Genomic DNA, 144,179 nt, shown 5'->3' with positions numbered 1-144,179 from the left:
AGTCACGGTACTACATCTACACTCTGTCGTCAAGTGCAAGTGAATGATGTGAATTTAATTGAGATATGTATTTTATTTTTTATTTTTTAAATACATATCAATTGCTAGCATGTTGCCCGTAACGCCGATTTTATATATTTATATTTTGTATTATATTATGTTTTTTATTTCTTTTGTATATATACATGTATTATAACTTGAATACAAGCCTGTGTAATTATATATAATAAATATTAGTCATTCTTAATTGATTTGATTATTTTCACTTAGGTGTCAATTTGCTATACTTCATCAGTCGTTCTAAATCTGTATCTATGACAGATTTAATCTGTACCGTTATACATATTTAAATCTTAAACAGCTGGAGAAAGGTCATCGCTCGTTCAAATCTTTATCAATAGAAATACGGCTCATAAAAATGCTATTTATAGTACAAAATTGTTAAATTACAGTAATAATGTTTCAGATTAAAGTCTTTGCTTTATTTTCTTGTTACTAAAACGTCTATTGTATACTTACCGGCGATAACGATATTTGCAACAGAATACTCAATATGGAGGTTAGCTTGAAGTGAACGGATATCAGAATAAAAATAACTTTTGTGACGTCACAAATTTCCATAATATTGTACGGTTTGAAGAATTCCCCATTCAAAAGTGCATACAAAATGGATTTGCTTATAAACGCGAAGAAAGGTATGCCAGTAGGATGCTAGCATGTTGCCCGTAACGCCGATTTTATATATTTATATTTTGTATTATATTATGTTTTTTATTTCTTTTGTATATATACATGTATTATAACTTGAATACAAGCCTGTGTAATTATATATAATAAATATTAGTCATTCTTAATTGATTTGATTATTTTCACTTAGGTGTCAATTTGCTATACTTCATCAGTCGTTCTAAATCTGTATCTATGACAGATTTAATCTGTCTCCAAATGCAAGAACTACTTTCACACCTCTTTAAGTTTGAGCTAGGAGTTTTCCTGAAAAAATCCGGAAATTCGTTCCTTTAGTTTTATAGATCCATTCGACAGAAACGACTGAATGGTTTTTACACGCTCTAGAGTCGTCTCACGTGGGCTAAATTACAAAACACTTACACACACAGTAAACATTTGTATAATTGTCTAGATGTCTATAATTTTGTAAACTTTGGAAATAAAAAGAGTACATTTAGAAGACAATGTACTAATGAAGCAAAACCTTAGCAAAGATACAATTGTACAGATTAAAAAAAATGCAAACGAGTAAGGCATAATTTAATCTAAGTATTTGGGTAGTACGAACACCGGAAGTGATGCTATGTAACTGGGAATGATATTCATATCCAACTTCACATGATACACCGAAATTTACAAAGTTTCAATATTTATTTTGTAAATACATGTACTAGTATTACAATCCAATGCCTTTCAAACTGAGTTTGTTGATTGGGACACAGAAAAGATGCAAATACTTTTAAATATAAGTGTTCTGAATTTTTTTTTCAATATACAGCTTGACTACATAAATTTAGATAAAGAATTGATAATCAATATTTTACAATTTTGAAATGAGAATTCCGAATCCTTTGGTTTTGAATATTTTCACTGCACATACCATTTGACAGGAATGATAACCCACAGAAAGGATGCCCTCCAGTTCAGCTTCCGGAACTGCACGTGACAGTCGGATTTCCAATCATGACATAATGCTGTGAACAGACATAATGAAGCTGGTCTCCCTGATTATATGAAGATTTGTACCCAACATAATATCCATTAGAAATATTTTCAGGCTCTTGAATGCATCGAGGGGACATTTTGAAATCTAGTCAAGTTTGGAACAAGCGTTTGGTTGTACATAAAATATTAATTACACCTGCTTTATCTTTAACATAACAGATCTTATCTACTATGAAGATTTAAGAACATTGGTTTTTGATATTGTAAACATAATTTATCAATAATTCGATAAATTCTTAAATCATTTAAAAGTATTCGACTACTTACAATGTAGTACTCAGTGACACATACTTTTAATTTACGACCTTATAAGTGCTTGCTAAACTCTCAAGTTCTCATGTTCTCATGGTTTGGGTTCAAATCGACAACCAATGGTTTTATATTGACCACTCTGTTATCGGTTATCAATTTGAAAAATCCACACTTTCCCTGTTAAGAACCCCCTTGTTGTTAAGCTGACTTTTGGAACAACGTCTTTTAATTAAAAAAGAACTTGCACATTACAACGTATAATTGCCAAAACAGAATCAAACCATTTTCTTTGGTTTAAACCTATACGTTTGTCAATTATTTCTTAAATTCTGATAATCCAATGATTCTATTATTGATCAATAAGAATCTAACTAAAAGCACAAAATTAAATTGAAATCACCATATTAACATTTTTAATCAGCATTCATGAAAAACTAAATTTGTATACTAATAATTCTTAATGTCTATATTCGTTTTGAAGCATCCGATAAAAAGACCTATAAAAGACATATTGTAATTACCTGTCTCAGTTTTCAATGTGTTTATATTGAGATTGTTTTAATTCTATAGCTAGCATTTTTGTATCATTCGACTATATTTCCAACTGCAACAACTTTAAAAAACACGGTAAGCACTTAAGGGTTAAAATGAAGCAAACACATTATTTTTCAACTTTAAACTTTAAACTTTTTTTAACCAAAATACATTTTGTCACAAAATATATGTAAAAAAGGAGATCTCGGGCATATGTCAATAAGACGGCAATCCAACGGCACAAAGCCTGAACACAAATTGCCTGAGAGGTTAAAATACTATTTTCAAAATGGAGCCGGTTTGTGTTATTATCGCCGCCATTTGTTTACATTGGTTACAAAAAGTAGTTCCGTCAACGTCGTCTATCGAAAAAAAAATAACTTTAAGACACACTACCAGAAGCCCTCTCGGCCTATACTAATGAAAACGTATTCCTTAATATGGAAATCATATAGGTATTATAATAAATTTTATAACATTTTCAGCGGCGGAAAGGGGGCGTAATTCCAGAAAACAGTATATAGACCAATTTTGTTGACGATTTTATGCTACACAAATACATATTTTCCAATCAAAAAGGGAGTTTGCTCCAAAGTCAGCTAACTTTGGATGTGTTGTCAAAATACGATCATTTTGTGCATTTTTCATATCTTAAAGGTCAAGAAAATCGATGGCCGCAACCTACGATCTAAAACGTTCTGTAACCAAACAGTGCCATGTTTTATATTGAATCCATAGAAACAAAAATGTTCTAGATTAAGGGTAATGCATGATATGATATGATGTGCCAAAATGAAATTATTTTGAATTAATAGTAATATCATGATAATTTTTATACTTTGGTCTGATTAAATCTAGAACTGTTCACTTAGCTGGACTTATACCTCAGGTATCGTCGACTGGCATTTGGATATGCTAGTGACTGAAATACAGCGAATCAATGAAGTTGATATAATAAATACGGACCCATGGTCTATCACATCTACATGAAACTTTATACATTGTAATGATTGTAATATGTGCATAGTGTAGGATGTTCTGATCCATTGAGCTTTTTTAGTTATGCCCCTTTGAACTTTTGTTTGGCAGAACCGACCTGTCATTGCTACTCATCATACATGGTGTATCGCATCCACATGAAACTTTGTATATTGCCTTATTGCTTTATTTCAATTTTTTGTTGTAGGATATTTCTAAATCAGGCCGAAGGATTATTTTCTTTGAATTCAATTTGTTTCACATTCAGTCATCCAGGGACCTTTTATAACTTACTATACGAACTTTTCTCATCATTGGAGGCAGTATATATACGTTGACCTGTAAGTATTACATCTTTGTCCTTTGTTTCTGAATGAAAAGTTGTCTCATTGTCAATAATACCACATCTCTTTTTTTTTCTTTACGTCCAATATTTATTTCTAGATTAGCTATAATCAGGAACTCTCAGATCGAAAAGTTGGGGTTCACATGTGTGCATGTATTCCATGAAGTGATTCTGTTTAAAATGTTAGAACTTGTCAACTTTTTAAGCAATAATTAACTCAAATTATCCAATACGTTATATTAAATTAAATTTCATCTATAAAAAAAACGTTAAAAACGGGAGAGCAAAATAATGTTAACAAAATAGCATTCTGTAACAAAAATACATAACGACTCTTCAAAATGTATCATTAACATGTTCCTTTACATTTTGAATATCACAACGACAACCAATGTGTCATTTTGTTGTATTGGGAACCTGTAACAAGGAGAACAACAACCTTCAAATCAAAACACATACAGTTTTTACCAATATAGATTTGAGTTATGCCACTTTGTCCGACGAATATATCTTTCAATGACTAAAACGGACGAAAAATGGAAAATCACACAATTTTTCAATTTTCTTTGCCTCAAGTCACTCCAACCCGCCTTAACATATCTATACAAAATTTATAAGACTGTTAGAATATGATACAACATTATCCTGAACGGTGCTTCCCTTGTGATCTGCATACGAAAACTCACAAAACATATTAAATCAAACATACACACACCGGTAGAAAAGGAGATTTACACTTTTTTTTAAATAAATATTTTGTTACAAACATTCCTTTGTGTAACCTTATTATCTCGATTTATTCAGTTTTGCATTTTCATTTATTAACATAGTAATAATTCCAATAAAGCTTTCTGGTGGTACATTATGAGCTTTCGAATATTCCATGCCGGTCCATTCTTCAGGACTTTCTACATCAACACACAAGCAATTTTCCATGTAGACCAATGCATCTTCTTTGAAGGAACGCTTTTTCATGTGTAAAAATTAAGAAAAACAGTTCGATTAGAATAATGTATTCACAGATCTAGAATTGGATGTAAAATATTCCTTTAAAGTTTTGCTCAAAGCCGTAAGCATGAACTAAAATCATCTCAAATAGGTTGCATACTTTAAATTTGGGCGTAAATCACAATATATGTTTTACCAATAATCGATTATATAGAAAAAAAATCACTTTTTTGTCTAAATAAAACTTGTATTCATAAGAAATATTTAAATTGTATCCTATAAACTAATGTTTCGTTAACAGTGCAAAATAAATTTTAAGTGAATTGGTATGCTTTTCTTATAGGAATCCAATGATGCTAAAAGATTATGTTTTCCATATGTCTGATTATTTTTTGTTATTAATTTCTTAACTGAGTTTTAACGATAGAAAATGTACATGGTAACTTACATCTGGAAACAGTATATCTAACGGGAAATGAATCTGATAGGCTTTTCAGTATAAAATTGATAAAATCTCGAACTTTACAAGACTTCGCGAGATTTATGGATTTTGGAAGCGTTTGTCAATATATATGTTCCTGCTTACATCATTTGTATTTGGTGTTTTTAAAATTCTTTGTATAATCAGGAAAACACCACTAAAAGCAGAGACTACTCCTATTGATAAAACTATACTCCAAAATGTTATTCCTGTGAAAAGGAAAGATTGAGATATAAGTTGAAGTCATATGTTAAAGTCATGTTAAAATATTTGATGCTGTATGAAAGCCATTTTACTTCAGTTCTTCTTATTATAAACAAAGTCAACAAATGCCATTGAGAAAAATATGACATATACAAGCAGAAGAATGACTGCCAATACCATATGGCAAAAAAACTAACGAAAAGACAAACAACAATCTTCATTTTTGTACAAAAACTACACCAAATACTAAAGAATGAGCAATACAGGAGTTTCGGAACGGTAAGCAGCAGAGTCTGCTGTATAAGATAAATCCTTCGTGATAACTACTTATGACAGCTAAAACAAATTGGCATCAAGTTCAACCTTAGAAAAAAATACTTATTCATTTTATGGTCAATGTGTATTGTGAGTATTTACGAAACGCAACATGTTTATACAAACTATATGAACACATTGTGTATTTGTATTTACATGCATAGGCAAGTTTGCATATGTGCATATTTGCATGGCCGTGTAAATTTATTGACAAGTGAACGAGCCATAACTTAATGTCCACCTAGAACATTACAAACTTGTCGTATGCAGGTGCTGATCCAGGATTTGATGTTAGGAGGGGAGAATTAGAAGTTAGAGGATCATATTTAGACAAAAAATTGGCTGTAATTTTAACAATAAATTACATTTTTCTATAGCAGGCTTGCGCTGATGTGCTCCCGACCGAATCCACGCCTGGTATGATATAAAATACGAAAACAATTGGTTACTATAAAACCAATTTTCTTAAATTGTTGGTTTGCGTAAAGTCAAGTACAAGATACATGTTTGTGTTGTTTACACATGAACACAAAACAATGTACCTTTACACAAAAGATCGATTGGTTGTGCTTGAAAAACAAAACGACCGTTAGAGGGTAATAATGTTTACATCCGCTTTATTATGTACTACTCAAAGAAAGTTTTGCAACACTTCCATTCAGATTAATGGAGGTCAATATTTGAGGGAAGCTTTGATTCCCTAAATGATAAAAGAAAAAAATATTAAGAATTCCTGATTTTATACGGCGGGGTTCAACTCTGCACTATCCTTTTAATTTCCAATAGAAGAATACCAAAAAGTATACAAAAGAATATTGTAGCTAACTAAACTTCAGGTAGCAATACACAGTTAGGAGTGTGGTATCGCATTTTGGCCCCTGTGGATTTTTCAAATATGAAAGTTATTGTGCAATAAAATACTTTTTTAGACAGCTCAGTACTAATTTAGCCTTCAAAGGTGGTTTATAAGAACATCAAGAGTATTTTTTTCATGTTTTATGGGCTATGTTTTGTTTGACTGTCCGTATTTTCATAGCTAGACCAGCCCTAGGTCCAGAAATTAATGCAATGTTTACAAACACCTTTTTTCTACACGAAGTTTTTGACGCAATTTTACAAAAAAGATGAGACGAAAGACATATGATTTTTATTTGATTTCCTGATAGATATATGTAAACAGTTTCAGAAAAGGTATCACTCCAAGGGATTGAAATTCTACTTCTGGCCAAATTTTTGGGCAATATGTGACATCTTTACCCCCCTTTTTGCATTATTTTATAGAAAATAAATGCAGATTGTTGCCATGGATACACCAAAAAGAAATTATATTTTACCATTTTAACCACTGGATATCAAATCTATGGAAGATACTGATTACAAACATATGCACATGTATGACACAAACAGTAAGCTTAATTTGTCAGAAAGCAAGGAAAAGGGGATGGTAAAATTTATGAGAGTAAATTTTTAAATATTTTCCTAACTGTGTATTGCTACCTAATGGGTATTGGTCATTGTTGAAGGCCGTACAGTGCCAGTGTAAAGTACAAAGTCATTTTCGTTTTTCAAATTCTCATCGCGCGACATTTTCTTATTTTTTTTTATTTACAAGGTTTTAAAACTTGTTCAACAGATTGTTTGGCACCTACATTGTACAATGCATCTCTTTGACTCATCTAGCCGACACCAATCGTTGATCCCAACTAGGAACTTCCAGAGTTTTTTTTCTTTGCTCAACATTTGATAGAGGTTAGGAATCCAAGAAGTAATAATGTCAAAACGATATGTCTTTAACCTTGTATATTTTACTTGGTCGTGTTCGCTGTACATTTTTTAATTGTTTGATACAGTTTGCAGTGTCATCTATCTATTATTTCTGTTAATATCGCTTTTTTGGGAGGAATCTAAGCGAAACGCTAGGATAATAAATTCTAAATCATTTATAACTATTCATCTAAATATGTGTAATATACCAACCTTCAAATGATGGGTTATATTCCGTCTCGTTGCTTTGTTTGGCTTAACAAAAGTAAAAACATAAATTTATCCATGTGCATTATTCATATGATTGCGAGTTTTAGTGTTTAAATTCATGTCAAAGAGTATTTGAGAAATGTTCATTCAAATAGCAAGAAGAGAAGGGTCAATTTTCTTATAAAGTTGACATGAAAATGTACGAATGTGTAGAATATGGCTTTGAACTCCATCAAATTACTATGCAGCTGTCGACGACTTCGACGTTTGAATAGCAACAGCAAATGTAAGCAATGCGTTTGCTTATGTTGTATATACAGTGGACTTTAAAAATTGTTTTCAAAGAAATATATCATTTCGTTGTTTAAGCTTTTAATCTTATTGTTTTTACATTGATCTATCATGGTTGCTGTTTCAAGTGCAAAAACATCAGGTGTAGATTAAAAAAGAGACGATTTAAACAGCATCCATCTAGACTACAAAACCTCACCTTTACGCGAGGCTGTACTTTTATGGTTTAAAATCTTACTTAAGGTTGTACTTTTATGGTTAGAAATTTCACTACTTTCACCTGATGTTGTGCGAAAGTCATCTACATGCAAAATAGAACTTCCTGAAATTGCTGAAAAAAGGATAATGGTATTCATTAGAGGTTTATTTGAAAACTTTTACCTTGAGATTCTAAAAAACTACAGTGATTCAGTTTCCACTTCGATTTATTGTCCTACACATTGTGTTTCTGTTTATCTTTGAAACTTAAATATACGTTTATTTTCTGTAAATTCACTACTTATTATTTATTAATGTTGAATTATTGAGAACACTGCATAGTTTGTTTTACCCACATGCATAGATTGCCTTTACCAGATATTGCACAACTTTTTTTTAGATTTGGGTTTTCAAAACTCTTTAACTTTGTATTCGATTAGGCATTCTAACTGTTTTGATTCGAGCGCTTAAGGTAGATTATCACTATATAATTCCTCAAATAGAAGTTTCTTATACTTTGGTAAAATTTATGTTCAACATACTAGGTGGTGTTAATTACCTCGACTACCCATGAGGGTCCCGCACGGTCGTAACCACCAACATGTAAAACATTGAAACACTATACACATGTTTATTATTCATTTTTAAAAAGAAAATGAATACATGGAAAGAAAATTGTACAGGAGATTCAATGCAAGAATATTTTCCGATAAGATATGACATCACAAATGTGTTATCAGCACACACATTTGACCACTACAAAAGGTAGAAAAGTAAAATACAAAGAAAAGGAAATTTGAAAAAAAAAACACAGAGGAGAAGTGAAACTATCACAACCAAAGAGAAACGAAAAATAAATACAACCAGATAAATACAACCAAATTATCCTTATTGTTTTTTATCAATCATATTTGAAAGGCGTATGTCTAAAATGTATAAATTTACATGAAGCTGTACTTTCATGACTGTAACTCTCACTACTGCCACCTGATGTTTTGAGAACTTCATCTTCATATACAATAAAACCTCCTATAATTGCTGAAAGGAATAATTTAACTCATTTAAAGTTTTATTTTTATACAAGAACATCGTAAGTGATTGTCTTTAGTCATATAATAATATCTTTTGTCTTTTTTGTGAATCTGGTATTACAGCACATAGACTTGAGTGTGTAGGTAAAGGTAGGATATTTGGTTAGCTTGCTTGCTAGCTGTCCCTACTTTTGATTGGTTCTCTGCTTAATTATTGACTCTTTGGGTTACCCAAAGGAAGGTTGGACCTTGGCTAATAATGATTTCATGGTTCAGCTAGCAAGTAAGCAAACCAAAGATACTACCACTACCTACACACTCAAGTCTATGTGCTGTAATGGCAGGTCTTTAATAGTTTCAATGACCAAGCAAAAAACGGGGTTATCTATGGTGCTTTTTAGACTAAAAAATTGTCATTCTTTGTAGTGGCATCATAGTTGTTGCTAATAAAAAGTAAAATAAGACAATTAGTAGTCAACTGACGACAAATATAAACTTGACCATGGCTTTATTCGATGTCTAAGATTGCTTAATTATACACTTTCCGGTAATCAGTTCGTGTTGCTAGGTAGTTTTTTGTATATTGTTCTGTGTCGTTTGGTCGTTTTTTGGTTTTTGTAATGGCATGGTCAGTTTGTTTTTTTGTTATTTTCTACTAATGAGTTTGAATACCCTTTTGTTATCTTTCGTTCTCTGTTTAGATTTTCAAATTTACCACATTGCCTTTGATGATCATGAGCCTCAATAAAATTAAACAAATAATTTAAATTCTAGTGCGAACTACACGTGCATATATTATCTGGAATTGTTCCGATATTTGATTATTGTTCATATTTGCTAAGGCATGACAATCTTATTTTACATGCAGATACTCCCTTTCCTGACAGGAATATCAAAATAGTATTTTTTCGGTAAAAAACACTTCTTCCATTACTATTCATGATTATTGTCATTTTTATTCTGTGACAACCTTTAATCTGTGGTTTTGGCCTTCGGATACAAAGTAACATTAACGTAAACCATGACGCCGTTTTAAGTGTATAATTAGTTTTATTGATTATCTTTGCTTTTCAATGTTTTTGTAAAGCTCTTAAATGCGTTGCTTTTGATTTCTTTGTTTTATGTTTTTATTTGAAATTGTACCAATAAATGTTATTTTCGTAGCCTGGCGTACAACATTTTAATTCTGATATCTATGATTAGTTTATTCACTATTGAAATTTTAAATTAAAAATATCAGGGATCTGTGCAAGTTAACTTTACACTTTGAGGTTTTGTAAATTGGTAGTTAACTTACGTTTTGTGTTTGTGAGCATATAATGGTCCCAGTCTGGCGTCATATAATACTTAGTAACATTTTGTTTAGAATTTCTTTCGAGTAATCGACAGGTAGAATTGCCTAAGCTGTACTCAAAAGCTACACATGCGTATCCATTGTTCATTAACCTGTAGCATTCATCCATGCATTCATCAACGCTGTAAGATTTCCCACTGTATTCGATTAATGGCAAATCGAACATAATATCTACACACCTGAGGAAATAGGCTTCACCTGTATAATAGAGTAATCACATTTTGTCAGAAATTACATTTAACTAACACATTCACATTCGAAACTTCATTAAAAGCGTAAGGCGAAGATGCTTCCAAGTATTCTACATATCTACCCTTTACACAAATATTCCTCTTTTAGAACATAAAAGTAATTCGAAAGAATTAGTCGAACTTTGTTTCATGATAACAAAAATGACCATCGCAGATAAAACATATTGTTTAAGAAAGGGACAAATCGTACTTGAAATAAACACTCTCGATAGTTGTTTTAATTGGCAATCATAGATATTACCACATCTCCTTCTTTTATACTGATGGAAATAAAAAGATCTCCAAAACTAAATTTATCAAGATGTTTGGTTTTTTTTATCAATAACACGTTTTTTAAATTTGAATGAAATTTTTTTCAACAGATAATCGGAATTCCTAAGGAAACTATATGTGTTCTTTTTTTGCCGGTGTGTTCTTTTATTCGGATTTAAGTAGACTTCACCCAGAGGCTTCACAAGAAGAATGACACGAAGCTGGCATAATGTCTTAACTTTACGTTGCACAATAGAGTGTTGCGACAATATTGATTCCAAAGAAATTGAACTAAACGATACCAATGGCATAGTTAAGTTGCTTAATATCGTGACTTACATCTAGAAATTGACAATGAGGGTTACTTAAGAACCAGACTTTACGACAAAACAGATTATTTCCAATTGTGAGGACTTTCTTTTTCTGTGTAGCAACATCTTGCAGAACCTGCATGTAGAGTGTTTTTACTCTCCATTTGATACGATGTTCTTTAGCCTACGTTTTCTATAAAAATTTCCTTCATAGAGGTTAACTGTTTACAGGCATGCAATCGATTGATTGATTGATTGATTGGTGTTTGTGTAACGAGCCAAGGGTTTCGAAATTTGGTTAAGTTGAAGTGATCCCTTCCAAAGTTTTACGGACCAATATGGAATAACTATGTTACATATGACCATGGATTTATTCAACTTGCCTAACCTTAATCAATCCCGTACTCTCAATATCTCACCGAATACGACTAATTACTGGATATTTGCTTGTCATTTAGCAACACGACGGTGTCACTAGAAGCACAGGAACTACTAACCATTCCAGCGCGACCCTTTTATTATAGGGTTCGTGTTGCTCAATCGTTTGTTCTCTTTGAAGAGTGTTTGCGGACTGCGGTCATTTTGCTGTTTTTCTGTCGGTAATGTATTATTTCTCCCTTGGATTATTTTACATTTTTTTTCAAAAAAGACAGATAACGCTATTTACAGTTTCCAACAATAAAAAGTTTTCCGCAACCTTTCTAAATCGACTTGGGTCTAGACAAATATGTGAATGAATGCAACAGAGACTACCATAAACATATATAATTGTGGTGTGTGCAACACGTGTTTCTTGATTAAGCTTCACCAGGAACACTAGAAAGTTCTGGAAAGTAAAAAATATAAAAAGTTGGAAACACAAAAAAAATGTTCTATCAATAAAAAAAAACCATCACAAGGTCTTGATTATACTAACCTGTAAGTGCAATTCTGACAGGAGAAACTTTATTGGTTTGTCTCATGCAAATAAAACTATATTTTTCCGAGTTACATGAGCCAGTGAAGAATTCTATTTCAGGTAATTGAAATTGATCATATTTTATAACGGCGTATACGCACGCATTCTCCTTGCTTTGTATATGATCGTTTGGGAATGCTGACTTTTCAATATCTGTTTGCACAACATGTTGTATCCAGAAGCTTGGAACACTGAAATGTTTTCTCATGTTGATATATAATAATGAGTTGATTATATAACTTTGTATAATATCATTTACTATTTAATGTAGAAATATTATGTTATCGGTAAATATCTTTATTAATTAAAGAAAGGCGAAAGATATCAAAGGGATATTCAAACTCATAAGTCGAAAAAAAAACTGACAACGCAATGGCTAAAAAAAGACCAACAGACAAACAGTAGTACACAAAACACAACATAGAAAACTAAAGACTGAGCAACACGAAACCAACCAAAAACTGGGGGTGATCGCAGGTGCCCCGGATGGGTAAGCATAAAGTTATTTAATTTTGAGATGAATACATAGTCAGATCAGATACACCATAATACACTTATTATGAACTATTAACTCTAGTTATTCTAAATAACTATAATTAATTTAGAATTTCATATTTTTTTTAGTCCACGATATTCATAAATTCACACCCCAGATATCTCTTTAGTTTGAGTTCGTATTGTCCAAAGTTTTATGTTTTCTTATCGCTTTCTTGATAACAAACTAATATTACATCTGATTTTGTATGTCCAAACGCTCCTTAATGTACGAGTAAAGTCAGTTTTGATTTAACAAATGACAATCTTGAAAACATTTTGTTATCATCTAAATATAGTTAAACAAGACTGGATAACATATATAAGCTATGTGGTGTAAATTTTTGTCAGTTTTCTATTGTGCCTGTGTCCTCCTATATTTGGTTTATGTTTGTTTGTTTGTATTTTTTTATATCGGCCGGATGCAGACATTTCAAGGTTTCGCCTTAATATTTATATGACGAAATGAGAAGGCTAAATATGGTTTTTGGTTTTCGTATTCGTGTTTTTCGTGTTTTCGTCTTTCCGCTTTGTTTGCTTTGAAAATAAAATAAGAAATATGTATCTCTAAGTCAAATGCATGAACACATAAATATTAAAGCATGTGATAGATATATAATCTAAAATCTGCAAAAAATATACAATTCTCGTCTTTTTATCATCAGGTAATTTTAGAAAAGTTCCTAAATCAAATACAGAATTTTACAAAGCAAGTTTTTCTTTTGTCGGATATAAAGTGGGGAATTCATTATCCTTTAAAATCAATATACAGAAATTTTATAATCAAATCCTTTTCAATGCCTTATGATTCTTACCTTGTTTCTGACCAAGGTACATTAAAAAGAGAAACTTTTAAATCATATATAAATTTTGTTGCATTTACTAGATCTCCACCATCCTTTTTGCAAATTTTGCCAGCTGTTTCATGTGTTACTTCATCAAGATACAAGGTGGCCGTCCATGTGTCTTCTCAGTTAAAAAAACAAAACAACATTGGTATCATTTAATAGTTTCTTTTATAAACTTACTGTTATCAAATTGGTGATTCAGAAATAAAAGAAACAGTGACTTACTGATTGGTGTTTGTTACCTAGGAGATCGTTATATTATGCATGTTTTCATTTCAATGCTCTGTGTACTGTACCAGATAAGATATACGGATTTCGGCCTCTTTGTTTATACGTTGGCGTGTGTGTTTTTTTTGTTTTATTATTATTCTGCGCGATATAATAATAAAACTACAAAACAAAAACACACACAAAAAAACAAGAGAAAAATAAAAAAGATAAAAAGACAAAGCCATAAAAAGGAAGATATAAAACTAGAGAAAAGTCAACGACAAAACTAATACATTTCCGTCAAAAAACTCCCTGAAAAAAAAAACAATAACACAAGAAGACTTCGTTTCCGTAACTTACCATGAAACATTACTCCAAAATAACAACAATCCCCAATTTTAATATTTTCACTACTGCACTCTGTAGGAACCCATCGAAAATTAGTTGTGTTTTTATTATAAATTGCATATATACAAAATTCAGCTTCACTGTCGCCACTGGTTGGAAGATCTGAATAGTATTCTTTTCCTTTAATTAGTAAAGCTTTACTACCATTATGATTTGTCCAAAAAGCAATTTCGCTGAAACAGATTGTACATGAACAATTATAAAGCATCACTATCTTGTTTCCCTATTTTATCCAGTACTTTTCACTGTTTTTTTTTTCTATTGATAACGCGAAACAAGTTTGAACTCAGAAAGATAAAAAAGCTATTTGCCAGACTTACAAAAAATATGAAAGTGCGAGTCCTGATATCAATGAAAATCTACGAAACAGACGAACGCCATTTGTTTCCGGTGGCACGAAACGGTAGTTTGACCACATAATAAAGGTTAAATTTATAGTCTAGTAATCTGAAAACAGTATACGCTTTTCTTTTGCCTATCTCAGAACATAACTACTTACTAGTATATAAACTACCAAATTATGGTTCCTTGTACGTAATGTGATTTTAATTAAATTTCATATTTTGCCATCGCTTCTAACTGCAGTCATTTGTACACCATTGAAGGTATAATCTATCAGTATACAAGCTTAGCCTTCCACAAAAGGTACAGAGTGTTTCGCAGTATCATAAATTACGTCTACATGAAGCAATAATTGTTGATTGTGTCTTAAATACTTATACTCTAATTTAATTAATTCTTCTGTCTGTGACATGTTCTCTATCTTATATCTCATTCTAGCCAATGAATTTTAGCCACATCTTTATGGCAACCGATCAGAATCAATATTTGTTAAGTAATAATTTCAAGATATCGAACGGAACTAATAGCTTTATTTCGTGATGTGGTGCATAGCAATGATGACGCAAGTATGTTAATTGTTAGTTGTATATAGGTGGTTTATCCCAAATACTCTGGCTTAAACACACATACACACACAAACACTTTTATGTTGCATTTCTTTATAAAAAGAGCGGTAACATGCCATTAAAATAGAAAAGGGACGTTAAAGCATATATCAAAGTCTTTTGTAACTATTACTACCACTTTTAATGCAGTTCCTCAGTTGGATCAAATAACTTGAAACCCTATGGCCGTTTGTGCTAAGGTTCAATCATATGATTTTAAAAATGATTTTATATCACTATAAGTAAAAAAAAAATATACTAATCAACTTACATGTATGGTTGGTAGTAATCATCGGTTAAAAAGATGTCGGACAGCTCTTTCTGGACAGCAGCAGTTAGTTTACATAAACTGCCCTTAACATTACCGCATGATTCTTTAGCTTCTTTGTACGTTTGTGGTTCCAAAAAGACGCCATGGAAATTGTGTGTAACTGAAAGTGCAAAATCTGGTGGTGAGTGGTTTATACATCTTTTATAGATCGTCTATAAAAAAGACATCTCGGATCGTCTATGGAGACGAGTTGAAAGCTATAGAGACAACTCGGACCGTCTTACAAAGTATGGCAACGAGCAAAACCCGGTACCGTATAGTTAGTTATAAAAGACCCCGGCATAAAAAAATATCAAACAATTTAAATAAGAAAACCAGCGGACTGGTTTATTCTAAAACACAATACAAACAAAACAGCAATCAACAACAACAACTAAATGGGACGAACACAGCACATTTGCTTAAACCCATCCCCAAAAGCAGGAACAGAGGTGCGACAGCAAAACGTAAGAAAAAAAACGATAAAAATCAGTTTGAAAGTTCCATGCGCATCAGAACGACACGAAGCACAGAAAAAAACTAACAAAAAGACAAACGATGCCAGGTACCGATCTTAAAGTACTCGCAGTTTCTTAAAGCTTGTTGAAAACCCATTACAACTGACAAATACATTATGTTTTTCAGACTTAAAAAGTGATTGCCACGAAATAGCACAATATTGTTGAAAGTAGCGTTGAATACCAACCAATCAATCAGACTTAAAATTCAATCTGTAAACATCTGAAGGATTTATAATAAATACGTCTGAAAAAGCATGACCCTTTGCAATGCCAAACTATTAGTATCGACAGTATACAGGCTAAAGAGTGCTTATAACTGAATAGCTTAACATTCGGTTATATTTTAATTAAATAAATACAAAACAAATGTAAGTAAGTATAAGTCCTGCTTCTTATATTATATTATTTTCTCAACAAAGTCACAGCTTAACTAACTTACAAGTTTAACATTTATGCATAAATTATACCATTTAAAATTGAATATGAAATATTAACAAAAACCGCATGTAGATAGAGTTATCATAAAGCAATCAAACCTTGATGATTCCTTTATAAAATGATATCACGAATCCAAACTTACCCTGCAAACTATCGAAAAGCAGCAGTATTACACAATAAATCTGTAAATCTAAATAAAGACAATGAAAACATATGTAAAACAAGTAAAAGATATCTAAAAGCAACAAAATTATCGTCAGAATGCCACTGTCCCAGTTTAGGGGAGGGTTGGCGCATTCAAACATGTTTAACCCCACCACATTCTATATGTGCTTGTCACAAGTCAGATTCGTGTATTTCAGTGGTTGTCGTTGATTCGTGTCTGTCAAAGTTTCCAAAAACAATTTGTTTTTCGTAGATTGAGTTGCTATGAATTAGGCCGTCAGTTTTCCCAATTGAATTGTTTCACATTTTTATGTCGCGGCTTTTTATAGCCGACTATATGGTATGGGTTTTCTCATTGTTGAAGGCCGTACGGTTGTCTATGATATTTGAACTTTGGTGGATAGTTGTCTCATTGGCAATCATACCAAATCTCCTCATTTGAAATTACAAACGACACATTTGGACGTTAATTGTCATAAAATTTACAGTAAAGTATAATATTGGTACGATTTTTTTGATTTTTTCCTAGATCTAGTTGATAATTCTTCATCACTGAACTTTAGCTGGTAACTAAATTAATGAACCCTGGAATTCAAGTTAAAATCCGTACATGTACATGATAAATAGAAATTTGATCTTAAGTTGCATTTCGGTTATGTAACAATTAAGGAAAAAGAGGACGGGATTGTAGCTACAACAATTGGAAAATATCGGCGGACATCTGTAACACCGATATTTTCCATAACGGTCAATCAAATCATGATGGCGGTTTTTTGTTTTTTTGTTTGTTTGTTGTGTTGAAAATCTTCTTATCCTACTTGTTTGTGGTCAGGTTTTGAATGTCTCTAGAAAAATAGTTACTCGGTAGGATCAGAAACTCTTTTCACAGACAACCTCAGTATCGGGATATCTATGGTGCAAAGGGTGTCTCGTATATGCCTTGCATTCTCGAAATTCCGTCCAGATAATTTATATCAAAAAGGATAATTATGTTATTGCTGTTACCGGTAGCCATTTCTTGTCTTATGATATGAAAATATAAACGGGTCAACGTATTCTTGTTTTTACAGTATAAACCAATTAAGTTTCGATAATTATATATATTGATAAAGGTCAAAACGATATAATTATCCTCACGTCGTAACGTCGCGCTGTATACATCAGGGTCTGGATGAGGTACACGTGTCCTTCATTTCTTTTTTTATGTTTTTAGACCATTAGTCTGATTTACTTATTCATTTTGTCCAATATTCTTTATTTTTTTATATTTTGCCATTATTCTCTATTTTATAAACCCCATCCAGACCCTCCTTCATCATAGCAATAGTGATTTATTACATTTTGTAACTAACTTTTAACGAAGATGCATCGGCATTAATATTAAAGATGACTGATGGACACTCATCATATACTTACTGTTTGTTTTTGACATTTGAATATCCATATTTATTATGACTAGCCAACAATCGAAATGTTTTAAATATTCAATATTAATGAATCCTTATTATAACTGTGTCATATATATATGCCAACTTGTCATTGAACTGAAATATTCTAAAAGAAAAAAAAACTTGTAATTTTTTTTCTTCAAATTTTTGTGTTATTTCGGGGAATTTAATTGATAGTGATATCTCAAATTTCCCAATCTCGAATTTATTTCTGACTAAAAAATATTCTTTTTCAAGTAACAACAGTTGAATAAAAAACAGACATAACAAACCATGAATTAGATATTAAGGCAAAGACGAAAGGTGTGAAATTCCACCGATAATAAGGCAACGATAGAAAGTAAAGATTTTTATGTTAAAGCTTTGAAAAATATATTGTTTTTTTTTTTACATTTAAAATGATAATTTTACCATTCTTATCAATGTTGATAGTAAGGAATATTGATTGTTTAAATGGACAGGTTTTATATTACAAATGTCTTAAATGACAATACCATGGGTCAAGGGAACATACATTAAACTTCCTCTATAGATATCATGAACATTGTTGATAAAAGACAACCTAATACTAGGTCTCATGACAATCGCATTAACCACAATCAACGAAATAAATCCCTGGGATGTATTTTAGTTGATTTTAGTCTCTGATGCATGATTTTTTATTATTAATTGTTTTTGCTTTTAACAAGCTGTCAGTAACTGTGAGTACTCTCAAATCGTACTTTCGAGTTAATTTGACCTGTTAATACAATTTGTAATGCATTTTTGTTATTCAATGTTTACTTATTTAGTGTTATATCTCGTCTCACTATTTTAATATATATACCACCTTTGATACGTGTTTGGTATGACGATAAATTATCACTTTGGTTCTCGTACTATGAACAGCAAAATTATTTATTTTGTAAAAAAATATTTTCGTACTCCATGTATACCTTACAACAAAATTATTTTTATTTACCTGTGTACGTTATTTTATTTGGCGGCATTTTGTCCAAGGTTATGGTTGTCTTTCTGGTATTGTTTTACATCTAACCCCCTTGTTTTATTAATTTTGTATTAACATTGTGCCATAGATCAAATTTATTCGTTTAGTGTATGTTCACTTGTTTTTGTTGATAATTTTTTTTATTATGTCTTTTGATTGAGTTAAACCATTTCAATTGATATTTTATAGTGGGTCTTTCTATGTTGTTATGTTACACTATTGTTTCAGGTTAGGATGAAGGTTGGCGCCTATTAAAACGTTTAAACCCGCAGCATTTGTTTGCACCTGTCCTAAGTCAGGAACCTGATGTTCAGTGGTTGTCGTTTGTTGATGTGGTTCATAAGTGTTTCTCGTTTCTCGTTTTTTTATATAGATTAGACCGTTGGTTTTTCTGTTTGAATGGTTTTTTTTGGGCCCTTTATAGCTTGCTGTTCGGTGTGAGCCAAAACTCCGTGTTGAAGGCCGTACTTTGACCTATAGTGGTTTACTTTTACAAATTGTGACTTGGATGGAGAGTTGTCTCATTGGCATTCATACCACATCTTCTTATATCTATTCGGTCTTATTTTACACTTGATGTCTGTTATCTATATTTGGAAACAACGATAGACATCAATTATTATACAAACTGAAAAATTACATAATATTTATAACGTGTGTGATACAGTATCGTTTTTTGGTTCAAAGTATAGGTGTACACGTATCATAACAGCTTTTTTGTCACCATAGACCAGTCATGATTCTACTTCGTCAAAATTATCTCCCCATTACGCCACCTATTTTTTTCAATCGTGAAAATGGAATCCATTTTAGGGAAGACGCGCTGTCAATTAGCTCTGACTTGAAAAGATAAATGTACCCACATAGCATCATTACGATCCTCACATGACAGTTGTATTTTAGCATTATTTGATGTAATTTAAGGCCTTTTGTAAACTTAAAACTATTGTATAATCGGTTGTCAAAGAGAATTTTCGAAAGTTCAAAAAACACTCAAAAATTAAAATTAGATATTTCGTGGAAGGGCGAACTAAACATTTTCCGAATTTGAAGACGAATTAGCCTAGATAACACAAACAGAAAATGTGTTTTTTTAATAGTTTAGCATGAAAAAGTCTGTCGTCAAGTGCTTTAAGAAAAAAAAAAAAAAATTTATGGTGTTAGTGTCATTTTTCTCTTTTTTTTTGTACATTTCATGAATAGAATAAATACTTTGCATAAATTTCAATAAAAAGTAAGCTAACAAAAATAAAATAGAATACAAGTGAGACAATTTATACACCTCAAATTTTGATACTTGTAGTAGAACGAAGCTTTTTTTTTTTATTCAAACACACCTCGGTTTGAAAATTTGGAACTTTCCGTACAGGATTGAGTCCTTTGTTTTTATGAATGCATGTAACCACACGAGAAGGGGCATAGGACGTTTACGCTTATTTATCTGTAACACGATATGACATTTGCGCTCCAAACACAATGGTCATTTGCGCTTCAAATTTTGATACACCTGTAGTAAATTGACCGGATATTTACGCTTTTTACCTTTAGTCGTCTACCTGTAATTTTAATAAGTTACGTAAATAAATTCAACTTTAATTTGTCGTTAGTTAATTCACATTGACACAGTCTTAAACATAGAGTATAAAGTTATAGAGACAAATAAAGGCAAACAATGTATATGTCACGATGGATTTTTATCATTGAACAACAGTTGGTTATTATAATTACATTAAAATTCGTTATATTGATGAACAGGCAGGACAGATTACAAGAGCAAAATTGTTCATTCTTTGAGCTTCAGATATCAAGCGAAAACTGACCTGTGATGACTATACTTGTCTTTATGTCTTTAGAATGTTTACCTTTAGGTATATATAACTATATCGATGTGCTATGAAATGGCTTTTAAACACGAATGTGCTATGGGATGACTATTTAACTTTTAACCATAAAGAAAATATTGTAAAAACGCAAATGTCCTATACAAAAAGCGCAAATGTCCATATTCAAAAAGCGCAAATGTCCATTAAAAAAAGCGCAAATGTCCTATGAAAAAGCGCAAACGTCCGGCGCCGACGAGAAGCTAGTTCATACAAATAAACGCAATTTTCTTCAGATTTAATTTGCTAATCCTTGGGTTGCATGTAACTGGGGTATAGAAATATGGTCATCACAGGACTTCAATCATTCGGCACAAATCTGAAAAGGAGTGGTTTTTTCTCTATTTGGGATGTATGCATTTGCAGCCATGTCCGATCGGAAAGAGAATTTTACATCTAATGCCAATGTGTGAAAATGTCACGCTCTTCATAGGTTTAGAAATCCTTAACTTTAACAATCTTTGAGGGTACGTACGCATAAAGTTGACCTTTTGCTATAAAAAAAAAATCTGCCTATACCAACATATCCACATTTTCAAATGACAGTCTAAATATGCATAAAAATATTTACCACTGGACGTACGTTAAAAAATCAATCAATGAAGATTTAAAGAGATGATGCCGCGAACCTGAAAATTGCCAATAGGGACCATGATGGATAATTTTCCGGCGAATTGTATCTTGTATCCTATAAATTTTGCATCTTTTCAACATTTTTGCATCGAGTCAATTCTTTTGGTATCTTTCCTGTCTTAATTGTCACTTTTCATGTAAGCTAGACAAATACATGTATTGTCTCTGTTTTGAGCAAGTTTTCAAAATAAGGGCTACTAAAGAATATTATTTTTAAAAGAGTAGACTCGACATTGAATATATTCTTCATAAACTCTATATAAGAAGTTGTATCTTAAATTATCAATTGTTTTTTCTTGCCTCATCTGCGATATTGTTACATCTTTTACTCCCATAGTTTCAGTCAGTATACAATCAGGTTTGTCCGAAATCGCGATACTTCCACACACTGGTATGCTTATTAAAAGTTTTCTTTGTTTTTGCTTTTTTTGAAAAGCACTGTAGGATTAGAAGCTACGTTACGTTTGCTCATCTTATCATAAAAAAGATGCTAGTATGCTCTATTGGCAAACTTGTGACTTTGAGCTATACTAACTTTGCAGCGACACAATTGAATAACGTCACAATAAGCCTTGTCCAATGGCACACTTGGCGACAATCAGCATGGTTGCGCTAATGTTACATCGAAACGTCGCAAGCTAGCCGTAACGAATTACAAAGATTCAACAAAATGTTTTTTGAGCTGCTGCACCCTCGAGCAGCGTTATATGGGACACAATTCCAGTATTCTGTACCAAGACTTGAATATGGAAATTCTATTTTACCCAGAACGAAGAAATTATTCCCGGAGGTGAGTAATAACATTCAAATATTAGTAATCACAAAATCATCGGTACCTTTGTATTTGTAGTATTTTTTCTTTCTTTCTTTCTTTCTTTCTTTCTTTCTTTCTTTCTTTCTTTCTTCGTGTCGTTTAATTTGCAAGAGAGAAAATGTCATTTAGCCGTTGAGAGAGAGAGAGAGAGTTTTATTAGAATTTCTTTTAGACGAGACAAGAGAAACCCTTTTCTGAACAGTCCCCTCCCAAAAAACCCACATTACAAAAACATGAAAGATAAATATAAACGACTTTGTAGAAAGAACAACTTTTTGAATGTTAAATAGGGGTGATTAATTTATAACTTCCTTTGATAAATTCGAATTACTCGTAATATTCACTTGTGGTCGAGTATCGAGTTGCGAGTTACAAAAGACGAGTTGCGAATTACGAAAGTCGAGTTGCGAGTTACAAAACTCGAGTTGCGAGCTACGAAGGTCCAGTTGCGATACGAAAGTCGAGTTGCGACTTACAAAAGTCGAGTTGCGAATTACAAAATTAGATTTGCGTGAAAATAGGGAAAACTATTTTAATTTTTTGGTGTACCTCTTAAACATTTTTGAATGATGATTGCTTATAGAATTGTATACAGTATTGTTGATTCTAATTGTTGTTTGGACTTCATCTGAGTCTCGTGTAAAAAAATAAATGGATTGCTTACATAATCACTACGCAAAGTATGGTTATTTTCTGAAGAAATAGATAGCCTTTTGAAATACAGCGGATGGCTTGTAGTTTAATTATGGCACCCTCAACGGAGTTGGGGTGACGTATTGTTATTCTACGATTCTTTTTTTCCTTAATCTTCTTCCACACATTTTGTCCACGCAAGTTCTTAGAATTGAATGGACCAATGTTGATGGAACTATACCATAATGTGGACCAGCATGTGAAGTTGTGCACCTGACTTTGGAATGGTCAAGATGGCTGCCGTTTCCATGGAAACAGCAAAAATCCGAAAATATTCAAAGTGTTCCAAACTGTACGAAACTTCACTAAAATAGTAACTGGCATGGCCTGAGCTGCATTTTGAACTTGGAATTTTTAAATGGCTGCCGTTACCATGGAAACAGTTAAATTGTGAAAAATGCTAAATCTTTCATAATAAGACTCAACTTGATGAAACTTAATGGAAATGTTACCTAGTATGCCAAGATGCCAAGACGATATTTGGATACTCCAAAATGGCCGCTGTTGTCATGGAAACTGGGGGCAAGTTTAACATTGACTTTATGGAAAAACGCATAAAATCAGAATTTTCTTAAAGAGTATTTCACCAAAGTCAATGAAACTGTACTGGTATATAACATGACATGTGGCAATAAGATGTCTGCTTTTAGAATTTTGGAATTATCCACTGTAACCATGGATGCAGCAAAAATGTCCAAAATTTCAAAAAAAATTAAAATGCTGCAAACTGGATGAAACTTTATAGAAATGGTAACTGGCATGGGCAGAGTTGCATTTTGAAGTTGGAATTTTCAAAATGTCGGCAGTAACCATGGAAACAGCAAAAATGTCAAAAATTTCAAAATGCTCCAAACTTAATGAAAATTTATAAATATGATAATTTGCATGTGTAGATACGCTCTTTGACTTTGGAAATTTCAAAATGGCTGCCGTTATCCTGGCAATAGGGGGACGAGGGTGCCATCCGTTATTGCTAGCAATTACAAATCTAGTTATTATTACATTTCATAGCTAGCACCGTCATATCAAACGTAAAGGGAGATAGCAACTAAACTATAGTACATATATGTAAAAGACCCCTTCTGCAGATTTCGTTAAGAGTTGGCTCTTTGGGGGCAGCTGCAGAGGCAATATTTGTTCTGGACCCCAAAATTTATTCTTTGGCAATGACACTCAAAATTGTGGACGTTTAAGTTATATATGTCTACATTGGCTAGAGGTGAAGGGGGAAGGTTGAGCGCTCATAAAACCTGCTTAACCCCGCTGCATTTCGGAGCATAAAATTGCGTCCATTTTCTTGATCTAGTGTACAATTGTGTTTCGGGACCTGCTCGTAGCTGCCTCTGGTTGTGGGGTTTCTCGCTGTGTTGAAGACCCATTGGTGACCTTGGGTTGACTTGTATATTTTGGTTGGGTTGTTGTCTCTTTGACACACTCCCCGTTTCCATTCTTTATTCTATACATGTAGCTGTCAAAGACTTTTTTTACACGAAACTCATTGTGCAGTTATTTAATAAAGTTTAAATTGTCTGTATAAAACGTCAAAACATGTTTACATCAATATGAAAAAGTGCAGTTTTAAAGAGTTGTTAGTTTGAAAAGTATTTGAAAAACAGAACAATTCAGAAAAATTCAACATTGACCAATGAACCATGAAACTATGGTCAAGGTAAGATGAAACATGTCAGATATACATATATATATATATACACCCTACAATCATTCCATAAACCAAATATAGTTCACCTATTTCTTATAGCATCTGAAAAACAGACCAAACAAGAAAAAAAATAGCATTGACCAATGAACCATGAAAATTATGCCAGGAAGTTACCATAATGCCATAGAAATACATCTATAGCATGCTTATTTTTGCGTTGTAGTAGAAAATATTATAAGCCCGGTACCTTTGTATTCACTTTAGGCCTAACATAGTGCCATATTCTGTGAGATGTCGATAATTTGCAACTATATTTCATTTGTCAACATGATTTATTTTCTTATGCTTGATTTGTTCAGTACGGTATACATTTTGTCTTATATCTACAGTATATCATGTTTTATTTTTAGAAAATGAACAATCGCTCTCATGAAAGAAATTTAAGCGTGCGTGACTTTGCAACATAAAGACTCTTATAAATAAGTATCACATAACTCTTTCAAATCCTGCAATCAAAATACCGGGACCCTTCCTCATTCAGTGTATAACTAAGTTCGGGTACATGTATGCTTTGTTTATTAAATGCGAAGTAAACCTGAAAATTCTGTTTCAAAAATCAGACGACACGACCGTTTATATATACGATCGTTTATGTATATATAATTCTTAAGAAATTAGAGAAATATAATATTTTTGTAACTCGCAACTCGACCTTCGTGACTCGTAACTCGACCTTCCTAACTCGCAACTCGACTTTCGTAATTCGCAACTCGACTTTCTTAACTCGCAACTCGACTTTTGTAACTCACAACTTGGCCTTTTTAACTCGCAAATTGCAACTCGACGATAAGAAACCCTCTAAATATACAGTCTATTATAAGACAGAGGCGTACAACGCGTATCATTTTGGGCTTTCTTTTACTGTGAACTAAGGGTCCCTATACTTTAGAGTTAGGGTTCATTCATGGTTATGGTTAGGTTAGAGGATATTCTATGTAAGTGTTAGGTTTTATTGTTAGAGCTAGTGTTAGGTTTAGGTATGGGTTAGGGTAAGGTTTAGGGTTAAGGATAATTTAGTATAGCTTTATATGGGTTTGGACACGTAAATTAAAAGAAAGCCTCATTTTGATAAACTTCATTCAGTGAACACGACACTAAAAGATTGGAGGGTCTACATTTTTAAAGATTATGATTTCATGATTGGGCTGACCTTTAAGGAATAATTTTGTGTTTCCGATTACCACGGATATATTCCAAAGCTCTTTTCTTCGGTTGTAATATCACCAAATACGACTTATCACCGAATGTTTACTTGATAAAATTGAGAATGGAAATGGGGAATGTGTCAAAGAGACAACAACCCGGCCATAGAGCAACATGATGCATGTATGAGCAACATGATACTTTCCGGAGCAACTAAGTTCATCCATCGGTTACTGTAAACCAACTTATTTTTGCAATCGATTTATTTTTCGCGACTTTCACGAGTAGAAAAATAACGCGAAACTAAATCGTCGTGAATACGAAAAACTTTAATCTCCCTTATATTAATACATCACAAAACCAGAAAGTCGCAAAAATAAATCTCCTCGAAGTTGTCTAGAGAAACTCAAGCGAAATAATGTATCCTCAAAAGTAAGTTGATTTGCAATAATTGTTGGGGTCGTGTTGCTCAATCTGTCATCTGTCTTTTCATCATTTCATTCTTTCAGTCATGTTATTGTCTTGTTTTTCTTCGTTTCAATTTTCTCCTTGATATCGTCTCCCGCGTTTATATAGACAATAACTGTTTAGTTTTTTTAAATATCAGATGTATTTGTACGAGGCTATGAAACAGGTGTAATGCGAGCTTCAGCGACTACACTAAACAGTTACTGTCTTTATCCTGCAATTAATTTCGTACATTTTTTCCCATCCCAATCGTTGAATTTGCTTTTGATAGAAATCAACATGACTTAAACGCGGACTGCAACTGTGACGTAAACAGTAATTTGACATAACCGTTTGCTCGCAACAGAAGTAGGATACCAGGAGACTATATACGTCTAGTATACGTATATCGCTTCGTGTTATCTGTATACCTGTACTAGTATAGTAGAAAGGTCGATTGCAGGATAAAAATTAAGAGGGGACAGTCAGACCTCTATGTATACACCTACAAAAACTTAGATATATAATCATGAAAAAATTATATCGTGATTTCTTTTCTTCTGTCTGTCAATTAATCATGATTTTAAGTTTATGTTTAGTCTGATTAAGCAAATTAACCCGAAAAGCAATTACTGATGGGATAATCCATTGGCATGAGTTACGTTTTTGATCATAATTTTTTTTCTTCATTTACAATGATGTTAAATAGATAATACTCAATATTACGTTTTAATTGATCACTAATTACTTCGATACCAATCGATGTCGGCATCGATACACACACTTCAGCAATTTAATACTCCTTTAATCTCAAGTTATTTCATAGCAAAATGTAATATAGGCTTACTTCGAATTGATATTTCAATTTTACATTAAATTACATTGAATATTATAGAGATCGTCCCCAGGTTTTTGGTAGGGTTCGTGTTGCTCAGTCTGGTTTTCTATATGTTTTGTTTTGTGTACTGTTGTTTGTCTTTTTTTTTTCTTTATTTGCCATGGCGTTTCAGTTTTTTTTTCGACTTTTGAGTTTAAGTGTCCCTTTGGTTACTTTCGCCTCTCTCTCATATAAAATCTTCTAACGGAACTTTTATATTTTTTCGAAAACAGGACTACTTTTACTTCTTTCAGATAAAACTAGAGTCCAGCGGAAAGATATTGTTTAACTTAGCATGGGAAGCAGTCAAGCCGCTTTATAATGATAAAACAGAAATACACGAAAGTTGTCAAGCGTCTTTAAATGATGTAAAGAAAGATATTATTATCGGCAAAGAAGAAAATGTTCAATCAATCGTTGGAGAGTTTGGAAGTATGATTGAAACTGACAACAACTTATCATCGGACTTCACGGTAGAAGACATATTAATGGCGTCTAAGCTCCGTACGATTGTATCTTCGACATTTTTTCAGCTTCCTGTATCTTCTATTAACATATCACCATTGCAACCATTTGGTGCGGTTCAATCAAAACTATCATCGACACCTACATCAGGGAAATGTGTTCATTCTGTTATAAAGATACAGACACCACCTCTTTCCTCTTCTCCACAAGCATCATCCATAACTTCTTCCGTGATCCTGCCATCCTCACAGTCTTCCACGACGATGCTACCATCACAGACTTTTTCCATGAAGCAGCACTCACCATCGTCCCAGAAATTTGCAGTGATGATATCGTTGCCGCTGTATCAAACTTATTTCGCGATTGTATCATCGCCACTGTTAAATACATCTGCCGTTACTGTGTCATCGCCTCTGTTACAAACAGCTGCCGTGATTGTGTCACCGCAACTGTTACAGACAGCTGCCGTGATTGTGTCACTACCACTGTTACAGACAGCTGCCGTGAATCTGTTATCACCATTGTTACAGATATCTGCCGTGAATCTGTTATCGCAATTGTTACAAACTTCTGTGGATATTCTGCCATCGCCATCTATCCAGACTTCAGCAAGTTTGCTACAATCGCCCCCTATTTCTGCTGGGATGGTGACATCGCCATTTTCGCAAACTTCTCAAACTTCTGCCGTAATGCTATCGTCGGCATCTTTACCATCTCTGTGGATAGAACCTGAAACAAAAGCCGTACAACATATTTCTTCTCAATTTACAACTCAAACCGACCAATTACCATGTCATTCAACACAGCAATATATTCCTATTATAAACATCAGAAACATCAGTTTTGACCATACTGACAATGGCAATATAAAAGTGCTTGGAAAAGGAGCTACAGCAGAAGTGTTACAAGGCAATTTACACTATGTGTGTTCTTTAGAGAAAGTTGCTATAAAACTGTATAATGATCAGCACAAAAACGTGAACTACATTTCACAAGAAGCGGGAATACTGCAAATTCTTAATAACTCGAATGTGACGCCAAAAGTGTTTGGTATTATAGAAAACAATAGCTTCCCACTGTGTTTGGTTGAAGAACTAATTGAAAATTCAACAGAATTATACCAACTGTTGTCAAGCCCGTCCGTCTCACACTCAGCTTGGTCACAGATTGCCCTAAATATTTGTAATAGTCTAAAAACTATCCATGACGCCTATGTCCTTGTTAACGACATTAAGACTGATAACATTATGGTTAATATACAAGACTTATCCATCAAGTTTATCGACATGGGCCATGCCAGCCATAGGGGAGGTCGGAGCTTTAACCTGCCCGTAGAAGAAGCATACAAATATCCACACATGGCACCAGAAATTAGCAGTGGACAGCTTACTACAAAGGCAACAGATATCTTCAGCCTGGGATATCTTATAAGGATGTTCCCAACAAGCCCTTTGAAGACAATAGGACAAATGTGCCAGAATCCTTGTCCTGCACAGCGACCACCAATTGAAGAAATAATTGATAACATATCTGGGCACATGAAGTAAAAAAATGACTGTTGTAAATTTTAAGTAAAAAGAATCAACATGTTAATTTTGTTTTCCTATTGGACAATTAAATGATAACTAAATTACCTTTTTAAGGAGCGGATGCGTTGTATATTCCGTAAAAGTATTTAATACTTTCAAAAATTAATTCAATTTAAAAAATAATTTGTTTTTAGAGACCCCTGGGGATCACTCATGTTGCTGTAAACCATTTAGTTCTAGTCGTATATTTTTCTTTGTTGATTATCTAAACTTAAACAGAATCGCCATTTTGTGTTATCTGACTAAATATTTAATCTTTCAAATGATTGTTTAAGTTTTCTGGTGAACAGTCCACTATTTTGTTGTTGTTTTTGTATCCGAGATTTTTTAAGCTTACGTGTTTGTTTTATATACTTCGACGATTTTTAATCCTTAAATTAATAAAGCGATGATGAAGTCATTAATTCAAAAGCCAACATAAATTTCTCTGATAAATAATGCAATTATGATATTGTCGTCGAAATGAGCTTTAGTGGTTTACAATTCGACTCGCTTTTAGCCAATTTACCCTATTTCTGTAGTCTTTCAGATTAGTTAAGTGTCAGTAACTGTTTATCAATATTATTTCAAACATGATAACGATCAGTTTCTGAAAGTTGACGTAGTTGAACTGGAATGTTTGGTTGACCTAGATGATTGATTAACGTAGTAAGACTCTAACGGTTGGGTTTTCATTCCAATATTCACCATAAGGACTTTTAGAAAAAAAGAGGAAAAGAACACGTAGAAATATTAGGAAACAAAATAATCACGAGCTCGAGAAAGGTCTTTAATATCAAATTATAAATAGGAAAGTGAAATTGCAGCATTAACCACTAATTCCAAAGTATAAGGAATCGTTAATTAGTAATACAAAACAATTAACTCAGATCAACAATTCAAGCAATGATACCAAAAAAATAACAGCAAAAATAGAATTCAATATACAGACTTCTATTTCATTTTCTGTGGTAATTTTAGCTGACAGTAAAGATTGTATTGATCACTAGAAGTGATATTAAAATATGAAATTAAAGTTTACCTCATAACAAAAGTGAATATTTTTTCAGTCTTATTTTATAACTGTACTCTGTTTTTCTTCTCTAACCTTAAACATTTATTCAATTAAACATAAATTATATTTAATCTTTAATTCTATATTTTAGTTCTAGTTATTATTTAGCATTACTTATTTAAAACTTTTTTAAAATAAGCTCAGACTTTCTCATTTGTTCGAAAACTCCGTGTTATAAAAATGAAACATTTTTTTTTTGTGATTTTGAAAGTGACTTGTATTGTTTGGTGCATTTTATTTTTTTTAAACATATTTGTATGACACACTGTAATTAAACATGTCACTGTAATAAATTATTTATTTTCTTACTTATAATTTCGTTCGCTGTTTATCATTTGTGCTAGATCTACAAACACAAGTAAAAGGAACAAAAAGAATGGCTTAGTACATACACAATGTATCATGTGTTACTAATATAAATAAGAAGATGTGGTATGAGTGCCAATGAGACAACTCTCCATCCAACTCACAATGTATGAAAAGTTTACAATTATAGGTCAAAGTACGGCCTTCAACACGGAGCCTTGGCTTACACCGAACAGCAAGCTATAAAGGGCCCCAAAATGACTAGTGTAAAACCATTCAAACGGGAAAACCAACGGTCTAATCTATATAAAAAACGAGAAACACCTATGAACCACACCAACAAACGACAACCACTTTTGGAATGCTTTATTCTTTCACAATACCAGTTATCCCAAATGTTGAAATCATCTCCTTTAACTGCATGGAAAAAAAGAGATAAAAGATACAACGAGGACATTCAAAACTCATAATTCGAAGAGAAACTGACAACTCTTTTGCCAAATAAACGAAACAGGACAGAAAGACAAAACAAGACTTATTGCACAAAACATAAGGAAAACTGAAATCATAACACTACCACCCCCACAAAAAATGGACCCAACCTATGAAAAAAATTAAGTCCATTGTTAGTGGAAGATTTTTTGTACAAACACTAACTAAGATGAGCATGAATTCATATCATTAGTATAAATACAACGAGCTTGCTCTCAGTAACCACGAGCATTCTTTGAAAGGGTTTTAATAATCATCAGTTTGCTTGTCTGACTTTATTGCTATTAGACTAGTAGTAGTATTAAAATGTTAAGCGTTTTCCATGTAAATGTTTTATTGCATATCCTTTATGTATCTTTTAATAATCTACTGATAGAGATAAAAAAAAACAACTAAAAAACTTGTGACCGAATAACACTGACAATATGGTCAACAAATTGTCGGCATTCATATGGGAACGAACTATGTGCCTCTCCTTTTCGACCTCTTCTTATTTTCATATGAATCGGAGTTCCTTCAGACACTTATTAAAAACAAGATCAAAGAAGCCAACTCATTTAATTTCGCATACAGATATATTGGTGATGTTCTTTCCATTAACAATCCAAACTTTTCTGATTGGATTCCATTAACATATCCTCCAGAACTAGAAATTAAGGAAACAACAGACACGGCTTCCTCTGGCACATTTTTAGACCTATACCTTGAAATTGACATAAGCAGTCGTATCAGTACCAAAATCAATGACAAACGAGATGATCTTAATTTTGAAATTATAAATTTCCCTCACCTTACCAGCAATATACCAGCATCAGCTGCATATGGGATATACATTTCTAAACACATTCGGTATTCAAGAGCTTGCAGCTGCTACTCAGACTTTATAAAACGTCGCCAGCCTCTAAGCAGAAAGTTGATGAACCAGGGTTATGTCAAAAAACGTCTCGTTCTTTTTCTACAAAAAAGTTCATCGGAAGATACCAAGACAAATAATACATGATGGTCTTGAAGTATAGATTCTATATACTGACGTTGTTTATCATCTTCATTACGTGTTATAGTGTTCTTTTTATTTGTCTTTGTATATTTTTAACCTTTACGTTTAGTCCATTTTTTGTAATAATTATCCTTTTGGGGTGGCTCGGTATTTATACATCCCGCCATAGTGTTATTGTGCTATGGTCATTTTTGTTTTTCTTGTTACTTTCATTTTTGCTTATGTGCTTTGTCTATAGAGTGCCTATATGCCAGTTTGTTTTACTTTGTTGAAATAGTTATTTGTTTTTATTGTGATTAAGATTATAACACAATGTAAACGTCTGTGCCTTAATTTTTGACATTTTTACCTATTATGTCTGTTTGTTTTGCTCACACACCGTTGTCAATATAATAAAATTCGATGCGACTGTAAAACAAGTGAGAAGTTTAGCTAGCTATAAAACCAGGTTCAATCCATCCTTTTCTAGATAAGGAAATGCCTGTACCGAGTCAGTAATATGACAGTTGTTTTCCATTCGTTTGATGTGTTTGAGCTTTTGATTTTGCCATTTTATAAACTTAAGGACTTTCTGTTTTGAATATTCATTGGAGTTCGATATTTTTGTTATTTTACCTTTTAACTCATTTGCTACGCGCAGTCATGTATTAATATGTTATTCGGAAAATCGTGGAATGATTTTCGATATTTGAATTCTTGGATTAGATATTCTATTTATATTTCAGAAATTGGAAGACAGACTTAGATATTTATTTCTTGTAATAAGATGCATTAGATACAAGTTTCCGTCTGGCATATGTCCGATGTCCCTGACAAACTATGATATCTGGTATAAAGGTTTTTAACCATATAATGTGCTTCAAAACTACCGAATGTTATCTTAACCTGTGACCTCAGGGACAAAGTCTTTTTTAATTTTTTTGCGACATTTTCTTGTCCAAAACAAAACTGTTGTCATTTCCGTGGTTCAGCGACTACTGAAAAAACTGTACTGTTCTTTTTATACGTAAATTGTGATTTTTATTATAATTTGAAGGCTACCTATTTTAATATATGGAAAATTTGCAAGGGTTTCATCTCGTTAGACAGAGTTGATCTGACCTGGACATCTCTCTTTCATATTTTTCATGTGAGGGCCTAGTATACCTGACTATATGAATGTTTTTTTCTCATTGTTGAAGGTTGTACGGTTGCCTACATTGTCTATATAACTGATTACATTCACTTCATTTGAACTTTTGGGAAAGTTGTCACATTGGCAATCATACCACATCTCCGTATTAAAAAATGTTGAGGTGGTTGAAATTTGTATTTCTTAGGAAAGTTCCAATCTTTTCCTCCCAGGTCACCCAGTTTTAATTGGATGTTTTCACATTTTGCTGTACCCTGGAATTTGTGTTTAGAGCCAACCAGAACTAACTGCCTGTTGATGGGTAGTTGAAGATCATATTGTGAGCTCTAGGTGTCTTTTTTGTGTATTGCATATGGTGATTTGGTGATGTCTTCATGCCATTACTTTGTATAGACAGCTTATAAGTCAACCTTATCTATCTAAGACGACACATGATAGCCAAAGCTCTCCTGGGCTTTTGTTTAGTCCGGCGAGAAACAAGATATCAACTGACTTGGTTTGGTATAAACATGTATATTTAGTAAACTCGTATAAATTCAAGTCAAATTAATATTTTAAGACGTCCGTCCGTCCGTCCGTCCGTCCATAACAAATTGTGTCCACTCTATATCTAGAGAACCGTACGATTTCAAAGTTCATACTTTACATGTATATTTACCAACACAAGAGGGTATGTCATAATGTATGTACAAATTCCTGGGTCAAAGGTCCAGGCCAAACATTTTGGTTTCAGTTGAGAACCCCATGTCCTGTGGTAAAGATCGTGTCCGCTCTATATCTTGGGAACCGTTATGATTTCAAAGTTTATACTTGACATCTATATAAACCAACACCAGAGGGTGTGTCATAATTTATGTACAACTTCCTAGGTCAAAGTTCAAGGTCAAAAACTTTGGTTTCAGTTGACAACCCAGTGTCCTATGGAAAAGATACGAATGTTTTAACGCATATTATTCACAGCGGGGCCCACAGAGATGGCTCCCATCTCAATGATATGTAGTTGTGTTTGTGGCCGTGGATAAAGGCATGTTTTATGGTCTGGGTTAAAAATAAGTATTAACTTCGGGTACAAATCCCTGTCTAATCTATATACTAAACGCGAAACGAGAACACTTATGAACCACATCAACAAACGACAACTACTGAACATCAGGTTCCTGACTTAGGACAGGTGCAAACAAATGCAGCGGTTTTAAACGTTGTAATAGGTACCAAATTCACCCTTACCCGAAACAATAGTGTAACATATGACCTTAAAATTTAACATTGAAGGGCTAAACTTACATTGAGCCTTGTTTATGCCCTAAAATAGAAAATAAATAGATGAGGAGTAAATGTGCATGGGACAACATCGCACACAATACATAGAAAAAATGAAAATTATCAATGAACAGGGCTTTTATTCCTGTTCTTCATCTTGAAGTAGCGGGAGGGTCTTCAACGATGCAACGAACTATTCATACCCTAGAAACAAAAACCACACACCTGACTATGTGGATTACAATGTTTTGCTTTATCCTACATTTGTCTTTTGATGTTGTCCCTAAATACTAAAGTCTTACACTGAATCTATATATTTTGATATATTGTCGAAAAAATAAATAAAACAAAACTTGCGTTTTAGATTAAGAAAGGGTCCGAAAGAAACGTTCAGAATGCACGATTTTGCGTCATTTTTTCCAGATATTTTGGGAGCCTTGAGCCCTAGACCCCTCGCCCAAAATATACTTTGCTTCACTTGTAATAGAGGCTAGTTACGGTCCTGTCTTATCATCTTAGATCAACCTTTCTAAACTTAAAAGTAAAGATCACGCACCCTTATTGTTCAGATTGATAAAGACTTTTGCATCCGTCGACATCCGGGGCCAGCTGAAGGACGCCTCCGGGTGCGGGAGTTTCTCGCTGCATTAAAAACCCATTGGTGGCCTTCGGCTGTTGTCTGTTCTATGGTCGGGTTGTTGTCTCTTTGACACATTCCCCATTTCCATTCTCAATTTTATTAACCTCGATTTAAATACTATGGATCTGATAACCGCTGTGTATATATACTTTAACGACTGGGCTAGTTTTCTTATCAGTTTTAAAAGTAGTAACATCCCTTGTTAATGTGATGTTGTAGTCAATCTATCTATTTGTACAATCTTTATATAATATTATATTGTACAATTTTAATTTATGATTCGTTTAATATTTAAATATAATATTTTTTTTAGTAAAGATATAAACGAGGTAATTTGAAAGGCTTTGATTCATTTATTACCGTAGTTCAATTCATAAGTCAGGCGGTCTATTTTGTCTACATTATGTTGAAAGAACACCGGGGTGTTTACATTGGCATTATATTTACTATCAATGACTGTGAAACAAGAAAGGAAAACATTGTACATTATAAAACGAGAATAATTAAAATTACATTCAAAATTCATCTTTAGTGAAATCAAAAATGAAAAACGGAAACACTTTTGGTTTTCATTTTGGTTTTAGAGAAATCAAAAACGAAAAATGAAAACACTCTCGTTATTTGTTTTTTTGTTTTTGATATTTCAAAATGAAAAACGAATGGACGCAAATATACACGGACCTATAAATACATCTCTTCAATGAATACTGATAACAATATTTTTGTTTAGAACATAAATTAATAATGTGAAAATGTTTTGTCGTTAGATATATATATATATAAGTAAAAAATCATTGATATGGTAAAGCATGCGGAAGAATATCTCAAGAACATTTTGCGACAATCCCGGCAAGAACCGGTAACTCTGCATGGAAGATTGTTTTTGCGAGAAAATATGAATGCCTACTCATATCCAATCTTTTAGAAAAATCGAATTTTTACAGAAGAGTATCCACCATGCACTTGCACTGCACTCTTATTAGAATAGTAGAATAGAATGATATACAAATGGATGAAAATTATATATACATGTAACTGTTATATTAATATAATATATAACAACAAACCAGTGTATACTGATTTGTATCACTACAATATAATAGTTATTACGGTGAGGTTGAATTTCCTGTCATTTATTCATCATCCACGCACGAACTTGTCTCAGAAAAAAATTATCTCTGTACTTTAACCTCAGTTTCAGGTATAGAGATTTGATTTTTTTCTGTGACAAGTGCTTTTGACAATCCACAAGAACTTGGGGTCATCCGATGTTCAGTACTTCAGTACTTTGATTTTTAGACATGATATTTCCCATCCATCCAATTGGATTTTTCACACATAGTACTACATGTATGTATCAAGGATTTGTATACTAGTAGTATTTACTCAGTAAACAAATCCTTGTATGTACATATAATCTATCCGGAATTGGCGGGGTAGATTCAATGTATTGAATGCGGGAACTTTCGGAAACAGGCAAAATGCTCCTTTAAACATATAATGTTGAATTAAGTCTTTAACAACATTTGCAACAGTTTTTTTTTATTGCACTACAAATTACGTAAGACTGTCTATCATTTTAACAACATGGATTTTACCGTAGTTCTCATTTTCGGCTTTCCCACATCCAATTAATAAATATCCTTCAGTGTTAAAGCATACACTATATATATGGATCAATGATGCCCAAGTCTTTGAAAATGAACTGCAGTCCAAGTAAATCTCCTTTTGAATTTATAACATGTAGTGCATAGTTAGAAAGATCTGCAACTACAATGTTATCACTTGGCGTAATGGTAATTCCCGTTGGTTGAAATGTTCCTAAATCCCTTTTTCCGCCGTAGGTAAACTTCAAGCGGCCATTTCTATCTACAGCTACTATTCTACCGTTGTATTGAGAATGATCAACAGCATAGATAACATTCTTAGAATCCGTACGAATGCGAAATACATAACTGAACAATTTATTTCCTTTTTTGTCGAATTCTAATGTAACTTTCCGTTGATAATAACTACCGAAAATAATAACTTGTCGGACCGAAAAATCCTGGACCGGAAACGGTGGTCCTTGTTCTCGTATTCCAACTATTACTTCATTATCTTTGTTTACATGTATGGCCATTAAAGTCATTGGAGAAGTAACTAACACAGTCTTGATTTCACCAACAATTGATATCTTTTGAATCTTGTGATCATGACGTTCAATAAAAAGTATTTCATCGTTTTTATTAATTGCAATATCACATATTATTCTCTTTAACATCAACAATATCTTTATTGATGATTTTAAAAGTTTCCCTTTCATAAATTGAAGTTTATCAGTCTTTTGACCGTTATAGATGAAGTGAAGTGAATCGTCATCCGAGCAAAGTAACGTATGAACAGCAGGCAGAGTAGATGTGTATGAATTGAACACTGATGAAATAACTACTGATGTTACCTCCTGGGAACTTTGTGGTGACTGACTGATATCCTGAATAGAAATAACGTCATGATCTTGTGAACACTGAAGTCCTTGATGTACAGTAACTTTACAGGAGTTACACATGCGAACATTACAATCTACACATGTCCATTTAATTTCTTGTCCTTTGCAAAAATAGCATGAAACTGGCACTTGTGCTATACCTATACTGGTACTCGATGTCGCCATTTCTATAGTTACAAATCCAACAAAACGTCACGTGTATTACTCCTGTATTCACAGTGTCAAAGATGAATACTTGACTAACTTGTAATGAAATACAATGCAAAGTTCAGTTTTTCCGAGGCCTATAAACATGATAAATAAAAACAAATTATCTGTTGTATAAAGACTAAAAATTAGTGCAACGATACTGATAAAAGATAAATACGATATTTTTAATCATGTGGTAGTGATAATATCAAATAAAGAAGTATTAGTGTTGTTTAAAAAGCTGCCTACAGTAAAAATATGTTGATATACTAAGGAGTTAAAACTCATTCAAAAATGCTATTGAAAGTCCAATATGAGTTTAAAGTTCAACAATGTGCTGTCTTGAATTGATGTTCGTTCTATCTAGCTACTTGCAATTGCATGCGCACTCATTCAATCTAACAAAGGAAATTAGCGACAGAAAGTATAACAGTAAACTCTATGCTGATCTGTTACATAGGGATTTTTTATGTAATTTTTAATGTAATGTATGTCTACCTTTTAATAAGCGTCCTTGTTCATTTTATTGATTGTTCTATGATCTACAAACTAGACTGAAACTTTTCATCTAACTTTTATAATCAAAGTCGCCTAGCTTGTTTCTGGGATTACTATGTGTAACAGTAGGTTAAGCTTGCATTCAGCAGTTAACTTTAGTTAGTTTTTCTTTTCCCGATAGCTGATACGCCTTCCTTTCAGTAGATGTTGCATTCTCCTGGTAACAAGGACAACAAATCACAATGCGTTTACATGCTTTGTATAAACATTTTATTTAGGAGCACGACAATTATGTTGCCCTTGTGTTCATCTTTGCAGGACCTACCTACATATTATAATTATTGTTAATTTGTTGTTGTCCCGACCATACAGGAATAACTGCAGTGTGTAGGGGAGAATGGAGTAAGTGGACACATTAAACGTATACACACGTTTCAGTTCGCTGGGGCATAGATAATATTTTCCACCTGCGTTCCAATAAATTCAGTGTAGACCTTTCTTCATATTTGTAGGCATTTTTTTCATTTCCTATCACGCGCTTGTTAGAGGTAAAGGACCAGATCAAACAGCGAAAAATGACCACTTACCCCATGTATAGGGGTAACTGGTCATATATGAGTAAGTGTAAAAAAAGTTTTCTCAGTCCATTTTCTTGGGTTAATCGCCTCGATTCCACCTTTTATTCCTACCTCCGATCTCTGTCAGATTGATTGATCATAAAAAAAAATATGTGCGCCCAACTTCCGACTGCCAACTGCATGATGCTAATATTGACCAAAATCTTAGCTTTCAATACATCATGTTACTTCTTATGCATTCAGTGTCTATCTTTCCGTTTCAGAAAGGGTCTTCAAATTTAGCAAATGGGAGCCAATTATGCCATGTAAACCACTGATGTAAACTGTAAATTAAGTCCGCTCATGACGCTGAGAATCATCATGATTATTTTGCTTTCATATTTTTGTCCTTGTCGATTTTTTTGGAAGGGTATGTGTGGGGGGATTTTCGAATATTGTAAATTTTGATTGGTGTTTGAATATTTTTTTTTTGGTTTTGGATGGAAATTTAAATCATGGTTATTTATGTTTTTTGTAACTTCTTAAAATATCCCGATGGGAACAATGATTCTAGTCATGATTGCTGCCATCTCAAATCGACCCAAACTCTTCCCTATGTTTAATGGTATGCCATTCTGTTTTGTTGAACTTGTTCTTGTCCTGATTATGCATGACACGCTTGTAACTAGATGTCAATCAATCAATCAATCATTTGACCAATCAATCAATCATGCAAATACATGTATAAAATTGAGAATGGAAATGGGGAATATGTCAAAGAGACAACAACCCGACTAAAGAGCAGACAACAGCCGAAGGCCACCAATGGGTCTTCAATGCAGCGAGAAAATCCCGCACCCGGAGGTGGTCCTCAGCTGGCCCCTAAATAAAATGGTGTGCTAGTTCAGTGAAAATGGACGTCACACTAAACTCCAAAACATATAAATGAATTAAAATTAAAAAACATACAAGACTAACAAAGGCCAGAGGCTCCTGACTTGGGACAGGCGCAAACATGCGGCGGGGTTAATATAAGTTATCTACGGATATAAACGTAGATAACGAATTTATCCCCGGTCTTAGTCTAAATCTGGCGATTTGTAGAGAAATTCGACCACAAAGTTAAACGTGAAAGCAACGTTTTTTTCATTTTTTAAATATCTTTTATTGAAATTTGGGAATTTGACATATTTTTAACGGGGTGTAGGGTACTACCAAAGGTAGACAAATATAAGACGTTTTTAAACTAGAGACAGAGAAACTGAAATAGGTCGAATTTGGCGCGCAATGTTGTGAGAGTTACATCATAAACGGTGTGACGTCAACGTGGGTCATTTGCATAGCTAGATCAGTAGTACCATTCATTGACAATGTGGCTGCATAGTGATGCATTTACTAAAATGAGTGCAAATAATCGATATAATAAGATAAAATCGTTAGTGGATTAAATATTTAATTATACAGACATCATGGAAAATCTACAGAATTCGATATTTCATAAGGAACAACCATGGAACTAAGGAAAACGCGCGTGAAATTCCCCGATGTAATGGGTAGCAACGTCCGGGGATATGGGTTAGCAACACCCAGGGGCTATGGGGTTTGTAACGACGTGCGTTAACCAATCAGAATCCTAGAAATATACTAAGCCGGGGATAAACATGTTTTGTGAGATCTCAACATTCCCCATGTATAGTTACAAGGGGGAATTCAAAGCCTTTTGTTTGGTTTGGGGTATGACCTGGCTGCTTACCCTTCTGGAGCACCTGAAGTCTTCTAAGTTTTTTTGGGTCCGTGTTTCTCATTTGTTTTTAGTTTTCGATGTTATATGTTGTTGTTTGTCCTTGTGTGTCTTGCACAATACAAAACAATAGAAAAACAAAGACACATACCAAGTATGTTTATTTTTTAACAATACGAGGTGTCCACTTTCCCCATGGTAATGGGATAAGTGGACACCTCGGTTGTTATCGTCTTTTTCAAGAAACGGTTACAAATTTATTCCTTGTAGACCATTTAATGTGATATATTTTATAATGATGCATTTGTTGTGGCTATTGAATTATAACTAAGCTTAACTGAGGTTTGTGTGCACTGTTCTGCTTTAGGATATGTTTTATGCAAATTTATGTTTTTTTAATGAATGCTATGACGGCATATTGCAAGCTACTTGCAATGCGACACCGCTTCTTCTATTTCACTCAAAGCAGCAATTTTCCGCACAGATAAATAAGTCTTTGGGTTTGAATCGTAATCCTTGATATCCAAGTTAGATCAAGTCAAGTTATTTTCAACAGAATCCCACAAACATTTATTGCAAAAGACAATTTTGAGAAACGTACATATTTGGCGGGTTTACAACATGTACGCCGCCATATTCCAGAAGCAGGATGTTTTCATTCAGATAGTTGTGTATTTTTTTATGCCATTGTACTATCAAAAGCATCATTGAAAGTCTCATTTAAGGCATATTTGACGTTTTGAGAATCTCAAGTATGCATTCATGAACGTTTGTCGCCAAACGGGACACCTTTCTGTGTGTTATGTCATTAAAACAAACGTATAATTCATTAGAAATACTAATTATCTCTCACTTCCATTATCACAACCAGCAAAAAAATAATATGCATGAATATCAACTGCTACGATGCACTGACCTTCAATTTACCTGTCAACTTTTCTTTGTCTTTGTCCGTTGTTTTGATCATCTACGTGTCCGACGGGAGACAACTCTCATTAAGACAGCCACCGGAAATAACTAACGCGGTGACCACTCACCCCACTCTCCCCTAAATATTTACCATATACATTTTGAAACACATCAAAAAAAAATATGTGAGGATTCATAAAGATTTAAAATGACTGTTCCTGTGAATACTATGAGCAAGCGTAATAAGAAGATTATATACTGCAGCTGTGCTATTTCCGAAGTCTAATTGCATTGACCGTATATTCATATGTGATATACGTCACTGACAATATCGCCTAGTTTATGACGTTGACAATGCGTTTCCGTAGTTTTATTTATGACGTCAATAAAACATACAGGTTCGCGGAAATTTTACGTCGTCCGCTCCAAATTAAAAAATGATTGTTTTTACCCTAAATATTTTATTTAGAACAGTTATAGGAGTTGCAGTATATAAAGGATAACCATACATTGTCTCGAAATATAAATTTTATTTGTACTCGGCTCGAAACAGATAGAACTGCTCGGCTCAGCCTCGCTTTTTACCTGTTTCTAAGCCTTGTACAAATAAAATTTAAATTTCGAGACAATGTATGGTTACATTGTATTCTAGATTTGTCATTCTACCCTTTGACTTCAATTTTCGAATAATAAATTACCTCTAGCACACATCACTTTCTTGTTCTTATTTCAAAAAAATAGCAAGTAGCAAATTCAGAATATGTTAATATTTTCGGCTATGTAGGAATCATAGGAACTTGGGACTGGACAATTCTGTTTAGCCCTCCCCCTTTTTTGTAAAATCAGTTATTTTTTCATTTTATTTTAATTTCATTTATTTTCGCGCTGTCCACAGTGGTCATTGATAATATATTATAATTGAAGTGCTTTGTATAGAGCTCGGTTCATTGTTATGCAAATGCATTTTTTGTGAAATAAAGATTTGAAAATAGAAAACTCCTTTCTGCACATTAACTGAAAGGTAAGATGATTGAAACTGTCAGCACAAGGAATTATTGAAGCAGCATCCATGCAGCATGAGATTATTATAGTATTTTATTTACATTTAAACCAAACATTGTTCGTCCAGATAGTCAAATAAAAAAAGCACATTCAAATTTACCAAATAATGCTACTTGCAATGTGATACTATGTGGTTTTGTTACACTTTTTTAAAACATCTGAACTGCCTACAGAAGAGTTCTGAGTGTAAATGACCAATCGTTTATACATGTGTTTATTTATGTAAAAGAAAAAGACCCGAGGCCTAGTCGAGTTCTAAAATTATCTTTTTTTGTTCAACATTGGTTAATTTCTTAATTTGTGTGAATGCTCATTACAGCACTGCTCACTTTTATACCACAACAAAACTGCATCCTAATGTGGTGTCTTCAACCTATGCCAACATTTGAAAAATATATATTCAACCTATGCCTACAAACAAAATACAATGGGTGTTGTTATAACAATTAATAATTAATTACAGGTAAAATACAGTCAACAAACAAACAAACAAAAATAATTGAATAAATAAAAATTCATAAAAATTAAAATGAATTAAAGTAAAAAAATATTTTATTTGGGATTTTTTTAATATACAAGATTTGCTCACTTATGACTTGTTGCTGAGTATCCAAGCTAAAAATGTATTAAATCTGATTCATATTCTATATCTAAATTTAAATTTTATTTTGAAAAAGTGCTTTATTAATTTTTGTAATTATATATAAAAAATGGGCTTTAACTAGTTTTCACAGAGCTCTTTAATTTAGTATGATTTCTATGTCTTAGAAACATAATTCCCCATTGAATATAACAATATTTTATAAAAGAATAGAAATCTAAACACAGAGAATTACAATTTGCTGAGCACATATGAGTAGCGGCATAATTATATTAATGTACATAATATGTATAAACGGTAATATGTCAGACTGCTTCTGAAATTTTCAGATTTGGAAATGCCAGATATGTCCTTTCTAGAAAATATCTTTCTAAAATATATGATATTCGTAACGAATACTATATGCGTTTATCAGACTATTCAAAAAGAGAGGCGAAAGATACCAAAGGGACATTCAAACTCATAAGTCGAAAATAAACTGACAACGCCATGGCAAAAAAAGAAAAAGACCAAAAGAAAAACAATAGTATACAAAACTCAACATAGAAAACGAAAGACTGAGCAACGCAAAACCCACCATAAACCGGGGGTGGTCTCAGATGTCTTACAGTATTATCAGATATATTTTTTTCTCTAATTCTATGGAAATTTATCCCTTTCCGAACCCATTGTATAAAAAAATTTAATCAACGTGTGGTTGCCAGTGATCTCAGAAGATGATTGGATGAGTTTAAGGGTCATAACCTTTCTCAGCTCACTGGATGCATCAAAATATGCTAACAGGTGATAATGGAATTGACAACTTTATGGAACGTGGAAGGCACTCTAAGGGGATTTTAGTTTAGCAAAAAAGGAAAATTTATTTTTTAATCATTAGAGAAACAGATTCTTACATAGTTACTCGTGGATTATCGGATTTAGAATCATGTGCAAAACAGTGTAGGCGAGACCATTGATTGGCGCGCTAAAATATCCCATTGACTGGGTCAGATTAGGTGAACGTTCGTCTGTAACGCCCACAACTCACGACGTATTTATTATAAACATTTAAACTGTGGGGTTGCCAAAGGGTTTCAGTATATATACGAACTACAGTGCACAGTATATTATATACATATTTTATTTGCGATCATAAAATGTACGAAGTCGTCCATTACTATGTAAATTGGGTCGATTAAAAAAAAAGCTGAAAATGTTTCTGTTGCCAAGGGTTTTTCACAAGTATAGTAGTTAGCAGAAAAGTTCACCAAACTATACATTTTACCTATTCAAAAACGTAAATGCAAATTCCACAAGGCTTGATCCAAATAGCCTTTTTATTGTCTAATAACTTGCAAGTACGAAAAAGACAGGACAGAAGTATATTTTGTCTATATGTTTTGTGTACGCACACTTTTTAAAGTTGACCATGCATTCGTTCTAAAATAAAATTTTGACCAGATAAAAGTTAAAAGATGACATAATTGGACATGCAACCGCAATTGTTAAATCGCTTTGACGTCCGAAAAAAAATATAATAATCAACACATGCATTGTAACTTTTAAAGCCAGTTAAATCCTTTTTTTTTTGTTGAAAGAACGTGCGATGTCATAAAAATTGATTATCAAAACATAACGAAAACACAAGTAAAGAACGTTTACACTGAACTGCAGTCAAGTTTAGCGATTGATAATAATTATTCATTGATAACATTCTGGCGTATCACAAACAAACAACTTGTAACGTCTCACTTCATTGGCCGAAAGATTTAAATACAACAACAATTGTTGTGTGCACGTGAATTGACACAGGTGACCGACAATGGAATGTACTACGTTACTACGAACGTAAAAAAACAATGATTTTTGGTCGAAATAATTAAATAAGTATTTTGTGAATTTCAAATAGTGGGGTCGAAATATTATACTAATAATTTGTGTTAAGTAATATTCTTTATGCATGCAGCACTTGTACCGCACTATGAAAAATATAAGGATAAAATAAAATACATGTGCCGCTTTTATATTGATGAATGTATGAACCACTTTAATTTCTTTCATATTGACGCTAGGTTATTATCCTGACAATGTCGTAGTTACTTATAATAAGGATCTCATAATACTGATCCATTTCAAATTTATGATGGGTTGCACATTCCTCTTTTATTGTTTTCATGCTATAAAACGAAAATAAAGAAGCTAAGCGTTTGGTTATTCAGAAATGACGTGTCATAAACGAGCAAATTGTCCCCGAAAGATCGTACCATGTGTGCACGTGAATATAGATGTACTATGCAATGTACTATCATGGTCACCACGAAATTCAAATGAATTCAGTGAAGGCATGTTGGTGTAAAAAGGTTTGAAATGTTTCATCGGCGAAGATTTTATTTTTGCATGTGTGGAACTAAAAAATAAATAAATACTTGTGAGAAATGTCGTAGTTTATAAGGAACAATATAAATGTACTGTTTTCGATTTTGATTGGTTGAAAATTTATCCTTTAATTTCATACCGTAAGAATAGAGCTTTGCATAACATTGTTGAACAATCCTCCAAAGTAACGTGTGGCATGCGTGCGTATTAAAATGAAATACAAAATCATACATGTATGATAAACTTATGAACGAAATATTAAGAAATTAAGGATGACTACTGTAAAAGTATGTACAAAAATGGAGTCACCTTTTAGCAATACATTTAGTGAATAACCACACTGTTTAAAACTGATTGTTTTCTATGCAACTATTTAAATATTTACAATATATAATTTTCAACCGAGGATAGCAAAACAGTTAATTATAAATTAAGAAAGTATATCGCTGGAGTTTATAAAGTACATTTCCTTCCACTGTGCCATGGTTTGCCATCTCCATTTTTTCTCTAAACAAAGCATGGCTGGTTACATGTTCTGAATTTACTTAGAATTTCGGGATTTTTTTTTCAAAATCAAGTAAACTAAATCAGAAAAAAAATCACACTATCCTAAAACTTATGAAAGAATATGAATAATGAACATGACAGTTTATAACACAAACCCATTTACTATAAAAATCGAGCAATATCTTTAGTATGTAATTTGGTTATTTTTGTAGTTAAGTACGGTTTCATTTCAAGTACAACGTTAATTCATCAAGTCCATTGAATAAAAGATAAGGCAGGGTGAGCAACTTGACAAAAAAAAGGCAGGATGACGATTTATGTAAAAAATCAGGATAAACGAATAAATATAGTCAGGACCTAACAGACTGAAAAATAGAAAGACAGGACAGAGATAACAACTAAAAAAAATGCAGGACAAAATGTTTCATCCAAGTCCTTCACCCCCAATCAAAATAAAATGGTAGCTCCCTTAATCCAGGACCAATTGAGAGGAGACAGTTGAATTAAATATTTCGACGTGACTGTTAAGATTAAAGTTTAAAATTTTACATGCACATGTATAAAAGCTAGAATTGCCATGCGATAATCAAGAACACAATCATGTTCGGGAATACGACGATGGAAGTTTTTAACGACCTTGACCGGCTACGTGAATACTGATCAGTCCATTCAGCTTTATAGTACGCGTGTTCTATTTTCGCAGGTGTGAGGTCGAAGGTTTGAATTGACCAATGAAAACGATCGTTCCTTAACGAGTTAATCTAATAAAGTTTGTTTGACTGATTATGTTGCACGACCTTTCGCTAAGCTTGACCGCAGTTCAGTGTAAGTATTCAATATAAATCAAAACACAAAGGTTATTCCTGATTAGTTTTTCGAATTATTTTATTTAGGCGTTGAGACCCTTTGGTGACCTCACAGTTTAAATGTCTATAATAAATACGTCGTGAGTTTTGGGCGTTACAGACGAACGTTCACCTAATCTGACCCAGTCAATGGGATATTTTTGCGCGCCAATCAATGGTCTCGGCTACACTGTTATGCACATGATTCTATCCAATCTCGATAGTTTACAAGTTTACAAGTTTTTTAATACACTCAGGCACCACTGTGTGCAACAAGAGCAACATAATATAGTATACAAAATAATAAATTTGTCAATTAATATTACAAATAAAAAAACAACGCAACCCTTTTATCACTACGGGTGAAAAAGAGGTTTTCAGTATTTGTGAAATAAGTTCAGGATAGTACTAGCGTAGAATAAATTTTAAAGATAGATTATTAATAGAGTTCATGCACTTCGCATTGATTTTATGTTGACCAGGCTTTACGAGTCAGGTTCGTCAGAATTGATTCTGTTCCGCTTCAGAATTTTCCGTTGTTTTGGTATCGGACGATTCCATGGGTAAAACTCACTGGGTCGGGTTGAATTAATGAATGGACTTTTATCAGATAAATTATCTGCTTCAAGATTTTGGGTGTTTCTGTTCTGTGTTTCTTTGTAATCCGTGTGTTTTGGTTCTCTGTCATCGTTTGGTTCGTATAATTCCCCTTCTATGAAAAGTTTATCTCTTACCAATACAGCTTTCTTTCGGTCTTTCTTTGCCTGCTTTAACACAGGATATAGGTTTTCCTCTTCTTTTCAATTTTTACCGGAAATTGTGCTCTGACAGAAATATTTGTCCCCTTTAATTTGTGACAGTTCCTCATTACTAACTGTTTATCTTTCAAAGATACAAATTTAGTCATTATTCTTTGAATATTTTGTCTTTGCTTTCCAAAACGATGTACAGAAACGAAATTGATATTTTTACCGATTCCAAGTTTTTTGTGGATAAAATCCATTACAGTGTACTCTGTATCCTCATTTGGCTCCTGTTTTATTCCGGATATAATGATATTGTTAGTCATTGATCTCCACTGTAACTCTTCGACATCGCTCTCAATATTTGTCAATCGCTCATTGACGCATTTTATATCGAATGTGTTTTTCTTTATCATTTTTTGCTTCTTCTAACAATGATATTTTCGACATATTTTCTTTGCAGCGATCTATAATTTTATGCACAACCGTACCCATTTTTTCTCCTTTTTCTTCGATCATTTTATTTCGGTTAAACACAATTTCGCACTTTTGTTCTACGTTTTCAATTCGTGTTACCATTGAATCTAATTTCACCTCAAGTTGCGATATCCTAGTAACTTCACGCTCAAGCTTTCCGCATTGTGTCTGGAGATCTGCCACGACAGCAAGTACAGAGTTCAATATAGAGATAGTTTTGGTATCGAATTCTTTGTAGTCCGACATTATTATTCAAAATACATATAATAAAATTATATTTTTGCAATTGAGAACAATTGAGAACAATCGATCGCCACTAACAACCCGACGACGTTAGCAACGTTAGCAACGCTCTTGTAGTGAACAAAATATTCAGAATATTCTTCATTATTTTCGACAAATCTGTGCAGTTGTTGAGAAATTAATTTTACCGTTCAAATAAAATACTTAAAATCTGTGACTCCAGTCCATTTGATAAGTTTATATGCTGGCCTAGATCTTGAAAATTAGAGTTTTTGCAGAAGCAAAGAAGCATGACTGTCCTTGCCAGTACATCCGGGCATCCACTGATCCGAGGCTCGGACTTTAAAAATTGATAATTTAACTATCTCGATTGGATAAATCCGATAATCCACTGGTATCAATGTAAGAATCTATATATATATATATGTACATAAATGTCTCTGGTATGATGTAATAGTGAACATTGTAAAATTGTATTTTAATTCTGATGTCAGTATTTACGAAATATGTGTTTTTGTATATTAGAATACATGGATGGAAATGCAGAATAAAGCACTATTGTAATAAGAAGTAACACACATATATACAAAAACACCATTATTTCATAAATACTGAACTGTGAAAAAATACACTTTTCAATGTGAAGCAGATTTTAAATAGTGCTGTTGGTGACCTTCTGCTGTTGTCTGTTCTATGGTCGGGTTGTTGTCTCTTTGACACATTCCCCATTTCCATTCTCAATTTTACTATATTCATTATTTTCATGCATTTGACGTAATTCTACTTTTAGAAAAATAGCATCAAATATTTTCATCATATATTGTATGATATTCACGTGATACTGGTATATCCTGAACATGCATGGAATATTTGCCACTGGACGTTAAGCAACCTTCAATCATCAATTGTTTTATTATGTTAATTCCTAATACAAAAGAGATCAGCAACACATAGAGTTGCCTTCATTTTTTCTTTTACAAGTAACAAAAATAGATGTGGATACACTTAAACGCCAATTTTAAACTGGTTGTAAATTGATTGGCCCCTAATTATTTTTTGTTTTTATAATACTTAATCTGTTATATTTTATTCAACCTATGCCAACACTTTTTCATACAATTGTATGCCTAAATTTCAAAATGTTGGCATAGGTTGAATGAACCCCTAATGTACAGGTTTCACTTATTTTTTATCCATATAACAAAAACCTTGAAATAAGAATGATTTTGCAATACCTTTTTCATTTCAAATACTAAAGAATCATAGTTCATATATCTTTTAAGTGCACACTATTTGTCATTATTCATTTCTAGATAATAAGAATCCTAAACAAATTAATTGGAATTACCTACTTATTATACCCATTGCGTAGGGTATAATGTTTTTGGTCCGTCCGTCCGTCCGTCCTGTTCTTGTCATCGCAACTCATCTGAAATCATACAACAGAATTTCATAAAACTTAAAAGATAATAAGAAAATACAATGTAGATGTGCAAATCGGCTGGAAATTATGATTAAAGTTTTCTAAAAGTTATGCCCTGTTGAACATAGAATTTGGGCCTAGATATATTACTGCAACAGTTTAACATCGCAACTCCTGAAACCAAACAACAGAATTCATGAAACTTTGTAGATAATAAGGACATAATGTGTAGATCTGCATATCGACAGAAAATTATGATTACATTTTTTTTCTAGGAGTTATGCCCCTTTGAAATTAGAATTTTGACTTGACTATACTATTGCAACAATTTGTCAGCGCAACTTCTATGAAACCGCACAATAGAGTTATATGAAACTTTGTAGTCAATAGGGACATAATATGTTGTTGAACATATCCAAAAGAAAGTTTTATCAGTTGACTTTTGTAAGGGTTATGGGTCTTTGAACTTGGTAATCTGGTGAGATTTTGTTTGCCCAGTAACAATTTTGGGGCGTGGGGTATGTGAGCATGCTGACAAAGGTTCTTTAATTGATATTATTTTCATACTGATAAAAGGTTCTTTTATGTAACTTCAACTAGGTCTTGGAGAAAACATTTTCAAAGAAAGAATTAAAACAACACAGACGTGTACGTTCTGGCTCATCTATAACCAAGCGCCATGCCAGGTATTGTCATCACTTAGAACCATTAGATATATTATGAGAAACAATTTCAAACACTGAAACGAAATACTTCACTAATGATACTGGGATGATCCTTAATTGATCTACAGTTTTTGTGGACATACCCAATTAAGAAATTACCGCCACTATGGAACATAAATAGAACCATACATAAAAGTACATGCATGCAGGTTCTCAGAAACCATCTTGCATATTAAAATCACATCATGCAGAAATGCACCGAATGTATTCCTCTCCTAATTTTGAGTTTTTGCTACTATCCAAAAGCAAGTTGTGGGATATATTTTTACAGAATCATTTGGGAATCCATACAAATAGTGTCTCCTCCATGACAGTCTTGAACATTAAAACCAAATATTGAATAAACGACACTGCTAACGTTTAGTGTTTGGTATAGGTTGGCTGTTACTGTGCAACACAGTTTAACAAAGAACCCTATGAAGAAGACAAACAGAAACTATTTTTTGTCACAAAACACTGTCGAAAAAAACATACTATCCACACTAATCTGTATCCACAATTATAAAAAAAAAATATGTGTAAATTTGGCAAAATGCTGGCGAAAGGGAAATATTTTATTATGGAAATGAAAAGCAAACAATTTCTTGTAAAATGCATATTCATTCAAAAAAAGGCCATCACTTCAAGTAACATTAAAAAAATGTATGCATCTTTGCGACAAACCGAAATCAGGTAAACAAATAAGGTTACTAATTACCAATAGGCTGATCAAATATATAAGCTTGAACGCTTGAAACGTTTTTTGAAACCAACCTCAAAATTCTAGGGAACGTAGTGTAATGCTCATTGGTAACAACACCGTGCGCAACCTCTATATACAGACCTTCTAAAATTCAAACTGACCATTATTCCGTGCGTTCATCGTGTATCGTGCGTGTTGCGTGCGTGTATCGTGCGTGTATCGTGCGTGTACCAATCGTGCGCTCATCATTCATCGTTCCGTGTTTTTTCCGTGTAACGTGCGTGCATCGTGTATTCTTAATCGTGTATGGTGCGTGTATCGTGCGTGTATCGTGCGTTCATCAATCATTCATTCTTAACCGTGTATCGTGCGTTCTTCAATCGTGTATAACTGTGTACATCAGATAACGTGCATTTGTCAAACGTTCATCTCTAATCGGGTAACGTTCATTCATTGCGGTTTTTATATGATAGTCGGTTATAGAGCTCATCAAAGCTTATATTTTATCTCACGGTTAAAGTGTATATATATGTTCCGACTTTAAATAAAATTTACATTCATACTTACTTTCTTGTGAACACTTAATTAACTTCATCGTACATAACGTTCATACAGATTCATGAATTTTTGTGTAAAATTTATTTATCATCTGTAAACATTTCGTGGTCATTCAGTGAATCTTGACTTGGACTGACACATTTTAATATAATGATACATGTTCTACGTACAAACAATAACATGATGACATTTCTACGACAGAACAGTTAAAATTGGAATTTCTATTCAACTGAGCGAAATGGGCTTAAAAATATACTGTTGGCCAACTGTTATTTGTTAAAAAATATTCCGCCAATTAAAAACAACAGTGCTTTTGCAAAATTTAGATGTGGGGTAGCTCCACTAAAAATAGAAACTGGAAAGTATGAAAGAAAAGAAGTCCACGAGATGACATGTGTTGTAGCTCTACTATTGAAGATGAACCTCATGTCATTTTAAAATGCCCATTATATGTAGATTTAAGACAAATTATGATACATTAAGCTAAACATTTTAACCTTTAATTATCAGATAGCGAAAAATTTATATTTTTATTTAATAACGGCAATGTTGCTGCTATGGTTGCCAAAAACATCAACAATATTTCATTGAAAAGAAACGGCATTTTATTTCCTAGTTCTCAAAGAAAAAATGTTTTATTTTCATATAGTACAGGTGGACACTGTAAATTTTAAATGTAAATGAGTAAATATATTGTGTCTTAAAAGTCTCTCATTATTCTTTTTAAGATTGGTACATACAATGCAAATGTTTTAATGTTTTATGTTTATTTCTGTGATTCTCATTTTATGTTTGTATGTGGTGAGACTATAATAAAATATTGAATCAATATTAACATGATTAATGTTCAACTTGAGTCATTTCTCCAATGTTGAACAATGCAAGATTATAATTCTTCGCTTATTTGGCAAATTCATATTCTACTAAATATTCAAACATTTAAGTTTTGATAAATACCATTACAAATATAATTTTTGTCTTCGTTTCTGATGGTCACGTGCAGGTAAGGTTATTCCATTGAGAAAATACAATATACAAGATTGTCGGGTAAATGTGGATTGCGGATTAAGATTTTAGATGTCAAACTTGAATTAACAAATTAAACTGAGGAGAATTTAACACGAATATGTATTTTCTCTTCAACAGTGTTTTTATTCTCTGTTCTTTATTTTCATTTAAAATAAGCTAAATATGTTTTGTGGAAAATTGAATACAAATAAACATATGTATTTGAAGGCATTTTTTTAATTAAACAAGTATAAGATCACGCAAATATATCCCGTATTCCTTAAGAAGGATTTTAAATTGAGGAACTTTTTAAACTTGAAATTGTGTTTACGAGTTTAAGATATTCTTTTTTATTTAAATTTTTTGATAAAATAGTTAAATATATTGTATTATCATAACAAGTCTTTATTTAAATGGAATAAACATGGAACACTTTCACAGATTCACTTTTCATTGTGTTCATGGTTGCATATCAAGGACACCGTTTTTAATGTATGTCTAAAAGATTAGTATCCGAAAAAATAATTCACAATAGTACTTTGTATTAAAGAATGACGGATTATTTTACCATGGGGGTATTTTTTTTCCGTTACTGAGGACATTTTTTTGTCCTTTATGAATCCATATGACAAATTTGACTCCAATAAGGATAAATTTTATCTTATAGAAAAATCGGTAGTTTTTATCCGATAGATTTTGTGTTCATCTTTATCGGATATAAAAGATTAAAAAATACAAACAATTAATTCAAGTTTCGTATGTATCTATCACGATCCAGCAACTTTTGACTAGTATAAAGGGTTGCCTTGGTTTTATAGCTCAAAACGGTATCATTTGTTTTGCTTTACATTGGGTTAAATAATGAAATGTATGTTTCAGAAATTTACACAAGTTTGATTTCGGCTTTGACTCCCGGGGACACTGTCGTTTACAGTAAAAGACGAAAATCTACACATGTACGTTCTTATAAAAAAGAAGTTGTGGTATGATTGCCAATGTTCATCATTATATCATAATTATTGTACTCCCCCTAATAATGAATCTATAATATATGCCACTGGACGCTCAACTATTAATTCATCCATCTTATCCTTTTAGTTTTGTGATAATTTGCATATCAAATACATGAAACAACAGGGGCGGATCCAGCCATTTTAAAAAGGGGGGTTCCCAACCCAGGGCAAAAGGGGGGGGGGGGGGGGTTCCAACTATATGTCCCCATTCAAGTGCATTGATCGTCCAAAAAAAGGGGGGTTCCAACCCCCTGAACCCTCCCCCTGGATCCGTCACTGAACAACTGCAGAGTTTCACTAAAGTTAGAAGGCCGATATTATTGCACATATAAAACAGACATTAACATCGATCCCTACGTTTTGATCCCCTCACAAAACAACACTTTATAAATTTCATGAATCTATAACGCTTTTCTGGATTTACTTTCACTAGGAACGCTCAATGCTAAATATTTGAAAGCCAAAGAATGTATAAAATAGATAGGAGTGTAGAGCTATATGACCAATAAAGGGCCTATACACATTCACAACATTCTGTGTATTTATGTGTCTGTCCAAAGTCAAAAGCACGTAGTTCAGTGGTTTTCGTAACATCAATTCTGTTATATACATGTATTGGGGCTTTTTTTTTGTGGCAAGATACATGTAGCTTTGAAATAAAGAAGGCCGTTAGTTTGCTCAATTGAATTGTTTCATATTTTTTTCATGTCGGGGCGGGGCCTTTAATAACCGACTTTACAGTTCCCGTATTTTTTCATTATTGAAGGTCGTATAGATATAACTGCTAGCATTCCTCTTGATTTGAACTTTCTTGAATAGTTGACTCACTAGCAATTATACCACATTTTCTTATTTTTACATAAGCCTTCAATCCATCAAAAGCCAATTTAGTCTGATGTAGCTGAAACCTACGTTTCTTAAAAAAAAATCTAAATTTATAACTGACAATTTAAGAAATGTTTGTCATAGATATCTGTTCGTGATATAAGTATCAAAATATTTTAGCTATGAAGATGTGTAAACCCTTAAATAAACCCTATTTCTTTGGGCAAGACCTACGGGAATTAAAATAATAAAAACCATTATTAGAAATCGGAATATATATGTGTGTATGACTCGGAGGTGCAATGGAGATCATAAAGTTTGATGGCCACGCGTGAAGTGCGCTGGTCTGCGCCGAAGTGCGATGAGCTGTTCGATGGTTTGCGATGGTTTATATAACGCGGGATACCTAGATTAAAGTCTACAGATGTGCAATTATTATGAGCAGTATATTTGTTTCAATGTCAGTATATAAAGCATTTACTAGTGTTATTGTCTATGAATGTAATAGTTAAAGTTGCCGCGTACTAATTTAGAGATCGTCCTATTTGATGTTTTGCATGTGGAAATTATTCTTGCTTCAACATGTATCTTTACTTAATTTGTTCCTCTAATGAGATCATCATTTACCGTTATATAATCATAAGAATAGTTTCACAGTGGACCCGTATGTATTGAGGGAATGACACTTCATCGTACGTAAAAACAAATGTTTCGTACATTTCCCGTTTCACAGTCCTACATGTATATTGAATTTTACCAACTCAGAAAGTTGACCAGCGCGGGGTATGCTTAAACCTCTTATTCTAGATGTCAGGTAACTTACTCGTGTTTATGTTGGATTGCTGTCTGATTGACGAATATCCGTCATTTTATATATATATATATATATTACAAACAAATTTAAATTATATATATATATATATAAAGAAAAGTTAAGTAGAATCCGTATGCTGGTAACATATAAGAAAATTAATAAAAGATAATAACGGTTTCAATTCATCACTTTTACTAGCGCTTTCACTGCTTTTACAGATCTTCAGGTAATATATATATATATATTTAAATTTGTTTTTTAGGGATGCATCCAGTTGCACCTTTTCATTTAAAATATATTTCCGTGAAGTAATCTCAAAAGATTACTCACTTCAATAAAAAATAAATAAGGGAAATGAAAACCTCTTCTCGCATGTTGCACTTTGTGTAATTGTTCTCTTCGACAAAATACTGCCTTGAACTCAATTTTGGTATAAATATAAAGAAGCCACATTTGGTTCTTAAATGGATATTTTTTAAACACCTAAAGCTAGGTAAAGCCTATCTCTTGATATAGGCTCTTAAATTCGGCAACCTTTAGAGACCGACCGTGCTTGGGCTGTATAGCCAGTCAAGGTCGCTAAACTCTCATTATCCGTTTAGAGATTTTCTGAAAAAACGATGGTTACTGTCTCATTAGAAACTAAAACCTTATCAAATATGGTGGCCTTCGGCTGTCATCTGCCGTCTTTTCGGGTTGTTGTCTCTTTGACATATTCATCATTTCCATTCTTAATTTTAAAATAACTAAAAATATGATAAACAGTTGTCAGATCACTATTCATTTAACAAGCCAGTGCGTTGATACAGGTTATATTCTACTGAATTTACTATATCCGTTATTATTACGTAATTATATAAGTCCCGTGTCCAGGTAAAAATAACAATTTGTGGTTTGAATGTCAGGTGAAAGTGACAACGGGTGGTATGTATACTAAAATGTTTATCGTCTTCCATTATACATGAGGGTGTGGATGGGGGTTTATAGAATAGAAAATTATTGACCAAAAAATAAAGAATACAAAAAATAACCAGACAAATAAATAGAAAAGAAAATGATGAGGTACTAGAATATATGGAATAAAGAATGATCGACAAAAGGTATAACGATTAGAAAAAATTGCCTAAAATGATAGAATACAGAAATAATGAATCCCTATTCGGACCCTCATAATATGACGATGACATTTAGCTTTAGGACAATTATGGGCATGTGATACAGTTTTAGAACCACAGTGATTTATTTTTACAAAAGTTCACATATATACAAGCTAATTTTTACAAAATAAATTTGTATATGTAATAAAAATTATATCTTCATGTGCTAAATTTAAAAGACAAATGGGTTTGAATCATTCGACATTAAAAAATTTTACTTATAACATTTCGGTTTCTTGGACATTTTTGTCCTTTGAACAGACATTCTTAACTTTTTTGTTTCAAAAGATAAAGATATGCGGATTTCGGTAAAGAGATTAGGAATATCTTCGTTATAAAATTGGCCTCTACATTTGTGTAACAATTCTTTGTTAATATTTAATTTTTGTGAAAAGAAATTGATACAAGAAGAAAAAACGGTATTTTTGTTGTATATTTATCTAGTTAAAAAAAAAGTCGGTAATTTCTTCATAAAAGTTGCAACGAATAATCTTCATACAGTATCAAGCAAAATGTCATGTCTAAAATGAGGGGGCCATAACTGATAACACTTTTTCCTTAAAAAAATGAAAAAATAATTATTTGGATAAGAAAATAACCCAGATATTTAGATATATTAGAATAAAAATATTTTTTTAATTTTTTAAAAATCATTTAATATTCATCGGTTTATGATTAAATGAAAAATATAGAAAATTGTTAAGTTGTTTTTAATGAAGGAAAATAATGTTTGTCCCGAGAAAAAAGTATGAAAGACAACGGCGGACACAAAATGATTGCACTGAATAATTTCAACTACCATTGAAATCGTTTTTTTTTTCCAAATCTCCTTATCAAATTAGAAATGCATTTTAAAAAAACCTTGGGATATCTTTTACAGTTTGGAATTGGAATTGGAATTAAAAATTGCATTTCCCAAAGAGTTTCAGGTAAAATCCCGAGAATCTCACCTCCTAGAAATTTGTAGTGCCAGGATGTTTGAAAATATTTATGAATTTTATTACATACTTGAAATTGTATAAGGAATATAAAAAGATTCAGTATGTTTACTGTACAAACAAACAACAGACACCAAGTGATGGATACAATTGTGGCTTATATTGTTTAATTCATTTTTACTGAGAGCAAAATTTGATTGATTGATTATTCAGTGGTTGTTTAAACGTCCAGTGGCATTTTGGTATTACAAATGTTTAAATTTTCTCATTATTTGGTAAAGTTCATTTTCTTAGCTATTTCTAATTAATTTGTACGAATCAGATTTTTCTGACATATTATATATTTTGCTCTAAATTAACTCATACGATTCTGATAATATAAGGAACATTGTAACTTAAATAAAAAAAAAGAGATTATGATTGTTTAATCAGTTGTTATGTTAGTTCGCTCGTTTCAGTCGGATCACTGATTTTCGGCAATATCAAGGAAAAACCGGCACGTTCCAAATATTATTCAACTACTCATTTAATGGTGATTCTTTTTCTTTAAAAATTGGAATTTATGTAATAAAAATCTATCTATCTCTACCATAGTATGAAAACAGAGTACAAGTAACACATCCTTTCTAGTCCTTAGTGGCATATTATAAGTCCTTAGCAGTGTTTAGACGTACAGGCAGAAAACAGTCGAAGGCCACCAATGGGTAGAAAATCCCACACCGAAGGCGTTTTTCAGCTGGTCCCTAAACAAAAATGAATTTTAGTTCAGTGATAATGGACATCATACTAAACTTCGAAACATACAAATATTTCCTAAATTTCGGAACGTAAACATATGATAATTAATTAGTTAAGGTTACAAATTTAGGCAGATAAAAAGAAAGGGGGGGGGGGGGGGGGGGGGGGTCAATGCATTTGAATGGGGACATATGGTTAAAACCACCCCTTTTATCCTGGGTTGAGAACCCTCTTTTTAAAAATGGCTGGAATCGCCACTCTTTAAAACGTAGCAATTTATAAATTATTTATATTAAGTAGAATTATAAAATCGATGAGTTTTATAATTTGACAACACTCATTGATATTGGAAATACTATACTACAATTAATTTATTTAATACATGGAGTGTTTAGTAAAACTGTCGACCAATCAACACAGAAAGCGAGATATCTAAAATTTGTATACCCTTATAGATTTTCATTATCATACATCAATTTTAAATGCTATTCCAAATAAAATGGCTTTGAGAACCGTGTATTAAGCGCTTATCGTTCATTCGTCAATGAATCATTCACCGTGCGTGTATCGTGCGTGTATCGTGTGTTCATCATTCATCGTGCATCGTGCGTGTATCGTGCGTTCATCATTCATCATTCATTTTTCGTTAATCCTCCGTGTAACGCTCATCGCTCATCGTGCGTGTATCGTGTATCGTGCATTCACCGTGCGTGTATCGTGCATTCACCGTGCGTGTATCGTGCGTGCGTGTATCGTGCGTGTGGTCAGTTTGAATTTTGGAAGGTCTGTAGCTAACGCTTTATAAGAAAAGCTTCACAAAAAATATTCTATTTCACTTTCTTACGTGTATTTTCATCAGCTTAAAACAAAGTTCTATTAAGAAAATTGACTTACTATACGGGGCCAAATATGGCACTTACCAAATGTTTTTTTATTGGCGAGTAGTCCATATATAAAGACACAATGTGTTTGACAAGAACACTTCGCCTGTAACATCTCCATTCATTTATAGTTTTGTGATTTATTTATTGTTTTCTTTTTGTGATTTGTTTGTGTATTTGCGACAAAAAATTAAGTAACTTTCAATTGACCTCTAGTCATATGAAATCAGTTTTTTGAAATTATAATGTTACGGAAATTGTTGAAACAACGCATGATGTATATATACTAAACTAAGTCCTCTATGCACGATTTTTCACATTTATTACGAATCCATAACAAATAACAGACAAAACATTTCCGTTCAGTGAACATCTCACAAAACATGTTTTATTAACCCCGCCGCATTTTTGCGCCTGTCCCAAGTCAGGAGCCTCTGGCCATTGTTAGTCTTGTGTGATTTTTAAATTTTAGTTCATTTATATGTTTCGCAGTTTAGTGTGACGTCCATTTTCACTGAACTAGTACACATTTTTGTTTAGGGGCCAGCTGAAGCCCACCTCCGGATGCGGGATTTTCTCGCTGTGTTGAAGACCCATTGGTGGCCTTCGGCTGTTTTCTGCTCTTTGGTCGGGTTGTTGTCTCTATGACACATTCCCCATTTCCATTCTCATTTTTACTTTGCCTGCTAATTAACTTTCGTGTTTATTGTCGACGTTAAAGTAGGGGAAGACAATACTGTAATTTCTGAAGATTTTGATATAAAAAGGAGTTTTATTTTAAAAGAAAGTTCACGTACACGTGCTTTTAGTAAAACTAAGCCATTCAAGTATATTAAACATATTCAATTTTTTTTTTTAAATTTGAAGTATTATATGACTTTAAATATATCTTTAGTTTTAATATCGATCCTCTTGTCACCAGTTCATTATAAAGGAGAAGGTGTACTCACTCTATACGCACTGTGTTCAGTCTAGTAGTGGTAACGATATCTTATAGCTTATTTTTATTATTTATTATATTTTCACTACAACTAGAACTAGCAAGATGTGTCGTATCAATATATGAACTTGGAGATAGTTTGTTACTAAATTGGCTTTTTAAGGGAAAAGCTTATTTAAAATATAATGAGCTTTCTTTCTTTGCTGCAGCCTACGGTGAGTTTCCCCATTTTTTCTGAAATGAATTATTCTTTATTCGGAAAAAAGATTATTTATCTTTCATAAATTATTATAGATTAACAAGCAGTGGAATAACCAGGGATGGGGTAATCGTAATCTGTAATCGTAATCGATTGTAATTGATTACATTTGTTCAAGTAATCGACAGTTATCTGTAATCGACAACATTTTCGATTAAATGTAATCGTAATTTAATCGATTACAGCAAAAAATTATGATGTAATCATCGATTACTTTTCGATTACATTTCGATTACTTTAGTAATATAGTTTGAAATAAAAGCTAGTTTAAATGAAAATAGACAACTGCATGTATTCATCAGTTTAAAGTACTGATAAAATAGAATGTATCAGTATTACTTGAGAGTTTATCAAATACCTTATTTAGATCTGTTGTCTCAAGCTGCATTATGATAAACCAGATCTCCTAGTCTAACAAATTTTACTTTATTTCCAGCTTTTGAAATAAATGACTTCCAATGCTTGTCAATAATTTGAGATATTTTTTATTAAACACAAAAATGTTAAAATTAAGAAAATAGATTCAAAATAGGAAAATACATAAATGTACTTGTAGTCCTAAGATAAGTTCTGTACTATACTAAAGAAGAATGCTTTTATATATGTAATAACATTTTTTAAAGCTTAATTTTCAATTATATTTAGAACTCTAGCTTAGAGTAGATAAACTGTTGATTTGTCATAGTGTTATGACATCAAAATTAGGAAAGAATACAAAACATTTTTACAATGAACCAATACATTGAAATTTTTGTTCAGTAATAGATACTTGTATCCCATTGTGTCACTAAAATGTAACTTGTTTATGATTTTGAAAAGAGAACAAAGAATTCTCAAAAACCTTCTTGTTTTTATAATTACTAATCAGATGACCAAAGACCTCTAATCAATGAGATACAGACTATGTTTTGATTTCAATTATGTTTAATTAAATGAGAGATTTATTACATGTTGTTGCCCTTAGGTTATAAGTTGTTCTCCATTGGCAATTTTATAACCTGTAATTAGGGGGATTATCCAAACAAAAGGATAAATTCATTCATGTAACTATAAATTATAAATTTCCATCTTTTAAAATTAGTTAAATAACTAACTCTTCTTCTTTTTTATATATTTTTTTTTCATAGGAAACCTCTCATACTCATTATATTCAAATATACCATCCTGTTAAATAAGAGTAAATATCAAAATTAAGTCACTATGACAGCAAAAATTAGCAAACTATGGAGAAAATGACCTACAATATAAGGAAGCAATTGATACAATTGTCGATTTCATTTAAAGAATGTTAATTCTCATGTTTATCATCGCTCACTCAAGAATATTTAAATAGTTTAGATCCTCTCTTAGAGTGTCTATCTAGAAAACGATTTGAAAACAATGCTTTAAAAGCTGTTTTTGTAAAGTTCCAAATTACCACTCTAAATAAGTTGTGTTTAAACTTTCTTCATTATTTTATACCATGTAATTGATAATAATCGAAAAGTAATGTAATTACTGTTGATAAAGTAATCGATTGCAATCGATTACATACAAAATTCAGAGTAATCGATTATTAATGGATTGCACAAAAATCCTTCATGTAGATTACATTTGTCAGTAATCGTGCCCATCCCTGGGAATAACCAATGAATTATATAGACTTTTAGTTTGTCAAATTTCTAACACAATCATTTTTGCTAATCATCTGCAAATGGATTCCTTGGATTTGAATTTGTTTTGTGTAACAAACTGTATAGATATGCCGGCAACACAATTGTATCTCACTGTTTTTCAGCAATATGGTGCAAAGATGATTGTTAAGGAATACCTGATCCTTATTTTAGGAAAGGTCAACAATAGAACTGGTTTCTTAACATAATGTTTTTTAAACTTGATAGTGTCACGAAAACTTTCTAAGACAATTCATGTTTCTTGTTTCGGAAGGTGAATTAAGTATCACACGATTGCATACCACTTTCCGTTCTTTGATCGTAGAGATATTTAAAAAATATCTGTCTTTTTAAAAAATAAGCAAATTACAACCAAAAAAAATGTATTACAAATTGACATGTTACACTTACCCAATCAAGATGGGCGACTTCACTACACAAGAATAAACCTATAATTGTAATATCGTTTTATATTGAACGAATTAGTAAATAAACTCATCATAGATGATAGGATTAAAATTTTGTGCTATAGACGCGCGTTTCCTCTTCAAAAAAAATCATCGAATCAAAACGTTGAAAAGGCCAAATAAAGTACGAAGTTGCAAGAAGTCAGTTAGTGTCACTATACTGGATAGTGACATGCTGCTACTAGAAATGACATGATTCATACGGTTGTAATGGTTGTTGATAGTTTTAATTTATGTTGCATTTTTTTCAGACTGTTGAACTCTATAATACCATCTTGTCAATTAATTTCCATTATAAACACACAAGAGATTACTTCTGTCCCAGTAAAATTCAGTATTCTTAATTGTTATATTATACAGCTTCGTCATTATCATTACGTATCGAACGTCAAGAGTTATCAGGCCTTAAAGTTATGCAAGACAACTTTTGTGTCAACGGAGTTTTGTAGTAAGGACAACAACTATGTCGTAGAAAAGAATCATGTCGCATAATTGTTCTTAGACGGTCTCCTTAAAAAAAGCCCAATAAGTTAAAAAGTGAAAAACCAGTTTATTTTCAAGTTTGTATATCATAATAACTTAATGAACCTATGTCTAGAAGTATTTCCTTTTTACCTCGTGATAACCGTCTAGTTACTGTGTCGTGCTAGTATATTTTTGGGTTCACAGCTTGTACTTTTGGTGCATATGGAAAATTGATTTTTCCTCGGATAAACATAAGTCATAAGTAAACAAATTACTATGCCATGACACACGGTTAAATATCTGTCGCCATTCCTAATACTAGTATAAATTACCGGAATTGAAATCTTGTTGGCTGAGAATTTGTTATATTTTCCTTTACCACGGAATATTTGGTTTAGTTTTAACATCTTCTATTACGAAGTACACCAAAGAATCAGACAAGTAATTCCAACTTAAAAATGTCCTCTTCTGCAAATAAATACACAGTATAGTACACATGCAATTGTTTTAAGTCAAAGTTCATTTTGATATTTATTTAACAACATCGACTTTCGATTGTTACGAAAACTATTTATTTTGAGATTTGAGTTTATAGTGCTGTATTTAATTTGAATTTCTGTTATCTAATAATTGTTATTAATAGAACTGTATCTAGATATAAGAAGATGTGGCATAAGTGCCAATGAGACAACTCTCCATCCAAGTCAAAATGTATAAAAGTAAACCATTATAGGTCAAAGTACGGTCTTCAACACGGAGCCTTGGCTCACACCGAACAGCAAGCTATAAAGGGCCCCAAAAATTACTAGTGTAAAACCATTCAAACGGGAAAACCAACGGTCTAATCTATATAAAAAACGAGAAACGAAAAACACTTATGAACCACATCAACAAACGACAACTACTGAACATCAGATTCCTGACTTAGGACAGGTGCAAACAAATGCAGCGGGTTTAAACGTTTTAATGGTACCAAACCTTCACCTTTATCTGAAACAATAGTGTAACATCACAACATAGAAAGACACACTATAAAATATCAATTGAATTGGCTTAACTCAATCAAAAGACATATTAACACCAGTGAACATACTCTGAACAAATAAATTTGATCTATGATACAATGTAAATACAAAATAAATAAACTAAGGGAAGACTAATTAAAGTAACATATTATACCGCTGTGTATAGTTTGGCTAAAATATAGCCATAATATCGAACAATCAAATATAATTAAGAAATAACAATAATTGATAAAAAGGGTGCGTTTCACAAGACTAGTTAGAACAGTAAAAACACAATAAAATTAAGGAGCTGTGATTGCCAATGAGAAAACTATCCACCCAAGTTCAAATGAAGTGGATGTAAGCAATTATAGGCAACTATACGGCAATGAAAAAAATCCATACCGTATAGTCGGCTATAAAAGGCCCTTACATGAAAAATATGAAACAATTTAATTGAGAAAATTAACGGCCTGATTTATAACGAAACAATTTACGAAAAAACAAATATGACAGACATGAACCAACGACAACCACTGAACTACAGGCTCCTGACTTACTTGGGACAGACACATAAGAATGTGGCGTGGTTAAATATGTTTATGAGCGCTCAATCCTCTACCTAAGCTGGGACAATGGTGTTACAGCGCAACACAAGAACAAACTATAAAAATCAGTTTAAATTGGCTTAACTGATCAGATCGATACAAAGCAGAAAAACTTCTTATAAGAACACGAAACTATTTTGAGAGGAAATTATCGTAAAACCTAGAGACAAACCACAAATATCTCACACAATCGTCGCTGTGAAACAATCTATAGGTTCATTGATGTGAATTATCCACTCTTCGTAATTTCGCTCGAAATAGCTATGTTATAACATTTTTGCATGACAATAGTGATAATAAAAATTAAAAATAAAAAAATCTGAGAAGCAAATGACAACGCGTAGTGCAAATACTTATACTCAGTTAAACATTTATTTTGCGAATAGTAAGATCATAGGTGTAGTGCAGATCGGGCAAAAGTTTGTCATGGTTGTTTATCTAGCGGTATTTTTTTCTCGAGGATGAACGTAAAAAATCTGATGTACCCTTTGATCTTGATTTTTTATTGTTTAGTTAAAAGCAAGATTGTACTTTTCTATACATTTTTTTTTATTAATCATGCTTTTGTAACTGATTCTAATGGGTCGTTGTATTTTGAATAAGTACATGTAACTTGTTTATTTAAATTTGTTGGTTTTGATGGTCAAAAAACTTGTTTAACCCCGCCGCATTTTTGCGCCTGTTCCAAGTCAAGAGCCTCTGGCCTTTGTTAGTCTTGTATCATTTTTAATTTTAGTTTCTTGTGTATAATTTGGAGTTTAGTATGACGTCCATTATCACTGAACTAGTATACATATTTGTTTAGGGGCCCGCTGAAGGACGCCTCCGGGTGCGGGAGTTTCTCGCTGCATTGAAGACCCATTGGTGGCCCTCGGCTGTTGTCTGCTCTATGGTCGGGTTGTTGTCTCTTTGACACATTCCCCATTTCCATTCTCAATTTTATTATCTTTCGTTAGTTTATTGTTGTTTGTCTATTTTGTAGGTTTTTTTTACAGTCTCTACTTACTACAAGATTTTTAAAACTTTGTTATGATAAGAACATCTTATACAGAGTAGATATTTCACATTAATATGGACTTTAAAAATTGAGAAGATATTGAAACACTATAATTATTTATCAAATATTGGTCATTTTACATCAGTTTTTCATAGTGTGTATAATAACTGTTATACCTCTTATATATGCAAAATCTTTTGGACCATGTACTTAAAATATAATAGCAGAGGGCTTTAATTTAGACGTTTTCAGTTTGAACAGTGACCTGGAAATGCAAATTTCGTTTTAAAAAAAGAAGAAAAAATTACAAACTAAAGAAGAGATTGGATAATCACTACATTTCAAATCATAAGAGAAACAAGAAAAGATCGAATATAAAATTTTCTTAACCAACTAACAAATGGAGAGTAAAAGATTGCCATTACAGTAAACATTAAGACAAAACGTCTTCCTTTTTTATATCTATATCTTCTTCCTGAAAAAATGAATTGTCATATTCCAATTTTATGCTGCAAAACTTGTTATATGATCTGTTGTTGTTGTCATATGTGTCAATAATGGTCAGATCATATGTTTTCGTACGTCATATGAATTCGTACTATGCAAGGTTTTTCAATGAAAATTGTGACGTCACAATGCATTCTTAATCGCACGAAAACCCATAATACGAGGATAATATTATGTTCTTTTTATTTCGTTGTAATTATATGCCTCATAAATTGCAACGTATAAACTAATTTTCCAGAAGAAGTAAACACTTAATATAAACCACAATAGACAATTTAATTATAAAAATAATTCAGCAAATATGTACATCCGTTCTTATGTTATTTTCTTCGTCAACAATTTCTTCTCCACCTTTTTTGTTATCAATTATGGGAAGTTTGTCATTAGAAGTTTCTTTTATACAAAGTACGTCATCACAAGTTTCTCTTATGTGAGGAACGACATTACAATTTTCTCTTATGTGAAGTACGTCATCACAAGTTTCTCTTATGTGAAGTATGTCATCACAAGTTTCTCTTTCAAGCAAATCCTCAGTTTCAATGATCGTCTCTTTTTTGGGAATTTCACAATTAATTTTGGTATCACGTGTCTCATCTGTTCCACCTCCCTTATCTGTTTCATCTTCCTCTTCATTTTCAGTTTCATCCTCTGTGTCAAAGGTGTCAAAGGATTCTTCATCCCACGTTCTCATAGAAACTATATCCGTTTTTAAAGAATCATCTATCATAGTCTGATAATTTGAATCAACAAGAGTTTGGGACTGATTATTCGAAGTCAAATGTTCCGTATTGTTGCCTTCCCCGTTTGTATAAACATTTACTTTGACCTCATTATTGTGGTTTAGTTCCATGTTATTGTCTAAACCGAATGATTTATGTTCAGGAGTGACAATTGTACAACTTCTTTTATGCCTTGAACAGCATTGTTTGTTCATAAAAAGTCTAATAAGATGGAGAAGAAACAATGTAAAATGACAAATGGGAATGGCTACGAATACAATTAGAAGTGCGATCATCGATGTATGGACCGTGTCGCTCCAATCTAGGACGGAATAAATATGGGTTTTGTTTTGATGATTTGTTCCTCCCGATGCTTCGTATATGACAGAAAACACTATGTATATAATACCAAAAACTATAGGATGAAGGAAATGATAGAAACGCACCGGAATTCCAGTCATGAAAAAGTTAATTATAATATATACTATGTTCAAAGCATGTGTTTCTATATTCACGGACGTCAGTTCTTCTGAACCTGAAAAAGTAAAGAAATGCTTATATTAAAATACAGAAAATATCACTGATGAATCTGAGTTACTGTAAGTCTAAGATGAATGGCTTATAAAAATATAGCCCAAACAATAACAATGGATGAAAACTGCTCTGCCCAAACTTGTGATTATGAGCGTCTGTAATGAAAGTTAATCCAGAAAAAAAACGTATGCAGCAAAACAAAAAAGGTAACATTGGTCACTGCTATTGGTCGTATCAAGAATGATTCTATGTATGCATAGTTAAGAGGAGATGTTGGGCATCTGACGGTAACCTTAACACATTAAGCCATATGAATTAATCTGGAGGTCAACATCCGGTCTTAAGTTATAGACAAGTATATTACCATATAGTACATATAAAGCGCTTGGCTTAATCACACAATGTCTAGACACGATGTGAATAAATTCAAAAGAGACTACAAAAAATCTACCATTACCACCAAAATCAAAAATATCTGCATAAAATTATATATATATATATATATGTTTTTTAAATTATATGCTGACACTAGTATACTGGCATACTACCCCAAAGTTTATCAAATAGAGTCAAAGTTCATCAACGTTAAGGCATAATTAATTCATGTAATTTGCTTCCAGTCCTTTTTAGTGACCGCCTGATGACCAAAAAAAAAAGAATGTAAAAATATACAAAAAGGGAGAGATTGGTAGTGCAATACCAATATACTAGTTGAAAAAGACAGAGGCCACCATTGCACAAAGAAAATAGATAAAGAGGCAAACAACAGGTCACAAAACACTACACTGACTCAAATGTAAATTCAAGATTGTTACTACTTACCTGTATAAATTAGTCCCCAATACATTATAGATATCAATATACTTATAGTATTTGATACATTGAAAAACACCCAATCTACTTTCAGATACCATGGCATAATTGGGGATATATCTGAAAAAAGAAAAATCAAAACTCAAACAATAGCGAAGTGGTAGCGACATTTTGCATGTAAATTTCTTTTTTTCAGATTTAAATTTTTATCACGTGACTCTATCTAACACGTTTTTCAAATTTTTGCATTGCATGTAAGGGACATAACATATTTTTTCAATTGTATTGTACTTTAAAGTTCGTGCAGACATTCCAATGAACTTCAGTTATAACAGGGAGACCGACACCCTATGTTATAGTACAAAACATACAGTATATTTAAGTCAGGTGCCTGTTATTTAGTGATTGTTGTCGGTTGCTGTCTGTTATATTTGTTTTACTTTTGTTGTTTGATCATAAATGGAGCAGTTGTTGTTCTTGTTTGATTTAATTATATCACATTTTGTCATGTCGTGACCTTTAATAGCTGACTATACGGTATGGATTTTGCTCATATTTGAAGGTCGTAGGGTGACCCCTAAATTCTAACATCCACATCTCATTTTGAATGTGGTGGGTTACTGTCTCTCTCATTAGCTATCACACCACATCTTCCTTTTTTCTATAAAACTGTTGGTTTAATAATTTTCTCATTGAAATAAGTTTCAACGAGTGCATTCTTATAGAATATAGCAAGTATTAATAATGTACCAGTCTATCTTTTGAACTGAAAAATAGTCTTTTTTGTTTGTGGTGATTAAGTGAAAAGTTTCAAATCTCTTAAATAAATGGTGGTATATGCATCTTCAATTCAACTTGAAACAATGAATGATACAACAGGCACCAGTCTCTGAAAAAAATATACCTATATACATTAATGTTATATTCAAGTATATAGGTAACTTTTTTTCATAGACAAGTGCCTGAGCATGCTACGCCCTAATTGTGCATATTGAAATTGTTGCAAGAATATGATATTACGAAGGAATTTAATTATATGTTCACTAATTCCAACAATTACATGTTTATAAAGTTTCCACTGAATCAATCATAGCAAACTCAAGTTATGGTAGTACTATATGTGAAATGTTTACTAAAATCTGTCAATTAAAGTCCCATAACTCTGGGTTGACAAACTGGAACATTAAATTACTAGTAAATAAAATGTAGTTTCCTTTTGTCAATCCCAACACTGAATAATGTAAAGTTTGGAGGAAATCAATCGTTAGTATGCTAATTGTGAAAAATTGCCTTAAATGTAACAGTTAAAAGTTCTGTAAAAGAGAGGCGAAAGATACCAAAGGGACATTCAAGCTCGTAAGTCGAAAATAAACTGACAACGCCATTGCTAGAAAAGAAAAAGACAAAAAAGACAAACAACGGTATACAAAAAAAAAACAAAACATAGAAAATCAAAGACTGAGCAATATGAACCCCACTAAAACAAGGGGTGATCTCGGGTGCTCCGCAAGGGTCAGCAGATCCTGCTCCACATGTGGCACCCATCATGTTGCTCATGTAAGTACAAAGCCATCGATAAGTCTAATTCGGTAATTCAGTAACTCTGTAAATGCGCATGCACGATTTATAAAAAATTGTCTTAAATCTAAGGGTCAAAGTTTCGTAACTCTGGAATGACAAATTCAAATTTAAAAAAAATCGAAAGGGAGCTTTCTGTCGTCATTACTAGTGTTGTGTTGAAGTTACATGAGAATTGGTTAAAGCGAACTAGAGTTGTCCTACAAAGTGTGTAAGGGCGGATGGACGGACGGATGGATTGATGGTCGGACATTGGTATACCATAATACGTCCCGTCTTCGACGGGCGTCTAAAAATGTATAAAATATCGAAAATAAATGACAAGTCCTATACACTTCACTTATCGTCTGAGACTTAAACTTGACACACGCTTTTGTGTAAATAATTACATCACAATTTTTTGGGAAATGTGAAAAACGGCGGAAGACATTTTTTTGAGAATCATTTGAAAATTTTATAACGAAACTGAATATCAAATGTTTAAGCCCCAAATTATAACCCATTTTAGCGCTAGATTTTTTACCCATTTTAGACACAGAGAATTAATCCTCTCCTTATGCATAAACAGTAAAACTTTTGATTGATAAATTATAGCAGATATTTAAATGTATATATTGGACACCTCCAGGCTATATCTTGACATTTCAATACATGTCGATCCGATCACGGTATCAGTTAGGTATTGAACTTTTCTTCTCGTGGTTTGTTTCAACATTATTTTCTTCCATGTTTAACCAAAGATAAAAGCAAAAAACTTTAAATGTAAACAAACATTTTCACTTTAGAATTGTTTCAGAACAACCTGCAGAACGTGCATGCAATGTTTTGATGTAATCATTATTCTGAAGATTGGATTACATTCTGAATCGTGCAGTTACTTTCGGTTGGAAGGGAAACAAAAACGAAAAACAAAATATAAAGTAACTAATATTTTTTTGGCATAATGAAACTATAAAATGATAAATTTATACTTTTCCCTCTCATTATATAGGCATTTCTAGCGGTTATTAAAACACATACATGTGAGCAATTCAAAGGCCATTTAGGATTTCTAGAAAATAAAATTCTAGGAATACTTTATTGCGAAATATAAATTTCGTTATTACATGCTCAAAATAATATAATCACAAAAACGAATTCAAACGGTATATTTAAAATTCTCTAAGTATGCTTCCTAATCACAGGCACTTGTCTCAGAAAAAAAATTTCCTATATACGTGTTATATTAAGGTACTAGTATATAGGAATTTTTTTTCTGGGACGAGTGCCTGTGTTCCTAATATATATAATACATAAACTGTTGACACTGAAATATGTTTCGCCTTTCTGTAATTTTGTAAAATGCAAACGTTTAATTAAATTAAGATGGTAATACTTTCAAAGTCAATGAACCATTATTGAGGGTGCAGGGCCAAATAGTGTGGAAATAAGATATGCCATTGCTTATACAACTGCATACCAAATATCAGGAATTAGTCATAAATGGTTCCGTTTAAACTGACTTAACCACAAATTTTAACATTTAAACTAGGCTTACGTTTAAAAACCAATAGCTCAACACCGAGGGACGCCGGACGGGTAAAAAAAGTGGTATGCCAATGCTGGTACAGATGCAAACCAAATATCATCATTGACTAACAATTATTTGTTTCCCTTGCATTGACCTTATTACAAACTTTTACAACTGTTGACGCCGCCGCCAGAAACAGCACGCCAAAGTCTCGCCACTGCAACTTCTTCGAGGTGTGTCAATAACCACTGGTATATTCATTGGGGAAAAAAAGTTCACACACGGACACATTCTCATAAAAATTACAGAATATATACTAACCTTGAAGTATGTCATCTCTCTTGATACTTATATATACAACACAAATAGCATCAATAATTGTAGAGAGAGTTAAGACAAAATATGCCCAGTATGTCAAATAAATAAACCATTTGACTTGTTGACTGGGATCATAGCCAGCCCATTGATAACTATAAACTCCAGTTAAGATAATCCATGCAAAATGGTAGACTGCCCAGAATAAACGCCAGAACACATATAGTTTGTGGCAACCACACTGAAAACAGAGAAAAAATACTTTTATTAGGATGAAAATAGTAAGTTTTACAAAAAAAAGGTGTTTTTATCTTTCAAATTTTACATTTATACCGGTATAATTCGTAAATGATTTGCATATATATATATCAACAAATTCCTGAAATTGGTTGTTCCGTTGGAATTTCTTTCTTTGGTTTACACTTCGATAGACTATGTTGGTTAGAATTACTTGTAAGTAACCTATGTTAACACTGTGTCGATTTTACTGTGATATACAGTCATGAATGGAAATTTTCAATCCTTGGGTCCCAAGAAAAATCAATAACCATATGTTTGGTTGAGAATTCGGACTTTTATACAGTTTGTAAACGCATCGGCCCTCATTTACACACTGACACTAGAAAAATTTCAGAATTACGGGAAAATTTTACTATATCGATATCTTAAAGGTTCAGACGATATATAGTGCTGAATAATGACTGCCCCGTAAAAAGGGTCACCTACGGCCATTTTGCTATAAGTTCTTGGTCTTTGTACACATAAAAAATGCATGATTTAAATACTTTCTTGCTAGAAAACAAGCTGATTCCTCCTATTAATTTGGGGAGGATGAGGTATGTAAAAACCAAACTTGATGCCATATCAATCTAAAATGATAGTAATTATGTCTCATTCGATAACATCACAATAGAGGAGAGGAGGACAGGATTGTGGTGTCTATAAGATAAGTGTAACATATCCTGATACAGGAATTCCATAACGGTCAACCAAATCTTGTTCGTAAAAATTTCGAAGGAATGATTTTTATTTCATATATCTTAAAAAAAAACTGACTCAGGGCAAAGTCTGGTGCTGGGAAACCAGGCTTCGAAGTTCAGTATAATATAAAACATTAAAATATAGGAGATCCCCTACTATACACAAATGTTCTGAAAGCATGCAATCCCCTTTAAATATTTAGAATCTGGAATTGTGAACGTCAGAGTGTGGATTTTCTTTTCTACCCACAGGTAGTCATCAATCTGCCAATGATTAATGAAAACCGATTATTTCAGTATTTTATTCTGTTATTTTCTTTGATGAATACACTGGCCTTATAACGAAGATCATAGCCTGGGATGGGAAACGAGGTTTCGAAGTTATAGGAGACATCCGACTATACACAAATGTGATGAAAGCATGTACAGTGACCCTTTCAAATATTTAAAATCGTCTGGGAATGTGATCGAAGGTTAGAGTGCGGATTCACGTTTCTACCCTCAAGTTATCTCTACAAAATGGTGTAAATACAAAATAATGATAATATAAAAGAATAAAACGCTGAAATTATCGATTATTCTTTTATATTATCATTATTTTGTATTTACACCATTTTGTAGTGATTCTTGAAATTACGTCTCTGTTTATTTAGTAATTTATCAAAATCTGTCTGGAATGGCGACATACTTCGATTGACATGTCTCGATTATAACTAAATATTACGTTTTATCTGGAAATACGAACAGTTCGATGATCAACTTAATTGCGGATACAAAATTTTCAATGTATTTGGGAGAGGGGGCACAGTGACTTAAATTTATGTGTTACGGGTGGGCAACTAGCAGACCAGGTAACCACAATTATCATATATATTTTAACCTTATACACATATGTCAGGAAGTGACCCCAAGACAAAAAGCTGACCTAGTGCCACCGTATAAATATATACGTGATCTATCGTGATTAGATGAGATAAAAAGATAATAGAATTTGACAAATATTAGATTAATTTATGATGTTTAACATTTATCAATAGATATCAAGATCTGATTAGATGTGGATACATGTACTTTATTTATATTGCCGCGTTACTTATGTAAATGTAAAATTAATGATATTAACCTTATCACAAAATATATTTATTATCGATTTTGTAGCCTTAACAGTTATTGTGGACCATAAAAAATAGACCTTTTTCAGTTGCTCATCCCTACCACTTTAAATAAAGCAAGTGACCCTGGGACTTCATATCTTAAAATATAGCTACTCGATCGGCAGTTAGCTGAGAAATTTCATTTTTCACTGTTTCTCTTTGTCACAATTTCTTTTCAAGATTTCTAAAAAAGAATAATAAACCACCGAGTTCATTGGCGGTCTTTTGGCGGGTTTGTTTGTGCTGAGTCTTTAATTGTCTCTGTATTTCTTTCATTTAGCTATAAATGTTTCTCACACTAATTATGATAGGTTGTATCCTTAATATCCTGGAATGAGTTTCACAAAAAATCTTAAGACTAAATTTGATCGAAGTGTACGTCTACTATATTGTGTAAGACTTACGATCACCTTTAGTCGTAACTTTTTTTGTGATGAAACTCATTCCTGGTACAATGTACCACCTTAATGATTTAAAGGCATATTGATCTTGAAGTATGACCTAATATTCTTTTTTTAAATCAATAAATTTATTTGTTTGAATAAATCACTTACAACTCATCATCTTAATGTGAAGAATGATAAAATCCCCATTAGTAGATGTTAAAGTGGTCACTCGTCAATGATTTATTAATGACATGTCTGTTCCGGGTCTACTGAGAGGTAACAGTTATGGTGGTCAAACAAGACTTCCTACTTAACATATTGTTGTAATGTTCCTAACTTTTCTCAAAATGTATAACTAGCCGATTATAGGCTAGGAAATAAATAATGAAGTTTTTTTTAATGCCGTTGGTACAAGTATTTGGAAGAACTTTTTTTATTCTGCAAAAATAATGAGGCACATTTTAGCATATAATTTATAAATTATTCTGATGTAAAATAAACTTTTAGATTAAGATGATAACGAAAAATTAATAAGAAACCGTAAGGTTCTAACTTCCTCCGCCAATGTTGACCCTAGGTGAGTTTGGCTATTCTTTTAAGGGACCTTTTGGTCATATAAATCCTAACGTTCTATGTATTTATACATCCCTACCCTTTAAATGTTTGGGTTTAGGCGTACCTATAGTAAACCCAGAGAAGCACTTTGGACGCACGATTTTTCATAAGCTGTTATTTTTCACTCACGTAATCTCAAAACAGGGGATCTAGGACAGACAGTAAACAGACAATAGTTTCATTCTTAAACAGGTTTTAAAACCAGGGTTAGAAAATTGCGTACAAATATTAAACTTATATCATATTGATCCACGTGAAAGCATAGGTTCTATTTCGTCTTTTTTTTTATGCTAAATTTAAATTAAATTCTTCATATGAGTTTTGACAACTTTTACATACATTACAAAAGAAACCTTTTTACGCGTTCACCTTTAGTGAGAGACATCTATTAAAGTGCATGTTGTCCTTATTAAAAATACATTATTAAAGGATAATAAAATAAACAATCAGGTAATTATTTTTGTTGCTGGTTCATAAAAGTAAGTCAGATAAAACTGAAAAAGGTCGAAGCATAAAAAGATAAAAAGAAATTAAGAATACATCATGGAATAAAACTTGAAAAATATGGAAGTTAAATGTATATAGTATACTTACTTGAAAATTGACGAAATCATACGGACTGACGTAATCCAAGAAAATATGATATCTTCTAAATTCATGTTTACAGAAGTTACCACAGCTCGATGACATCAGTAAATCAACTTTGAACCAAAGAATTGTAATAAATTGATCATTGATTAAAAATCAGCATCTTAAACTAACTTTGGATTTTCATGGTGGACAATATTATACGGTCACTTCCGTTCGTTTATCTTAAGATTATATCTCGTTAATCCGTTAAGAATCATGGATTAACACATCCTAGAATATTAAATCTTAGAAATTCAAATATTGTTTTCTAAAGGTATGTGTTGTATTACGCACGCATCAATAAATGATCAATAAAAACATAGTCTGAATCATTTCTCCATCGTTATTCAGGTATGACGGAAGTAACATATATATTTCTATGATATAAGTACATGTAGTTACGGGTGATTGACAGGGTGGATTATTTTACGTAAATATATGTAAAATTACAAAATATTTGAGTTTGTTATCAAACTTAAGTGAAAATTCACTTAACAAAGAAACAAAATGTTGAGGTGAATTTATTTATCTACACATGTATCATTTGAGTCCATATTGTCATTTTCCGAATAGAATTTTTTCAATCAAACATTGTCCTAGATTGTGACGTGTACCCAATTGTTGTATGAAGTAGAAAAGACATTTAGTAATGATAAAATATCGAATAATTGAGCTACTATTTATTTCTTTTATATTTAACGTAAACAGGTACTATGTACGGCCTCCGGTCGTATAATTTATTTTTGACAGATTTATTTTGTTGGTTTTCAATAAGCTCCAATCTTTTGTAGTTACGAAAATTTGTGTGTAATCTAATAATGAAAGAGTTCACACCATATCCTTTTAAAATGACATTTCATCTAATAAACTTATATGCTCATTTGCAACTGATTTTTACAGTTTGTTCTTATGTTGCGCTGTAACGCCACTGTCCAAGGTTAGGATGAGGGTCGAGAGCTCACAAACATGTTTAACCCCTCCACATTCTTTATGTGTCTGTTCCAAGTTATGAGCGAGCCTATAATTCAGTGGTTGTTGTTAGTTCATGTCTGTCATATTTTTTTTTCGTAAATTGTACTGTTATGAAATTGACCGTTAGTTTTCTTGTTTGAATTGTTTCACACTTTTCATGTTGCGGCCTTTTAGAATGGCCCAAATCTTAAGTTGTAAGTCCTCAAACATTTCATTTCTTGGGCCAAAAAACAACGGGTCTTTATGTCCCTACTCCGTTTTCACTACGTTTTTTTTCTTTTTAAGAATATGATTCAGAGATATGGCTGACACTTGAACATTGAAGAAATGTCATGCCAAAATAAAAGAGGGGCGAAAGATACCAGTGGGATTCAAACTCATAAGTCGAAATAAAACTGACAACACCATGACTAAAAAAGAAAAAGACCAACAGACAAACAACATTTATTTTTACACAAAACACAACATAGAAAACTAAAGACTGAGCAATGTGAACCCCACCAAAAACTGGGGGTGATCTCAGGTGCTCCGGGAGGGTAAGCAGATCCTGCTCTACATGTGGCACCCGTATATAGATAAATAAATAAACGTGTATTATGATGGTTATAAATAGCCTTACATAAAACAAATCTTTTGGTTTTTGTTTGTTTGTTAGGGAAAATCTTCATGCTTTTTTAAAAGTTGATGGATTAAACATGACTTGTACTAAAAAAATGCTAAAATCTACCAATAATTCAGTTTTAATCCATCGTAAGATATTTACAATTTGATCAAATGTTATTACGACATACATGTAACAATGTGGAAATCACAAAGTTAACACATCAAGTTGTGACATGACATTGTGAATCTGAGTAAAAATTGAAATACTTCTCAATTTGACTTTAGAATTAAAATAATTTCAGGAGGAATTGGTAGCCTGGGATCCTGGCTCACTGCTCGATAGTAGTTCTTACTGACAAGAAGAGGAGATTATACCAGGATCCTAGACTAGGGAGAATAGATTTACCTCCATCAGTTCCAGTTAGAGTTATCTTTCTTTTATCTTTATTTAAAAATTTGATTTATCTATTTAAAAGTACATCAATACCAAAATGGGGTTGATGCCATACATGAAATCAACAAAATAATGACAACAAAGTAAATATGTACATACATCATAAAGAAGATTGAAGTATTGGCTAAAATATACGTGTAGTATTCGTGCAGTTGTCGAGTCATTTCTTCATTAAGTGACTTTTTAATGAATGGAGCACTAGGCTGTTTTCTGTTCTTTCGTCGGGTTGTTGTCTCTTTGACATATTCCCCATTTCCATTTTCAATTTTACAACTGACGGACATGAAAGACATACAACTAATTTATTGAAATTATCCATAATCATCTATATTTGAATATGTATTCTTAACTTTCTATAAACATTGGAGTCAAATTTACATTTCTGTTCTTAGCATTTTTAAAAGAACATTCTATTCTATACTTCATTCATATGACATTCCAATGTATTGAACATGTTTGTCGGGCAAAGCGTTAATAAGTAAAAACTGTAACTATAAATTTATAGCAATTATGCATAAACTGCTGTGTTATAAATAATAAAAATTGAAACAAACATTAAAAAGTTGATGCCTTTTTGATATTAAAAATATCTGAAAGTAAAAAATAATACGGGTTGATTAGTCATTTTTATATTTTAGATGCAGATAGCTACTTTTTGATATCTTTTTTGCTATTCCCTTTTTAACGTTTGAAAATTTAGTGAGAAATGCTTACATTTGGCACAGTTTTTGCTTATATATATATATCATATCTATATAGACGATATGAAATATAAAGGAAGTATTTAAAGTACATTTTCATTGATAGTTGTTTGGAATATGCACATGCCTTAGGGAGCTGAAAATCTAGTAGCAGAGGTACTGACAGAATGTGATTTGCGATGACACGTGTTCCGGAGTAACCTTTGTCGAGTGAGCCTGAAGCCAAACGTCAGGGTAGCCAAGTGCAGAACGTTTATAGAAACCAAAGGCGCCACAACAGACCAACTACAAATGTCTGAAGTCTATTCTGCCGGAGGAAGTTCATAAATCTTAGTTTTAGGTACATTGCATAATTTATTAGTATACAAATTAAGAAGCAAAATAAATCAATTCAGTCATGTCTATACCGTCGCACTGAGTAGTGCATGGTGACTGAAACTCTGGCAACCATAGTTTTCATATTTTTATATGATTTGTAAACTGACAATTTACATTTTTTTGCACGTTAAAAGACAGTTTAATAAAAAAAGAATAACCCAAGAATCCAAATTCGAAAAATATACAACTAGTGACCGGACAACAGTGTTGTATGCATGCAAATCTCGTGTGTAACAGCAGATTTCCGCTACCCTTTGTCATCTCAAGAGCCATTATAGTACCACGACGACATCCGACATACAACCCATGCTCATCTGATTTAAACTCGTTAGATCACAGTCGATTTTAAGTTGGAGCGCCAAGTGTAACGTAGAGCATCAGTGTCCTTCAAAATTACCACTGTACCAGACGAGGATCGAACCCGTAAGCCACCGTTCTACGTGTATACCAATAACTATACTCTATACCCAACTAGCGCAGCTGATAGAGAGCTGTTTTATACCTACTTCTTCGAGGAAAGTACCACTACACTTCCAATATTGCAAGTCATTAAACCATGACGATACCGGACATCAAACCCATGCTCAACAGATTTTATTTTTTTTAATTCACTGCTGATTTATAGTTGGAGCACCAAGTAAAACGTAAAGCATTGTGTTCCTTCAACGTTTTCTCTGTACCAGATTTGGTTCAAAACCCGAAACTCTTGCATAGTAAGATATCGCTCTACGTGTTTACCAAATGAATACAATATACTCTACTAAACTAGCTAATGGAGAGAGGTTATACATGTATATCTGCAAGGTCAAGGGAAGCACCACGGCAATTCTTGGTTCAGTTATTCTATAAGTTGGATGTAAAACGAATTCAGTACTCATCCATCCATTGACCTCTACGGATGGAAAAGAGACAATTTGTATTCATGATATATTTCTTACAATGTAAGATTTAACAGAATTTGTTCATAGTAGTACTGTTTATATGTGATCTCTTGTTTATTAACTGCGCATGTTTGGTTTATGCAGCCGGTAGTGTTAAAAGGGTGTGTACCTGTTTATTATTTGCTATGTTTATTGACTATGTATGTTTGGTTTATGCAGCCGATAGTGTTAAAGAGTGTGTACCTGTTTATTATTTGCTATGTTTATTGACCACGCATGTTTGGTTTATGCAGCCGATAGTGTTAAAGAGTGTGTACCTGTTTATTATTTGCTGTGTTTATTGACTACGTCGGTTTGGTTTATGCAGCTAATTGTATTAAAGAGTTGTAACTTTTTATAATTTTTTTTGTAATCTATAGAGTTTGTGTTGAAAAATGAAGAAAAAAAGGACCAACAAAACAAGACTGTGGATATTTGTGTGCTGAATTAGTGTTAGTTAGAGTTGTCTCATTGGCACATTTGCTACAACGTACTTATTTAAAAAAAAAGAAATAGCCTGGTGGGTCTAAGCTGTAGCGTTAAAAATTATAAAAGTAAATTATCTTAACTGCATGCCTCTATAGAAAAAAGATGGTAATATATTTTGTTGTACAAGGGCTTAAATTTTGCCTTGCTAAAGGCAACCTACCGACACACAATACAGGAAAATAATTACTCAGATAAAAAATGAAAGAGTTGAATTTGTGTTTTTAATTTATTTATTTTTGGAATCAACATTAGTTATCATCTCCTTTATCGTCCTTTCTGTCATCAGCCTTGCGGTTGACGATGATCTTATTGTCATCGTCAGTCATATTATCTTTGATTTCATCAGCGATTTCATTCATTACTTCAACTTTATCTTTTACATCATCAATAATTTCATCAATTTCATCAGTTTCGCGGTTGACGATGATCTTATTGTCATCGTCAGTCATATTATCTTTGATTTCATCAGCGATATCATTCATTACTTCAACTTTATCTTTTACGCCATCAATAATTTCATCAATATTATTACTGTCGATCTCGTTACTTTTCACGTCATCACTTATTTGATTTTCCAAAATATTTTCAAATTCATCGTCATCAAAGTCAATGAAATCTTCTTTAACATCATCAGTAGAGTCTTCTAATTTGTTGTCTGAATTATCGTCGTCAGATAAATCTACATCTCCACTGTCAAGATCCCATGGCCCATTTTCAAATTCATCACGCGAAAGCATTCCATCGCCTGGAAAACAAAATGTTGAAAAATATAAATAGATGAAAAAAGAGGCGGAAGATACCAAAGCGAGAATAAAAACTCATAAGTCGAAGAGAGACAGACAAAGTCATGGCAAAAACAAAGAAACCGAAAAAAGACAAACAACAGTCTACGAAACACTAAATAAAAACTAACGATTCAACAAAAGGAACCCCACCAAATTCGGATCATTAACTTACCGTATATGAATAGCTTTTATTATTATAAGTAGTGGTATTGCAATTACATGTATTTAAACATTTAAATTCAGAGTCAACAGGTTAGAAAGCCAAACAAAGACACAAAGGACAGGGCGATAATGGCCTTATGTAGGTCAAATATGGTCCTTAGCCTTTCTCCTTTGACCAATTTTAACTAAGTATCAATCATAAATTACCATATATTAGCTCTGTTACATAAATTTATATATACCCTGCCGAGTACTATTACAGAAATAGCAAAACAGACGTATAATGGAAACGATTTAGATTCAAGGGAATTTCCCGGAGAACGATTCCTGTCCCGTTACATCCCTTCTTGATCTTTGTGTGGCTACCCGTTTAGCATTTATGTCTAACTTGTTAAAAGGTAAAAAAAAATCTATTGTATATTATGTGTGTCGGACTGTCTGGGTCAATTTCATTTACAGCTTTTAAGGAAGAGAAGGTCTGTGGATCAACCGAAAATGCAGGTCACCTTGAATTTTCAACTTGGCATTTTTTAAAGTAAGGAACTACTTTTGGCGATGTATCTTGTTTATTTAGTGGTAATTTCTTTTCATATTAATTTACCATTATTTTAAGAATTCAATAATTATTTTATTCACAAATCACTTTTCAAAAATCATTTATTATTAAATGATAATATTGCGACTTGAAAAAAATACATAATTAGAAAATGCAATAACCTTGCTAAAAATAAACCATCTGAATATTGATATTAATGAGCTGGTCAAATTGTTACAAAGTCTAGATAATGAATAAATGGTGCAATAGTCAAAATATGAAAGGAAAGAAACGTTTTATTTATAGGAAACTTTTATTTCACAAGAAGAACAAAAGATTGTTTTAAATTCTTATCGGCGATTGGAGCATGTTAGTTTCGACATCATTCGTATCTCATTTTGAATGTGTTCATAGCTCTTTTACTTTTGATTAGTTGGCACTTCAAGAATTTGGCATCACTGATATAAACAATAAGGTACATGTATCATGGTTGATTTCCTCTGTCACGATTTGTTTCATAAGGATAAAATGAAAAAAATCAGTTGGGAATAAACGTTATCGCTATTTAGAGAATGAGGTAGACAAGAGAAGAGATAATGCTACACGAACTATTCACGTCATACAATAATTGATATGGAAATGAGGCGTTTAATTTTTTAACTTTTGACTTCAAATTTTTAAAGATCCAAACCAGTGTTATTGAGAGGCTTTTTGATAACTATACATAGTTTATCGATAAAGTAAGAAATGTTTTTGATGCTGAACATTTCTGGTTCAGATGAGTTTGATGCAATATTTCAAATTGTATGTTTGACCTGTCTTCTGTTGCAAAATGTACTGTATTCTTTAGTAACCTCAAGATTAAACCTGTTTGTTGTGTCTTGGGTTACTGTCTCCATGGCGAACGCTGATATAAAAAAAAAATATTTCGGTATCTTGTCATATTACAAGTGGGTCTAGATGGGGTTTACACAATACATGTACTTTATAATGGGTAAAAAGTGCAGAATAAAGGACCAAACATATAAAGAAAAGAGGAAAACTGACATTAAAATTAAAGAATTAAAAAATAAAGGATTCCCCCACCCCCGACCCATCCAGACCCTCATATTTCTGGTCTAGACTACATAATTTCTTGTTGATTGCAAGTCCCCGACTTTTATCATGGCATTAACAACATTGCGAGTATTGTGTTTGTACCGATAGGTTACATTTATTTGTCAATTGAGAAGTTTTCAGTTTAAAGTGGATAACATCTTATGTTACCCGAGTGATGCACAGGTGCTGTTCTTCACCTAGTTTTGGCATCATTTTGATATTTTTTCTCGGTTAATTGCTCTTCAACGTGCTTTATAGTTGCTTTTTTTCCAATATCTGGCAATAAAATCAATTGCCGAGAATAGTTTTACGAAATATGCAATATGTGCAACAAATTGATTTCTGCATGTATATGTGCAACAAATTAATTTCTGCATGTAAATGTGCAACGAAAAATCTGTCCAAATTGCGGTCTTGTTCAATTGTCAGGCATTTATAGTTTGTGATTGTGTTTAAAAATAAGCAATAATTTTGTTAAAATACATGATGCTTTGTTACTGAAAATTTAAGTAAAAATTAAAAATGGTTCTGGACGATGGTCTTTCTTCTATTTAGATATCCATATTGTAAACTGGACCCCTGTTGCGTTCACTTGTCGCTACAAAAACCTTCGGTGCGGAGATTTAGATGGAATGGGGGACCAGTTTCTCCATATTGTATCTAATAACTTAAAAATTCCAAGTTTGTTTATGAAATTAGGAGATAACATAACATAACGAACTAATACATAGTTTATTATATATGATAAAGCATTTAGTTAGTTATTTATTTATCATAATTTACTGTATAAAAGAGTTGAACTCTGCCGAAACAAAACAGAACCTATGACTGCATGCATAGTAATAAGAAGATGTGGTATGAGTGCCAATGAGACAACTCTCCATCCAAGTCAAAATTTATAAAAGTAAACCATTATAGGTCAAAGTACGGTCTTCAACACGGAGCCTTGGCTCACACCGAACAGCAAGCTATAAAGGGCCCCAAAAATTACTAGTGTAAAACCATTCAAACGGGAAAACCAACGGTCTAATCTATATAAAAAACGAGAAACGAGAAACACATATGAACCACATCAACAAACGACAACTACTAAACATCAGATTCCTGACTTAGGACAGGTGCAAACAATTGCAGCGGGTTTAAACGTGAATACACGTACTCCAAGGTGTATGCGTAGACGAAATTGCGATTAACGTCATATGGCAAACATTACATTCATATCAGAGTATAAGTAAAGATTATAACATGCCCTTTTCCATATTGGCCCTGATATCATCCCGAGACTCCCATATCTGCCCGAGGCTTTAGTCGAGGGTCGATATGGGTAGAAGGATATGATACCAGGTGCCAATATGGAAAAGACATGTTATAATCTATTTATCACATATCTAATTTCTGCAGAAAAGAAAAAAAAAACGTCCAATTATAACTATTTAATTAACCACAACAGGTAAAATCTAAAAAAGATTATCACATTGCGTACAAATTTATTGTAACATTTCCCATTATTTATGAATATGGTGATATACAAAAGTGGTAATTTGCCATAGCTAGGGCTAAATCGACAGTAGTTGGTTGGACATTGTTACTATAGTTGCCATAGTAGCAGAATTCTTATAATACAAACACCGTCATTGTAGTTTAGGACGCAATGACATCACGTCATTTAGAATCTGGGCACAATAACCAATAACCACTGTTTTGCCCGGGACAGCTATATACGTAGGACAATTTTGCGGTTATTACATATGCAAAACCCAATGTTTTCGTAACAAATTTGTGATAAAGGTTTTTAGGCGCAATGAAGTGGTAATGCGCTCAAACGTAGTCCGTCAATCAGGACAGTCTCGAACACGTTAGTGTGAGCTTTGAACGGAAGACTGATTACTGGACACCAAATAAACATAAAATTGAGAATGGAAATGTATTGCCAAATGACTATCGGCAATAAACATTATTTCAGTATATAACGAACAACGATTTAGCCAAATTCCGGTTAAACATTTTTACTTTACCTACATTGCAATTACACTAATTGATTTGCTTGTTTATATACCCTTGGGAAAAACATAACGTTATAAAATTATTGACACGAGCAAGTCATTTTTCAAAGATCAAATGAGCTGCATGAATTAAAAGTTGAACGCTTTGAACATGACCCTTTTCGCCTAAAACAATTTACGATGATGAACCACTTTAAACTTAACATGTAGGGAAGAAGGACGCAGGTACTTACAACTTACAAAATACAGAAATGTATTTGTTGCAAATATTGCATATTTCGATAATTTATGTCCATGAATTGATCTTGGATGCAGGAATTTGAGTAAAACAAGGACATATACCCCCGCCCCTCCCTAAAAAATAGCAATCGTTAACGTTAATAAATCATTTTCTAATTGAGAGGGTATGATTAGGCCATTTTTTTAACCCTCAATTGAATTCAAGAATCAAAAAGTAATATAAATCGACCAAATAACATCTTTCAGGGTTTGTTCACAAAACACCACAGTCTTTCGGACATCAGTATTTATATTTTTGATTTTTTTCTTACATATGGGCATTAGGGCTTCAATATTCTTACATTATATAGTGCAAAACAGAAAAAAAAACTGATAAAAGAGCCTCATTTTTAGATTTGGTCATTAATATTTTACTCAGAACGATATTTTGTTACTAAATGTATTTTATAAAGATATAATATTGAGCTGGTGGTCATACATATTTTGACCCAAAATTATGCATGCCATGGCCCTTTTAGGTGCAAGTTTATGACGGCATATTGACATCACAAGTGACAATAAAGTGTCCAGATTATGTTCACCTATTCATTTATCAATATAATATACATGTAGCTGTTATCATACACCCATCTTTATGTTGATCATTGAGTGGTTGTTTCGAATTTAACATTGTTACTGGTATAGATTCGAACCCTGAGACTCGAGAGACAATACAACTGATCGAGAATCTATACTAATCCCCATACACAAAAAAGTCAATCCATTACACCTTTCTTACAGCATTCTTATTCTTCAAGCAATTTTATAACTTTCCGTTATGCAGGTACAGTAAATGATATAAGAACTCATCTTTTCTATAAGTCACGATGCATTTTTGTCAATATTGATGAGATTTATGATTTCCCGTCCTGGCTGTGGATTTTCCTCGTTTCAAATTTACTAAATAACAAAACAGGTAATACTTTGATTTTGTTCATGTCATTTCAAGTTACAGATTATGAGTAAGGTGTTGCAACATTTGCATCCGGAAAATTAGTATCCTTGGCCGAATACGGTTTTCCGTATACAGTGTATTTCTGTTCTGTATTGGAATGGACCCAACACATCCACGGGGCAATCAGTCTTTTACATGCTAATTAGTTCGTATAACGGCTGACTTTATCATAATTGTCAATTAGTAATTATTTTGTATACAAAAAAAAAAGTGACATGATAAAGTATTGCGGAAATTATTGATCCATGAAGAGCTAACCAGTTGATATTATTTGTAATGTTGTTTGTTATTTAATGTTTAGGTATTCAGGGATAATTTTCTATGTTTTCTATGTATTGTGTGCGATTTTGTCCCATGTACATTTACTCCGTATCCTTTCATTTTCTATTATATCTCGTTTATATACCAGCTTTGATAAGTGTTTGGTATGACTATTAATTTTCACTTCTTCGTACTATGAACAACAAAATCATTTATTTTGTAAAAAATATTTCCGTTTTCCATTTAAACTGTATACCTTACAACAAAATTATTTTCATTTACCTGTGTATATTATTGTATTTAGCGACCTTTTTTTTGTTAATAAATATTTATAGAATAACTAATCGAAGAATTCAAATAGAGAAAAATATTCAACAAGTGACCATAAGTCAGGAATCTGATGTTTAGTAGTTGTCGTTTGTTGATGTGGTTCATAAGTGTTTCTCGTTTCTCGTTTTTTTATATAGATTAGACCGTTGGTTTTCGCGTTTGAATGGTTTTACACTAGTCATTTTGGGGGCCCTTTATAGCTTGCTGTTCGGTGTGAGCCAAGGCTCCGTGTTGAAGACCGTACTTTGACCTATAATGGTTTACTTTTACAAATTGTGACTTGGATGGAGAGTTGTCTCATTGGCACTCATACCACATCTTCTTATATCTATAAACTTACAAATGAGGTACTTAAGACATGACATGTTATTGTCATAAGAGTACCCTGCTATGTATTAGACAGCATTAACTCGATTTTAATGTTGTAGCACATGGTACCACTTTGAAAGAAGACATGCCATACTATCCCGATATATCGTTCAACCTCTGAGTCGAAAAGTACATGTCTCTCAGTCGAAAAGTATATGTAGTTTGACACATGGACACTACTTGGTTACCGAAAAAGCAATATATATATACTGTAAACCAACTAACATTAGTGCAAAACAGGAAAAAAAACTGATAAAAGAGCCTCATTTTTAGATTTGGTCATTAATATTTTACTCAGAACGATATTTTGTTAATAAATATTTATAGAATAACTAATCGAAGAATTCAAATAGAGAAAAATATTCAACAAGTGACCGAACAACACATTAATTCACGAATGCGCGTAGCGCATGAGTTAATTATCAGTGTTGTTCGGTCACGAGTTGAATATTTTTCGATATTTGAATTCTTTGATTAGTTATTCTTTTTATTACATTGGCAAATGGTTTTTTTATAAAATTAAAGTAGAAAACGTAAGGAACTATATCTTTTTCAACGCATTCACAATTTGTTTTGATCCGACGTTACCGACGTCTTGACAACGCCTATTGTTGTATGACGTCAGAGGAGTGAAATAACCACGTTTATTTCACAAGTGAAATTATTGGTTTTTATTTCACTGGGAAATCAATGTAATTCATTGCAACCAATGTAATAAATTTTGTTAATAAACGTATTTTATAAAGATATATTAAGCTGGTGGTCATATATATTTTGACCCAAAATTATGCATGCAATGGCCCTTTTAGGTGTAAGTTTATGACGGCATATTGACATCACAAGTGACAATAAAGTGTCCAGATTATGTTCACCTATTCATTCATCAATATAATATAGCTCTTATCATACATTGTACATCCATCTTTATGTTAATCATTGAGTGGTTGTTTCGAATTTAACATTGTTACTGGTATAGATTCGAAGTTAGCTGTATTGGCCCTGAGACTCGAGAGACAATACAACTGATCGAGAATCTATACTTATCCCCATACAGAAAAAATCAAAGTACTGAAGTACTGAACATCGGATGACTGCAAGTTCTTGTAGATGGTCTCAAGCACTTGTCTCAGAAATAAAAATCACATCTCTATACCTGAAAGTGAGTTAATGTACAGATATAATTTTTTTTTTTAGACAAACTCGTGCGTGGATGATAAATAAATTACAGGGAATTCAACCTCACCGTAATAAATATGATATTGAAGTGATACAAATCAGTATACTCTGGTTTGTTGTTACATATTATATTAATATTTGTATATTACAGTTACATGTATATATAATTTTCATCCATTTGTATGTCATTCTATTCTACTATATTAATAATAGTGCAGTGCAAGTGCATGGTGGTCACTCTTCTGTAATAATTCGATTTTTCTAATAGATTGGATTTCAGTAGGCATTCATATTTTCCCGCTAAACTTTCAATCTCCCATGCAGAGTTATCGGTCCTTGAGAAAGAGTGAGGACCGATAACTCTGCATGGGAGATTGCAAACGTCCTAGAGATATTCTTCCGCATGCGTTAACACACATTTTCTGTACGTGTGCATAGATATTAAAGATATTAAATCTCATCAATATTGACAAAAAGGCATCGTGACTTATAGAAAAGATGAGTTCTTATATCATTTACTGTACCTGCATAACGGAAAGTTATAAGATTGCTTGAAGAATAAGAATGCTGCAAGAAAGGTGTAATGAATTGGCTTTTTTACATCGGATGACCGTGAGGGCATTCCGGTGTACTGCTGTCGCCTAGATTTCCATTACATAACTTTCGTGTTGGGATTGTAACCGATCTATAAACATAATAAATACGCGGACATTATCGAGTGCAAAAAAAACACCAATATGTTTATTTGTCCATTTAAAAAGATACGAAAGGTCGGATTTTTCTTTTCAGAATTAAATGTTTTACATTTCACTTTACTTTTTGTTCATTTTGTATTTTTGATTTACGTTTAAGTTACCCGTTTCAATATTGAAAATTATGAACTACATGAAGGTATGTTTTTTTCATCAAATCTAGCATTACTCTAGCTCTTACTTTCATTTAATATTTGCATCCAAATATCAAACGTTTTAATTCTAAGTTAATTAATTTGAACTTTTATTTCTAACAGCTCGATCCTCAAAAATATGTCAGAGCAATGATCCTTTCAAACTTTTTTGTAAAAAGTATAAAGAAAAAAAAACAGATAAAAAATGTTCATGAACAACGAATAAAAATAATCATAGAAATGTTACAATATGTAGCATCTATTGAATTCCAAGAATATCTGTATGTGTGTTAAGTACCATGATTAACTGTTCTTTAATGTTATCTCATTAAACTATTTGCAACTCATAAAATCATATAACCATTATTTTATTGCCCCTTTAAACTTAAAAGCAATATACATCAGTGCTGATGTTCTCGTCTTTCGACTGTTTTTGTTACGCTTTCTCTTTCATAGTTACGTTTTCTCTTTCGTAGTTACGTTTGATATATGAAAGAAAATCATTTATGTCGATTGTTTGACGTGTGGTTTTGCTTGAATGTATACCAAATGCATGTTACAATAGAATATATCACTGACTGACTTTTTTTATGCATCCTAGTTCTAGTTCGGACTCGAAAATCTTAGATATAAAAACCGGCTTACTTACTAGACGTTTTAATGAATCTTCATCACTCAAGTTGAGTGCCAAATGTCTGCACAGCTTAATATAATAAATACATGAATTTGTAGAATCATACAATCAAAAAAGGATCCATTATCAGGGTATCATTTCGAAACCCCAGAATACCGAATAATTTGGGAGAAAGAATACTTTTAAATCTTTATACGATATTTGAGATGCGGTATGATTGCCAATACGACAATTATCCATAGACCAAAAGACAAAGATGTGAACAATTACAGGTTACCATATGGCCTTCAACGATGAGAACAAAACATACCGTACAGTTAGCTATAAAATGCACCGGTATGACAAAATTTGAAACAATTTAAAAGAGAAGACTAACGGTTTTAAAGTACAATCGGTAGATCAATTGTCACGTTATACGTTTATAAAAATAAGGAGTTGTGGTGACAACTATCCACCAATGAAGTGGATGTTAGTAATTATAGGCAACCTTACAGCCTTCAACAAGGAGAAAAACCCCTCCTGTATAGTCGGCTATAAAAGGCCCCGATATGAAAAATATGAAACAATTCAATTGAGAAAACTAACGGCCTAATTTATAACAAACAATTTACGAAAAAAAAAATATGGCAGACATGAAACAACGGCAACCACTGAACTACAGGCTCAGGAATCGGGACATACATTTTTGGGATCTGTAAATGACCGTTATTAGGCAAAAAGTTAATTAACTAAACCGAACTCTGTCCTGATCCGGTCAGGCTAGATGAAAAAAGCTCTATATATATATATAGATCTTTGACAAATATGATAAAGGTTACCATGGAAGTAGCTAAACATTGAGCCATGGTCAGAGTAGTAAAAAACAGATAAAAAATTGTCTAAATTTTCCTGTACAACGGAAAAAAATAATCACAGAAATGTTACTATTATGTAGCATCTATTGAATTCCAAGAATATCTTTGTATGTTAAGTAGCATGATTAAAAAATGTAACTGTTCTTTAATGTTCTCTCATTAATCTGTTTGCAACTCATAAAATCAAATAACCATTATTTTATTGCCCCTTTAAACTTAAAAGCAATATACCATGTATACATCAGTGCTGATGTACTCGTCTTTCTACTGTTTTTGTTACGCTTTCTCTTTCATAGTTACTTTTTCTCTCTCATAGTTACGTTTGATATATGAAAGAAAAGCATTTATGTCGATTGTTTGACGTGTGGTTTTGTTTGAATGTATACCAAATGCTTGTTAAAATAGAATATATCATTGACTTACTTTTTTATGCATCCTAGTTCTAGTTCGGACTCTTAGATATAAAAACCGACTTTCTTACTAGACGCTTTAATGAATCTTCATCACTCAAGTTGAGTGCTAAATGTTTGCAAAGCTTATAATAAATACATGCATCGGAGAACAAACATACAATCAAAGAAAAGTACGAAGGATCCATTACCATAATGACGGTACCATTTCGAAAACCTGGAATACCGAAAATTTTGGAGAAAAAATACTTTTTAATTCTTCACAGTTTACCATGGCCTTCAATGATGAGAATAAAACATATCGTACAGTTAGCTATTAAAGGCCCCGGTATGACGAAATGTGAAACAATTTAAAAGAGAAAACCAACGGCCTGAGCTGAGTAATACTACATTGTACTATAACAATGAACAAAAAAAAATATGACAGACAGCAATCAACGACTACAACTGAATAACATGTTCTAATTGGCTGAAGCATACCAATAAAGCATTTGGTGAGATTCAACATGATGGTATGCGCTAATCCCCTAAACCTGGGATAGTGGTGTGACAACACAACTTAATATAAAACGTTAAAAAATCAGATTGAAGCAGCTTGATTCATCAGATCGGTACTAAGCACAACACAAGTAAAAAAAAAGACAAAAGACAAGAAGTTCCGATCTAAAAGAATTTACAGTTTAGGAAAAATAGTTCAAAGCCAAAATTAAATAAGAAATAAACCATGTTCTCCAGGCACAGTCAGACTACTTACCCACATCTATGAAATGATTTAGAAAAGTATCAAGTTTTAAGTAAGTTGTGTTGACGAAACTCCTGTTACCGCAATACTATAGACGTTTTTAATCAAGAATTGATTTAGAACATAAGATATTTATTATTGTGCAATAAATATATTGAACAAAAAGCTGAAGGAGCATCAATTGTTCACTATAATTTTGAAGACAGTATGACCTTTGTCGTTTTAGAGCATACATATAAAAGAATGGCTTACGGTCAAAGATTTTGATGATTGGCTTCGACCCAACAAAAAGCTTGTAGGGTTCAATTGTCACGTTTTATAATTGTTGGCATACATTTTTATGACCGTTATTATGCCAAAGGTCAATTAACAAAAACGTATATAGAACAGTGACATATATTAATAAGTTTACCATGCCGGACGAAGATAAAAACGTAAAACAAAAATACCAAACTCAAAGGCAAATTCTAAACTAGAGCCTATAAAGAGCCTGTTTAGCTCACATTGGTCTATGTGCATATTCAACAAAGGACACTCTCCAACATTGTAGATAAGAATAGAATTCATGACAAAAATCTCTGTTTTGTTGATCTTGTACTGCTGATAATTTAATCTGTTTAGTTTCTATCTATCTTCTTTAGTTTTTGCTCAAAACACAAAAGAAGGTAAAAAATATCCTCGTTTAAGGGCAAACACTCCTATAAAGAGTGACAGTCTACTAACTTTATCAGCAAAATTTGGCTTGTTAGTTACTCTCGACTTGCTGATCATTTTTTTTATTTAAAGTGTCTATTTATCTATTATAATTTTTATCATATAAGGCAAAACGCAAAAATAAATGGTGAAAATGTTATTAAAGGGCAATAACTCCAATAATGAGTCGGCGGACGATTTCCTCCATATAATCTCAATTGTAGATCTTGTCTTGCTGATCATTTTTTGCCTTATTTAAGTTTCTATCTATCTATTATAATTTTTAAGATATAAGGTGAAAACGCAAATAATCGGTAAAAATCTTCATCAAAGGGCAATAACTCTAATAAGGAGTCGACTGACAATTTCGACCATGCAGACTTATTTGTAGAACTTGTCTTGCTGATCATTTTTGCAATTTAAAGTTTCTCTTTATTTATTATAGTTTTCAAGATAGTAGGCAAAAATAAAAAAAAAATGGTAAAATTTGTCATTTAAGGGCAATAACTCCTATAAGAAGTCGTTTGACAGTTTTGATACATATGGACAATTGGTAGAGCTCAACATTCTGAAAATTTTTGCTCTTGTCAGATTTTCTCTATTTATAACGTTTTTTGAGCCATGTGAGCTAAAAAGGGGAAGTCTACAAAAACTGATAAAACCAAACAATATCAATCAACGGAACAAGTGAAAAACAACTATCATATTCAAGGGGCCTGATGGGTTATTTTCGCTATCGTGATCCGTTTTTCTACAGATTTTTTTTTTTATATATATTCGTGATCCGTGATCATGGAAATTTATTTTCTGTAAATCGTGATTGACAAAAAAGTCAACTCGTGAATCGTGATGAGACCCCCCCCCCCCCCCCCCCCCCAATCAGGCCCCTCATATTCCAAACTTGGTACAGGCATCATAAAGTGATATTTAAAAATCTTAAATAAACGTTAAATTGGTATTGTTTCATACAATTTAGCACTAATATATAAATATCCTCGGAGACATAGTCTACACGGTACATTTTGTACCAACAAAACTTTAAAATTGTTTGCATAAATTAACGTTTGTCACGGGCCTACTCCTAGAATATACCATGATGCATCAGTCCAATATTTAATGCCTTGGAATCTTTGTCTTCCTTAGATCTTATATCTAAGCGGTCGTGCTGAAAGTCTTTTCCGACAAACTGCTTTAACTGCAGGAAATGTACAGTGAAAAATGATTTTGTTCTCCAAAAAAGATATGACGGTCAAAATTGTAATGAAAAACTGCAGAGAAAAGATTGGTTCATGTCTGTCATTTTTGTTTTCGTTAATTGTTTTGTTAGGCCGTTAGTCTTCTCAGTTGAATTGTTTCATATTTGTCATGTCGGGGCCTTTTATAGCCGACTATACGGTATGATTTTTTCTCATTGTTGAAGGCCGTACGGTTGTCTATAATTGCTTACATCCACTTTATTTAAACTTTGGTGGATAAGTTGTCTCATTGACAACCATACCTCATCTCCTTATTTTTATGTACGTTGTTTTAGAACTAACCATGTAATGCAGAACCTACGACATAATGCAGTTATTGGAATTATTTTGCGCCAAAAATAGTGAAGATTATTTTGTACAACCAGCGTTAAATTAATCAGGCAAGGGTTTCTGTATCCAGCTGGTCTGTTCGGCATTCCTAAACTACTACTGCTGCGAACCAACATGCATCCTAAAATTTCATGTAACATCTGATATTATTTATTCTGGTCTGGGTCCTGGTGATAATACAATGCTAAATAAAAATGATCGATGTTAAGCAGTTATTGATTTGACAAACAAAAAGGCAGACATTCTAATATTCACAGAGAGCAGAGGGGACCTGAACTGTAACACATAAGGGAGTGAAAGAAATATTATTAGATTGTGAATACAATACAGATTGGAACAACAAGTTTTTTTTTAGTGTTTTAGGGGTTAAACAATTCTTATCAATATGTTTGTGCTGAAGAAAAGAGGATTAATATATTAAATCCTTGAACACCATCAGAAGTAATCTAATGGGGGTCCAATATTACAAAAAATATTAGAACTGCGGACGGTGGAATCAGGACTATTTACTGGATTAAAATGATTCGGCGCGTGACATTTACGGATTTTGATAGGAAATTTGCGTTTTGTATATGGAAATTTGCGCCTCAATTTTTTGGGACGTATGCTTTTTCTATTTTCGCAACAAAAATATTGATATATCTCAATTAAATATTGATGAAGTTGGCAGATTGCTATTCAAGGTCAAGAAAAACTCTTCAAAAGGACCAATATTACAGGATGAATTGAATAAAATTGTTCATTACAGTGAGCAAGATTTGATTCTGCACCATTTGTTGTTCGTTTACTATGTAATGGCTGCTTAGTCCGTAGTATTCGTGGTAATCGAATAAAAGTCAACGCTGGAGTAATTTTCTATAGAGTTTCAGCCATTTTTTCATCAACAAAAGCAACTTCGACATCGTAATCTGGTAGAAATGATTGCCCGAAAAGTTAATGTTATCACTTTCCTAATTCTAACATTCACTTTTTTACCCCTAAAAAGCTCCTAACGACTGAATTTTTCGACACCATGCTTGTGTGTGATAAAATCCACGTCACTTCAAGAGGAGGGATCATTGTAATAAATTCCAAAAAAAAAATATGAAAAGCCGTTTGTTTAAAAATAGAATTTCGGTCTCAACAATTTGAGAAAGACTTAGGAATCTGATGTTCAGTAGTTGTCGTTTGTTGATGTGGTTCATAAGTGTTTCTCGTTTCTCGTTTTTTATATAGATTAGACCGTTGGTTTTCCCGTTTGAATGGTTTTACACTAGTAATTTTTTGGGGCCCTTTATAGCTTACTGTTCGGTGTGAGCCAAGGCTCCGTGTTGAAGACCGTACTGTGACCTATAATGGTTTACTTTTATAAATTTTGACTTGGATGGAGAGTTGTCTCATTGGCACTCATACCACATCTTCTTATATCTATTAGATAAACAATGATGGTCAAGTTCTACGGATTTTCCAGGCATTAAAATGAACACAAGACGAATATAGTTTCCATTTTTAAATCAACGAATCATATAAAGCTGTTTTAAGAATTTAGGTCAAAATTTGAATTTTCCAACCACAAAGATTCTTCAACATACCATAACCACTGTAAATTAGTCGTACATGTAGTAATTCCGTTTAAAAGTAAAGTTAGTAGATAAAAAGGGCAAATGTCCGGTCAATTTTGTATAGGTGCATCAAAGTTTAAAGCGCAAATGTCCATAGTGTTTTGACCGCACATGTTCTTTCGTGTTGGAGGTAAGAAACGTCTTTTTTATTTATTTTGTGTACTTGACTTGTATTTTTACTTGTAACAAAAATACTGGTTGAGTTTATAGGGCAATATGCATTTGGTATTGATAATATATAGAAAAAACTTAGTACATAAATACTTTATGCAAAACTAATGTTAACTGTAAAGCTGTCTGCTGTCTGTGTATTTATAGTAGACAGTAATTAGATGTCTTAGGTTTTAATATAAAGCATATTAATTTAACAGTCTTATGATATCATGTATATACAACAACATAAAATCTAATTTCAACTTGAGTACAGACAACATTTGCTTGATAAAACAGCAGCTGCCAGAGACCAACAAATCTGTTTTGAATAATTATGCAATAATAATGGGTTCCCGGTAAAAAGGTAAAATTAAAGCAGAAATGGGTTTTTTTCTATTTTTTTAAACGAATAGTCGTCCAAGCATTGCAAAAAATAGCATAGGAAATGAAAATAAAATGTCTTCCAAATTAGTGTGATAGATTATTGGAATCTTATTTTTCATTGGTCAGGAATACTTTTACCATGCACTTAATAACGTTGCTTGCGTTTAGAAATAAACCGAGCTTGAAAAAGAGTTTTTAACAAATAACAAAACCCCGAAAATAACTTTACAAATTTTATCTAATTTCAATTATAGTACAGACATCATTTATTTAGACAGAAACTATTTTCATCTCGATGAAACAGCAGCTTTTAGATATCAAAATATATATGTTATCAATAATGATTATGTGAATAATGATACTGAATTCCTCGTGAGTTCCTTTGTTCAGCAACAATAATACGTACACAAGGTAACCGAATTGTTGCATTAAACGGAAATAAAATTTTGTCAGGTAGTCAGTGTTTAAATTGGCTTTAGGTTTAGGAATGCAATTATCGTAATGTAAATATTTGTGTGGTCGCGTTAATTAAATCATGGGCAAAGGGATGCTTAAGCGGAAATGCCGTGTTATTCGCCCCACCCATAAAAAAAGTGATGTATCATATTGGATTTCAAGACCAATTGATATTTTAGTTACAGATGCTAATTATTTAATGATTCTGCAAATCGGTATATGTCATTTAATCTGTACGGCTCGGTGACCCTACTTGACCCGAACGATGTATATATATATCAATGATTCCAACTTGTTTCAATTTCACTCGTAATATTAACACATTTTTACACGACTTAACAAATTAAAGAAATGACCAAGTTGATGGAAAGTGCTCGAGATTTTTTTGTAGCTTCAGTGAAATAACCATGGAGTCAACTCTTGCAGATAAGGTTTCATATCTTAGTATTATGGTCCGCTGCGCCCACAGAAATAATTTAACATACGAAAAAAATCACAATCATAACTCTTGAAATTAAATCAATCAAATCAGCACATTATTCTATGGTCCAACCTTACACCCCCATATTCAAATATACAAGGTCGAATATCTATGGATCTTGATGATGTTGACCAAAAACAGAAGGTGTGTTGCGAATACCGTGACGGTTGAAATGAGTGTTTCCAAGGTCTAGGTCAATATTTTGTTTGATAAAGACGAATAAAAAGGGCAGGTATAATTTTTTAGCTTTGCTGGCAGTACCCGTAGTTCTAACTGTTATGTGTTTTGATTCATTACTACGTATATATGAAGTTTACATCATCTTACAGTAACACGTTTTCGAACTATCGCACCAACACAATTGGTAAAATCGGGTTTTTTTTAAGGGAGCTACCATTCGATTTTTATGGGGGGCTAGGATGAAAAATTTTGTCCTGCATTTTTTTTTAGTTGTAATCTCTGTCCTGCCTTTTTATTTTTCACTCTATTCGGTCCTGCCTTTTTTTTATTAGTTTATCCTGACTTTTGTTTACATAAATTGTCATCCTGAATTTGTTTTGCCAAGTTGCTCATCCTGCCTTTTTTTACTCAAAACTCCTGTCCTGCCTTTTTTTCAAATTTCATCCTGCTCCACATGTGGCGATAGTAACAAGCAAAAAAAAAAATCTTTTCAATCGTCTTATTGTGTAGGAGTTGGTCAATGATGTCTTTTATTTTCATTTCATTTTCGATAATATTTATTGCGAAAAAGTGGGAGGAGCAAGACACAGTTTCCTCCCCACACTTATGAAAGGGGAGTGCCCCCTTGTCACCGACTTCTACGTAAATGATAAAGATTACGACATGTTCTGTCTCATACATTTACACTATTAATAGCATTTTCGTTATTTACGACGACAGAAATACACTAATGTGAATACCGCAAACGACACAAAGTATAATCAACGAATACCAATCAAATTGCTTTGAAATGCCTTTCCCTAGTAGATAGATGTCAAAAATGTCCCTGCAGGATTACGTAAAACTTGATATACTACTCAGAGAAAGTTTTGCAAAACTTCCTTTGAAATTAATGAGGGTCAAACTTTTAGGGTTAATATATTTGTAGAAAATGTTCAAAATGATCTGAAATGAACGATGTTGAATGGATTAAAAAAGAGAACTAAAAACTTAAAATAAATATTTGGGTGGGGGTGGGGGTAGGGGGAAGTGCCCTCTCAATTTTGTTTTCATAGTTTTTGTTCCTATGTAGTAAATTATTCCCTCAGATTCACCACTTTTGTGCGTTGTATGCTTTCTTCTAGACCATGTTTAAACAGTTATAAAAATTGCGACTTACAATTTTTACCCCTTCCCTCAAAGTTTACGAATAGTGCCGTATTATCTGAAATTAGACCAACACAACTGAGGCACTTTTGATTACACAAATGATTGAAGATTAAGAATCATATTATTTAAAGATAAATTGATATCTTGTTTTACTTCATTTCCAGACAGAAGTAGTGTTGTTAAACCTTTTTTTTAGTAGTATATATTCAAGTCACGATAACATTTTCCAGAAATTACAATTTTGAAAACACTTGATCCAATCCACATTAGGGGAGATACTAAAAAGATTAAAGTCAAGAAACATTCATGATTTCCAAAGAAAATGTTTTTGATGAGGCATGTACCAATGAAAGTATCTGTCTAGAATTCGAATTTTCATCAACTTTTAAAATACTGCCCAATTGCAAAAAAAGTTCCTTTTAACACTGATCAGGTTTTTTGGATACATTCTTGACATGTATGAATGCTTTCGGAAAGTTTCATTTTGAACGTCAACAGTCGTGAAAAAATGAATTATTTTTCTCAAACCTGACGACGTCGCAGATGAATGTAATGTGTTTTAGCTTATTCGAAAAAAACTCATTTGAATTTCAAGTTTTTTGTTGTTGTTTTGTATTTTGTATTATGATGCTATTTTCCACAAAGCTTATACTAAGTAAAATATTCTAAAAACTACAGAATTAGATAATGACTCATTTACAGCATAAGTCATATATGAGGCAACCATTTCCCTATTTCAAATTGAAATTATATCAAAAAGTAGAAAAACATACACCTTTTATTCAATTCTAATATTAAAATCAATATAATTCAGATGGAAAAACTTGATTCGGATTACTTTCATACCTTACATTCTCCTTGATTTCAAACTAACAATTGTTGGCTTAATACCCCACAGGTCCTTTAGGAATGGACCATCCATTTCGAAATATTTTTTATTTTCTTTTTTTTTTTTTTTTTTTTTTTTAAATATTCTTAAATATTTTAACCTATTTTCACATTATAGAAGTGAAAATAGGTTAAAATATTGAAGAATATTTTCAAAAATGAAATAAAATATATATAAAAAGGGGGTTCAATCCCCAAGCGCCTGTGTAATACACTTACACCTTTTAGATAGCTCTTGATAAAATCAAACAGAATTCTAAACTTGCAAGAAACTTGGTCAACACGTGTTTTGCATATTGATGTCTTTGTTTTCTCGTGACAATTTGCACAGCACTTCTAAGTGAAAGGTAAATGGCATTATGTAACTGCTAATTAGATGTTCATGCTGTTTCGTGTTTACGGTTTGCAGTAGAATGTTATTACGTTTCATCAATTTGTAGTAAGACATGCTGGTTTAATCTTTTTACAATATTTCTTTTGCAGTACAGATTAAATTTTTACCACATAATGTTATTCTAAGATTAAAGAATGTATAAAAGTCTGAAACTTATTGCTGATTTTAATTTCTAAACCTGCTAGCACAAATTGTCTGGTGTAATGCAGGTTGCCAAGCGATCTGTTACAAACATGATATTTGAACGCTTATTAATATTGCGTATAATGATTTTCTTTAAGAACTACTTTTTTCATTTTATTTTTTCATCTGTGGAAATGTATATACAATGTACCTCTTGAACGTTTATCTCTTTAAGAAAAATATTTTAGTTAAAGAATAACAACATAATACATTGTAATAATGAATAAAGGATGACATAAAAATAAGGAGATGAGGTATGATTGCCGATGAGACAACTATCTACCGAAGTTCAAATAAAGTAAGCAATTATAGGCAACCGTACGGCCATCAACAATGAGAAAAACCAATACCGTATAGTCGGCTATAAAAGGCCCCGACATGAAAAATATGAAAAAATCAATTGAGAATTCTAACGGCTGTTGGGTATACGTCAATAAAACAACAGCCCAACAACACAAATAACCAAATGACATCCAGAGGTCAACATACCGTTTTCATCAGTGGACAGCGCAGGTGTCTGTACAATATACCAATTTGAAACTTTAACAATAAAAGAACCCTAAAAACGACGTTGTGAATAAATTAACGATATATACTAGTATCAAAGACAGGCTGTCAACACCATAGTCTCCAATTATAAAGAAGAAGACAACTCATTATTATGACACGGGAGAACCACTAACGAAGTTCCTCTCTTGAGTCAGGCACCTGGAGATGTTGAGGGCTATAAAGAGATTTTGGAATCCTAATACTGCTTTTTTGATTTATGATCAAGTTATATAAAAGAATATGCAATTAAAAGCCGTTCTGAAAAAAAACATCTTAACGCAATAATACTAAGATTCCAAAGAGAACAAATGATTCAATTTAGACGTTTAGGTTGTTCAAGCGAACACAGTAGACTATGGCTCCGAAGAGAAAATAATACTACAAAAACATTATGAGAAGAACTGCACTGATTTTCCGCTATTTTTTTTTTTTTTTTCGTTCATTGATGACTTTACTGGAAGACTTTAAATTCACAGTAAAAGTATACGGCGAGGACTGAGGGCAAATATATCTATAAGACTAGGAGAAAGCTGGACAAATTGAATGCCCATAATCAAAAGACGATAGTGAGGATTCGAAAACTGGATCATTTCCATTGTCATTTAGACACAGATATTACATAACGATCGACCAAGCCATGAACTTTAAAAAAGAACGGCTTCAACTTTACTATTAAAAATCCTATTTCAGAAGTTGCATTTTAATCATCCTTTTAATGGTGATAGGAAACACAAGCCCTGGAATATCTAAGCAAGTCAAAGGTTTATACGTCATTTGTAGGTGCGGCTGGAATGTTATCACATAAAAATAAAAACTTCCCAATGGGATAATCTTAATCATCATTGCTGTTGTCGTAAAATTTACGCTTACTGTCAGTTTCTATATGTAACTCAATATATGAAGCATACCTTCATGTACAAGTGGTATTCATAGTTTCAAATTTAACGGGAAAGGTGCAATCATCAACATACTAACCAAGCCAGTAATTATTTAGTCAGAGGACATCATTTATTATTGTATAACGTAATAAATCATCAATTAATGAAAGGATAAAGCTTGTTTTCTTTCATTATGCTTTGAGAAACTCACATATGATGTCTGCTTCATACAAATAAAAGAACAAAGTCGATAGATAGAGGAGCACAGTTTGTTCCGATATAAATGCCAACCACCCTGTTAAAATATTCAACCACAAACACGACCGATTAACACGACCGTATCAAATCCACACTTTCAAATAAAAAATCAATTGTAAAACCGTAACTGGCAATTTGTATGAATTGAGAAAATATCCATGTTAAGCAATCATATGTATAAAAATACTCAGATGAGCATTTAGATTAACTATCGGAAAGCTGATTACATGGAACATTTCTGAGTATCAACACTTAATTAACTTTCACAAACAACTGTTGTCCTCTCTTGTCAGCTATGCAAGAAAATAACAGTGTAAAGTTCGTGCGTCCGAACCGCTGGATTAACCTTCACCAGGAAACGCTCAAGACTATACATTTTAAAGCCAGAATGTGTAATTTCGTAGAAACGTTAGGAACTTTATGACTCAAATTAGCAATATCTAGACTGGTACCCTGTAAATATTTGTATATTTCGAAGGCATACTGAATATTTTACGGAGGGCACCAACCTGAGCAATATCATAAACTGAAAATTTATTACAGGAAAAGCGTGTTTTAAAATACATTTATATATCTACATGCTTTCTGAAAAACATGTTATCATTTTATTGGAAGAACAAGTAACATTGATTTCTTGTAAAATTGCAAAACAATCTTCATTTTTCATTAAAGTTTAATACACGTACAATGAAAATAAAAATATACTTTACCATCATTATCCGCCGCTTTAAAAGCAAAGTTTTCATTTTCTGTGACTCCAATGATGGCGATGAGTTCTCCTTCATCGATGAAATCGTCCTCATTGGAATCGTATTTATCAAATTTACTAGGTATCGATACGGGAACAAATTCGCTAGATTCATCGCTTTTAAGCTCAATCGGATCTTCTGTATTTGAATCCTCGATCACATCTTCTATAGAGTCTGGAATAAGATTGTCACCAAATACATCCAAAACGTCCTCTTTACTGTCTTTCATTTGATCATAAAACTCCTTTTTCGCTCTCAATTCAACGTCTAAAGGCGGTGGCGCCACAACTGGGCAAAGTATAACAAAAGAAATCGCCAAAGTTGCTAATTTCATTTTAAATCTAATCTTTTGAACGAAAATAAATAAACAGTAGCTATATCGGTAAAAACTAAATGTTTTCTACGTGAAGTGGCTGTACGACCGAAGGACTGTTAAATAGTAGTTAAGTAGTATTATATCATCATCGAATAGCTTGTCTTATATCATAAATCAAGTAGCAGTGTGTCATTTCATGATGCTGAAGGCTTTCTCTCAATTTGCGTGCACATGACTTGATAGAGATGAAAGTATTCCGGTAGTATGTTTAGATGCCTTAAGAAAAGTATAATTAATTTTAACACGTGTAACTGATGGTGCGTGATATTTGTATAATAGTTATTACGAAATGTTATACTTTATCATAATTAGTGATAATTTATTTGATCATGATAATTCACATTATACGACCGACTCGTCATCATTAGGCAGTGATAATTTATAATTCTGCTATGATAGTTTATGTTGTACATGCATCAAAGATCGTGATAACCATGTGTGATGGTTTATAAGATCATGAAATGTCGCTGCACAACACTTATTCAAAGTTAATTGTACGCAATGACGTTTAGGAGCGTCAATCGAAAATACATCTTATTATAAACTATAAATATCTAAACATGTATGACCATATTCAGCATACCCTCTTTTTCAGAAAAGTCTTAATTCCACGCTCTTCGTCCCAGTCGACTCTATATGCAAATCTACCTATATATATAGTATTTGATTATTATTAACCCGTTCTTGTCCTGAAAATGCGCGAAATATTTGCCACTGGACGTTACTCAAACAACATTCAATCAATCCATATGTTTGTGGTTTACATGTACTTCAAGTAAACATTTCACGATAGCTTTCAAATATAAAAATAAGGGTATGATTGCCAATGGAGCTATTCACCAGATACCAAAGAACGGGGATGTTAGCAACTACAAGGCACTGGAAGGTTTTCAACAATGAGCAACACCCATACAGGTAACTCAGAAAATGTGTATTATATAAAAGGAATCCACGTAAACTTTTTCTATTTTATGGTATAGCAAGAGCGAAATTACGGTGACCCCATTTTTTCCTTTGATATTCTAAAAGCATTTCACAATAGCTATCTTCTCATATTTTATTTCAAAATTCTATCATTCAGTTTACCTTCTATACACATCATGATGCTTTTTATCTGTATAATCCAAAGAAAATGTGTATTTTTTTTCAAAAGCTGTAGCTTGCAAATAAGCTCAGTGAACTACTAATATTATATTTTTGAACATACCACAATATATACTACATTTTGACAAATATCTATCAATCTTTTATTATGATCCAATACCATCGTGAGCGTTTTTATGATTCCACGTTATTCTGTGTACGTTTGTTTATTTCCCTGATCAGGATGCTTTAATGATTGTTTTTTTTTTATGTTTGATGGACATGATAATCAACAAATAGCCAACATTTTCTATGGAAACCAACAAGGGACATGTTCTCGTAGACTTGTTTATTCATTCTTATGAGGCGGACATCGTACAAGAGCATTTAAACAAATGAAATAAAACTAGCATCTCTTTTAACTTCGTTACTTTATGCAATTTAGAGGAAAATTGAAAGATTGAAGACCATATTTATCTCTTCTTTTCCATGGATTGAAATGAAGAATACATTTACAATAGATACAAGTATACTGTACTATCTACTTTTAACCTTAACTTAGACATAGAAATCGACAGTACAGGTTGGCTAAAACATATACTGGTATCATTTTTTTATCTCCCAGTCAATACGATATTCCTGTATGTTTCCTTTCATGTATTACTTGATATACGGCTATTGTATGCCGGGAAGCTTCTAAACCAAGGGTTCTCAATGATAAATGATTTGGTTTAACTTTTTAGAAAATCTGCGTAAGAGATGACCACGATTATATTCCTTTTTTTGCAGCCGTTTTTCTTTTCTTTCTCTTTTATAACTATCATCAAATGCGTTCTTTTACCAGCTTTATTTTTTTTTTGTCATATAAAAACACGACTGGTGCAACCAGTGGAACAGAAATGCTTCTTGGGTACCTGATATATACCAAAGACACTGATATTCTGTTTAATCTCGTAAGTTAACCTTTACATGTATTTTGTTTTTATGTTGCTGGGTTGTTGCCCCATTCATGGATTCCCCTACATCATCTTATAATCATGTCGTTAATAAAGATTATTATTTGTAAAGTAAATCTAATAAGCCATTAGTTTATGTCGAAACAAGGCACACTAAAACCAATTTTTGAAACAAAATATTTCAAATCCCATTCAGTTTGCATTGTATATATATATATATTTATATAACATCATACATTTTATGGAGGTTCATTGTACTTTTAATCATGACGAAGTGAAATAATTACTTCATGTCATTTCGAAATTTAGTAAATATTCTTTTTTATTCTTCTGATCTTCGAAGCCGATAACACATTTCGAAATCAACAATACGTAAGATAATATATATCAAATTTATTATAGAGATGAGTGATTGAAGAGATGGGACACGCTGACTACACATTGAATAAGAATGAAAACAATTATTGGTGGGAAAATTGCTATTCAAGTAGTTTATTTGTGTGGACATAATATAATCTGTTTTTACGTTTGCAAATGTCCCGACCTAGTTATCCGAACTCAAGTAAATTTAATATTTGACACTATTGTACGTTCATTTACATTCAATTTTGTTTTGATGTTTAAAAAGTTGATTGTTAAATTGATGGTAAAATATGTTACGATCAGTTGCGTGCGTTCAAAAAATGGAACGAAAACACTTTAACGCTTAAAGAGGCAATTAGCTACCATACCATTTAGACAAAACAATCAAATATTATTTCTGTTTGTTTCAGATATTTATTAAAGCGGAATATTGGTTCAATACTGTCAAAATTAGCTCAAAACATTAATATACAAAAAAGTCATGTAGGCAATGATTCAACCTCATTGGAATTCGTATTCGATATTTGATTTAACTATATTGTTGGAGAGTGTTGCAGTATTTGTTCGTTATAGAGTATTTCTAGCATATCTTATAAACTGAAATCTAATAAGCTGCAGTATATAGTATGATAATACTATAATAGAAAGGGGAGTTAAAAATAGGAAAACTGACATCGTCGAGTTTGTCAAAGTTCCTATTTTAAGTTGATCTAAATACGCTGCAGACCTCCTTGCTACTGTAGTATCATAAATAAAAAGTTAACAGAGATATATGAAATGTGATTTTGTTGAGTGTGAGTACTCAATGAATATTACTAGCAAAGGAAACAACATCATCAATCTATCCGTTATTGTTTTGATATTTTGCTGTCAAAAAAAGAAATAATGCAAAAAGGTTAAATTTTACCGTTCTTTGTTTTTCCGTCCAAACAAAACCAGTGTAAACTATATTAAAAGATAACGGATCGACTTGTAATCATGATGCTAAAGAAGCAGGAAAAATCAATGTCATGTTTAACAATATGAATTGTTTCGTGATGTATGGTGTGATATAAAAATAAGGAGATGTGGTACGATTGCCAATGAGACAACTATCCACCAAAGTTCGAATGACGTAGATGTGAGCAATTATAGGCAACCGTACGGCCTTCAACAATGAGAAAAATCCATACCGTAAAGTAGGCTATAAAAGGCCATACAAAAAAAAATAGGAAACAATTTGAATGAGAAAAAGAACGGCCACATTTATAACAAACCAATTTACCAAAAAACAAATATGATATACATAAACCAACGACAACCACTGAACTAAAGGATCCTGACTTGGGACAGGCACATAAAGAATGTGGCAAGATTAAACATGTTTGCGGTCGCCCAACTCTCCTACTAACCTGGACGTGTAACAGCACAACATGTGAACAAACTATAAAAATCAGCTGAAAAGGGCTCAATTCATCAGATCGATACAAAGCAGAAAACAAGTAACAAAACACAGACTGGACATCATTTAAACAGTACGTTATGTTTCGTGATGTATGGTGTGATATCTGCATCATGCTTTGGGTTCACTACAGACGTTCATATACATTCGTACATGTACGTTCTACTTTGTCACACTGTGATACTCATGCAGCTTCTGTACATTGTAGGATCTAGTAAAACTATTAAAAGCTTCCAATAAAAAAAACTACAAAAAAATAATAAGAGACGTCAGGTGATTTATTCTAAGTAGTTTATATAACTCATTTTATTTGTATCCTTATTAACTGTTGAAACTTTGTAATGAATTTGCGCGTAGCAAGCCTTTATCTGGTCTTTCACTTTGTTTTTAAAAACAAATTATCAGTAAGGCGCACCGAACTAACCTTGATGTACTAGAAGGATTGATTATTATTTAATTAATGTTCAGCGTAAAATATTTAATTCATATTCTAGAGTTATAGATATGCTGGTTCTCTGCTGACTACTTCACTTTGTCCATTGAGTGTAGCGTAAAAAAAAGCGGATCCAGTTTAAGTACTAGAAAGAATTGTATATTAATATTTCAATTTTGATTTATTTATAGTCCAGTGGCAATTAGAATCATGTGCAAAACAGTGTAGCCGAGACCATTGATTGGCGCGCTAAAAAATCCCATTGCCTGGGTCAGATTATGTGAACGTTCGTCTGTAACGCCCACAACTCACGACGTATTTATTATAGACATTTAAACTGTGGGGTCACCAAAGGGTCTCAACGCCCAAATAAAATAATTCGAAAAACTAATCAGGAATAACCTTTGTGTTTTGATTTATATTGAATACTTAAACGTTCTTTACTTGTGTTTTCGTTATGTTTTGATAATCAATTTTTATGATATCGCACGTTCTAGAACTTCAGCAAAAAAAAAAAAGGGGTTTTACTGGCTTTAAAAGTTACAATGCATGTGTTGATTATTATCTTTTTTTTCGGACGTCAAAGCGATTTAACAATTGCGGTTGTCCAATTATGCCATCTTTTAACTTTTATCTGGTCAAAATTTTATTTTAGAACGAATGCATGATCAACTTTAAATAGTGTGCGTACACAAAACATATAGACAAAATATACTTCTGTCCTGTCTTTTTCGTACTTGCAAGTTATTAGACAATAAAAAGGCTATTTGGATCAAGCCTTGTGGAATTTGCATTTACGTTTTTGAATAGGTAAAATGTATAGTTTGGTGAACTTTTCTGCTAACTACTATACTTGTGAAAAACCCTTGGCAACAGAAACATATTCAGCTTTTTTTTTAATCGACCCAATTTACATAGTAATGGACGACTTCGTACATTTTATGATCGCAAATAAAATATGTATATAATATACTGTGCACTGTAGTTCGTATATATACTGAGACCCTTTGGCAACCCCACAGTTTAAATGTTTATAATAAATACGTCGTGAGTTGTTGGCGTTACAGACGAACGTTCACCTAATCTGACCCAGTCAATGGGATATTTTAACGCGCCAATCAATGGTCTCGCCTACACTGTTTTGCACATGATTCTATTACAGAAGCATTGCTGAAGATAGCATATGATATACGAGAATGTTATGCTTTGGACTCGATCAACTAGACACTGTTATGTACGATATACTTTTTGGTTATTTAGGTCGTGACCGTTTCCGTCTCTTTCAGATTTTCCCCGTATCTCTTTTTAGTAGTGCTATCACATGACAGATCACATGATTAGCAGTCTGCAGCAAAGACATGTTATACGAACTGAAATGTTATTATGAATCTGACCCAACAGGCTTTGTTCTTATTTTTAAATGACGCGTGCTCGAATAAAGAGAACAAAATCCAAATTCAAAGGTTAAGGCTTGACTTAGCATTCTTGACTCACGAGACAAATGAGCCGATATGATTGAACAGAGGTAAACAATTTATTTAATTAAAGGAAAGCAATCGAAGAGAATACGCAATGATTTATATTTATTTAAACCGGAATCTGAATTCAAAAATAGAATCCTGTGTATGGATGGAACATCAAACAGTTTTATATTGCATTGAACAGCTATCGGAAATATTGATTGTATGCAAAAAAAAACACACAATTAAGCCAGTCAAATTATTCAAAACCTTTAATACTTCAAAAACATATTAGGTAAACAATACAATTCATTTGCAATACAAATATGCAAGAAACACAAGAGAACATAAAAGTAATTATGCCTTAAAATTTATCAATATTATTAATCATCTCCAATTCTCAATTCTAACGATTTATCACTACGATCTAAAATAATTTCAGAGTAGAATTTAAAGTAACCGATGAGATCATATGAAATTGCGTTTGACAAAATTATACAAGAAATACTGATTATCATTTAATTTGCTGGCTTTTTTACAATACCGTGGCAAAAAGGAAATACGACTTAAAAAACAAAACACGTCTACATACTTAACTAAAGACTGAGCAACACGAACCTTACCAAAAACAAAGGGATGATCTTATGTGCTCCGGAAGGGTAAGCAGAACCTACCCCAGTGGTGGCATTCTAAGTTATTTTGATTTTACTGTCAATGTTACAATGGACAAACAAACTTTCGTCACATGATATTTAATTAATTACATATGAATACATATCAGTGGTATATATGTAGGACGGTACTCCGAACTGCGATGGTCACGCTGAAGTGGGAGAGTTGGAAGCTGAAGTGCGTTCTTGATCACGATTGAGTGCGATGGGGGCATTTTGACGCTATCTTCTTGATAGCTTCGCCGAAGTGCGATAGTGGTAACGCTGGCTGAAGTGCGATGGACTACATAAACTATATTTTTTATGCTTTTCGTGTCGATGAAGACGTCAATTTGTTTGTCAGAAGCGATTATTTGGGTTGTTAAGTTAATACGAAGCTGATAAGCTTTTAATACTATAGGAAACGGGAAGTGATTGGTGAGATGGAAAAGACACCCTTCTGTGGCAGAATTGTTTTCAAAATCTACAAAAGGTTCTTTTTTACGTATGGAGCATAGCATTCCCTTATCAATACGGGTCCGTAGACAGACTCTTCGTATTATAATATTACGGTAAACGAGGAACTCATGAGAGAAACAAAGTAAAGAATGTTTGTTAACGTAGTAGTTTTTCCACATGCAGAAATCAAAGAGGACTATCTCACATTAAGTATGCAACTGTAACTAAGGACACCAATAGACAATAACAAATGCAAATCTACTACTGTAACTATTAAAAAAGTCTACTTCTCATAATAATTGCACAGCTGCAGATTTTCACTAGCCATCACCCGTCATATAGACCATCGCACATCAGTGAACAGACCATCGCACTTCGGCGCTTACCATCGCACTTCTGCGCTTACCATCGCACTTCAGCGTTACCATTGCACTTCAACGTCCCAATCGCCCCTCCGAGTCCTACATATATAGTCCAGCAGATTTGCTTTGTAATATGGGTTTAATGTCATAAAAAAGATACCAATAAAATATCTGATTAAATTGTTTTAAATAACTGAGATAACAGTGGTTGTTGGAAAACTTTATCAGTAATTATACTGTAAACCAACTAATTTTTGCGAGCGATTTATTGTCGCGTCTTTTGCGAGTAGAAAAATAACGCAAATATGTAAAACTTGTATATTTCCTTATTCAATTAAATCAAGTAAATTTGAAAATAGCGAAATTAAATCGTGGCGAAATGGGCTAGAAAGGGCTAAACGCTAAATAAAGTATCCGCGAAAATAAGTTGGTTTACAGTATTCAATTTATTGATTTATTTGTACTCAGAATCAAAAATGTATTTCAAAGATATGTATGATTCTTACTGTTTAGAGTAACTATGAACATAAACACAGTATTAAATTGGGCGATTCCTTGAAAACTGGTTTCGTATCATTTTGTAAGATTTCAGTCCTGCTTGTGTAAAGAAACCCAGTTTTCAACATTATAAGTAAAAAAAAAAAGAACAATTGAAAAACCTCCATCAAAATACTTATAAAAATTCAAGATACCAGTCATGGCTTTAAAAGCAAAGTCTTAAGCAGAATATACTTACACTTCGGGACCACCTGAGAACACATCTAGGTTATGGTGGGGTTCGTGTTGCTAGGTCTTTAGTATTTAAAGTATTGTTTTGTGAATTGTTTGTTTTTTTTCGTCGTCTTTCGATTTTTTTGTGTTTATTTTGCATTGGCAGTTTCTCTTCGACTTATGAGTTTTGAATTTCCCATTGGTATCTTCCGCGCCTCTCTTTTGTTTAGTTTTTATATAATTCCATTATGTAACTTTTTGTTGTTCAAGTGAAGTCAAAAACTTGATATTACTTAAAAGTTAATAAAAAAAGATTCTTGCATCTGTTAAATGTTATGACTATTTTATTTGTAAAATTAGATAATATAATTTATCAAGATACACATTCAATATGTTAAAAACATAAATGAAAAGATATTTGCTGATCAACATAGTTATACCCCTGCCTTCTAAAGCTAGTTGTTTATAATGGCGGGGAAGTTCGTCCGTCCGATAATTGAATTGTTCGTCCCTTCGTTCGTCCGTTCGTTTGGTCGTCCTTCTGTCTAACTTTTTTTATCTGCTCCTGACCTGCTTGACAGAATTTTATGAAACTTTCAAAGAATCTAACTCGCTTGATATACTCTTGAATCTCTAATTTCATTTCTTCATCTGAATGATTTTTAGGGTTTACTTTAATTGGGATACGTGGTCTTCGACATATCTGCACATTATATTCATATTAATAGGAGGTACCCTTTTTGTATGTATCCTCCTAATCCCTTTATTACATGTTATTCTCATAATCTTCCCCATATATAATGTTAATGTGCACCTCCTCTTTTGTATTTTTGATCAAAATTGTTTATGATTTGTCCCTCAGTAAAACATGGACTTTGCCAGGAGAGGAGTAATCTTTGATAGCAGTGGGATAGGTATTTTTTTTATCATCCTCAACAACTGTGTATAAAAAATGCTTATCTCTAACTCACTCGAGTCGAATATTGAATACATTAATAAGAGACTGTCATGGTTACGACAAACTAATTTAAAACCTCAAAACTTTTTTTTTATGTTTTAGTAATTATATTACGATATTGATATACAATGACAATCATATTACATCTCCTTTTTTATATACACCCATGACGAGGCTCCTGACTTTGGACAGGTACGAGAACGTACGTTTATTTTTATATACACCCATGGCAAGGTTCCTGACTTTAGACAGGTACACAAACGTACGTTTATTTTCATATACACCCATGACAAGGTTCCTGACTTTAGACTTGTACGAGAACGTACGTTTATTTGTGTATACACCCATGACAAGGTTCCTGACTTTGGACAGGTACGAGAACGTTTATTTTTATACACACCCATGACAAGGATCTTGACTTTGGACAGGTACGAGAACGTACATTTGTTTTTATATACACCCATTATAAGGTTCCTGACTTTGGACAGGTACAAGAACGTACGTTTATTTTTATATACACCCATGATAAGGCTCCTGACTTTGGACAGGTAAGAGAACGTACGTTTATTTTTATATACACACATGACGATGTTCCTGACTTTGGGCAGGTACAAGAACGTACGTTTATTTTTATATACACCCATGGTTAGGTACTTGACTTTGGACAGGTACATGAAAGTATGGTGGGGTCAACTAGTTTTGCAACCATTTTACAGTTCCCCGTTTAATATTGACAAGGGGAATAATAAAACACATATAGAAAAACGGAAAATTAAAATCGATCACGAAAAACGCGCTAAAACAAAAAAAAAAAAACAAAAACGCTACAACAGACAACAAAATTAAAGAGAAAACAATGGTGAAAAAACATCATACAAAAATACTTTAAATTACCGAGAGCAAGATTTCAATAAAGAAAAAAGCAATCTTATTTCTAAGAGCAAGTTGCCATATATTAGTGGTGAGGACATCAGTTTTGGATTATTTCAGGACTTTCAAGCAAGAAAATATTCCTTTTGTTTTATCATCAATGATTTTCAAATTAGGGAAGGGATACAATAGCTTGAATAACTAACAATACACAGACTTGAAGGCACGGATGATACAAAAACGTTTGTAGTATTTGACATTAACCGAAAGTTGAGAGATATATGTCACAGTATAAGATCACAATAGAGAAAGATCTATTACAGCGTCAAGAATATATAATAAATGTGCCGTTACCATATAAAGGGCACTAATTGTGCCAAAAACAAAGTCGAGTTCCTCTCCGACGTTCTTCCAGGTAATTTCGTCTTTAGACATAATGGAGTTGATTTCGACACTATCGGTTCCTCGATACTGGTTTTCCGAACTGTACAGTTTGATTTTACTGATACTGAAACTGTCATATTCTCCATGTTCGTATGTATACTCATTGTTTTTACCGTTATCGCTCTTCCTTTTAGTGTAACGGCAACCGCATTTCAATATACGACAAATCTTCACAAATCCTTCCCACAAATATGACACAGGAATATTTTCACTACGCAGATAGAATCGCAGGCTTATAATTACAAGTATTACGATAATACCGCTAAATGCTACGTCAGCAAAGAGAAGAATTGATATAAGCGGTAACCGCGGTTCTGAGATTGCTGGAAGACTAGAGGCGGAAATTGTTAGAAATACCGCAATAGCCAATAATACTGTTATGGAAAATCCAACACGTTCTCCGGAATCTGCTGGTAGAAAAAAGACAAAAGGGTTGAGAAGACACATCAGGACTATTGGTAGTATAAGGTTGAAAACAAAGAACAAAGGTTTTCTTCTAAGTTTCATATGAAAGTTGGCGACCTGTGGAAAGGGAGTTCTGGTAAAGTTCGTTTCAACCAAATCCCATGTTTTATGTGGAACAAGCCAATCCGTAAGGAAAGCCGTAGGCCATAAAATTACCTCATTATCACCGTATCCTGATAAAACTAAAGCTAAAGTACATGTTTGTGTATCAAAAGGATAATCCGAAACGTCAGCCTGACATGTTATATCGAATGAATCTCCAGGAAACCAGTCAATTTGTCCATTACTGTGCGCTCTCTTAACAGAGTCATCTTTATATAAAATTTTCAACGCACCATAAGGATTTGACATCGAAAGTGTTGGTTTCCAGAAGAGTTCATCGTTGAAAGTAAAAGAAGAAACTCCATATTCCGCAGGATCCCATGATACAGTTTTATCTATCCACTGTATCCCAAAATATCCGTTCAAACTCAATTTTCCAGCAACTTCATCATATTCCTGAATATAAGTCAAATGAAAATAAAAAGAAATGATGACAAGTTCCCCCACTTCATTGATAGGTAAGACCTCTTTATTTCGTCCCGTTGTCACTTCCTGAAATAATTCCTGTAAAGTCTTATATTTGATGTCCTTTTGCTCATCTGCAATGTCCTCATCAGCATTAACAAGTAAAAGACATGTCACGGTTAAAATGATAGAGCATAAAAACGAAAACATTTCTCTTGATCAAATCCACATTAAAATCCATCAAAAATGAAGTAAATTAATCATTTCAGTTCATATATATTTTTTAAGCGTTATACTACTGAATGTACCTGAACTACTGTGAAAAAAGAAAAAAAAAAACATGTGATTTAAATATTGTATTCACACTTCAATTACTTAAGTAGAGTCTCAAATTACAGCAAAGATCAGCATTTAACACTATTATTCATATCTTCACCATGAGGTTTACTTGTGGGAGATTTTGAACGTTCTATTATTTAAACTAATTGTGCCTGATAAAATTTGTGAAATCTTGTTTTTTTTTTTGTTAATCCCATTAAGTTAATGAATTTTTCAGAACCACTTGCAGATTAAACATAGATCTATTATGAATATTTAAAACCTGTCGCGAAGCCGAGGGTTAAAATTTTCAGTAGACATGAACAGGGGTTATCATGGTTATTTTGCCTATATTTATATTTAGAACTTACTATGTTCTAATTTCTTTTTAGTTCAAACTGTATTAATTTTATAATTGAAAGAGAGATAATAACAATGAAATCATAGTACAATTATACACAGAAGTCAAATACTAGTATGGGATTTAGAAGGCTTTTATAAATCTGTATCCTGAAAAATATAAAGATATTAAGCAACCAATATGACGTGTCAACAGTATTTAAAGATAGACGTCAACTATCATAAATATCAAGCAATACCCAAAACAGTTAGGAAAACAGTTACTGCGATCCTTCATGGGAGACAGTCACAAAATTAACCACACTCGTCCGATGTAAGCCACTTGCTGGCAGTCTACTCGATTTGACATTAATGTACATGTATAACGCTAATTACATTTACAGATACTGATACAAAGTAAAAGTTTTTATTAAACGTTTTGTTTTATAAATATATTTAAAATTTTGTGAAGACTGTTGCCTTAATAAGATTTTGATCAGCGATACTAGTTTCTTATTACTAGAGCTTTCTTACATATTGACGAAAGGTACGAACGAACGTAAAGGGAGCATGTATTACATTTCCGCGATAACACTTTGAGTCTTTGTTTTTTCCGGTAAAACAGCATTCTTTTCTGAATCAAACGGATCTTTAAAAATTTAAGCATATCGCAAAAAAAAAAAAAACAAAAAACAAAGAGAAAAAAAACCCAAAAAAAACACGCTTTTTTTAATATCTGAAAATAAAGAAAAATAGTTTCAAATACACTTACGTCCGATACTTTACTTATGATAACCACGATTACACACATTTGCGCGGGAGTTGTTTATGCATGCGTTTCATCATTAACATTTCAATGAAATTATTGAGTATGATACTCTAAATTCAACGACAACATTCACAATTATTTTTATTTTTAATGAGTATGCTATCATCAAATTGTCAACGTGGATCACCGAGATTTGCAAGAATGTTTTGAAAAAGTAATGTGAAATAAATCTGGGAAAAAAGCTTTTGCGATGAAGTTTTTTTCTATTAATGTTAAGGTTAAATGTGAAAAAAGTAATGTGACTCTTGCGGTCGCAGGAAACAAATGTGAAAAGGAACAAATACTATACCCCCTTAAAAGTTAATGGTCGTTGCCTTAGTATTCTACAGATGATTTTCATGGTCTGTTTTTTTCAACTAGTAATATCTTCAGTTAATGCTTGATACGCAACTGATTTGGGATCATTCATTTACACGCCGTTAATTTGTTTTAATCAACTAATAATTGTAGACCAATCAGTGGTGCATTAAGCATTTACAGAAGATGTAAACACGAACGAACATGTGAAATACAATGGCAATTCTATGGGTAAGGGGAGGACAATTAACACACTCACACCCTCACAAACAGCTTTGATTTAACTTCTAGTAGTTAGATATCGGATAAATGTCCACGAGACAACAGTAAATTAACAAATCATCAACATCGATGCAAGTAAAGTTTGATACAAGCATCAAATGAAAAAAAAAGTAAAAAAACAAACAAGTTACACTCAAAGAAAAGACGGAAAATTAAACCGCTCTATCTCTGACTTAGTTGTATATAATAGACCAAGGCGAAGATCTAGTATAGGAGGCTAGGAATTTGTCTGCTAAGTAGATGCACTCGTGTGTGCCTCACTCCTAAATCCGCCCTTGAGCTATAATTATAGATCAACTAATTATAGAGAATGAGTTGTTCATTAGCATACACATTTTAACCCTTAAATGTACACCAAAAAGAAAATAAATCTACAATCTTGCACTGTATATATTTTGGATTTAATAATGACGATTAAACAGTAAACATGCTTGGAAGATTGATGATTATCGATCGCATAACGTCCAGTGACAAATATTTCATGAATGTTCAGGACGAAAACGCAATTATACGGATGTATGGACACATCATAAGGCAACATTGGGTATTAACCAGGGAGAGGTTGGGAATCACTGCAAGTTATTAAACGAGCCACGACATAATATGTTTTGGAGGTCATTGATTTTCATTTTATTGTTTTTGGGGTCGCAATGAGGTTGAGCACAATCTTTTATTTTTAGAGGTTTTTTTTTTCTTCTGACAACCCTATATTTAGGAAATTTTGTAGAGTTATCTCCTTCCCCCTGGTGGTATTATTTTTTTACCTTTCACACGTCCCGAAATTCCTATATCTTACGAAAAATCAAGTTTAACACGTGTCGCTGCATGCAGTAAAATGGTCCTTAATAGGCAAACATTTAGGTGAAACACCATCGAAGTTTCATGACGCTTCGATCAAGATTACATAAATATGTCAAAAATAAAGGATCCTTAAAACGACGTACCTTTCATCAATTTGTAAGAAAGCTCTTCTGTGACTTGACTATAGTTGTTGCTATTCACCTTTATATAATTACATTACATGTATGTTTCATGATGATACGTTATTTTGATTGGCTAACAGCAATCTCGTGTCATTCTGAAATTAACCTTCATTTCAAAATGAAATGTAACATTCATGATGACACGAGCTTCCACAATAAATTGCACAGGTAAATAAAAGAAAAATTTGATAGAAATCGTGTTCTCATGATCCGAGCAAAAAAATGTAATTATAAGTATTGAATGCTTCTTTAAGTAATTGTATAGGGTTGTTAAAGCGTTGACCGTGCGCACATTTTTAGTATGAAGCGCGGCGCTTCGTACAAAATGTACTTCGGTCAACGCTTTTACACCCCACTCAATTTACAAAAAGAAGCATCCAATTCTTAACTATTGTTCAACCAGATGTAAAATTGACAATACAATCGGGACATTTAAATTGACCAGTTGGTATTTTCAGAGTTGAGGAATAGATGATCACTCATGCATTTAAAGTCTTCCTGGATGCTGTCCCATCACTCTTCTGTTCAATTGTAAATATTGTAATGTAACAGGGATATGTCTTTCAAAAGTTATCCATTTTGCAAACTGATTTCATGCTTTAATATTTGCTAAATACTGATGATTTTTAAAAAAAAAATTCATTTCTCTATTTTTTCTTTAGTGAATCCTTAAAAAATTAAAGGAAATACACATTGTAATGAAAGTCTTTTGTCATTGAAATGAATGCATACCTTTAAGTAATCGGCTATACGATTGCCATAGAAACACAACATTTAGAAAGAAAAAGAGAGATTTTTATTTTACTGTCATTTCAAATTTTAGGAGTGAGTAAGCCAGAACAAGTATGTTTTATGTTTTTTTTTTTCTTGCAGGGTATTTAATTGCATGTCATATAATGCTCTTCATTTCCTCTAAATGTTTTCATAGCCAAATACTAAAGTGCTTGAATCTCTTTTATATTGTTGAAAAGACCCCTTTTATCTCTTTGGCCTTTTCTAATGGGAGATAATACAAAATGTTTTTTTTTAATCTTGTGGAAATTTTAAATATTTTAAAATGTCATTAATTTTCAAGGAATAATAAACACCAGAACAAAGGTATGCATTCCTTCATTTACATATTTGTTCCATACTTATTGACACGAGCCTTGGCTTATGCTTATGCATAGTGAAATATCAAAATAATAGTTATGAATAATCTGTTTTATTTATTTATTTATTTATTTATCTATTTATTTATTTATTTATTTATTTATTCATTTATTGACACTGATATTTAATTTCCCATCCAGTATTCCAGTTTCACTATTTGAAATAATTTTAAGATATTTTCCTAATATTAATAACCTTTTGCAATATTTTCTTACATTTTTCACTATATCACTTGATTTTTTTCTATATCCACAGTATATTGTTTAATTTCCCATGATATATATCCTAATTAAACAGGTGCAGAGTCTTTATATTAGATCCAGAATTTTGTAGTTTTTTACTATTTCCAATATCACATACAAAATAATAATCTTCACTTTACAGATTTTTGGGAATATTTTATGTATGTTTTTCACTACATCACTTGATTTTACTTTATCCCCAGTATTCAGTGTTTTTTGTTATTTTCCATAATATATGTCCCAATTAAACAATATTAGATCCAGAATTTTATAATGATTATTTCCAATATCACATTTAAAGTTGTTATCCTCACGTTATGAAATTTTTTGGAATATTTTACTTTTATTTTTCACTTTATCACTAGATTCGACAATATCCACTGTATTCACATTTTATTTCATTTCCATGATATATATCCCATTTGAACAGGTGAATCATCTACATATTAGATCCAGAATTTTATAATGATTATTTTCAAAATCACATTTAATAGCCACATACATCTTGGATAAACTTATGTCTCCTACTTGCATTCAAGTTTTAATTTTTTTTACCTATAAGATCTTATAAAAAGTGAATTCCCTTGCGTAAACACAGTATTTTTATGCACAAAAATCCTAATAGATTTCAAAGAAAACAATGCAAGGTATACTCCAAAATTATTTCGAATTTTACATGTACATTGTACATCATCATGTGAATGCCACACAACATATTTTGAATGAATGATTTCTTCCTTGATACATTCATGACAATCCATTCTTGGATAAAAACAAGTCACATTTTAAGAAACAAAATAAGATGGCATCCAAGAAGTGAATTCAAATGAAATAAATCCCAATATTGTATGCACATTGATTCCAAAAGATTTCAAACACTGAATAATACTCCAAAATGAAAAACAATTGAAGAGACATATGAACAAATGCATAACATAACCATCTGAAAACTGCAACTGAAAACCCCTGAATAGCTATTTCTTGTTTCATAGACAACTGGACAATACTATATATATAATGTATAAAGGTTAAACATTTAAAGATTAATTAACTATGTAAAACAGTTTAAATTTTCATACAAATCAATCCGTCATATTAACATGCAGTTAAGAAAATCTTTTACTGATTTAGATTTGTGGGTCAAAATTAGATTAACCAACTATATTGGGCATTTATAACAATGAACACATAATATTTTCTTTCCTGTCAATTTTGTAATAGAATAACCCTAGGCGAAGAAAAAGCATGCTGTGAGGTTGGGTTAGGTGAATAAAAAATAGTACAAGTAGCATCAAGGTAGCCTCAACTCTAACAATACCAACTGGTCAATTTAAATGTCCCAACTGTATTGTCAATTTTACAATCTGGCTGAACAATAGGTTAAGGTAAACAGCCACACCTATAATCAAGTCACAGTAACAGGAGGTTAAATAAACTATCAGACATGTAAACTTATTACAAAACATATGTTGACAAACGAGAACAGATCTCAAGATAAGCGTTACCTAATAATTTTAAAATTATTTGATTATAACGTTTAAGCTTAAACTGCAACAAGATCCAATAAATAAGTAAATGGTCACCTTTATTTGATCCCGAACCGAAAAGCTCGTACGCTTGTCGAAAAGAAAGAGAAACTGTATGCTTAATGTATGGAATGAAATGCATACCTCTCCATTTTAATGCACCCACGCTACTATGAGACTAGCAAGGCGGTGTATAAGGCAATCAATTTCACTCCTGTTGACACACTTTAAACGACTTGTGTCATGTTTTTGATGAAACAGTTGTTTAATTATGATAAAGTAAAAAAAAAGTTTAACTCATGACCTTACAGGAACTGCTTGGAATGTATGCGAAGCTTTCTCTCAATAAATCACGGTGACTTAGGTTGACCTGCGATATAATTTAATGTGCTGGTGATTTGGCTCTGATCGGGGCTGGTTGGTCTTAATTCTTTATTGATGGGTTTCTTTATATTGTATTAAAACGGCAATGAAACAACCACTCTGTTGTTTACTGTTCCATCAATACATTATTCGTACTTCGCGAATATAATATATATATATATGATATATGAATATATATTATAACGATTTTTTATTCCGAAAGTCGTGTTTATTCGCAAAATAAATTTATTTTGATAATATGCTGGTGATAAGGAAGAATGTCAAGGTTCTATGCACTCTGTCTTGTTTCTGTTCTCATTTATTGAAGCGTAAAGTGGCATATATTTCAGACTATTAATGCAAAATAATTGTACAAATGATACAAAGATACATACTAGTACTTTTGGTGGCATAATTTCTGCAAAAGCAAAGTAAAGTTCATTCTGTGCATTTTCAATTTTCCTAATAAGAACATATGTATATAATTTGCAGAATTATTTTCGTTTTGTATGACCATCAAAATATGCTGCTATATGCATGCACAATAGTAGAGTGGCCGAGTTGTCTAGGTAGTTCCTCTATTGTGATCACTAGCCTTTGAGTATGTGAGTTCAAGAATCAGTATAGAGGGCACAATTTTAGTTGATTGCTTTTGAACTTTTCTGAAACAACATTAAAACATCTCGTCTGTTTCTTTTCATCATTTAAATTAAAAAAAAACGTCAAAAATCATGGTTGTCGTCATTGTTGAAACATTACCGAACTCATTGGGAAATTCGCAAAAGACATGTGATTTGGATAATACATTTATGCATCTGACCTGCAATACAGCTGCATTGTCTAGCATTCCTGCTATTTCACAATGACAAGAATACTTAAATAAACGTTGTTTCCATTATTGTGTTGTAGTGCCAATACAGTACAATCATAAAAATATTGGCGTGGTATGATAACAATGAGATAACTATCAACATAAAACTAAATGACGAAGATTTGAACAATAACCGGTCACCGCACGGCCTTCAACAATGAGCAAAACCCATACAGTATAATAAGCTTTAAGGATGTTCGCTACTCTGTATAGACTGTTATAGATTGAGAGTATATCTATAACAGAACTTAAATAACAGAAAAAAATGAAAGGTCCGTGTCCTTGGTTTAAAGATATAAGCTATTGAAAATTTGGCGGTACATGATTCTCTCTTGATATTTCATTCACTTAACATTGGTACTTTTTTTCTTTTAAAAATTATGAAAAAAATTAAAAGGATTTAAAACAATAGCTTTTTAAACTATATGTAATAAAATTATGAAAAGAAAGGTGAGGGTTAGCGTACAAAACATTTTAATGGCACCACATGGATAAAACCAGGGGATTTAAATTATCTGGCAAAGTCAAAAACATGATAAGTGAACATCCTTAAAAGGTTCTAGTACGACAACAACATGGAATAATTAAAAACACAAACCTCTTATATATATATAAAAAAAAATCAAACAAAAAACAAACAAAAATAATCAATACAGCACTCAACGAGGACGACTTGAACACATTTACATTCAATGAAAGAAAGGAGACATAGTTGTTACAGCTTCACATGAATTATAGAAATAACGAAAGATCTATTACTACTGCAATAAATAATAAATGCGCTGTTACCATATAAAAGGCACTGAATGTTCCGAAAACAAAGTCAAGTTCCTCTCCGACATTTTTCCATGTAATTTCATCTTGAGACCTTATAGAGTCGATTTCAACACTATTTGTTCCTCGATGCTGGTAATCCGACATGTTCGATTTAACTGTTCTGATGTTAACACCTTTACTGCTTCTATATTTCTCCGTGTAATCACTTGTTTTATTATTGCCTTTCTTTCTTTTGCTACAGCTACAGCCACATCTTAGTACACGACAAATTTTCACAAATCTATCTCCCAGATATGATACAGGAATATTTTCATTATGCAGATAAAATCGTAGACTTATAATAACTAATAAAACAATTACGCCACTAAATGCTACGTCAGTAAATAGAAGTATAGATAATGATGGTAACTGTGGATCTGAGATTGCTGGGAGACTAGACGAAGAAATTGTAAGAAAAACGGCAATGGCCAATAAAACTGTTATTGAAAATCCAACTCGTTCACCGGACTCTGCTGGCTGAAGAAATACAAAGGGATTTAAAGTACACATGAGTACAATTGGGAGTATAAGATTGAAAACAAAGAACATAGGCTTTCGTTTAAGTCTGATATGAAAATTTGCCATTTGAGGTTTGGCAATTCTGGTAAAATTCGTTTCAACCAAGTCCCATGTTTTATGAGGAATAAACCAATATGTCAAAAAAGCTGTAGGCCATAAAATGACCTCTGTTTCATCGTAAACTGATAACACAATAGATAAAATACAAGTTTGCATATCAAAGGGATAATTTGTAACGTCAGCTTGACATGCAATGTCAAATGAATCGCTAGGAAACCAATCAATCTGTCCATTATTATGAACTCTTTTAACATTATCGTCTTTATATAATATTTTTACTGCCCCGTATGGATTTCCCATTACCAATGTCGGTTTCCAAAATAGTTCTTCATTGAAAGTAAATGAAGAAACTCCATATTTGTCTGGATCCCATGATACAGTATTGTCTATCCACTGAATTCCAAAATAACCATTTACACTTAATTTACCGGCAACTTCGTCGAATTCCTGAATATATGTCATATGAAAATAAAAAGCGACTATAACAGGTTCTCCCGATATATTTATAGGTAAGATCTCTCTGTTTCGTCCTGTAATCATTTTCTGTATCAAGTCTTGTACAGTCCAATTTTTGTTCAAATCTGGTTCATCTGTTTGGTGCTGATTGGCCTTCTTCAATGATAGACATGTCAATGTGATAATTATAGAATACACATATGAAACCATTTCTACTGAAGGAATTCAAGTCAATTCCGTATGAAAAGCAGTGGAATACTTTGTTTCATAGATATTTCAAAGGTGTTAAGACTATTCGAGCTACCGATAGACTGTAAAATAAGAAAATCCTTGTTTTGAATAAATGTATTGCATTTACAAGAACGCATTTTAAGATGTTTAAGGCATTCCGACTTACAGTTTGATCAAAGCTGAACGCTTTATCCATCACTCATCTTTAACTACCCCACAGCAGTAAGAGAGGTTTACGAACAAATATTTTCTATTTTCCCATTAAGCTTGGTTTCGGAATCACGCTTATATAGAAATTGTAATAGTAAATATGAATTTGCAAATGAAAAATGTAATATCTATAAGGCACACATTTGAAAACAATATTCTTTATCTAATTCAAATTAATCCGAATATGTAAAAGTCATCTATACTTACAGCTAAATCAAAATTTGACTTTGCTTCCACAGCTTATCACTTTACTTTACTCTACGCAAAACATCCGTCAATAATTACAGGGATTTCAAATACTTGTTTCATGTCAATATACTGATGGACTAAATTACGATAGTAAGGGAAGTTGTATTCAGTTGAATTTGAACAGTTTTATTGGTTCATAAAAAGCGATACAGTTATTTTTAACGAAGTAAAGAGGAACCAATTAGATTTAGTTTCTTCAAGTAACTTAGCTGTTAAAACCACTTTGAATCAGGAAAATTTATCCAATGATAGTCATACTGGTGGCATGTGAAGACAAATATCAGCATCATCTCAATATAATTATACATTAAGTGTTTGTTTTAATATGATATATTAACCCTTTAAATATGTTAGTTTTTCAGACAATGAAAAAGAACATTAACCTGTACATTTTCGTAAAAAAACATTTAACAATAAATCGATATATTGTGTAACATTTTGGATCCCGGTGTTTTTGTAGCAATAACTAGATTGTATATATTTATACAAATGCACTGCTTATTGAAAATATGACTGAAGGATATGTTCCAATAAACGTATCCGAAGTCCCATTCTCTTTTCATCGATTCTGACAATAACAAATGAGATTTATCACCGACCTTTCTAGTATTTTAATCGAATGTCTGTATACCACAAGAACAAATTACGACTACAAACTTATTAACACATCATCTCTGCCAATTCAGTATAACAAGCGTTTTAGTAGTTTTTGTAATAAAATTTGTATCAAAATGAACTGATTTCTTCTGTGGGGTATTTGTATGTATCTGTCATATTCATTATAGGTATTAAAATTATTATTTTAACTTAACATAACATATTTCTTTTGTAGATCTGCAATTATTTTCTTCCCATATGTCTTATTTTGACTTCCCAATTCTTGATACAACACCAAGCGGAGGATAATAAAACATTTTGGTACACAAAATTACTTTTATCAGTTAACAAACAGGATTATAATACGTTTTGGTACACAAAAATAATTTCATCAGTTAACAAACTTTTCATGAGAAAAGCCTTAAATTTATTTTTTCTACAATTGTAATCGAATATATGTATACACAAGATCAAATCTGCTCCTCCAGTTTAATCATTTCTTTCTTAGAATGTCCTGTACCAAGTCAAGAATATGTCAGTTGTTATCAAATAGTCCCTTTCTTTGTATGTTGTCGTTTGTTTTTGTAGCAGTTCAGTGTTTATGTTGTTCCAATGTTTCCCTCGGTTTTGGTTTGTGACCCGTATTTGTTTCAGCTAAATCGATTTATGACTATTGAACAGCAGTATATCTCTGTTGCCTTTACTAATCTATTAAGTTTGTGAGAAGTTTTTGTAAGATAAACATTTTAAAAAGATATTATTTATTATGTGGTGCATTGTTTATATATTCTACCTAGGTGTTAAAATGTCATATGAAGTTGAGCAATAATTGTTTCCTATGTGTCACATTTTGACAACTTTTAATGTGTTGTAAATTTTAAGTGATATTCTTAATGGAATGTAAACAAAACATTGAATCAACAACAATTCGGCCATAAAAAGTAAATGCAATATTTAATTCCTTTGATGGATTTTTGATATAGGCATTCTATAATCCATACTAAATTAAAATTTTATACTCATTTGAAGATCATCTTCCATTTAGAATCATTTGGATCTCAATCCAAAGAAAAAGATCTGTAATTAATATAAACCAGACAGTCAGAAAAGTTGCCATCGAATAACATTTCAGTACATTTCCATGTATATCTTCATTGCTGACAGAAACCATCATGAGTTAATGAATAGAAACAAAAACGCTCCTGCGTTTATTTCAACGTTACAAAAGATATGATTACATTTGATTGGGCTTGAAAGAAAACTCAATTTTAAGTGTTATTTAAGGAAACTTTTGCTTATATCCGGGCTCCTTATTTACATTCTGTTATAACAAAAAAATGAGAAATAACGATGATCCAAATGAAATCTGGTTTGACCTTGGCTTTTTGTATCATCAATAGAAGTTCGCAATGCTCATTTTTGGCCCGTACTGTTATTATAACTTCTTTTGCGTAATTCTTTTTTTAAGGATTTTTTTACTTGGGATCGGAATGAAAATATACGATTCTGACGAAGAAAACAAATCGCCAGGTTTTAAGATCTAATGTCGGCCGGAAGTGTAACATGTCTAACAAGAAATACATCACATCTCCGTTAATTACCCGATTATGCAGAATTAGTAATTAACCTATCTATCTGTCCATCATTATTTGTCTTCTTGAAAACCCAGTGGAGTTCGCTGATGAAAATTAAGATGAGTACTTTCACCACAATAAAGGTGTATCGCATAGAAGAGAGACAACTGTACATTGAATGCGATTGGTAAAAACTAATATCAACCTAGCCGTTCTTGTAAATATATAGGTACTTACAATATTTCCGCTTTCTGAGATCAAAACCCAACATAGTTAGATCGTTAAATTTGGAATGATTGTGCCTCTGTACAAGAAAGTGCTCAGTTCTCTGACTTTATTACTTCCTAGACAAAGAAAAAAGTCATTGGAAAAGAGAGGCGAAAATACCAAGAGGAAATTCAAAAAGGTCGAAAGTACTGAAAATGCTATGGCAATGTAAATGATAAACAATCAAATAAGTAAGGACGTCAAGGAATATGAATCATAATCAACCTAGTGATACTGAAAAGATCAGGCTGTAATAATGATTCGGATCGGTATTCCTCAGGAAACTTCGTTAATTTGAATAATACAATATATGCACCTGATCTGTCTAGCATTCTAACTAGTATTCTATAATGATAAGGATATTCAAATTTAAATGAAAGTTGTTCTCACTTTCCATTATTGTCATGATTGTGTAGAAATGTTTATATAGTTCATACATGTATAAATAAGTGGGGTAGGATAGCAAGCAATTACGAGACCCATCAAATCCGAAAACTAAATGATAAAGATTTGAACAACTGTAAGTCACTGCACCATCTACAAAATCGACAAAACTTATACCTTTTGACGACAAGCTTTGAAAGGTTCCGGTACGACACAATATGGAATAATTAAAAGGACAAACCTATTCATGATCTATAAAAAAAACTCAACAATACACGACGTTTATTCAAATGTTGACAATATTGAATGACAACCAATGGTAATGGATTACATCTACATTCAATAAAAGCAAGGAGACAAACTTATTGTAGATACACAAGCATTATAGAGATAAAGAAAGATCTATCACTGCTGCAAAAAATAATAAATGTGCCGATACCATATAAAGGGCACTAAATGTTCCGAAAACAAAATCAAGTTCTTCTCCGACATTTTTCCATGTAATCTTATGTTGATACGTTATAGAGTTGATTTTGATGCTATCTTTTCTTTGCTGGTAGTTCGACATGTTCAATTTATTTGTACTGATGTCGATACTTTTACTGCTTTTATATTTCTCCGTGTAATTACTTGTTTCGACTTTGTATTTCTTTCCTTTGCTACAGCTACAGTCACATCTAAGTACACGACAACATTTTACAAATTTTTCTCCCAGATATGACACTGGAATATTTTCATTACGCAGATAAATTCGTAGACTTATAATGACTAATAAAACAATTACGGCACTAAATGCAACGTCAGCAAAGAGAAGAATAGATAATGATGGTAACTGTGGATCTGAGATTGCTGGGAGACTAGACGCAGAAATTGTAAGAAATACGGCAATGGCCAATAAGACTGTAATTGAAAATCCGACTCTTTCACCTGAATCTGCTGGGAGTAGGAACACAAAAGGATTTAAAATACACATGAGTACTATTGGGAGTATAAGATTTAAAACAAAGTACATTGGTTTTCGTTTAAGTCTAATACGAAAATTAGCAATTTGAGGAAAGGGAATTCGGGTAAAATTCGTGTCAACCAAATCCCAAGTTTTATGAGGAATAAACCAATCTGTCCAAAAAGCTGTAGGCCATAAAATTACCTCTTTCTCGTCGTATACCGATAAAACTATGGATAAAGTACAAGTTTGCATATCAAAGGGATAATTTGTAACGTCAGCTTGACATGCAATGTCGAACGAATCGCTGGGGAACCACTCAATTTGTCCATTGTGGTGTACTCTTTTCACATTATTATCTTTATATAGTATTTTTACTGTTCCGTATGGATTTCTCATTATGAGTGTTGGTTTCCAAAATAGTTCTTCGTTGAAGGTGAAGGAAGAAACTCCATATATATCAGGATTCCATGATACAGTATTATCTATCCAGTGAATTCCAAAATATCCATTTAAGCTTAACTTACCGGCAACTTCATCGAATTCCTGAATATATGTCATATGAAAATAAAAAGCGACTTTAACAGAATTCCCGGATTTATTGACAGGTAAGACCTCTTTGTTTCGTCCTTTGGTCACTTTCTGTATTAATTCTTGTAAAGTTCTATTTTTGTCAAATTCTGGTTCATCTGATTTGTGCTGATCAGCATTGGTAAATGATATACATGTAAATGTTATAATCAAACAATCCACATATGAAAACATTTCTGCTTCACGAAATCACGTTAAATCCTATATGATATGCAGTAGAATACTTTTTTCACTGATCTTCACAGGTGATAGCCTATTCTTGGCAAGCAACAGACTATAATTAAAAAAAGACACAATGTTTGATTAATATATAGCATTCAGAAAGACGGATTTTAAGTTTTATGCATCTCGACTTATAGTTTTTTAAAGCTGAACACTTATCTCTTCTCTTTTCTTTACTTAAACTGACAGACAACAATAAGTATGTATGCGAATTATCTTTTTCTGCCCCGTCTCCCAATTCATTTCACTTAAGAGAAGAAACGGATAACACGATCATGCTTATAAGAAAGCTGTAATTAGTTAAATGTAAATGTTCAAATGATAGACATTTTTGTGTGTTTCATGCTGTGCATGGACTGCTTTTGTGTCATGGATGGATATCCCATATCATTTGTTATTATGACAATATAATAATGAAAAAGCACAACTATGAAAACATGTCTTCTTATCCAATGCACATAAAAACCCGTATGAATAATTAAAATAGCTTTTCTTATATATTTTTAAAAGGACAACCTCAGCACAGAACCTAGACTGTAAAGTAAGTAAGACATATTGTGTGATTAATGTATTGCATTCACATATGTAAAGTCATAAAATTGAGAATGGAAATGGGGAATGTGTCAAAGAGACCCGACTAAAGAGCAGAATACAACCGAAAGCCACCAATGGGTCTTCAACACAGCGAGAAAATCCCGCACCCGGAGGCGTGCTTCAGCTGGCCCCTAAACAAAAATGTGTACTAGTTCAGTGATAATGGACGTCATACTAAACTCCAAAACATATAAATGAACTAAAATTAAAAATCATACAAGACTAACAAAGGCCAGAGGCTCCTGACTTTGGACAGGCGCAAAAATGCGGCGGGGTTAAACATGTTTTGTGAGATCTCAACCCTCCCCCTATACCTACAGCCAATGTAGAAAAGACAAACACACAGCAATACGCACAGTAAAACTCAATTTAAAAGAAGTCCGAGTCCGATGTCAGAAAAGGTAACAAAAGAAACTAATCAAAATGACAATGATACATAAATTAACAAGGGACTACTAGCAGCTACTGACATGCCAGCTCCAGACCTCAATTAAACTGATTGAAAGATAATGTCTTCATCATATGAAAATCAAGTACAATCCCTCCCGTTAGGGGTTCACTATCATACCATCATAAAATATACGAGAAGAACATAAACCGTATCATGCCAACAACTGGTTTTAGAATAAATGTGTTTATTTCCGATGCAAAGACCCTATGAGTGAATCAATATTAAAACCAAAATATGCCATTTTAAAGACCTAACAACAGTTTAGTACTATATCCCTTCTTAATAAGTCTGTCATCTCTACTTACAGTTGTTAATCAACATATGTGAACACTGTATCCATAGCTTATCCTTTTACTTCAATTAAAAAATCCGACAGGTTATGCAAACAAACATTTTCTGTTATTCCATTGATATTTCATGATATAAAAGATAGGCTTACATGATCACGGTAATAATAAAAAATTGTAATCAGTTAAATTTGAATAGTTATATATTGATTTCTAAATAGCAATTGAAATATTTTCATCAAGGTTAACGGGAAAGCCCCTTAAATAATTTCTTTTTCGTAAGGTTCTTGTTAAAGCCACATTTGTTCAGTCAAATTTAAGCCGTGTTAGATTTGCTGAAATCTATATGTTTTATCATTACTTTTTACTGCTTGAGATTTAGATATACCATTCATTATGCCATAACTTTTTAATACAAACTCATTTGTTTGAAGAAAACTGGATTTTTACCTTAAATTTCACACAGTACTTGAGCATTAACATAGTTTGTGATTAGTTAGGTTGAAAAAAACATGATTTCAATGAACAATTACAAACAAGTTAAAAGTTTTTGACTTTTGAATTTAATGCATACATTTTACATGTATTGGACTACATTGGTAGTTTCTGCAAATTCAGTTGTTAACAAGCTTGCAGACCTTATGACCTTTTTTGTGAAATCTTTATGGCCAGTAAATTTTCTACTGCATAATATGCAAGCAAAATATATCAGAAGACAGTATTGATAGCTTTTGACCTATTTTCTCTTTCAAAGAATTCATCAAAGATGTACACCAGACACGCGTTTCGTCTACAAAAGACTCATCAGTGATGCTTGAATAAAAAAAGGGTCGAAAGGCCTATGTTTAAAGTACAAAGTTAAAGAGACTTGATGACAGAAAATTTCAAGAGGTTTTACCAATCACAGCTTAGGTAATATATTCCTAGGGTAGAAAAGCCTTAGTATTTCGAACGATACAAAGTTTTGATCACAGGTAATTTATTTATATTCACATATTAATGATAATTCATGTCAACACATGTACAGAAGTGTTGATAACTAGGCTAGTGATTCCATGGTAGAGGACTCAGTGGTTGTAAAAAAAGCATCAGATACCAGGCATATAGTTTTGTACGCCAGAATGGCGGGTTTCGTCTACATAACACTCATCAGTGACTCTATAATCAAAAATAATTTAAATGCCAAATAAAATTTAAGTAATTTAGGGAAACAACGCAAAAAATGTTATTACAAGGCGTCGCGCTAATGATCTTCCATCAAATAATATTCAGATTCGACACATGACAACTCACTATAGAACAAATCCTTATTGTCTACCATATAATTTGAATTTGTGGATAACACGAGACAAAAATTGTTTTTTTTTCGAAAATTATCTGTCTTTTTAGTACTTTTTTTAAAGACATTGAACATATCAAACATATTCGTTAAAATTTGATAAAAAAATCATTTCGTTAACTCATAGTATAGTATTCAGTGATATTTCAATGGTATGTACACAACAACTGAAGTTATAAAATATGTTTATAAAAGGTGACTATTGTATTTAAATTCATATAATGGGAACATCATATGGGCATTAAATTCTTATTTACATTAAATCTGACTTTATTTGAATTCCTTTTAACCTATTGAACCATTTTGATCTGAATCAAAATCCACACAATTTATCAACCGTATTTGAATTGGTTTACCCTAACAAATCATTGCAAATCAATTCAAATGTTTCTTAGTACAGGAAACCCATTAGGGTTTTAGCACTTCAAATAAATATTAAATGCAATAGAAAGTTCGATATTTTTCATTACACATATTCACAATTTAACAATCCTCATTTCAGATAATACTTTAGAAATATACATATAAACGCCTTTTGAAACTTAAAATGTACGCTTTTATAACGTAGTTGTAAAAAAACTTATTTGTCTGTAATGACTCGAGATAAAATACCAAGCTATCGTCTTGATTTAAACAAAATCATTTATTGACTCATCCCTATCTCAACATTTCATTCCAATGCTTACAATTTTACATTCAAACCGTAAAGGGCTAGAAACAAATGCGTTAGGAACGTTTGCTTATTTCCTATCTTCTTAGTTCAAATATCGGATTCTTAGCTCACCTTTTGCAAAGAACTCAACGAAGATTCCATTATGACCTGAATAAGTTGAGATTCATGTGCTGCACAATTTTCTCTAAATTAAATCTGGCTTAAAATGCGTCTTTCCGGTTTGTAGCGTTTGCATCTAATTGTCCAAACGATTAAATTAATCTTTTCTTAAAAGGTTTAGTTATATATAAATAGGGCTCCAACTAGTATATGAGTGTAAAAACGGTCAAACATCTAAATTATTACCAAGACTTGTCATTCCGACGTTTTGGTTGGTTTACGTTAACAAAACTGTTTTTCAAACTTTCCTCGGGTCAACGATGGTGGATTGCTCTCAGTACAAGTAATTAGTTGATTGATTGTTTGTTGTTTGTCCAACATTAAGAAAAAGGTAACATTTATTAATAATAACTTGACGGAACGGATCAATGCTTATCAATGTAAACGCTTATACTTAATAAAGAGGGAAAATAAATGCAATTATATATGCTTTCTTCAACAAAATTTCATGGAACAATTTATATATCAACAACAAGTAAACAACAATCTGTTCAATACTTCGAAGGATCATATATATGATCAACAATCTAGTTCTCCTTTCGTTTTGTATGATGTCACTGAATGGGCTGATTTCTACTTTCTTTTTGTTATGACCTTCACGACGGTGCAACAAGTAAGGCAATTAAAATAGAAACGGCTCAACCTTCAGAAACAACGAGCAATGTTCAACCTGAAAGGATGTGTTCATGTTGCTCAGCTTTAGTTTTCTGAGTAATTTTCAGTTCGACGAAGGTTGTTTGGTTGTTTGTCTGATTCGGTCGACTTTGATTTTTTGTTTTTCTTCGAATTATTATTTGAATTGTGTTAGGTTCTTCTTGAATTTATTATAAACGATATAGTTATTACTGCTCAACTAAAGGGATCAGTGAATTCATTACCAGTACCAATCAAAATTAATTTGCGCAAAGCTGCATGTAAAATAAGGGCTTAGATATTGTCCATATTGTCTACGTACATAGAACAAATACTAATAAATTGAACATAGGACGTATGTGTTCTTGAAAGTTTGTTACTGTTATCTTGTACACATACCACATTGAACAAATGTTCAGAGCAATACAATTTATTGTTTCATTGCATTGCATTGGATTGTGTGGCAAATCAATCTAAGATTTTTACAGAAACCCTACAGAGATATTCCTTTTAGCATGTTTAAAATAGATTACCATCTAGTATTTCAATAATATGCTAAACGTTTATTGTCGACAAAAAATGCTTAACTACCTTTACAATCCAAAACACCTCGTGATGAGTCACTATAGTCGAGCCCTAGAAATTGCATTTAAATATGTCCGTATTTGTATTTCTTTTTAATCAGAATATATTTTGAGATACTTCTCTTATTAAAGTCATTGTTAGCATTGCATTCAGTAATTCTTCATTGATTAATTACCAAATTTGATAATTTAAGTGTACAAGTGAGATGTCTGTCGATTTCCTTTAAGCTTTCCATATTCGTAGAATTGAAACAACACAAAAGGGTGCATAATCCTCAAATTATCTTTATATTGTCTTGTAATATTATATGTTATAAATGACAAAATATAATTGTTTTAATGTCGTGGTAGGAAGTAGATACATTAATTATTGTTATAAAGACATTATGAAAACAAAGAAAACTCTAAAACAGTTCCAAGAATATACAACAAATGTGTTGTTACCATATAAAGAGCACTGAAAGTGCCAAAAACAAAGTCAAGTTCTTCTCCGACATTTTTCCATGTAATTTCATCTTTAGACGTAATAAAGTTGATTTCGACACTATTAGTTCCTCGATACTGGCACTCCGATCCGTAGAGTTTTATTTCACTGATATCGACACTATCATTGGTTCCATGTTTGTTTGCGTTCTCGTCTATTTTACTGTTACTTTTCTTCCCTTTTTTGCAGCAGCAACCGCATCGTAGAACACGACAAAACTTCACAAATTTTTCCCCAAGATATGAAACGGGAATATTTTCATTACGCAGATAAAAACGTAGACTTATAATGACTAATAAAACAATAACGCCACTAAAAGCGACGTCAGCAAACAGAAGAATAGATAATGTTGGTATTTGTGGGTCTGAGATAGCCGGAAGACCAGAGGCAGAAATCGTAAGAAATACTGCAATGGCCAATAATACTGTTATGGAATATCCAACCCGTTCTCCTGAATCTGCTGGGAGCAGGAACACAAAGGGATTTAAAATACACATAAGAACTATTGGCAGTATAAGATTGAAAACAAAGAACATAGGCTTTCTCTTCAGTCTAATATGAAAATTTGCCACCTGTGGAGAAGGAATTCTGGTCAGATTCGTTTCAACCAAGTCCCACGTTTTATGTGGAACAAACCACTCAGTTAAAAAGGCCGTTGGCCATAAAATTACCTCTTTCTCGTCAAATGTTGATAAAACAAATGCTAAAGTGCATGTTTGTGTATCAAATGGATAATCTGTAACGTCAGCTTGGCATGAAATATCGAATGAATCGCTAGGAAACCAATCAATTCGACCAGTACTATGCACCCTTTTTACACTATCATCTTTATATAATATTTTTTGTGGTCCATACGGATTTGACATTATAAATGTTGGTTTCCAAAATAGATCTTCATTGAAAGTAAAGGAAGAAACTCCATATTCTCTAGGATCCCATGATACAGTATTATCTATCCACTGTATCCCGAAATATCCATTTAAGCTTAATTTACCCGCAACTTCGTCGAACTCCTGAATATAAGTCATATGAAAATAAAAGTAAACTATAACAGGTTCGTCCCAGTTATTGACTGGTCTGACCTCTTTATTTCTTCCCGTTGTAACATTTTCTATTAGTTCCCGTAAAGATTTGTATGCATCTTTTTTAGATTTATCCTCTGTCTGTTCATCAGCATTGGCAATTAGTAGAAATGCTAATATCATAATGAAAGAGCACATTTTGGAAAACTTTTTTACCAATCACATTTAAATTAAATCCCGTATGAAATAATGTGAAGTAAGTTTTGTAAATATTTTTAAGGTAATACAGTATTCACAATACTTAATCGAGTGTGAAACAGACAAGAAAGCTTATTAAAGGGCATCTCATTACAATGGAGGTTTAACACAATTAATCTGTAAAGTTAATATTTTCTTTTTCCTTTATATGTATAATATACTAAGATATAATTATGTTTAACACCATAATATTTACAAAATGTTTTAATATGAAAATGTCCTACGACTACAACATAAACGTATGTGTCTACAAGGTTCAAAATTAGTGATATCCGTAATCCTATATCCAACTTTACGCTCAACACGACCGGAAACACCTCCTGTCGATTACAACACCCAAAATCTTTGCATTTTCAAGGTGTCACATAGGTGTGCTACTCCATTAATTTCACCCGACGAGGTGGGACTTTGTGTCCCCATTCGTTTACAGGTCAAGTGTATTTTACAAGTAAATCATTTCTGTTCATCGTTCAGCTATATTCTACTATATTCGTAGAAAAAGAACGCCATTTTCCCAGTCATAACCCATTGTTCCTGAAAATTTTGCTTGCAAAATACGGACAACTCCTTACTTTACTTGAAACATTTTCATTTCTGTTTTTCATGTAAATAAAGTTATGGGAAATGTAGATTCTAAATGTATTTATTAACTATCGATAGCACATGGGTTTGTTGTTATATTGGGAACATGTGTTCATGTTTACAATAATATTTAAAGTATTTTAGCATAACAATAAGTCACCTTAACAAAGTTAAGAGTTTAAAGTTTCTTCGTATGATAGCACGGACTGGTCATTCGTTGTAAAAGTTTACATTGAAAATACATTTTCATAGTTTGACCATTCGAAGCTCAGTCTTAGTGCATTAAAGTTTCCCCCTCCCTCCCCCCTTGTAAACATGTTTTGTATTAATTTATAATTATTGTAAACGCATTACGTTTTTTCTGCAGATCTTAAAAGAACATTATGTAAATATTGTTTTGTGATATGAAAGATTCTATTTCATTTTTTTTTCATTGTAGATATGTTTGTAAGACATGTATGCTGCAGCGTTCTTAGTGTGCTGGCAAAGTGATTGAGGACAGTTGTATTATTAGAAAATAAAACTTTGCTGCACTCGTATAGGCGAGCTGTTTCCCATAGATATGTGTTTGAGTTTTGTTCATAAATACTTTATTTGCGTTTGAGGCCACGAATAAGAAAATAAACATAAATTGATTCGATTTCCTATTTTCCCTGTTTTAAGGTTTAATGATAAATAATATATAATGTTAAGTTTTTATGCGACAGTCTAATTTATGTAAACAACTACAAATGTATCATGCATTAACAGAACGATAGTAGGCATATTATTATTGTGTGGGTTGGCTGCTTATGTCAAAATATTCGCCCTTTCCCGCGATTTACATATTTAATATCATAGTTACACTTGATTTCGAAATTTTATAGAATATTTACCATACTCTTAATTTGATAAATCTGACACCTTCTTGGCAAAACGCATTGGTTTATACTTGTACAACATGCCTTTAAAGTATTCGACGTGAAATTTTAGCAGTTGCCTACTGTTGTTCACAGACCGTTAATAACTAATAGTTGCAAACAAATTATGTAACAGATGGACAACATCATTTCACGCTTCTGACAACAAAGTAGCATGATTATTTATTCCTGTTTCGCTTCTTGGATTGTGTTAAATGTTTTTACTATAATTTAAACTTGTGAGTAAAATTATAATATGGCAAAAAAATTCTTCAGTAGCTCTCTCTCTCTCTCTCTCTCTCTCTCTCTCTTCTCTCTCTCTCTCTCTCTCTCTCTCTCTTTCTCTCTCTCTCTCGTGTGTATCTACGTATGTATGAATGTAGTTTTACAAAAAGGATACAAGGATATGACACAAAAAAAAACAAACATATAAAAGTTGAAATGTCCTTTCTTTGAAATAAAGTTACGATCTTACAGAATATGTTTTCGATAAACATAAGCTAATCCCCAAATTGTTAGATGGATTATGTCAATTTTGTACAATTTAACTTCATCATCAGAAGATAAAACATTAAGTTAATGATCTCTAACTTCGTTCATTTTTGGGCCTTTATAACTTTTTAATTCGAGCGTCACTGATGAAACTTTTGTAGACGAAACGCACGTCTGGCGTACAAAATTTTAATCCTGGTATCTACGATGAGTTTATTAATAATAAATGAAATACACGTTTTGTCTGATATTGTAATGAGATATTTTAATAACATCATATTGATGTAAGTGCAAACCGGATTATTTAATTATTTTTGTTTTTGAACGTAAAATAAAAGCTGTTGGAATTAATAAATTTAATAAATGTCAGAAATGTATGATATTGATCATTTTAAATTACAATTTAAAAGTGTGAAATATTTAAAAGTCGCATTCCAGGATTATTTCGTTGCCTGGAAGATTATCCATAATAACTTTATTGTGGAAGGATTAGAGATGATTGTTTTTATCATTTGTTTTTCTACTGTCAGTTTTTCTTTATGCCAAAACTCAAGCGATTTCAAAGCTCTGAAAAAGGAGTTATTCGTTACAAATGAATATGATAAAGATTCAAAGCCTGTCAAGGATTATAAGAGTACCATCTACGTTAATGTTGAATTGACTTTGAACTCATTAATTACACTTGATGAAGTTCAACAAAGATTAACAACTATTGGATATCTTCACATAAGCTGGCATGATGAATTCCTAACATGGGACCGAACACAATATGGATACTTGGATTATATTTACCTTCCTCAGTCAAAGATTTGGAAACCTGACATCACTTTACAGGATAGTTTTAAAGAGATGAGAGAGCTCGGTTCCGATTTGATATTGGCGACAATTAAACATGATGGTAATGTGAGATGGACACCGTTTCAAGTATTTAATTCATACTGTCCAGTCTCTATGACGTTTTTTCCATTCGACAGGCAAACTTGCGAATTTGTTTTCGGAGCTTGGAGTATGGGTATAGACGATGTTTCTCTTCTTATAAAAAACGTAACAGGAATCGCATTAGAGCGCTCAATAAAAGAAAATACAATTTGGACGGTTGTTTCCACCTCAGCAAGTACAACACAGTACCATGAGGAATCTCAAGTAATATTTTCTATTACATTACAGAGGAAACCATTGTATATAATGCTACATTTAGTCCTCCCATTAGTCCTTTTATCCCTTTTGAATTTGTTTACATTTGCAATACCTGCTGATAGTGGCGAACGCATGGGTTACACGGTAACCGTTTGGTTGTCCTTCGGTGTGTTTCTTACTATTGTTGGACAGTCTCTTCCAGAGAGTTCGGAATCCATATCTTTTATGGACATATTTATAGTGATGCAGCTATTCCAAAGCACACTGGTTGTGTTGCTTTCGGCCTTATTATCTCGATTGTGTGCTCGAAATGGACAGACATCTATTTCGTCATGTCTATTAAAGCGCGTTGTTACCTATAAGAGAGGGAAAAGTGTAAACACATCAACGGAGGTTAAGAACGACGAAAAGGAAACCCAAATTTACATTACATGGAAAGAATATGTTTCCACTATTGATTTCTGTTTGTTTTGGTGTTTGTTGTCAATATGCATCTTGTTAATTACTGCACTTTCATTTTACACTGTTTACAAAGCTGATTATACGCTTTCAGGCAAATGAATAACATTCATATTACAAACCATACAAGTACTACAAAATGCGGACTGACATTTGATTTAGTCGTGGATGGTTTTATTTTTCGTTTTAGCTTTGTAGCTTAGCTGCAAGATATACGAGATGGTTTGAAAAGAAACAAATCCTGGAAACTTGTATAATTCGTTATTGTATTGTACCGCTTTTATCAAAATGTTTATTTAAATAATATTCAGTGTTGTCGCAAAACATTATGTGCATAATTATGATTGGTCGTTCTAAAAAGTTAGCTTTACATTGTAATTGGATCCCTTTTTTTAAATTGTTTTTATTGTATTCTAATTTTCAATATACATTATATGTCATAAGGTAGTTTCATATCAAATAACTTCTCTGTCATCATTTTTCTTAATAACGTTTGCAAAAAGAGCAAAATTATTATCAAAAGAATTAAATTTTTTCTATCAAAAACAAGCGTTATTCTAATGCAGTCCATCCTCAATTGATGGATAAAGTTAAAACTGAGTTCTTTGTCTATAACCATTAGTACTTTTTTGCTATACGTTCACACAAAATGCATCCATAAAAAGTTGAAGTCGATTGGTTTGTTAGATCATGGAAGTATTTTTACATGTTTTATATTGACACTTCCATGGTTAGATAGAGATATATCGAGTATCCATGATAAGATTACCGAACTTTTGATTGCCATAGTTGTGATTGTTAAGAAGTACCAAACTCTAACAAGTATCGTAATGGCTAATGTCTCATCGGTACACAGATAAACCTGCCATCTATCGAGACAACATTATAACGAGACCCTCACAGCTAAGTATGGTTTGAGACATCTATATCAATTTACAACAACAAAAACGTGTTGTGTCGCGATAACGTTGAAAGCTAAAGACATTAAATATATGGCTATTTTTTTTGTCTTAAAATATAACTCTTCATTTCCTTCCTGTTCTTATACTGGTGCTATACGCTAACATAAAACCGACGAATAGGGGACGAGGGTCGACCATTTGATTTTAGGTGTTTGTTTGGCTTTTGTAAGGAAGGACAGGAAGATTTTTGGCATTTTTTGCAGGAAGAATATTAGTAGCTCGGCTAAATTATTTTCACATTTGATCTCAATTATTCATTTCTAAAATCCTCCTGTCCTCCTCCCAGTATGTCAAATTGTCGTCACCTTACATAGAGAGATAGCTTTAGGATCTTATATGATGATATGATTTCTTAATAATCCAATCCAGCAATTAGGAAAAACATAAAAATGATACTATATAATAAACGCCATATGTTCAAAATAAACTGACAACATAGTTGCACTTGTAGAATAGAAAATAATAATGATATAATCCCGACGAAACAGTTCAAACTCGTGCTCTGTGATGTGAGAACATAATTATATATACTGCAGTGTTATTAAAGTGTGTCACGGTGTGGTTAGCCACAAACTGTGTCTAAGAATCACGTTTTTAGTTCGTTTTATTCAGGCGACAATATCACTCTGTCAGTAGAAAAGGAAAGAAACGAAAAATTTTGTATCTCGAGTTATGGGGACCTTCGATTTGACGAAATATATAAACCTACTGTGAAACAGTTACTGCAAGTTTGAAATATCTGCGATATTTTTATCATTGTGAAATTTGCGACGGGGAAGGTTTTCTCAAAGTGAAAACACGCTTTTTAAATTTTGATATCATTATCTGTATGCACCATTTCCTCAAATCGCAATAATTTATCTCGCGTTTTTACCATTGTTCAACAATCACAATTTTAAATGCACGCAAACATTTTTGAATTTACAGTAATTGTACGGCGCAATGTTCCGAAAGGATATCATGGATGAAATTACACGAGACAAATTCAATCAATGTGTGGTTTAAAAACATTTATCAAACTAGTCAAAACTAGTATACTATAGAAATTATCATACCAAACAACACAATTGCAATGCTTTCATGCGCAGTGAAATCATTATCATTTTATTCATTTAGATACTAGTAATAACTAGAGGCTCTCAAGAGCCTGTGTCGCTCACCTGATTCTACTTTGGTTTTGGAAATCATGTAAAAATAGATTAAAATCATAACAGATACCCTAATAATGATTGAGGCCAAATTTGGTTTCATATAGGCCCCGTAATTTAATCAAAAGCAGAAGACTTTTGTAAAGTTTACAAAAATTACCAAAACATTCATTGAAATAATAGAAAATGACTTTATAAGGCAAAAACTTCAACAAGATGTCAATTGACAATTTTGCTCATGTTGACTTATGTGTAGATCCTCTTTTCTTGATAATTTTGCAGTTTACCGTATATCTCAATCGATAAAGATACATGTATTAAGGTTTTCATCAGCACCTCATAAGGAACATTTATGCCATGTTTGGTTTCATTCCATTCAGTGCACCTCTAGAAGAAGCATTTGTATGTATTTCCCATAAGGTTTTATGTTAAACTAAGTCCCCTGCTGGCGGCCATCTTGGATGATGGTTCGGCTACAAAGTAACAACACTTGGTCAACACCTCATTAGGAACATTCATGCCATGTTTGGTTTTATTCTATTCAGTGGTTCTTTAGAAGAAAACATTTTTATGTATTTCCCATAGGGTCCTATGTTAAACTTACTCCCCCTGCTGGCAGACATCTTGGAAGACAAATCAGCTACAAAGTAACAACACTTGGTCAGCATCTCAAAAGAAACATTTATACCATGTTTGGTTTCAATCCATTCAGTGGTTTTCTAGAAGAAGACATCTGTATCTATTTCCCATAGGGTCCTTTGTTAAACTGAGTCCCCCGTTGGCAGCTATCTTGGTTGATGGATTTGCTTCAAAGTAACAACATGTGGTCAGCACCTCATAAGGAAACATTCATGCCATGTTTGGTTTCATTCCATTCAGTGGTTCTCTAAAAGAACACATTTGTATGTATTGTTCATAGGGTCCTTTATTAAACTAAGTTCCCCACTGGCAGCCATCTTGGATGATTGATTGGCTACAAAGTAACAACACTTATCCAGCACCTCATTGGAAACATTCATTCCATGTATCTTGAAGGTTATTAACTTTTTTAGACTTGTGAAAGAAAATAACGTCTTGCTAGTTGAGATGCTTTATGATTCCAAGATACGTTGATACGTAACAATAGCGTTACGTTACATACACTAGTGTGCGCGAAAGTACGGGAAATAATTATATAACATAATGTTCTAAAGTCTCTTGGTCCATATTCACGACATTCTGGGAGCCTCATAATGCAAAAGAAATTAAATTATTTTAAAATGATAAATAATCAAAACTATTAAAGTTCTATAAATAGATCGCATTGCCAGTTTTTTGTAAAATTTCACGTTACGTTAACTGTCCTTCACAAAAATCATTTAACAGTTACTATAGTTCTAATGGATATAACTTCACAATTGGTCGTATGGTAACTAGTCCTCTAGAAGTCCGTACTTTAGCTGCACAAATTAGTCCATCCCCTCCTTTGAAAACGTCTTCTATTATTCCTAATCTCCATAAAAGTCGTGGTGATTCACTTTCTAGTTGAACTACATCACCGATGTTACTTTGTCCATTATGTTTTCCCGAGGCTCGTTGAAATTTCACGTAATCCGGTAAGATATTCGTTAGACCAACGTTTCGTGTAACCCGAATAATTCAGTCGTTATATTCCACTGCTCTACGATGGCTACATTAACGCCTGAAGGCCTAGTCAATGCAAAATCGTCAAAAAATCATTCGGAATTAGCTCGGGATTTACCTATCTCGATAACATTTAGCTATTAGCTGATTGGCTCTCTCTCACATAGAGCACCAATCAAAATCCTGGATTCGTGACGCGTTTTTATCGTATAAAGAGTTCAGGTCCTCGCGAGTGGGAGAGTCGATCACGGAGAGGGACTGAATTATTCGGGTTACGTTTTATGAGGTGGTCTAATAAAAGTCCTTTTCTCTCAAATAGTTTGTTTGCAGTGATTGTGTCAAGTTCTTGAATATTTGCGCTGTGTATGTGTTGTGCATCTCTGTCGTCGAAATAATCCTTCCGTGTAAAAAATTAGATGGCGTCAATGGTTCGAGATCTCTTAAGTCTGAAGATATATATGTAAGTGGGCGATTGTTTATTATAGTTTCAATCTCCGTGAGTATTGTTGTTAAAGATTGTTCGCTGACGAGTGCTTTACCAAAAATTTCTTAAATGTCATTTTCGTCAAGCCAATTAAACGTTCCCACCATCCATCATACCACGGCGCTACTTTCGTAGTTGATGTTCAAATTCAGCTGACTATGAAGTTCATTTGATGCGGCTACAAATGTAGGTGCGTTATCAGAATAAATGGTTTGTGGTGTACCTTTTTGACTGATTAAACGTCTAAATGCTAAGATAAAAGTGTTTAATGACAAATCAGGTATCAAGTTCCAAATGTATAGCTCGTATACATGCACATGTGAATAAACATATGTATACATTCCGCGGTTGTGTTGATGTTTCCTTGATGTGCAGAGGTCCGGCAAAATCTATCCCAGTTGTACAAAATTGTATGGTGTCTTTTACTCGATCGTTTGGTAGTGGTGGTGGTTCCGGTCTGTTATACGGTTTACCAATTATTTTGTTTTGGCATTGTACGCATTTACGTAAGACACTGTTCACACATTGTCGAATTGCCGGTATCCAGTATGATTGTCTTAACAGGACTACAGAAAAAAGGAAATCCGGCAGAAGATCCACAATAAGATGCTGTAAAACTGAAATCATTGATGGAGCTGCTCAAAACAAAGCAAAAGACATTGTCTGATCTTGATGAGAAGATTATGGGAATTATTAAAAAAGAAGAAGACCTCGACGAAGAAATTGAAAAAGTAGACAGATACGAGTTGAAGATACAGATTGAAATCACGAAAATTGAGAAGTACATCAAAGAAGTAAGTCTGTCAAAAAATCAATCCGCATTAAACCCTAAAGCACCAGATTTCATATACACTAACCCCAGCGTGCAAGAACATTCAAATCCGATAAATTTGAACTCAGAATAAATAAGCGTAAGCCAGTCAAACATGTCCACCTCTATGTCGTCAAATCATTTCAACAAAATGCCTAAAGTCAACTTGCCCACTTTTGGCGGAAACCTACTAGAATGGTCAGCCTTTTTCGGATTCATATAATTCTGCCGTACATGAAAATCCTTCATTGAAGGACGTACAAAGATTTAACTATTTGAAATCGCAACTTTACAGAAAAGCTAGCCAGTGTATATCAGGAATGCAAATTACTAGTACAAATTATAACCAAGCAATACAAATTCTACATGAGAGATTTGGCCAAAAACACAAAATTATAAACGCATACATGCAAAAATTGCTAAATTTGCCTGCACCAACGCCCGGAATTAAGGGAATGAAATCATTCAGTGACACAATAGAAAGTTATATACGTGAATTAGAAGGAATGGGTCGATATCAGGAATCGTACGGAAGCCTATTAATACCACTTATGCTCAACAAACTTTCATGTTTTGTCAAACATAACATTACTCGAGACCACGGTAATGATGATTGGGATATTTCAAGTTTACGCAAAGCAATAAAGAAAGAAATTTGTATTCAAGAGGCTGCTAACCCCAATCCTATTGCAACCGATATTATCCCATCCGCATCTTTCGTGACAGAAACTACAAATAAAAGATGGAGGTCAACAGGGTCTAAAGATAGTAACGACAATAGTACATTTAAGACTAAAAGACCGTGTTTGTTTTGTCAAACCCTGCATCACCCAAATGGTTGTACAAAGATCACCGACATAAACGTCCGTACGAAAATCGTAAAGGAAAAACGAGTTTGCTTAAACTGTTTCGGTAATCACAAGGTTTCGGAATGTAAGTAACAATATAGTTGCCGATATTGCAGTAAGAAACATCATAACATTACAGCATTTGCCGTAATAATTTACAAAATAGAAATTCCACTTCGAATGACGATAAACCCTAAACAAAACCTGCTAATGGAGATGAACTAAGTACTACAGAAACAAAGAGCGTCGCTATGCATTCTGCAATTACAACACATACCGAAATTCTATTAAAAACTGCCGTAGCGCCCGTGTGGTACCATGATGAAAGTGTT

The 144,179-nt window shown here is 32.6% G+C and overlaps 5 protein-coding genes across 5 annotated transcripts; 1 reads left to right on the top strand and 4 right to left on the bottom strand.

Moving 5' to 3' along the window:
- The first annotated feature begins 28,590 nt into the window (after nt 1-28,590).
- LOC127721623 (uncharacterized) lies at nt 28,591-29,448 on the top strand. The gene is made up of 2 exons (XM_052228435.1): nt 28,591-28,856; nt 29,091-29,448. Exons 1-2 carry the CDS (start codon nt 28,591-28,593, stop codon nt 29,446-29,448), a joined length of 624 nt encoding a protein of 207 aa, XP_052084395.1.
- Nucleotides 29,449-66,108: 36,660 nt separating this feature from the next.
- LOC127721544 (uncharacterized) lies at nt 66,109-72,448 on the bottom strand. Its single transcript, XM_052228338.1, has 4 exons — nt 72,443-72,448; nt 71,723-71,957; nt 68,323-68,433; nt 66,109-67,501 (listed from the first exon to the last, which is right to left on the bottom strand). The coding sequence occupies exons 1-4, from the start codon at nt 72,446-72,448 to the stop codon at nt 66,540-66,542; spliced, it is 1,314 nt and encodes a 437-aa protein (XP_052084298.1). The 3' UTR covers nt 66,109-66,539.
- Nucleotides 72,449-80,210: 7,762 nt separating this feature from the next.
- LOC127704411 (coiled-coil domain-containing protein 1-like) lies at nt 80,211-102,651 on the bottom strand. The gene is made up of 2 exons (XM_052208449.1): nt 102,021-102,651; nt 80,211-80,743 (listed from the first exon to the last, which is right to left on the bottom strand). Exons 1-2 carry the CDS (start codon nt 102,391-102,393, stop codon nt 80,247-80,249), a joined length of 870 nt encoding a protein of 289 aa, XP_052064409.1. The 5' UTR covers nt 102,394-102,651; the 3' UTR covers nt 80,211-80,246.
- Nucleotides 102,652-114,410: 11,759 nt separating this feature from the next.
- Nucleotides 114,411-127,666, bottom strand: LOC127721458 (acetylcholine receptor subunit beta-type unc-29-like). Its single transcript, XM_052228238.1, has 5 exons — nt 127,425-127,666; nt 126,947-127,190; nt 121,937-122,641; nt 120,749-120,802; nt 114,411-114,425 (listed from the first exon to the last, which is right to left on the bottom strand). Exons 1-5 carry the CDS (start codon nt 127,664-127,666, stop codon nt 114,411-114,413), a joined length of 1,260 nt encoding a protein of 419 aa, XP_052084198.1.
- A 4,968-nt stretch (nt 127,667-132,634) lies between these two features.
- LOC127704200 (acetylcholine receptor subunit beta-type unc-29-like) lies at nt 132,635-134,227 on the bottom strand. Its single transcript, XM_052208146.1, has one exon. It carries the CDS (start codon nt 134,148-134,150, stop codon nt 133,023-133,025), a length of 1,128 nt encoding a protein of 375 aa, XP_052064106.1. The 5' UTR covers nt 134,151-134,227; the 3' UTR covers nt 132,635-133,022.
- Between the last annotated feature and the right edge of the window lie 9,952 nt (nt 134,228-144,179).

The sequence above is a fragment of the Mytilus californianus genome, unplaced genomic scaffold (genome assembly GCF_021869535.1).
Source record: "Mytilus californianus isolate M0D057914Y unplaced genomic scaffold, xbMytCali1.0.p SCAF_1, whole genome shotgun sequence".
Taxonomy (NCBI): Eukaryota; Metazoa; Mollusca; class Bivalvia; order Mytilida; family Mytilidae; genus Mytilus; species Mytilus californianus.
The sequence above is the reverse complement of the archived record's forward strand: the minus strand, read 5'-3'. Positions and strand labels throughout refer to the sequence as shown.

Coding starts and splice junctions, on each gene's coding strand:
- LOC127704200 (XM_052208146.1), bottom strand. CDS start 134,150: ATGACTTATATTCAGGAGTTCGACGAAGTTGCGGGTAAATTAAGCTTA.
- LOC127721544 (XM_052228338.1), bottom strand. Junction 68,434..71,722: donor GAGAGATGACATACTTCAAG/GTTAGTATATAT, acceptor TTCTTTTTTCAG/ATATATCCCCAATTATGCCA. Junction 67,502..68,322: donor TTGGGGACTAATTTATACAG/GTAAGTAGTAAC, acceptor TTACTTTTTCAG/GTTCAGAAGAACTGACGTCC.
- LOC127721458 (XM_052228238.1), bottom strand. CDS start 127,666: ATGACATATATTCAGGAATTCGATGAAGTTGCCGGTAAGTTAAGCTTA. Junction 127,191..127,424: donor CACCACAATGGACAAATTGA/GTGGTTCCCCAG, acceptor TTTTCGTATTAG/ACTTAAACGAAAACCAATGT. Junction 122,642..126,946: donor CTGACGTTGCATTTAGTGCC/GTAATTGTTTTA, acceptor ACATATATTCAG/GAATTCGACGAAGTTGCCGG.
- LOC127721623 (XM_052228435.1), top strand. CDS start 28,591: ATGCTATCGTCGGCATCTTTACCATCTCTGTGGATAGAACCTGAAACA. Junction 28,857..29,090: donor GAGAAAGTTGCTATAAAACT/GTATAATGATCA, acceptor TATTTGTAATAG/TCTAAAAACTATCCATGACG.
- LOC127704411 (XM_052208449.1), bottom strand. CDS start 102,393: ATGAAATTAGCAACTTTGGCGATTTCTTTTGTTATACTTTGCCCAGTT. Junction 80,744..102,020: donor TAAAGCGGCGGATAATGATG/GTAAAGTATATT, acceptor TTTGTTTTCCAG/GCGATGGAATGCTTTCGCGT.